General features: G+C 31.9%; 1 long non-coding RNA gene and 1 pseudogene across 1 annotated transcript; both read right to left on the bottom strand.

Moving 5' to 3' along the window:
* Window positions 1-9,675: 9,675 nt before the first annotated feature.
* On the bottom strand, window positions 9,676-17,249 carry LOC127729009 (uncharacterized; annotated as a pseudogene).
* Window positions 17,250-29,993: 12,744 nt separating this feature from the next.
* On the bottom strand, window positions 29,994-83,805 carry LOC127730150 (uncharacterized). Its single transcript, XR_007994976.1, has 3 exons — window positions 83,580-83,805; window positions 42,021-42,300; window positions 29,994-31,382 (listed from the first exon to the last, which is right to left on the bottom strand). It is a non-coding gene; the product is annotated as an uncharacterized LOC127730150 (long non-coding RNA).
* Window positions 83,806-144,179: the final 60,374 nt, after the last annotated feature.

Here is a 144,179-nt window from a genome sequence, read left to right as displayed (position 1 = left end):
CAATTCATGCTGAACTGTCAAATTTGTTCTATAGTGACTACTAGTGATACTGATCAATAGTGAAAAAGACCCAGGACTATTAACAGAAGTAACATGAGGAGTACATGGTTTTGTGGGGAAACCCTACTTCCAAAATGTCAATAGACTTATGACAGCTGCATTTTTGTGCAACTGTCATACGTCAGGAGCCTGTTGTTTAGTGGTTGTCGTTTGTTGGTGTGGTTCATAAGTGTTTCTTGTTTCTCGTTTTTATATAGATTAGACCGTTGGTTTTCCTGTTTGAATGGTTTTACACAAGTCTTTTTGCGGCCTTTTATAGCTTGCTATTGGTGTGAGCCAATGCTCCGTGTTGAAGGCCGTACTTTGACTTATAATTGTTTACTTTTTACACTTTGTGACTTGGATGGATAGTTGTCTCATTGGCACTCATACCACATCTTCTTGTTTATATATATTAAGAACATTTAATTTAATAATTTCTATATCTATATGAACCAAATATTATCTTTAAATCAACAGGAATTAAAAACCTATAATCGTTTACTCGGACAACATTTACCTTTATTGTCTCGAAGCAGTTCTACTGCACGTCAAGGGAAATAAGTAAACCTGCTTCAAAATATAATTTGAAAGAGTTTATGGAAAGGACTATAGCTATATCAACAATACAAGTACGTGTTTTAAGAAAAGCTTTCCAGAAAAAGCATGAACTAAGAGTTAATGAAGGCGAAGTATGCGTATGAGGCAAGTTATCGGATTTCTATGAATTATTTATTTATTAAGAAGTCATTAATTGGCATCTAAACATCTAGAAAATTTCCGTAAGTTACACTCTTATCCGTAGATTTGTTGATTTAAAATTCAGATCATCGCGTAGTTCCTGGTATATTTAAATTGCTAGTAAATTGGGCTAAGGTGGATTTGGCTATTGCTAGAGCGTTAAGAGGTCTAAATTCTGACCGAACGTGGCTGCATATTTATACTCCCACACAACAAAGTGAGTTTTACCGCAATATTTAACAACTACATTGATCCAAGATCTAATTCAACAATATATAGTGAATTTCGATCCACGTTGTCTTAACTGCCAATTTAACCTCAAATTGAACCCTTTGTTTTGACCACCATGAATAAAGAATTCTTTCTGAATCTTAGTAAAGGTTCTCAGTAATTGTTCCTAGAATGATTGGAATTAAATATGGCGTTTTATTTTTACTTTCGGAAGAGAACTTATTATAAAAACTGAATAAATGTCATGAACTTTGCCTTCACTTTTTTTTATAAGGGCATTTTTGATCATAATTCACGCCATGCTTGATTTAGAATCTATGTCTATCCAGGAAAAGATGAAAATTTGATCTCAACAAATGGAGTATTATTTTTTTGAATAAACGAAAATAAGACAGCAACCCGAAATTAAGTGGGCAATATACGGTCTTCAACAAAAGACAAGTGATAATACAATATGTGAAGCTCTAAATCGCCTTGAGTTTATAAAAGTTGCTAATAAATTAAGCATAACAGGTTATGACATGATAACACAAATAAGTTAAAGCACAATACAATAGAAACAAATGAAAAAAAAATGGAAACTACACATTATAAATTGCATGAGTCCGAAGCGCTTTTCTGGATTTACCTTCATCAGGAACGCTAAAAGCTGAATATTTGAAAGCCAAGTATGTATAAGAACCGAAAAAAGCTATATGACCAAAAAGGACCTAAAACGTACCAATAGCCAAACCCATCTAAGGTCAACTTTTCCTGAGGGAGTTGAAATTTTAGTTCCTTTATGATTTCAAAATTTTTAAACAGCGTGCAAGGGGAGATAACTGTAATATTTGTAGTGTAACCACTCTGGTAGGTATTCTGAAGTTGTATTGATAAGATTCTACACGAATATTTGATTGATATTAAGAATCTGTTTACTTTTTAAAATGAGGCTTACACCTACTAACAAAAAAAATATACACATATTTTTTTCTATAAATGAACAGAAAGTTAAACAAAATTACATGTTGCTCCTTAAGTATTCTCACAGTAGGAAAAGTGTCCGGTTGGGGTCGTCTTTTATCGAGTGATTTGATCGGGTTTCTTCGAGGGTGACTACGTTTTTTCGAGTCAATATGATCAAAAATGTAAACAAACAGACATTCATTCTGGTAGGACGTAAAAAAATGTGCTAGAACCTAATATACAAGAGCATACAAGGTAAATAAGTATTTGTGATAAAAAGATATTATCAACCCTGCATTATTTTGTTTTAAAAAACGTTTAATTTAGCCTTACAATGGTTTATTCCAAAATAAAGATTTAAGCCATTTTTATACACATACCAATGCAAATGTCAATGGAAATGCATACATATAATCTATATATACATAGATGTACAGACACTTTACAAAAATTCTTGTTATTGCATTGATAAGGACATTTTGGAGAGTAAATTCATTTTTATATGTCCGTTTTTTTTTCGAGAGCAGTCCGTGTTTTTTCGAGTACATAGATATAAGAAGATGTGGTATGAGTGCCAATGAGACAACTATCCATCCAAGTCAAAATTTATAAAAGTAAACCATTATAGGTCAAAGTACGGTCTTCAACACGGAGCATTGGCTCACACCGAACAGCAAGCTATAAAGGGCCCCAAAAATTACTAGTGTAAAACCATTCAAACGAGAAAACCAACGGTCTAATCTATATAAAAAACGAAAACGAGAAACACTTATGAACCACAATAACAAACGACAACTACTGAACATCAGATTCCTGACTTAGGACACTTCTGAAACAATAGTGAAACATCACAACATAGAAAAACACACTATAAAATATCAATTGAAATGGCTTAACTCAATCAAAAGACATATTAACACCGGTGAACATACACTGAACAAATCCATGTTTTATTGAGTGAAAAAAAATCCTATGCCAAAAAATGTAATATGTCAGTGTATTTACGTTTACAAAACAATGAAAAGGTTCAAATTTAGTACTTTTAAAAGCACGAAACCAATGCAATGTGTAAAATAAATGGATTAAACCAGTTTGATAATGCTGTAACACAGTATTAACACGTACATTTCATAAATTACATTGTGCTTTTGTATATATTGTTGTTTGCCAAGTCTTATATATTAAATAGACACCAGCATACGTATATTTGAATAGATAAAACATGTCTGCTCCCAAGTTAAGACTGTGCACGTTATTGTTAGATATTCTATTAAATTCAAATGTTATTGTCAATGGGAAATAGAACATGGACGGATAAAGTGAATGTTTTTTGTTTTATTGCTTTTTGTTATTTTCAGGGGGGGGGGGGGGGGATATTGATTTTTTTCGGATTTTTTACTGCTATTCCTTAGTTTTCGTACCCCCATCTATCTAACTCAAGGGTTTGCCACTGTAATATGTATCAATCATTAACTATTATTGACTGTAAAAGCAAAGATAGCATGAAATGAAATTGAAAATATTACAAGTCCCCTGTACTCGGTCCTAAGGACCGTTTTAAAAAGAAACCAGTGATTTCTTATGTATCGTAATACTGCAAGGTTATTTTCAGTACAGAAAATAAGCATTCAATCGAAAGTGGTTAAATTGATCAACATTGTAATATGTTTTTGTGACTTATTTGGAATATATAATACTGTTCTTCACTCATTTACAGTTATAAACTAGAAACATCAGTTTTAAAGAGTGCCTTCTTTCTTATTAACATTTTCTTTGAAAAACCCTGACCGTGTGTTAAAAAATCTGGACGTTTTAAATGGTGCTCTCGAAAAAAAAAACCGGACAATGTAAAATGCTGAATTTTAAGTGAAATTCAAGGAAATTGTGCGTAGATTGTGCTCAAAATATGTATAGTATTCAGAATAAGATGAACTGTCAAACTATTATACTTGCATAATAGCAGTAAATCGATCTGATCGCATATATTATCACTTGAAAAAACCTGATCTACACTCGAAAAAATCAAGACAATATATTCATACACAAGAAAGTAAGGTTCCAACTACCTCACTGAAAGTTGACCTTAAGTTAGATGAACTTGGCTATTTGCTTTTAGTCCCTTTTGTTCAAATACAGCTCCTTGGGTTTCTACGTAATTTGAAATTGTTGATCATTTATAATGATTACAAAATACATGTATCTACATAAGTTTTATTTTCACACACTGTAAACAAATTGTCTCAAAGATGATAAAAAAATGATAGTGAAATCTTGATCATGTTGAACAGACACCCGTATTCTTTTGAGGTATTATATATAATATTTGCAAATTTAACTCAATGACATTATCAAAGTTAATTCATAATGACCACACAAATATTTGTCTTTCACTCAGCAGATCAAAATCGTATAACCTATTAAACGTTATGGAATTCGAATGTGATTTTCTTTTTTTCTCTATCCTTGCAAGCAAAACGTTTCTTATCTCTATATTTTCTGTAGCAGACAATTTTGACGCATTATCGCAAATTAAACATATTTTTGTAAAGTTTAATGCCGAAGAACATCCGAAACCAAAATGAATGAGTATACACAAGAAAGGTAGTTCATAACCACACTACTATTTCATCGAATGTGACATCACTTAATTAAGACTTATTACCGAATATATACATATATACTTACGTGATGAACACGACTGGTGCAACATTTTGAGCAGGATCTACCTACCCTTCCGTAGCATCTGAGATCCCCCCCCCCCCCAAAGTTTTTTGATGGGGTCCGTGTTGCTCAGTCTTTAGTCTTCTATGGTGTATTTTGAAGACTGTTGTTTGTCTTTGAAAAATTGTCGTTTTTGTTATTTTTGCCATGGCGTTGTCAGTTTGTCTTCGAATTTCTTCCACCTTTCTTTTAGTTTCTATCAAATTATTGATTTGGTTAGGGATTACCTTGCATTTATTCGGCTTTCAGTAAATTTGTATACTTAGAATTGGCAAAATAAAAATATATATATATATACATTGCACGTTCAAAGTAATTAATAAAATAAGTTTGGAAGTCATTCTGGTGTAAAATATGTAAATTCAGATGAAATTAGTCCTTCCTCGTACAATCCAAATATCTCATAAAAGATATCTTCTTTCGTGAATGTAAATATCATGGTTTCTAAAATATATGTTAGTACTGCTATTATGCTAGACTATGCAATTATATCAAATAAATGTAATTCTCTCGCAAAAGATGAATGGCGAAATTCTGCATCACATTGTAGACATAAAATAACCCATTATTACAGTTTGAAAACAGTAAAGATCGTTGTAAAGTCATAGTGATGAATTCAAACTGCGATTTAAATGAGCGTGTATTCATTAAATTGCTCAGATGTCCTATTCGTGAAAGATGTTGTTCAGATATTTCCTTTCAAGCTCTTCATCATTTTGAAATGTTTGCTCATTATCGAGATTTCCAAGAAAACTTTTCGGTAAGATAAATATAAATCGCAGTGGTATGCAGCATTTTCCTTAATAATCTACAAATTTTATAAAACTAATGTCTTTTTTCAGCGTTAATGATGACAAGATATAAGTCGACGTAACAAATCTATTTTGTTCATTTATATTTCCGTGAACTCAAAACTGAACAACAACCGAACATTAACTGACCGAATATAATACACAACTGTGGCCTTTATAAAAATTCGTTGGGCAGTTCAGAATTTTTAATAGAATAAATATCAGTTGAGTTGAAGCTGTACTTTTTACAGTGAAACAATATGTTACTGCTATTTGGCGACTGTCTCGGGATTTTACTAGAATAGTGAACATGCCACATTCATATAAGCATGCGAAAAGCCACGTGTCTTTTTCAATGTAGAGGAGGTACGATGAAAAGTGTTGAAATGAAGAAGCAGAGAGCATGATTAGATGCATGTGCGAGAAGTACCTTTTTTATGAACTAATGCTTTTAAATATTGTTTCTCTCACTTAAATTGAATTAAGGCGTCTTTTGAAAGTACAACTGTTGCTCTTCATTTGCCCTTTTGTGCGTAAGATCTAATTGCTATGTAATTATCTTAATTGATTCACTAACAACATCAAGTAAGAAATGGCAATTAGTAGAATCAAACTATGAAATAACATGTTAGTGTGTAAATGAATGTACAACACCAATCTAGATGCACACTTTTGGAATACCCATCATCGTATGCGCTCGAGACCAAATATTTGGATGAAAAGTCCAACACTCATGTATGGAAGCTTAACATCTAAACATTGGTCAATGATACCAGTCTCATAGTTTTGTACACCTCACGTGCGTTTCGGCTGAAAAAAAAACTGATAAGTGGCGCTCGAATTAAAATAGATGGAAGGCCAAAGCAAATACGAAGTTAAAGAACACTGAAAACCAAAAGTGCTAAAAAGTGCCAATTACATCTATGAGTTATTGTGAGACAAATTTTGACTCCATAACTCAAGAATCACTAATCTAAAAGTCAGCCAATCTTTTTATCCCAACACTGGTAAAAAAATATTAAAAGACCCAGACACCAGTAGATATGAGAATTAATTACGTGCACACAGTGCATCAGTTTCATTCAGTATCTTGAAATTTTCTACTAACTGCAAATGAATAGGCTGCTTCCACTGTTATGATTGCTCTTGTATTTTTGATACCTACGAATATCAATAATTTGTTTGAACCAGCATGGAGAATAAAAACGTTTGCGAACGAGTGTTAGCAAATAACGTTATCTTGTTATCGTGTTATACATATAATGACATATCTGTTTAACGATTATGATATGGATGTATTGTTTTTTGCTCGAGTTTTTTTTGTCGTTGGTTTGCTGTCTCATTGACATGTACGTCTTGTAATAATTTAAGTTAACAGTAAAGGATAAAGTCATTTCTGATGTTATATTTATATTGAACAAATGTGTTAATATGAGGAAATGCCCTGCGTTATATACTAAACTTATTATAATAAGCAATACATTTTCTGTAAAAAAACGAATGTTTTATACCAAGATTTAACTGTGATATATAAATGTACTCATCCATAGACTTTTCCTACCCGCCAGTCAAACCCATTGTTAAAAGGGCGTCTGATTGGTTATTCAGGATTTATATATACGTAGCAAGTTTCGATCGGAGTAGGGACAATAAGTCCTATGTCTCGTTTATCTTTGATAGTTTTGTAAGAAAGAGTGCTACGTTTTCTGTACATTAGATAAGTCTTGTAACAACTCTTTGGGTGGGTGGGGGTCTATAATATGCAAGCTCAAACGTATGCCAATATCAAGCATATGATATCCTTATTTTCAGTGGTAGTAGAGATTCTCTCCCTTCGACCTAGTAGCCCACTTTGAAAACTATCTATTAGATTTATTGGAAATTTGTCCTCGTCCTGAATATACTTGCAATATCTGTCAATTTGCAAAGAACAGTCACTACAAACCAGTAAAAGTCTGAAATGGCCTATATCTGTACTCGACTGTACTGATTTTTACTCGACCAGTCTGAATTGGTCTGAATTTTACTCAACATTACTCGACCCCAGTCTTAACCATACTCGACTGTACTGATTTGTACTTGACCCTTATCTTTGCCATTAAAAATAGTCTGAACTATTACTCGACCAGTCTGAAACAGTCTTAACCCATTCTCGACCTGTACTCGACCTATTTTTTTCAGTCTAAACCATACTCGACCAAAGGTCTGAACAATACTCGACCAGTCTGAACCATACTTGACCAAATAACCTCTACTTTTTCTAAATTTTAACTGTTAAAATAAATTTCTTTTTAACTGACATGACAACAGCCACAATAAATTAAAGATATATTATAAAAACAGATTTTTACATTCTTACATGATTCTCAGATTTATCGAATAGAGATAGTTAAATCAAATTATCTTATATAATAATTTAATTATATTAATTTTAAAGTTTTAGAGTTATGTTATAAAAAGATTTTCTTTTACCTAAAAACCACACCTATACTGAGGGTAATTAAACCTTACTTTAAGAAGCTTCTTGTTTGGCATGTGTTTTTTTTTAATTAATTTTCATTAATTCCTAAATAAAAACTACATAGGTTTCATGGTTACATACAAAAATGTACAATAGTTATATAATTATCTTTTTAATGAGGTAACAACAGCCAACAAAATCACTGAAATTGTTTAACCTTATTTTAGAAATATATCTATTATTATAATTTGGGATATATTATATACAATATTTATCAAAAAGGGATAAAAATTAAAGAAATTAATAAAATTGTTCTTCTGATTAGTGGTGAAATATAAAGTAATACCTCCTGCTTGGGGCAAACTCATGAAAAAGATCACACCTGGTCAGAGAGTATTAAATTCTAAATAACATTCATTCAAAATTGCAACATCCTGTGAGACTTAAATCGCAAGGCCTTTTGAATTCACTAGATAAGTAATACACGAGTTTAAGAAAAATAGGGCTTTCTTTTTACCTGTAAAACACACATGTACTGAGGTAATAAAACCTTATTAAAGTGCTTCTTGTATGCCATGTCTTTAATTTTGACAAAAATTATTTAAATTTAATTAAAATAAATTTGTACTGTAACTTTGGAACACATTTCCTTTTTTAAAAGTTTATCACATGATTACTATGAAAGTTCTATTATCATGATTATATTAAATTCTTGGTTTAACAAAACAAAGGTGTCATTTTTAAAATTTATTAAGTTGCTTTACATGCTATTTTATATATATTTTAATAAAAAAAATGTTCACTGCATTATTATCTAAACTCAACTGACATCATAAATCTATACGAGGCTTAAGTTAATGGTGAAAATTGTCAAGTAACCATAAAATGTATCTGAAACATTCAAAAAAATTTGAATAACATTGAAAATATTAGTCACAATTCAGTTTTGAGATTATTTGATCAGCTTGTTTTATTTTTATTTTAAAGGTGATATATATGTATGTATATAAGTGTTGATGAATATGGTGATGAAGTTATATTAATATGTTTATTGTGAAATTTTGGTTTCAATGATATATTGAATACATTTTTAAATTCAAATTGTTCAAATTTCTATCCAGGGGAAATAGCTGTTGTTAAAAACAGTTCCTAAATTGATGAAATACAATAGATAAATACAAAAAATAGGTCTAGGTTGGTTAGGACTTGGTTGAGTATGGTTCAGACTAGGTCGAGTATGGTTCAGACTAAGTCGAGCATGGTTCAGACTAGGTCGAGCATGGTTCAGACGCGTGTAAAATGGATAAGTACTGGTCGAGTACATGTTCAGACTGTTAAGTATGGTTCAGACTACAGTCGAGTATTATCAAGTAAATTTCAGACCAATTCAGACTGGTCCAGTAAAAATCAGTACAGTCGAGTACAGATATAGGCCATTTCAGACTTTTAATGGTTTGAAGTGAATACATCATCGAAATTTTTTTCGGTCATTTGAAGCAGTCTCAATTAACGAGAATGAATTGAGAAACATGTCGACATCGTTTGGTACGTGTTTCTGGATTACCAACATAAGTTACGCTCGAGGCAAAAGGTTTTTTTAATAGTAGTCTTGGGGAGGGGGTAACTTTTTCCTGAGAGAGGTGCAACGTTGGTTTAGAAAACTAAGTATCAATAACATGAACATTGCAAAGTGTTTGACATCTTAAAGACCAAATAACACTGAATGGCATAGTCTTTTATTCAATATCAAATTACAAATGTGTAAAACACCAATTTAAATAAGAACCAATTCTTAAAAGTTTACATTAGTCTGAATAAAGTTCAAGCAAAAATTGTGTAATTTGGATAAACATATTCCTGTGCATCCCTATTGTGCCACACCCATACCTTACCCCCTTTGTTTAATTAAGTGTTTCTGTAATAACTGCCGAGGCGTCCTTCGTCCATGCGACACTAGTTATTTCGCCATTTTATGCCAGTGCTATGTGCATCCGGGAGTTGTTGTTACTCGTGTAGTTAAAATATACAGTCCTTTGAAGGGAGCCGTGAATTTACCAGTTTGACCATTATAGCCGACGCCTATATTTTTCTCGACGCTATTAAATACAATGACCGCTTTATTTCCTAGATGTATCGCTGATGTTCTAACTGCATAGAACATGACATTAATCTGCGAATTTGCTGAAAATGATTATTGATAAAGAAGATATAATTCATGTTTACGTATGGCATAATGCATGCAATGGTAAACTTTAGATAAAATTAAATACTAAATAAATATGTTCACGACAAAGACGCCATAAAAAAAGAGACAAAAGACACACGCACATTAGGTCAGGTTTTTAATCATTGTAAAAGAGGGGAGAAGGTCGGTTTTAAATGAAGTATACTTGTTTAAATAGAAACTAATACGAGGGATATGTGTCCCCAAAGTATATATATCTGATTCTACCAAGTTTAATCATTACATTTTTAAATTCTTAATATATATATATACATACATACAATGTACAAACCAGAAGTCCATTATTAAGTTTGAAATGAAAATTTACAAACTCAAGGACGTTTTTTTTTCATGACTTTGTCAGTTTGTCTTCGACTTGTGAGTTTGAATATACCTTTGGTATCTTCAGCCATTCTCAAATTGATACAAAACGGAACATCTTTCAAAGATGATTAAAAAAAACCACTATTAAAGGGAAAGTCCGCGATTTTTTACTTATCATCTAAATATGTTCATCTTAACATAAAAAACACATTCACAAAGTTTTAAATTTATATTCTTTCTAATAACGGAGAAAATCAAGTATTTGTAACTTTTTTGGTTGACCTACGTCACTGGGTTGTGACGTTTTAACCCGATTTGTTGAATCATGGGAAAAAATAAAATCTGTTAAAGTCTTAATTGCTTATCAGAATTTTACGTAATTAAAAGCGCACAGATGACCGTTGGTCGTAGTTAATAACCACAATATAAGAATGAAAGAAAATGAATATGTGTGTACCGTTTTGTAATGATTGAATAAAACTTCCTATATGAAGTTATCTAAATATAAATATTTTCGAATAAATTTCATGAATTATTGAGATTTTTTCATAAAATATCTATAGAACATTTTTACTGATATTGAACTGAAAATATTATAAGTTTTATTTACCGTTATAACTTTGAGTACCATTTCAATGCAAAGTATTTGTGAACAGAGTGTGTATATTATTTTGTAAAGTCATTGTTTATTTCTCGATTTGAGGAGCATTCGTTTGAACTTTACCTTGCAGCAATTTAGCCTCAGGCGTACACAGGTGTGAATTCAAGCGAACACAGGTGTGAATATTGTCATTTTGAATGGGTTAACAGAAAGAGTATAGCGTGTTTAATATACCCAGATGAAATACCCGATGACAATAGAGAAACAATAAATAAATTGTATAAATTAATTGAAAATTAACATTCAACTTTTTAATTCCGGAAGTGTTACAATATTAAAATGGAACAATTTTCGGTTACGTTCTATGCAATTAGCATAAAGTTAAGATATGAAGTTAAAAGAATAGTACTTTTAATCTTAAAAATTAAATGTTACATTTCCCAATTAATAATCATTGCACATCAGTTTAATTTGCTTTACCGGAATTCTTTAACTTGTATTTAAATCTGGCGATGTTTAAATGCTATAACAATCGTAAAACTATCGCAATTTTAAAGTTTTTAATTGAAAAAATACAACAGTACAACATGCATGATTTTTTTAAATTTTCTTATTAACATTTCATTCTTACATAATTAATTCATTTGACAATCCCTTAGACAAATTATTTGTGAAAAGAATACCAATTATCGTTTATTTCATTAATGAATATACATACATTATAAATCTAAGCTAATACATTAATTTGTTTGAGGATTTTTTTTAGGATAGCCGTCATTAATCCAAATTAGTAATACAGTTGTTGTAATTAAAGGCATATCTTAGTAATGTATTACTGATATTGACGATTTTAGAACAGTTCGTCCCAACCTCGTTGTTCTTGAAAAAATCTTTACTAGTATCCTTGTAAGTTTCCTGACGTATATGCGCCATTGAGGATGAGCTCCAGAGATAGCAGACTGGTAACGTATTTGTTTGTTGGGGCAGGAGAGGCCATGCAACCACTTGTACAGATAAACAAGCTTATGTTGTCAACACTACCAGAAAGAGTTCCCATCGTCGGATGGGGTATATGAAGGTTCCAAGAATGAACTATTGACATGTCTGACTCTGAACAGTTAGTAAACGGACTTAACAATGATTTATAGACATCGATCGCTTGTTCTTGATATTTGAAACTGCATGCATATATACGTTTATGAGAGTGATTATTTATCTTGTGACTGACGAAAACTAAATGCCTGCATGGTTATATCTTGCCATACGTTTGTGTTGGTTTGGTGGGTGTTCACTCAAAATCGTAATTCAAAAATTGTGTTTGTGAGATGTAGATTCACTTCAATACCGAATTTCGTCTATATATTTCACAAGTGTATACCACGGAAAAGATCTGAAGGTATATTACTCCCATTTTGTTTGGGTGTGAACCATCGATGTTTACAGCAATATTTAATTAATAAGATGATGATGGTAGAAAGAACTATGAGCGTCATGTGGCAAATATTACATGCATGTCGGACCATGAGTTGTCAATCTGTATGAAAAGATTTCCAATACAACCATATTGAGTAGGAATTTTTACATGCTATACTCTCGTACTAGTATTACAGGGTTCTTGTGTCGTTTAACTCGGACACACATCTTTTACTTTAAGATGTATGAAAGGTTCTAAATATATATATATATCTTAAATGTAACAATAATCAAACGCCTATAGGCAATCACTAAAATGGTATGAAGTTTTTATACAGATTTATTCTTATTTACACAATCATTAACAAACTAAATAAATTTAACAAAGTAACACCGTGACACTACGATATAACAAATGGGATACTAATTATTTTTAACCATGCTATGCAGAAACTTTACACATCAAGCAGGAACATATATATTAATATACTGTTCCCAGCATCAAGTTAGTGCACGTGAATACCAATTAGGTACACGATGTGTGATTTTGTATAACTAAAAATATCAAAGCGAGCAATAACTTTGTCAAGCAAACATTTTTTTTCACCATGCCTCTCTTTATCTCCGCTCCTTTACAATAACTATTTCGCTTTTCGTCGATCATTCTCTATATTGTTCTCTATTCGGTTATTTTTTTTTCACTATGCCACTCTATCTCCGCTCCTTTTTCCCATGTCGTCCTAATCCTTATAAAGATAGAGACATTAGACATAGAAGGGGCTCTCTTATCTTCAATGAATTAATATTGATAGTGACTATAAGTGCTGCATTACTTTATATATCTGCATTTTTGCCAATCGACAAAAGCTTGTATTTGCGTGAAGAATTTTTTTTTCTCAAAAATATGGTCCAGAATCATGACAAAACAATATTCATTTCAAATGTTCAAAGGTCATGTTTATAATTTTTTTAAACTTATTATCAGCAAAAATAGTGGATAATATTATTATCAGAACATCATTCATTAAAAGGTGGAATTATATATAATTTCAAACACACACAAGATAAACAACGTTAGACACAAATATATGGTTCAATAAATGTTACCTGTGCACACCGGGTACCTCAATAAAGAGGCCATGCATGAACCTGTATTATATAATTGTGTAATACGAATTTTTAGTTGACAGGATGTTACTGGAATACCCAGGGACGTGTATCTAATATACGTCCTTGGAATACCTAACTGAATGTGTCGCTCTGACACGACATCTATCAATAATTCTGACATACCTATTATCAATTCGGGAGGAAGCCAAAATATAATAAGATAACGTAAATATAATTTAAAAAGAAAAAAAACTATAAATTTTTCACCGAACATACCAGATAGAGTCACACATTTAACTGTAAAGCTAAGTGTCTTTATAAGTGACCGTTCCGAATAGATCCCGTATCAATTTGATATAATTTAAAGATTAGTTAAAAAAAACCCACTTTTAATAAAAAAAATTGAGATGTCCGATATTTCGATATTTACATATCTATAACCTGGGAATATTATACTATATCAACATATTATGTCCCAGCTAAAACCTCTTCCTAACATTGCTCCTTGTCAATAGCCGTGAAATATCATAATTAAAAAAAATTTATTTTATATCGTATAACTTTATTAATTGAAAAATTATCTTGTCTAAATACGGAACTATTCTTTATACAAATCAATGCACTTTATATAAAAGAGGCATACTAATGAATCTTCTGTAAATCAGTGATTGTTACAAGAACACTGCATTTGTCTTTCTTATAATTGAAACTGTTCTTCCTCATCAAATCTATAATTTATTTTTTTTATTAAAAAAGGATAAATACCATCGAATCTCCCTCGAAACAATATTGTTCAAAATGGTCTTCACACACCAACTTGTGCTTGCTATAGATGCAACTATTTGCTGTTAATTTAAGGTTGTACAACCATGTCTGATACAATTCTTTCATTTTTTGTGGGATTGGGAAAACTATGTAGACTTTTGTCATAACCTTGTCTGACAGAACAACCGTACGCTTGACAAGACATTTGACACTGAATAACCGTCTACGGTAATCCCCAATTGATGATGGGAGTTTTTAACGCACGGTCGGTAAATCCCCGATTCTTTTTGTTCTTTGTGGTTTATAGATATCATGTGACTTTTTAGATCGAACATGCCGACAAGATGGCGATATGTCGAGAACTGATAGTGAATTTCAAAAATCGATTTTGATCTCTTTACATAGAGAATAAAAGTTTTTTATTTATGAAATATCAATTTTTCATTTTTTTGCGGAGTTTCCCTTTAACAACGAAATTGTAAGTTCGACAACAGACACTAGACATGGTTTAGTCGAGTGCAAGAATTTCAACCCATTTTTCCCGATTAAAATACAATGTAGCAACCCATTTAAAAGACTAATCCAAACGGATGACGAACTATACATTCAATTATCCGAGAAATCATTAACCGATTAAGATTGCTGATATTTAAAATATTAGAATATTAAATTATTTACTTAGTTTCATGCTGTACTTGATTATGAGCATTCGTTGATAAGAAATATCCATCTTATTTGATTAAATTAAAGGACATGGAAATTATCGCCCCTCTGTAATGTAATGAGATATTACCGTGTGTCTTCAGCTCGGGTTATTTTGGTTTTAAATATTATAGGATATTTTGTATGTATCTATTGTGGGTAAGAACATGAAAATTCAGGTGGACAGCATTGATATATTATAGTTAATGACTTAACTTTAGCGAAAAAAATAATAATCAAAGAAAGTGAGACCATAGGCCGAAATAATTTTCGTTTGCATAAACAATCTTATATCTACTGCTTTATTACATAATTAGATATAAGAAGATGTGGTATGAGTGCCAATGAGACAACTCTCAATCCAAGTAACAATTTATAAAAGTAAACCATTATAGGTCAAGGTACGGCCTTCAACACGGAGCATTGGCTCACACCGAACAGCAAGCTATAAAAGGCCCCAAAAATTACTAGTGTAAAACCATTCAAACGGGAAAACCAACGGTCTAATCTATATAAAAAAGAGAAACGAGAAACACATATGAACCACATAAACAGACGACAACTATTGTACATCAGATTCTACATGTTTTTCTTATTGTTAAGCTTTAATCAGTACGAATTATAATAAATTTGTCATATAGAATGTGTTCATAACTGTACGTGCTATACAAGCATATGAGTATAACACTTTATAAAGGAGCATTGGTAATGACCTCACAGAAGCAGAACGGCCAATAATGATTATCTGGAATCTTGAAGTCTCATTCTATAAACGTATGATCTCGATTTCAGTGGGAACACATTAAACAGATTTTTTTTTCACAGCTATTATAATAAAAATGAATAAAAATATAAAACGGTTCATATATATTTATCCAAATCAACACTTTTCCGAAGATTGACAATAATATTATGTGAGTTTGAAAAGGGATTCAATGAAAAGGGTATTGCATTATTGCTACCATTTATTAGACTTGATGAATTAAAGAAGAGCCAAATTGAACATTTCCATGTACTTGTTTTACTCACAGGGTCGAAGTCTAATTGATTTCATATAATACTGGAATATAATGATAATAATAATAATAATAATAATAATGCTTAGGCTGTATCCTATACATGTACTATTTTTCAAAAGACCATGATACTGTAATTCAACGCTGTACTTTGCTTTTGAAGGCATACAAGTAATTCTGCTTTGAAGGACGTTTCTAACTAAAATTAGTTGATTTGTATGCGAAAGACAATAATTAGATTTACTTCAAACATAATTTCGGTATTCGCTAAGTTTGTCCTTTTCTATACATTTTGTGGACAAATACCCAAAATTTCCTAAAACCTGTTAAAAGGCAGCTTTTAGTTATCGTTGGACGTTTATAATTAAGTCATCTATTTGAAAACATGACATATTATTGTTTGATCCTCAAACTACACATGCACATGGAGCTGTGATACTGTAAATTTGAGTACAGAATTAAAGACTTTTTGAAAATTGCACTGGTGCAAATAACATCAGGAAAAATTTCCTAAAACCTGTTAAAAGGCAGCTTTTAGTTATCGTTGGACGTTTATAATTAAGTCATCTATTTGAAAACATGACATATTATTGTTTGATCCTCAAACTTCACATGCACATGGAGCTGTGATACTGTAAATTTGAGTACAGAATTAAAGACTTTTTGAAAATTGCACTGGTGCAAATAACATCAGGAAAAATTGGTCCTATATGTACCTCGATGAAGAAAATGAAGAAAACAACATTCTAACGGACGCCATGCGCAAAGTTAAAATTTTCGTTTTGATTCATACTGACACATTTGGACTAGTGACATATAAACAATTAATATCAGAAAGAACATTTATTTTAATAAAATAATAAAAGACTAACAATTTGAGAATCAATGATAACATTTGACACTTACTTTGAATGTCTTGCATCACATCTGATGTTATAGCCTGTATTGCGCCATGAAGACTGGTATTGATAGTATTTGCCACAAGGTCTCTTACTTTGTTATCAATTGCATTATCTATATAAGCCTGTATGTTGGCCCTTATAGCATACAGATTAATGGATGCAGCAATAGGAGCGTTAACTGTACCCAGATGCAAGTTGTCTCCAAATACACTTTTATGCATTCCAAAATAATAGAAGAACACGCAAGTTTTCCAAGAAGGCATTTTCTTGATGAATTCAAATTTGAAAGAGATAGAGACATTTCAAAGAGATTGTTTATATACAAATGCTACTATGCAATATAGTTAGTATACACGCGTATGAATTTCATTGTAAATGCGTAGTTAAATCGGATTTGACCTTTAGGTCTTTAGGATCTAAAGGAAGCCACAATTTAAGGTCAATGAAACTTGTTATACTAGAAGTTATATTAAATAGATGTTATTATATGACATGTATGTATAAGTCATCATTTTTTAAGATGTTATCGCTGATTATACACCAGTACTTGTAAAATGAACAAGTATCGGGGAAAAATAATTTTAGAATTTTATTTGTCCTTCGAAAAATTACCTCCTTCACTTGAAATTACATTTGTAATAAAAATTAAAGTGCTAACGATCTGGTAACTCTGATGGTCCTACGATTAAATGTCTGATAAAAATGATAGATAACATCTGACATTAGAACTGGAAAAAAGCATTTGGAGTATGACTGAGTGTCGTTTGCCTTTCCAGTGTTAAATGTCTCATCAAAAACTCCGGGCGATCACAATTGGAATAATAAACAAATTTGGTATGTTCCTCCGGTTTTGTATCTTTTGTGTTTCAAGACTCCGGGCCCGACTGAAGTTATTGCAATGTATCTAAATTTATTAAATTCAGGCAACGTCCGACACAGTCGGTCGCCCGGTCGCCGATTGCGACCAAAATCTCAATGAAGCGACTATAAACTAGAAAAAAACAGTTTGTTAATGGACCAGAAATAAATTATTGGGCGAGTGTTTTTTTGATTCAGTAAATCGATGTTATTTAAAATATTTTGTTCGGGTATTTTCTTCTTCTTCGGGAGCTTGAGCCTTTGAAAACAGTACATCTCTTTTTCTGTTAGTCTTAAACGTCTAAATGATCCCGACTTATCTTCCATCGATACCCTCAGAGGTTACCCTAAATCTCGATCTACCATCGGTTTCCTCGGTGGTTTTTACCTTCCATCATTGCGGAAAACAATAAAGGCTGGGCGTTTCAAAATCGAATATCTAGTAATGATGAAAAGCAGCCATCAAAATAAACCATGTAAGTAAACTTAAAAGATATATTCGTTAAATAATAATGATCCAGACAACCAACAATTGTGTTACACTAAGGTTTTTAGATTTACGTTATAGTTTCTTTCTACAGTAGGCTCGATACGGTGTATAGTTTCATGTCTTTTATAAATGAACCTGTCCAACACCTCTTGAATTCTCTCTTGATACCCTTCGTTATGGTCTTGGAGAAAACTGGGATGGGGGTTGAAAATGCACATTTTCCTAGGGAAGTGCTGTCTAAATTTTTTTCAAGTCTGGACTTAGTCATTTTAAGCCATCAACAAGTGCTTCAGTTTTCTTTTGAATTATGGAAAATGGATATTTGTTTACAATATATGTAAAACCATATCATTTGGAATAATTCTACACAGGGAAACATATCAAGCTGTTCTCTATTAGCTTATTAATATTTTTCTTTCAAAACATGGAAGTAACAAAAAATGGTTTAAGTTTTTCAGAAATGTTGTCTCAACTGCATGTTTATTGTTTGATTTAAATGTTTGCTGAAAGTAAGTATCTATTCAAAATATTAGTGTTCCTTTGCTGACATGACATATCTTTGATATGGCCAATTTCTGCAATCTGTTAATAAAACGTTCTATATCATTTTAATTCAGACCACTAATGATTTTCTATCCTGGGGCGGCATAGAATTCAAGGGTCGTAGCCAGATGTGCATACATTTTGGAATTTTTGGTTTTCAATGCTCGTAAATTTGTTATAGATTTGGCCTCCAAATTTTTTTTTATTCGATCGCCATTAATAAGTTTTATATAGACGAAACGCGCGTCTGACGTATTTAATTATAAGACTAGTATCTTTGAATGTTTGCACGTAACTTAATGGAGCTGTCAATAACAAGACTTCAACCTTGGTACGATATTTTGTTCGTTCTTCTATGCACCTTTTGTTATTTGACTTGTCAATATACAAGGGGGATGACTATTTAAAAAACCATCTTGAAACATTGTCAATCTATCTGAACCAAGTCGGGAGCTTCATCAGTTTGTTTTATCCTTAAAATGATTTGATATTGATTGCAGATATAAGATATATTTGCAGCCTTGTGGCTCTACTTATCGTCGTCATTTTAATCTTGCCATAGGTTATAGGCATTTGTCTGTTGTTCAAGACCATATATTGACCTATTCATTTTTCGGATATAAATAAGTGATAGTTGTATCTGTACTTGAGTGTCTTGATTAATATGGGAGTCACAAAATGTAAACACGTCGTAACTTTGTTTTCTGCATTTTTTAATTGTATTGTATTGCATATGGAGAAGTTCAGATATTTTTCTTTCCTGAAAAGAAATTGTCGGGGAAAAGGGATTTTCTTCCTCTTTTGTCCTTGAGTTTATCTATGAATTTAGGCCACAATGTATTAATTATCTCCCGAAAAAGCAACTTATAATTTCAGAATACAAGTCCAAGTGAGGTTTTGTCATCTCACTTTGTAGATGTCGTCCGTCCTCTAACTTTTCATCAGAAACAATGTAACAACACTTAGTTAGCATTTAAAGAACAATGCTGCATGGTTTGTTTTCTTTTGAAAGAGGGAGACAGTACCACGGGTAGGGGGGGGGGGGGTGTAAAAAACACAGGTCCCATAAAACAGACAACATTATCGCGAATAAGAAAAAGCGACAAAAAGACAAGCAACAGTCCACAAAACAGTTTAAAGAAAATTAAAGATTAACCAACACAAACCTCATCGAACACCTGGGATGAACACAATAGCCATAGAAGAGTAAGCAGATCCTGCTCCACATGTGGCGACCGTCGTGGTCGATATTGTAAGCAAACATTTGATGATAAGTCGCATTCGGTAATGTCACAATCTAGGAAAAAATACGGGATTGTGGCTATGACAATTGAATCTTATCAGTGGTCAACTGTGACATAGATACTAGAATTCCATAACGGTCAATCAAATCATGACGACGTCCTCAAAACTTTCGAAAGGATGACTTCAATTTTGCCATTTGACGCTGCAGGAATGTTGCTACACAGAAAAACAGAAAAATTACAATGGGACGATGAAAAATATTGGAATATTCAATTCTTTATTTAGTTTAATGTCTTACTCACAAAGAAGCTATCAAACCAAGTTCCACGTGATGAAGTTGAAATTATCCCTTCGTAAATTTTACGGACGCCATCACGAGTTGGTTGATCGTTATGGAATATCCGTTTCACAGATGATAGCGGATATGTCCCAAATGTCGTAACTACAATCCCGTACCCTTTCCCCGAATGTGACCTGCCGAATTAGACTTATTACCGGGATTGTACTAACATGAGCAATATGACGGGTGCAACATGTGGAGCAGAATCTGCTTAACCTTCCGGAGCACCTGAGATCACCCCCAGTTTTTTGTAGGGTTCGTGTTGCTCAGTCTTTAGTTTTCTGTGTTGTGTTTTGTGTACTTTTGTTTGTCTGTTTGTCTTTTTCTTTTTTAGCCATGACGTTGGCAGTTTATTTTCGACCTATGAGAATAAATTGTACAGATTTTTTTCACAGCTATTACAATAAAAATGAATAAAATATAGAATGGTTCATATATTATCCAAATCAACACTATTCAAAAGATTGACAATAATATTATGCGAGTTTGAAAAGGGGTTCAATGCAAAGCGTATTGCATTATTGCAACCGTTTACAAGACCTGATGAATTTATATAATTACAGATGAAGAGCCAAATTGAACATTTCCATGTATTTGTTTCACTCACTGGATCGAAATCCAATAGATTTTATTAGACATTATTTAGATTTACTTCAAACATAATTTCGGTATTCACTAAGTTTGTCCTCTATACATTTTGTGGACAAATACCCAAAATTTCCTAAAAAATGTTAAAATGCAGTTTTTAGTTATCGTGGGGCGTTTATAATTTGGTCATCTATTTGAAAATGTGCCAAAATATTGTTTAATCCTCAAAGTACACACATGGAGCTGTGATACGGTAAAATAAAGTACAGAATTAAGGACTTTTTGAAAATTGCACTGGTGCTAAAAACTTAAGGGAAAATTTGTCCTATATGTATCTCGATGGTAGACAAGAAAATAAAGGAAAAAATCGAACAGACGCCATGCGCAAAGTTAAAATTTCCGTTTTGGTTCATACTGACACATTTGAGATATTGATTTATGAACAATTTATATCAGAAAGAACATAGAATATAACATTTGACACTTACCTTGAATGTCTTGCATCACATCTGATGTGACAGACTGTATTGCGTCATGGAGACTGGTATTGACAGTATTTGCTACTGGGTCTCTCACTTTGGCATCAACTGCATTATCTATATAAGCCTGTATGTTGGCACTTATAACGTCCAGATTCATGGAAGCAGCAACGAGAGCATTAACAGAACCCAGGTGCAAATTGTCTTCAAATAAAGTTTTATGCATTCCAAAATAAAAGAAGAACACGGAAGTTTTCCAAGAAGGCATTTTTCTGGTAGAATTCAAATTTGAAAAAGATAGAGACATTTCAAAGAGATTGTTTATATACAAATGCTACTACGCAAAATAGTATACACTCGCATGAATTTCATTGTAAATGCGTAGTTCAATCGGATTTGACCTTTAGGTCTTGAGAATCTAAAGGAAGATACTAGAAGTTATATTAAATAGATGTTATTAGATGACAGGGATAAGTATGTATAAGTCATCAATTTTTAAGATGTTATCGCTGATTATACACCAGTACTTGGAAAAATAATATTAGTAGTCGAGTGAAAACAAATAATTTTAGAACTTAATGTGCCCTTCGAATAATGACCCCCTTCAAAATGATAAGAACTGGAGAAAGCAATTCGCAGTATGACTGAGTGTTGTTCGCCTTTCCAGTGATAAAAATTTTTCATCAAAACCTCAGGGCGATTTTTATGTCCCAATTTTGTCTGGCATGACTGTATGAACTACTTAAACAGATGCCCCTTCGAGTGTGTCGTTCTATTGAATTTCCTAAGCATGGATGACTTCATTTTTTAACTCAAGTAAAGCTCTCAATAAAGTTCTTCAATAGGGATTTAATGATCAATCAAATCAGAGCTAACTGCCCGGATTTCGAATCCAACACGGATTTAGCTTCCTGGTCTGATAAGTGCTTTTCGGTTGATTCCTTGTGAAAAATACCAAAAACTATCATACATGTCGGTTATTACATAGAGATTATACATGGCCTTTACCATATCATAAAGATGTGGTGGTAAAAGTGGATGAATCAAAAATTCAATATCATTAGCTAATCAAATAGGCCCATGCAAATGAAATTTAGACAAGTATGTGTCGTTTTCATTATGTAACCGGAAATTTAGGTTTTTCGGTCACATAAAGTGTTACGATTCTTGGCCGGTTTCATATGACACATTTCCCTCCTTTTGACGAAAATCTTTGATATATATATTATATAAACAATCATATGCATACATTAAAGAACTATCTAAGTGTCTTTTGAAAGCATTATCTCTAGTAAAATACGGCTTGATAAGTTAATCTGATTTTAATATCATCAAAATTGTAAAAATCTCTGGATTAACACATTACAACATGAAAGGTTTTCAAATTTTTTGCCTATTACATCAAGATATTTCCAATGATACTTACTTTTCATCAAACACATCTGATCCCTTTCTTGAAGTGAAAATTGTGAACAAATAAAAATATATTCTATTTGATGTCATCCTAACTGTGTGAATGGTTAATAATAGGACCAACTGTTTGCTAACAATAAGGGTTTTTTTTAATGTGTCTTAAATTTTTACTTAGGACAGATTTTCAATAATACTTATTGTTCATCATTCCATCTGATCTATTTCTTCAAGTGCTACTAGTGAGCATCAATCTATGAAAGATTAAAAAGAATAAAGTATTTCGGTACAACTGACTTGTGTTACATGGTTTACAAAATATAAGTTAATAATAATTTGCTGTTAGATCAATGTAAAAGTATTGTCCGGATTTCCGAATCTGTATAACAAACGCCATTTAAAGATTTGCAATGACACAGAGACAAAAATTTCTAAATGGGGAAATACAAACACATCTCCAAGATACCATACAGCCTTCAGCAATGTAAAAAAAATATCGATGAATAAGTAAAAATGGTCTTGATGAACCAAATGTAGATAAATCAAGAGAGACCATCACAGTCTGTTATTTTTTTAATTGAAACGTTAAAAGATAGAAAAGAAAACAGTTACCTAAAGAAAACGACATATACTTGTCTAAAGTGACTGGAATTAGGAAGCAGGCATTAACTATTATATTATATAATTAGGAATGAATTAAGAACTTTTGTATACAAAGTATGAGTGTCTCGTATGTAAAAACATATCATTTGGAAATATTCTACAGTCACAGGGAAAATATCAAGCTTTTTTCTCTATTAGCTTTTAAATATTTTCCTGTCTAAACATGGTTAAAGTTTTACAGAAATTTTGTCTCAACTGCATGTTTGTTGTTTGATTAAAATGTATGCGGAAAGGAATGATCTATTTAAATGTAAAAATCTTAAATTCTTTTCAGACATCATATAGGAAAGCGAAAGGATATCACGCTTACCTGAAGTGGTGCAGTACCAAGAAAATAACAAATAGAAAGTGGAAAATGCAATTTTTTACTTTTGAATCTTCATTGTTTTTTTTTTTTGGCATGAAATTTAATTACAATATGACGATATGTACAGGTAAACTGTTGACTTGAACGTTAAAATCATTCAAACCATTAAGGTTTACTACCATAAGACGTAGATAGTCTTAGTCAGATTTTGATTAACTTTTGCAATATTAAGTTTCTTAAACACTTTCGTCATTAACTTTCCAACTCTTTCCAAACGAGCGCCACTGGTTAGTCTTATGAAGACGAATTTGCGTTAAAATTATAAGCCAGTCACTTAGACGAGTCTTTACAACAAAGGAGTCGATGCCAATGTTGGTGGACGCTTCGTTTCAAGTGTATCACCAACCAAATAATCAGTGTTTCTGTGCTGACATGACATATCTTTGATATAGTCAATTTCTGCAATCTGTTAAGAAAACGTTCTGAATCATATAATTCAGACCACTTTAAATGATTTTCTATCATGAGGCGGCATAGAAGGTCGTAGCCAGATTTGGCATACGTTTTGGAATTCTTTGTTTTCAATGCTCGTAAATGTGTTATTGATTTGGCCTTTAACATTTTTTTTTATTATGTAGACGAAACGCGCGTCTGGCATATTTAATTATAAATTTAGTATCTTTGATGAATTTTTGCAAGTAACTTAATGGAGCTGTCAATAACAAGACTGCAACCTTGGTACGATATTCTGTTTTTCTATGCACCTTTTGTTATTTGACTTGTCTATATAAAAGGTGGATGACTAAGAAACAAATTCACCTTGAAACATGTCAATCTGTCTGAACCAAGTGGGGAGCTTCATCAATGCTATCTCATTTTGTTTTATCCTTAAAATAATTTGATATTGATTACAGATCTCTGATATATTTGCCGCCTCATGTCTGTACTTATCTTGGTTTTTTAAATCTTGTCATAGGTTATAGGCACTTGTCTGTTGTTCAAGGCCATATGTTGACCTATTCATTATAGTATATAAATAAGTGTCTGCAAGAAGTTTGATATGCACAATAAAAGTAACTGTTGTACCTGTACTTGAGTACTAGTATATTGATTAGTATGATATCATAAAATGTAAAACACGTCTCCATTTATGAACTGTATTGCGTATGGATAAGTTCAATTATCTTTTTCTCTGAAAAAAAAGTCGGGCAAAATGGATCGTCTTCCACTTTCGTCCTGGATGACCATTGTTAATCTATAATTTAGGCCAAAATACATTCATTATCTCCTGCAAAAGTAACTTATGATTTTAGAATCCGAGTCCAAGTTAGGGTTTGTCATCTTACTTTGCGGTTGTCGTCCGTCCTCTAACTTTTTATCAGAACCAAGGTAACAACACTTAGTATGTATCATTTAAGGAACAATGCTGCATGATATGTTCACTTTTAAAAGAGGGAGAAGGTAAACCGGGTGAGGGGGATAAGAACCATAGGTCACACAGGCATGTGTTCATTGTTTACCATGATCACGATTCGGTAAACTTCGACTTCAAGTCCGAAAGTTATCTAGCAGTCATAGTTCTTCTCGATCAACAATTATCAAATGAAATATTTTTTGCCAATTATACGTTATGGATTCGTTAAAAATAATGGCAAAAAAAAACGTACACAGAGGACTTAGTCTAATATATATGCATGCGTTCGTTCAATAATTTCCTAACATTAATTAATCACCAGAAAGTGGTTTCATATGACTTTAATAACAATTATTTAATCTTTGTTTCATTTAAATATTATGGGCGTTTTCATTGCTATGAAATGTTATTTGGAAAAATAAGCGAATTATAAAGCAATTTCTGATTTCCAATTTGAAAATGGGATTAAATATTCATAATTTATCCTTACATTTTAAACTATATCACTTTGAGAGATACTCAAACCAGACTCCGTGGTTTGTTGAGAATTTAACAGAATGATGTAAATTATCTGAACATACTGAAATTGGTGTGCTTTAAAAGAAACCAGATATTTTTAGTTTTAAAGATGCAAATGGCTTTGTGGAATTTATAACATATAGAATTCCGCATGGACACATTTTCTCACAAGATTCAGATTGATTAAGCATCAATCATAAAAGACAATTAGTAAGTTAATTCATTCGTAGTTTGTTCGATATTTGTTAAAGTTCCAGAGGCAAATTTTAGAATTTCATGATTTTTAAACCAACTTTTAAATTGATTCTTAAATTAACCTAATTACCAGATCTTGATAAGTCCTATTTGTGATTATGAAAATGCCGAACTTTTGAAAAAGTACAAATTTAAGCTGTAGCTTGCTAATAATTTTAATGAAGAGGAAACAATCTATTTGCCAATGATAGAACGTATTAGCGTTGGTGTTGGTGTTGAGCAGCAGCAGTGTGTATCAATATATTTATTTTGTATTCGTTTCTTATTTTTTCATATAATGTTGTATTAATTGTTGTCTAAGTCCTCCCTTGTGATGTTGTATTATAGTTATAACGGTTATTTTGAAGGACTTTATTGAATTGTAAACTCGACAAACTTACATTCTATTAACGCAGTCTCGTTTTTCGTAAATTAAAACATAACTAATTATGATTGTACATGTATTCTATACAATTATGAACAATAATGGTCCAACATCATGTCGGTATTTATGTTTTGGCATTGTACAAGGCCATACTTTTCTTAGAATGTTTATGAAGACATAACGCTAAACCTATTGGAAGTATACTGACTGATTGTTTAGGCTTGGAAACATGATTTATTTGTTCGTCATAATTTACCAGTGATACATATAATACGTCCTTTGAAATCTATTAAGTCATACGCTCAACATATGGGGCATCGCGAACGAGTTAGAATTTAAACACCAATAGAAAGGGCCTAAGGAACATAACCGTCAAAAAAGAGAACACTAACAATATGGAAAGAAAAATCGTCCCTTTGTAGTAAAACGTTGCTTAGAGACTAAACGATGTAAAATTGAAAAACCTTAATCTATCAAAGGAAAGTTATAACAAGTTGACTTTATGTAAATTGTAAACAAGCATATCACTGCCACTACCCATTTAAAGCCTCTCCAGAACATTTGAAAGTCCCGACTATGTACTGGTTACCTAAATTACACAAACAACCATTTAAATTCCGTTTCATTTCCGTATCTAGTAAGTGCTCTACTACTAATCTGTCAGTGCTTCTAACTACATCCCTTACTACTATCAAAGAACTTGTTATTAACTTTTGTAATAAAGCATATGAAAATAATAGTATTAATTATTTTTGGAGTGTTAAAAATTCATTAGAGGTTTTAGATAAAATACGTGCTTTTGATGGTCCTTTTAATTCTGTTGACAGTTATGATTTTTCTACTCTCTACACTACCACTTCCACACTATCTTATCAAGAAAAAGTTTTCATATTAAATTAAATGGCCTTTTGAAAAATCTCATTGCAAATTTATTTGCTGTAACTCTTTTAAAGTCTTTTCTGTAACGGAAAAGGAAAGTATGCTAGATACACTTACTAGAAATGTGAAGATATGATTGAAGCTTTAAATTTTCTCCTGGACAACATATATGTACGTTTCGGCGATAAAATGTATCGACAGGTAGTAGGTATTCCTATGGGCACTAACTGCGCTCCTTTAATAGCAGATTTATTCCTGTATTGCTATGAATCTCAGTTTATGACCAAACTCAGTAAAGACACGTCATTGTTACATTTGGTTGATACATTCAACAATACCTACCGTTATCTTGATGATATTTTTTCGTTAAATAATCCAGAGTTCTCTAAATATAATACCGAAATTTACCCAAAGGAACTTAAATCTAACATAAACAGCAGTAGTTGTCCTTTTCTTGATTTCGAAATTTCATGTTTTAAAGGGAAACTCCATACTAAAATTTACGACAAATGAGACGATTTTTCATTCCCTATTGTTAATTTTCCCTTTTTAGACAGCGATGTTCATTTTGCTCCATCATACGGTGTTTATATATCCCAACTCGTTCGTTATGCCAGTGTGTGAAGTGATGTCATAGATTTTAACGAACGTAATCAATGTATTACTGATAAATCATTAAGTCAGGGATTTCGTTACCATAAATTGCTTAAAACTTTAATAAATTCTTTCATAGATACAAAGATTTGATTAGTAAATTTGGCTGTACCAGTAGAAAACTTATTAAAAACTGTATTTCACATCTTAAATTTTACGGTAATATTGTACTAAAATCACAATGTGATCCGTGTAAACTCATCGAACCTTGAAACAAACTTATAAGTAAAGGTTATCTAACCAATGTTGTAATTAGATCTTTGAATATAGTTTACATTGGCACAAATATCGATTTTGTCAGCAGCAAATTAAAACATAACTAAATTTGTATTCTTCTCAAACGGTTTTTTGGAATGTATAAATACACATCCACGTTCATTTTCTATATAGAGATTACTCTATATATTACATTATATATATTTATTAACAGGTTAACTCAGACCTAACTATCCTACTGCCTGTCGATACTTTTATTTTGGCATTGCACAAGTCATGTCTTCTTTGACTACCCATGAAGTTGAAAACCAAATCCCTGGGATGTGTTTTAGTTGATTTTAGTCTCTGATGCATGATTTTTTATTATTAATTGTTTTTGGCTTTTAAATAGCTTTCAGTAACTGCGAGTACTCTCAAATCGTACTTTCGTGTCAATTTGACCTGTTGATACAATTTGTAATGTATTTTTGTTATTTAATGTTTACTTATTCAGTGTTATATCTAGTCTCACTATTTTTGATATATACCCTTTTGATAAGTGCTTAGTATGACGATAAATTTTCTCTTTTGTTCTCGTACTAGGAACAACAAAATTATTTATTTTGTAAAAAATTATTTCCGTACTCCATGTATACCTTACAACAAAATTATTTTTATTTACCTATGTACGTTATTTTATTTGGCGGCATTTTGTCCAAGGTTATGGTTGTCTATCTGGTATTGTTTCACATCTAACCTCCCTGTTTTATTAATTTTGTATCTACATTGTGTCATAGATCAAAATTATTCGTTCAGTGTATGTTCACTTGTTTTTGTTAATATGTCTTTTGATTGAGCTAAGCCATTTCAATTGATATTTTATAGTGTGTCTTTCTATGTTCTGATGTTACACTTGTTTCAGGTAGGGTGAAGGTTGGCTCCTATTAAAACGTTTAAACCCGCTGCATTTGTTTGCACCTGTCCTAAGTCAGGAACCTGATGTTCAGTGGTTGTCGTTTGCTGATGTGTTTCATAAGTGTTTCTCGTTTTTATATAGATTACACCATTGGTTTTCCTGTTTGAATGGTTTTACACTAGTCATGTTGGGGGCCCTTTATAGCTTGCTGTTCTGTATGAGCCAAGGCTCCGTGTTGAAGGCCGTACTTTGACCTGTAATGGTTTACTTTTACATATTGTGACTTGGATGGAGAGTTGTCTCATTGGCACTCACACAATATATCATTCGTTATTAAAAAATTGAGAGATATCAACTACCTGGAAGTCATTCTATCGAATATTTTTAATAAACGATTTATTAAGCGTATATATATGTATGTATGATTCATGGATGGATGGATGGCTGCTTAACGTCCAGTGGCAAATTAAATGAATATTTAGGACTAGAACATGTTAATGCGATATGAATATAAATCCTGATTTGTACTTGACCGACACGCTGAGTCGGATTGTAAACGTGCTAGTTGACAAGGTATTAGTCCTCACAGGAAGACACGTCAACCCAATAGGACACTCCGAGCCGACCAGTCTTTGCTCTTATTCCTAAATGCCGCGTGCTTAGCGGAGAAGCAGCAAATACCAATTTTACAGTCTTTGGTTTGACTCCGCCGGGGTTTGAACCCACGAGCCGAACATGCTACCACGAGACCACTGCGGCGGTAATATGTAGAATGTATGTGGCATGCCAATATCACTTTTAGGATTTGAATGTTTCGTATTAAACTCTCATAATATATTGCCGTTCGATATAGTATGAACTTCAGATACACACATGATAACAACGAGGCACAGATAAATAGTTTTATTGTAAACAGAAACCTTTACAATAAAGAAAACTTAAACATTCTTTTTTATATGTCATATATTTCAAAGACAAACATCTTGATATGTAAAGCATGTCCATCTGAATGAATAGTGTAAAAAATGATTCTAGATGAAATTGTGTGCGCAATACGATGGACTAAAAGAACATTTAAGTTGACTTAATTTTGAAGATTAAATCCAGATTATTTCAATAGGCAATTCAATTCGGTAAATAAATGAAGTTCAAAAGATATATCAGTGTATGAGATATTTCCTAAGCATTTTCCAGAAAGGTATTCTTTTAAACTTGTAGGCCAAACTTATCGTAGTTTAAAGACGATTAATAATTCATCATTCTCGATTTAAAATTCTGCTTCAGAAGAGGTAAGAATAAAATTCTCTCCCACTAATTCATCCAATATGTATTGATTCAATTAACTGTAAATGTATTTCATTTCCTAAAAACGGAAATTTCTAAATGTTATAATATGGTTTATATTCTCAATACCGCAAATTAATGCTGCAAATAGAAGGTAGTCCTTTTACAATAAGTCCAAATTTGCTTTATGTACTTGAGGGACTAAGATGTTCTTTTTCACTGCATACATACAGACAATCTATAAATCTATTACAGGGAACCCCCCTCCCCTCCCCCCGGTTTTTAAATGTTACAATGGAAAAGCTGTTAAAAAATGTAGGTTTACTGTGGAGTGGTAAATTCGGGCTTTGTCGCTGAAGATTTTTCAAGTATTTATCTATCATATATAATTATTTGACGAATAACTTCTACGTGGTATATTCACCTACATGTTAAATTTAGATAAAACCTTCCGTTTATATGCAATACAAAATGCATGGATAATCACGACAAATGCCTTACCAATTACAAAAAGGAAATATCTAAATATCTCTTACAAATAAGCGTAATCCAATGTACTTCTATGAGAAATAGCACAGCCGAAAAATAATATTATTCCAAATTTCTGTTGCTGGTCTATTAATTTCATCGATAAGGGATATATTATCCAAATGTATTGTGGCATAAGAGGGTGTAGCTTTACAAGAATACTTTATCTAATAAAACATTTATAGGACGGAAAAATAAACCAGAATGTATACAATCAAATAAAACATGAGAATATGTCAATAATAAAAAGTAATTAAAAGACCGAAATATTCTAGCGCACTGAATTTAACTTCTATTAAAATTATGTGTTTCAGGCACTTAATGTTCGTTTTAAACGATTTTAAATTTCAATCGGGTCACAAATTGGCTTCACAACCATGTGACTAGAGGTTAGCAGAATTGACCATTCAGTAGTCTTCATATGCTTCTCTTGACAGGAAAGGATTGGCATCATAAGGCTTTACCCTGAAAGAAAAATAAACTGATTATACATCTATCAAATGCGTTTTAAAAATAGAGATGAATCTGCGTTTGATTTAGCTTATTTCTAATGACGTTTTTTCATTTGCAGTTATTTCTACGTTATATATGTTGGAGAGCAAACCGATTAAATTTATTTATTATAATATTGTAACCAGAGAGCATGATTCTTCTTACAAAATCGTCTTAGTCTCCACCGGGACTGTAACCCGGGACCTCTGTGTTACAAGGCAGCGCGTATACCGCCTGAGCTTAAGAAGTACTTCCTTAGCTCAAGCCGTTAATCATTTCTAGTTTAAGCTTGTGATTTATCACTTTTTAATGGCAGTTAATCGATGATTTTTTTGTTTTGTTTAATAAATTATTTATCTGTCTGTCTGTACCAGGTGGTGTTCTTCGTAATCCTCGGGCCAACGACATGTAGCAGTTCTTGAAACATATTTGGGACTATTCTTACAAAGTTCTTAAAATCAGCTGGATTTTCCACACAAAGTTCAGCCATGAGGACCTCATACTGGCCATGGATAGGTCTTCTATTAAGCGCCAGTCCATAGTCCACTATCTCCTCTGCCTCCGGTTACCTCTACGTCTGTCATCATGTGACTTGACCACTGCCCTGGAATTTTGTGCCGTATCAATATCCAATTCCAGCCAATTAATTGCAAGCACCAGTTGTTGATTGTTCAAGTTGGATAATGTTATGTATTATACCTCTACGGCAAGACACAGACTACGTTGGGCCCTATAAATAGGGAGTGTTTATACAGAGGCCTTATGTCATTTTGTCGTGGACCGCAATATTCCGTATTTTGTCGTGTTGTAACGTAGTAAACCGCAACAGACTTTGATAACCCTGACTGATCCTTAGCTATCCGTATTGCAACGTAATGAAATCGCGCCGTTCCGTGACAAATTCGTAACAAATCCTTAGCAAATACGTGGTGTAACCGTACTAGTACGTAGTTGTCCGTAACTAACCGTAGAAATCCTTCGGGCCTACGAATAATTTCGGATTAATACGGTTTTGATAGGGACTAAAACGGACCAGTTCGTTCTAATACGGTTTTGTAAGGATATGCTACGGTTGTTTGGTCCGTGGTCAAATTTTGCGCATGTTCAAAAATTGTCACGGATATACAAGAACTACTACGTATGACTACGGCTACAATACGGAAATCTACGGACTAATACAGATTGCCACGAATGATGCCGGATCGTATTCGTAGCTAATCCGGCGTCAAATCCGTGTGTGACCTAGGCATTAGAAATTGTGGTGGTTCGTACTATTCCGTATCAGACCGTTCTAATTCGTACTAACCCTTACTTATACCGTAGCAAACCGCTGTTTATCCGCAGTACATGCGCCCCGACACGTGTCGTTGCGTATTAAACCGTGTCATTTCCGTATTAAACCGTGTCTTACCGTAAAAATCCGTATCACTCATGTCGCCAAATGACCCCTTTCCTACATTACCCGTGGTGAATACGCCAAAACCCGTCGACAAACTGTTATGCACCCGTATCGAATCCGTACCGGACTACGGAAACTGCATTTCCGGAATCATCCGTGAGATTTAATCCGCAGTGGAACCGGCGAGGTGATCCGTGAATGTGTGACCTAGGCATTACGACTGACTAAGTATCTACCACATTTACTAAGGGAAGCAATCCCGTCACAATATTAACAAAATTTAAACATGTGGTACACGCAAGTCTTGATTTAAAAAAAACAAACAAGATCGTAGTATTGTAGTGATGAATTACACATGACTTAAACACAGTTTATAGTGACAAGAATGACAAGTTAGATTTAGTTGATCTATGAATGTATTGGTGCATGTTGCCCTCTAACATGACGGTAAAGGGAAATAACTATGAGTCAAATTATGTTAATTGTAAAATATTTATTGATTGGTTATATATTCGAAGATGTGACTGACAACTTTGATGATTTACAAATAGTTAACGTAATGCCAGTTTTGATAAGGCGAATTTGTGAAGTTAGTACAGAAATAGTCGATGGTTTGAAGTTTTGTTCACCAATGCGCAATGTTGAATACGCGCATATATGCCATATTTCAAGCTCTAAATAGCCCCGAGTCAAGACGAGTAGTGAAAACATTTAACTAAGACTACCAACTATTGTCTTTGGATTTGTGTGTTAAAAGAAATTATAACAACAAAAGTCAAACAAATATATTAACTTCGTTATTGTCTAGCGTAATATAATTTTCCTTTTTGCACGATAGTCTACGTAAACAAGAGGCAAAAAATACCAAAGGGACAACCAACAATCATTAGTCAAAGAAAAACAGACAAATAAATGACAGTCTGCAAATCATTTCAGAGAAAACCAAAGAAAGAGCAACACGAACCCCAGCAAAAATCGGGGATGATCTCAGGTGATCCTGCACCTAAAGTTGCACCCGTCGTGTTGCTCATTGCAATAAAACATTAGGTGATTTCACTATAAAATATTATAAAACAAGGTTTTATGATGTTGTGAACAAACAGAGAATTTTTTTCTCTTAACATAACAGAAATATGGTGTAAATGTCCGTTTTATTTACTTCCCACATTATTTTTTAATTGATACATATTTTAATTAGTGAATTTCGTGACTAACAATGTTACATGGCGACGCATTGAAGAAAAACTTTGATTACAACTTTACAAAATGATGTATATGATATCAAGTCTAATTATATATCGTAAATTACATTGAATTTTACAAACTTCAGATAGTATCATCCTGGATCAAAGTCGTATCAATCACCGACTCTAGTAGGCACACCAATCAAAAGAAAAGTATATTTTATAAACGAGGAAATGGAAACTTGATATTCAGGAAGCTGAACTTATCCCGTTTATTTCAGAACCTTGATTCCATCTGTACCAATTATCAGAATGGATTTTAAAATAATACTGGATTAATTTACCATTGGAATATCAATTATTCTCGAGGGTTTACAAAGGTGAAGGTTTGGAGATTATCATAGGGATATATCATTTCTATGGTTTACTATGAATGATTTATACCAATTTCAGTGCTGACGTCATTGGATCGATCCTCACCAGGTACACTCAATAAATAAACCACTTTACAGAGTACAGAGGTATCTTCAAACAAACATCCACAGCAAGCTTTGCCTAAGGAAGTTGCAACCTTTATTTCAGTACGATTTTATTAATCTACGTTTCAATGAAATTAAAATTTACAAGATGAGCGTATCGAGTAATAAATCACAGTTGACGAAATCGGTCAAAAGAGATGAGAATTTCAATTTCTACCTTAAACAAATGAAATTGAAAAAAAAAGGTCTTATTACGAAATTCTACAAAAAGCAAAGAGGTAGGGCTAATCTCCTCTGATTTGTTTCACTCAGGGTGTCAACATCTAACAGCTGTCATAGTCTACTGGAGCTCGAGTATCAAAACAATTCCACAAGTTTACATGTATCTATAAAAAATGGGATTCAGCTCTATATGTCTGTATGTTGGTGTTGTAATTCAAAATGGCATATTTTACATGTTTGTAAAATTTGAATTGAGGGATGTCTTATAACCAAAATGAATTAATTTGAATCCAAAAGAAATTATATTATTCTATTTCAAACAGAAAACCTGTTTTATAATGAATAAGCTATAATGATGTTAGACTGAATCTCAAAATACACATATGGAGGTGTTATACTGAGAATTTAAGTAAATATTGAAAGACTTATATGGTCCTGCTGAAAAACAAAATCATGGGAATTTGTCCATTCCTCGTTTAGAAATCTTTTTCACGTAAAAGATATAAATGTAGACTTTAAATACATTAAAATAACAAATCTTGCTTTAACCTAAAATAATTTAACTTTTAAAAGTTCAACACTAGTTGAAGCGAAAAGTTGGTTGAAAAAAGAACTTCTGCATGGTTTCTTTGAATGTGTAGTTTTAGAATGCTATTTCAAAGGGATATGACATACATTTGTATCCATACAACTAAAATAACTAGGTCCAATTTGTTAGCCGGAATGACGTAAGAACGACGAATCAAAGAACTCAACTTTATATATAACTATATTATAGGATAATGGTGTTGATTAAAAATTACACCATTCCAGGCCTTTTTGTTTTCCAGATAATTAATGTTAACAATAATTATCAAGTTCCGGGTCAAATCCGATACCGGTAACAATAGTATGTCTCACCTGTTACCTGTTACCTAATCTGTACAGTCTGCCTCTGTCAGGCGCATCACCAAACGGTGTATTTGGAATTTGCTATATACACGGGTCATAATCACACCTGCACTTCGTTATTTTACAGGGATTGACACTACTAAATTCAATCATTGTCACATGTAGTTTCCGGTTGTAGTAAGAAAACCAGGACGAGTTCGAACAGAAAGATTTTGAAAGCAGAGAAAATGTGCACCTTATAATCCGCATGACTTTTATCAAATGACAATACGAATTCTAAAAAACCAGACTGAAAATAAGGCGTAGGTACTTTAATTCAGTCACGGACCCACGATGTCGCGGGTATGTTCTAGTATAGTTTAAGTTCGGTGGCCTTGTACTACTCTCGTTATAATAGTGAGTGCTTCCCCTTTTAAAACAGCTCATAAGCTGGTTGAATTATATTATGCAAAATATTTTATGCATTGTATAAATGATTTCCCATGCGGGGTTTCAAAGTATAAGAAAAAGGTTGAATCTTGAAAATTTTTGAAATTTTTTATAATCAAAATGTCTTCTACTAGTACATGAAGAAGTGTGGGACTTGATCCATGTTATATGTTATTGAATAAATATTTTAAGTAATTTTTTTTTTACCACCCATATTGTTGCCTCATTAATTCCCAATGTTCACATTTGGTTTTCGCTAGGCTTCTCCGTGACTTATTCATTTCGCATGTTTAACAGAGAGATATATTTTTCTGACAGCCCTTTCACAATGTGTCTTTATTAACTTTCCTAATTAGTAAAATAATGATTGACTATTAAACATCCATTTGATTTGATATATTTATTTCCACATGTTAACAATTATTTGAAATGAAGACAATTACCGTTTGGTGCAAACAAGCGATAATTGACAATAAACATATTTTACTATCCACATTTTTTCCTCTGATTGTAATTTCGAATTGTCATTAAATATAAAATACAAAGGTTGTCTAGATAGTGGGTTCTAAATTGATTTTAAGGACTTTGTGATAACCATTCAGTGATCACTAAGCGGACAAAAATAAAGTGAAAAAACTAATATAAATCTCTATGAACTTCAAGATACTTTCACCGACGATAAAACCTAGTACAGTACTCTATAACATGAAAGTACAACATTCAGATATAAACGTATGCGTTTTTCATCAATAAAAGAAAACTTTGACCTCAGATTTAACTTAAGTTCAAAACAATTACAAATGAATACGGTATTTCAAGATTTTAAAAGGTTAAACAATTAATAACCGAGTAAACATGTAAACAATGCTGACGTACAAAGTATAATTAATAATTATAAACCGAATCACTCGAGCAATATATTTGCATGTAATATTCAATTGCTATATGGCTATTTTAAGAAGACTTATTAAAGGAAAATTTACAGGCTTTTAATAACATCTCAAATCCAATTAACTGATAAAAAAGAAGAATCACGGACTTATCGTTCTTTTCATTTAAGTAAACATTGATTTTACACTGTGCTAATTATATATCAATATTACTAAATTTAGAGACTGGTTTTTATGAGCTGCAACTCCTCTTTCATTTCTTTCATCATACAGTTTTGTGGTATGCCATTTGTTTGTTTCCTTAAATTGTATAACACAATCAATTCTTTTTTGTAGATTCATATTTTTTTTAAATAATACTAGAATCTAGAGTCCAAATTTAACTCTTTTCCAATCTGGAATCCGTATTTTACTATTTAAATACTATTTCACCCATGCGCACACACCTTCCGTAATCCGTTAAGATTTGACTAGTAAGAACTAACAAACATTAAAACACAATGACGTATTTGAATGAAACGGTTGATGCAGCAACACAAATAAATATTGTCTGACATACAGTGATTCCTGGTATATGTTAAGTTTGAATTAAATAAGGGCGAAATGGAGATTCAATTTAAAATGTTGATATGTTTTTTGTTTTTGTTTTGTCGAGTTAACTGTCTCATTGGTATTCGAATACTCTACATTTTCTTTTATTCATATGGTTTCGTCTTCGTATCATTGGCATATTTATATGTTGGCTTAAATGGCTATTGACTTATAGACACTTAATTTAACACACGTTACCGAATATGAATTTCACAAAAAAAATTAAGACAATAAATTATTTGTATGACTAATATTATACTTCAGTTACTAGTATATGGAACATATAATTCTTGAAGTGTATTTACTGATCATAAAAAGCCTCTGTACAGTTGATTAAACAGTTTAATACAAGTTTGGAAATGGAAAACATATCTTATATTTAAAATGAAAGTAAGGAGATATGCATCGTTTTTCAAAGTTGCCAAATAGACAACTATCAACCGGAGTCCAAATGAAGGAGATGTAAGCAACTATAAAAGAATAAGGAGATGTGGTATGATTGCCAATGAGACAACTATCAACCGGAGCTCAAATGAAGGGTATGAAAGCAAGTATATAAGAATAATGAGATGTGGTATGATTGCCAATGAGACAACTATCAATCGGAGTCCAAATGAAGGGGATGTAAGCAAGTTTATAAGAACAAGGAGATTTGGTATGATTGCCAATGAGACAACTATCAACCGGAGTCCAAATGAAGGAGATGTACGCAACGATATAAAATAAGATTGCCAATGAGACAACTATCAACCGGGATCCAAATGAAGGGGACGTAATCAACTACTAGTATATAAGAATAAGAAGATGTGGTATGATTGCCAATGAGACAACTATCAACCGGAGCTCAAATGAAGAGGATGTAAGCAACTATATAAGAATAAGAAGATGTGGTATGATTGTCAATGAGACAACTATCAACCGGAGTCCAAACGAAGAGGATGTAAGCAACTATATAAGAATAAGAAGATGTGGTATGATTGTCAATGAGACAACTATCAACCGGAGTCCAAACGAAGAGGATGTAAGCAACTATATAAGAATAAGGAGATGTGGTATGATTGCCAATGAGAAAACTATCAACCGGAGCTCAAATGAAGAGGATGTAAGCAGCTATATAAGAATAAGAAGATGTGGTATGATTGTCAATGAGACAACTATCAACCGGAGTCCAAACGAAGAGGATGTAAGCAACTATATTAGAATAAGAAAATGTGGTATGATTGCCAATAAGAAAACTAGCTCAAATGAAGAGAATGTAAGCAACTATATAAGAATAAGAAGATGTGGTATGATTTCCAATGAGAAAACTATCAACCGGAGCTCAAATGAAGAGGATGTAAGCAACTATATAAGAATAAGAAGATGTGGTATGATTGCCAATGAGAAAACTATCAACCGGAGCTCAAATGAAGAGGATGTAAGCAGCTATATAAGAATAAGAAGATGTGGTATGATTGAAAATGAGAAAACTATCCAAATGACGTAGATATAAGCAATAGTTCACCGTACGTTTAAGTCGAGAGATTTTTTCATACAGATTTTAAACTTTGGTTTAAAATAAGTTCAAAACAATAATTCGAATAAATTTGAGCAAAAGTTTCGTAACAGATTTGAATCATATATACAAATATACGGTTAAACTTTAAAAAATGATGGAAGTGTATGTTAAGGACTCATTACGGTTTGAGACAGCTTTCCTATCTATCAAAATTCAAATATTGTACTGATAACTCTTAAATATTCGAATTAGCATATAATTGTTTTAATGTACAGGTATTGATACTTGTAAATACTTTTCTATTCATAGGAAACTGACATGAACCCAATGTTAAAAATGATAGAAACTGTCCTTCTTGCAATTCTTAACATTACTGGAAAAACAACGGTTCTTGTTGTATGCACAGTTTAAGTTTATATGGTAGTCATCGAAACATTCCCCCCCCCCCCCAAGGGTAACTGGGGAATAGAAATATGGTCACTTGGGTCTTTTTTCCACCGACAGTAAAACCCTTGTCAAAGTTGGGCGTGCGTTTGGCTGTGCGGGATGTACAAGTATTCAGCAATGGGGAAGTTAATCTCATACCTCGTGTAGAGAGATTACCACGCTCACTGCACGTTAAGAACCCTTGCAACAACTTTTTTAGTATTCCTTATGTGGTCCGTTGCAAGGTAAAATATCTGTCCCTATCCAATATACTCTCATTTTCCAGTGGCCATCTTAATTTCCCCGACCGTCATCCGAGGAGGAACCCTATTATAAGATCTTCCTATTGTATTTATAGCTAACTTGTTTTCGTCTTGACCATGCATGAAATATTTGCCACTGGACGTTAAGCAACCAACAATCAATCAATCAATCGAAACATTTTTGCCATATCTTTTTAAAATCAAAATAAAGAGCTGTGGTATGATTGCAAATGAGACAAGTATGCACCTTATACGTATTGAATATAAATATACTAATCTTAATTAAACGACAGTAAGGGTTGAGTACTGAAGAACCTAGTTAAACCAAGTGTACATGTAACTAGGCCTAACACGAGACAGACAATCTTTAATGATCGTATTTAGCTGTATATCTTAATGTATTGGTCCTTTGAATAATTTAGTAGTGATTAAAGATCTTTCTTTGGTAGTCGCGCTGTTAAATGGATCGAAAAAGTGTTTGTTGCAATTAGGAGTTTGATGTATGACATAGACAATAGACTGGTGTTGAATACTTCTTGCACATTTTGAACTTAAGATTATTTTTTTTGTTTCGTTTTTGTTTGTTTTTGTTTTTGTTCATTGACGTAAACTCTAATTCTTCTTTTAGTCATATATGTATTTTAAGAATGAAGTTGACCATCTAATGGTATAACTATAAACGTTTATATTATCACTCATTTACTAAGTGATTAAAAGGATATGATATATGTCAAGTATTGACATAAACATCTATAATTTAAAGCCAAAATTGTTAATAGCAGGTATCCCATTCTACAATTAATATCCGGAATATCACTTAAACACGTGATACTACGGAAACTGTAGATAATATGACATCAAAATGACCTACTATAATGCCTCCATGATGATATTCTGTCAACAGAATTATTGCTTTACCGGAAGTCAAGAGGTCGCCCATTAGTTACTATAATGTAACTTGTATCTTGCATCAATGTTATTGCCACTAATAAAAAAAATCCATCGTAAACATGTCTTTGGTGGTATCTATTAGGCTATATTCTTCAGCAAGAAGTAAGACAAGACCGTTGACAATCAGTAAAGACATAGAACGTACTTGTAAGGCATGTTGACACACAATTATTATAAAAAATTATTATAATTGACACATGTGGAGCAGGATCTGCTTACCCTTTCTGGGCACCTGAGATCACCTCCGCTTTTGGTCGGGTTCGTGTTGCTCAATCTATAGTTTTCTATGTTTTGTTTTATATATAGTAGATTGTCTTCTTGTCATTTTTTTTTCCATGGCGTTGTCCTAGACTTGTACGAGTTTGAATATCATTGTAGTGTCTTTGACACTTAGGAACGTCATCATCTGGCCGAAAAGTACGAGTTATCGTTAGCTCAGTGTTGAAGATCATTCAGTAATTGTCTATAGGTAGACTAGTAAGTGAATTGCTATATCTTTTTCCTAATATTAATATGCATAATGTTGTGCCATATTTTGTCTATTTTAGATTTTATATATAATATCATAAGAGTTGTGATATGATATTAAAAACAACCGAGCTCGTTTGATAATCATAATATTTGTGCTTTTCGAAAATATCTGAATTTAGATCTTGGAAAATGTTGATGTGTCCTGAAACGAAATGGCTACAATGATCAAAACTTATCTTCGAAATTTTTGAAGAATTGAGTACGAAAGGTGGAAGACACCAAAGAGATATTCAAACTCAACTAACAACTTCATGATAAAAAGAAAGGAAAAACGGGGAAAAAACAAACAACATTCTACAAAACACAACTTCGAAAACAAAAGACTAACAACTGGTGGCGATCACATGTGCTCCAGAAGAGTAAGCAGATCCTGTCCCACATGTAGCACCCGCCGTACTGCAGTCATGTAAGTGATGTCAAACTCGGTGATAAGTCTCATTCGGTGATTACACATTCCGCGAAAAGAGGACGGGATTGAGGTTCCGTCGTCATCTGTGGATCAGATATTACATAAAGGTCAACAAACTCGTGATAGCGTACGTAAATTTTTTTAAATTATGACTTTAACTTTACCACTTGGAATCCTTGGTTAAACAGCTTCCTTATAAGGAACAATCCTGAATCAAAGATATCATGATAGGAAATATCGTATCAACTGGAAAATATATACTCCATGTGCAGTCGCTACTGGAATGTTGTTACATAGAAATGGAAAGTTCACAATTGATTTTTGTTTTTGTTTGACCCGGTCTTAACCTATATTTTTAAAGAATTAAAAAATGAAAAACAATCTCGCGTAGAAAACAAATAGTAAGTGTATACTTTAATAAGGAAGTATTCTAAATTATTGAACATACCCGTATCCGTTTCTGAAATATTGTTGTAATCCTGAAGGGTATCCCACAAAACTTCGTTTACCATATCTGAATGGAAGTTTAACGGTGCGTTTTACGTATTGGAATGGGCTAGTATTAAAACAGTCACAGTTCATGTTATATTTCAATGGATTTATCCCTTCAGCACACAATTCTAGACAGTCTAGCTGTATATTTCTGCCTTGACTAATATGAACTAATAATGCTAAGAAGACTGTTACAATTCCAACATTTTTTACTGTATTCATTGTTTGAAGAGTATCTGAAAAGAAGAAAAAAACATTAAACTTATAGTTCTATACTACTTTTCTACATTAGTCTCATTTGATAATAAAAAAAATCAAAAGATTTGATTTGATTTGATTTTTGGTGTTTTAAAACCACTTTTAAGCACCGCTTTTGGGCTATTTCGTGGCGGCCAGTTTTTATTGGTGGAGGAAGTCGGAGTGCCCGGAGAAAACCACCGACCTTCGATAGGAAAACTGACAATCCTAGTCAATTAAGATTGGTGTCGAGTGCACCCGCGCGAGCGGGGTTCGAACTCACAACCTCAGTGTTGACTGGCTAGTGATTACAGTAGTAACTACTTAGACAACTCGGCCACCGAATCAGAAGACACAAGGCAGATTATTTTATTAGTTAAAAAATGGTTAATATATGTCATTTAATAAAAAGAATTAAGAATATCTTATTAAATTTTCAATAATATATATATTTTTTATTACACTTTTAATTCATCCAATTACTATTTTGAAAGAAAAAAAACAACAGAAATGAATGACTTATTAATATGATTCCTGAAATTTTCATATAGTGTGACGATTTTTGTGACTTAAGTTACTTCTCTAAAATAGTATTCTTGCATCTGATTTCATCGCTGTTTATATGATTTAGTAAAATTGGTTTTACTATATTTTTCTCAGAAAATGGCAGAGCTTTTTATATATTTAGTTCTTTCAGGAATCTTGTAAAAGTGACATAAATTATATGATGATTTTGTTTTCTATTTTTCTATATTTATTGTTAGAAATTTGAATGTACATATATAATAAACATCAATAACAGATAATTCCAATCTTGTTTTATTATACTTAATACTTTTCATCTTCAGTATATGTACAACTGTTCTATAAACCATGTGAACTGTTAGAGGAGTTTGACACTCAATCTGTGAATCCTTTACAAGAAATTTGCATAAATTTTACTGAGTTTCTAAGTTTTGCAATACAAAATATAAAGGTTCTACTGTGCAAACTTTAATTTGAGTTGAACAGACAAATCAAGTGCCCTAATATGTGACATTTTCTGAAGAAAAAAAATTCGAAAAACCAAAATCCTGTCTACGTGCTCATCCTTAATATAAGTACAACTGATCGGCACAATAAAAAGGGTTGTATTGTAAGGGAAGTTCGACAGACAACCCATGTGCTGAACATATAGACGGACGGACCGACATAGGTAAATTACTACGCCTACCGACTTTTTGTCGCCGGAGTCAAGAAAACAAAACACCCCGTTGCTGTTATTTCAGCGTTGTAGTACTGATATTGTGTTGTAATAAAGGACAACTATTATTATAAACATGTAGATCTTTTTTCTCCGATTGGTTCGCAATCATAATTACCACAAGTAAATTCCAAATTATAGTTGCCGTAAAATATGTTTTTATTAACCACAGACGAAAACATTCGCATAGCTTTATACTTAATTCTAACGTATCTACTTTGGAAGTATTAGTCTGTGTTCGGGGAATAATATACCATATAAACACGTATTACTTATACATTTAAAAGTGTATTTTAATGAAAATCTCACTCAAATTTTAGACATATGACTAAGGTTCCATTTAGCATTATAGAAATTTGCTGGGATAAAATAGAGGTATTAAGGTTGTAAGAAGTAACATTAGGTATTTAGATATATACGGATTATTTGTTTATATCAAATAAACTCATCTAAGATACCAGGATTAAAATTTTGTACGCCAGACGAGAGTAACCAGGTGCTCGAAAATAGGTTGAAAAATAATTTAGTTCATGAGACGTATATAATTATATTTACTTCCGGAAACTCAAATTAAAAAAAAACACTCCATAAAAGTACAAAACAAAATCCTAATTCAATTGTCGTATACGTTGAATTTTATTCTAACTTTATCCTGATGTTTAGTTATCATAACTTCTTAGATATTTTTCACAGAAATCAATGTAACATTTGCGAGAGAGAGAGAGAGAGAGAGAGAGAGAGAGAGAGAGAGAGAACTATTGCATGTTGACAAATAATCCAATTATTTAATATCAGTTATATGATAACTTAAACGTAGCATCTGTTTCAAAATGATTAGTAAAACTTACAGATTTATGACAATAGAGTGTCAATTATATAATAATGTTCGCGGGCATTACATTCAATTGTGCTAATAAACAACGAGATGAATCAGTAAGAATCTATCTGGCTGTTATATTCATAGATCATTCAAGACAGGATATAACAATTTTGTAATTGATTGTCTCTGGCTAAAAGACATGATATATCAGTGTCAATATTCAGATGCAGTTCAACGCACGTGGTTCAACGAGTTCTAAATGCATTAAACCACCTCGGTGGTCCGGTATTCGCCTCGGGTGAAGTAGGTCATTGGTTCGATTCGCGGCTAGGTCAAACCAACGACTAGAAATAGGTATTCGCTGCTTTTCCAATAAGCACAGAGCATTTAGGAGTATGTACAAAGACTAGGCGGCTCGGAGTAAGAATAATATGCCCGAGTAGGGTGTCTATTAAATGTTTGATACCTTCGGAGCTAGCACGTTATAAATTCGACTCAGCGTGTTGGTCTGGTGCAAAGCAGGGTTCATATTAAGATCACATTAACATGTTCTCGTCCTGAATATGCATTTAATTTGGAACTAAACGTTTTAAAACAGCCATCCATGACAATTATCCATTATTGTCATCATCATCTAAATACATAAATTGAATACATGTTGAGAAATTCTCAATTTATTAAAAAATAATTTTTATAAAACATAAAATTACAAGATTTCACGCTAAGTTGGTCTTGTTTTGCTGTTGTTGTATTAATGTTATGAATCATCAAATTGTAAAACTTCCTCTATACATCTGTAGGTTGTGAAACAATTCAATCTGAGCGTTCATGTATTAAGCAAATACACAAAGCACTATTACATAATACTAATTGTAACTAATTCGTATTTCTAATATTCATTGTTCCGGAAGCGACCATTGATATTCATTTTTTTCTTTTTAATTAGTGCTGCTTATAAAACTTAAATGAGTTGTTATTTCGATTGTAATAATGTAATAATAGTAGTTTGAAGTAAACTTTAGCACATTGGCATTCATTTCTTATACTTCATCCTGTATTATAAAAGTTCATTGATGACACCGAAGGGCATTGCCATTTGTGAAACTGTTACAGGTAAAACGTCTAAAATTTCAAATACTCAATAAACATTTTATAATTCCTATTATTCTAGATCTGTTAAAGCTCTCAGTAGATAAGGTTGCAACTTCTACGAACAATTGAGGAAACAAAAGGCTTATCAAATGCCATTTATCGAAGAAAAAACTGACTATTGTAGCCAAAAAGGACTAAATTTTTCATGGACAAACAGCAGTTAACAAAATGCTATAAAGAACCTAAGAATTGTGCACCAGACCATCAGCAAAACAAATGAACGATCTAAGATGCACTAGAAGCATTTAATGTTTCCATATGTTCATATGGAAAGTAAATATTCGGTGATCAGTGCCTTTACAAACTTAATCATGCCAAAATGAACTTTGTTTTTAGGCAATGGTTTTATGATCTTTTTAGTGGAATGAACTATACTTTGTCGACTTCGATCTTGTTTAAAGAATGCAACAATTTTCAGCAATATAAAAATAGTAAAGATCGATCAAGGACAGATTGTGCTCTCATTTAGAAAATCCCATCAGAACCAAACAATATATTTCATATGCTTGCTTTCTGTTGAATGTGATCGTTTAAATGGATTATAAAGCAATTTCATCTATGTTTCTTCAAAAAAAATGATTGAACGGATGAGTAAATTAAAAGATAGTTTATTTAAACAACATGATTAAAAATCTTTATTGTCTTCACATATTATATACAATTATTATTTAATCAAAAATTTTCGACCCTCTGAAATCCCTTTAAAATAATTATGCTGTATATGCATACACAGAAATATACAATTAAAGTCTCTTGGTATCCCGTTTCTTTATGCTGAGCAAACAATGTTGTGAAAATTACTGTTCACGTCACAGTTAATTTAAGGAGTTCTGTTCGCTCTAAGCCGATTTCTATGAAAATTAAAGAAAGACAACGTCTAAAAAACCAGTGATCATCAATGTTGAATGCAGGAGAGTATGATATAAATACTTTGACGAAAAATATGAAAATTTGTACGATAATTGTACACTAATTGTAAACAAGAGAAAGACAAGGCAAACCTCGCGTTTCTTTTAAAGCTCGTAAATATACATTTTGTATTTTCCTTTAATGTAGATATATTGTATATTAAGCAATATATCATTCGGTTGTTTGAAAGTTAAAACGTTAATACGATTTGTTTTCCCTTTTTTAATCTAATAGTGGATTCATATTGAAACTAATCTGGATGACCATGATTATGGTTGTGAAAAAAAACCCCACTGATTACCTCTGTTCAGAAAAAGCTACATAGATTATTATCAATATCTAGATGCAGTTCAATGAACTACAAATGCATTAAACCGCCTCGGTGGTCGCGTGTTCCACCCGAGTGATGTAACCGGGTTCGACCCCCGGTCAGGTAAAACCAACAACTGTAAAATTGTTATTCCCTGCTTCCCCGACAAGCACATGGCAGTTTTTGTAAAAACAAAGACTGTGAGGCTCGGAGTATTATGTCAGAATGGCTTGTGAGCTAGCAAGTTATAAATTCGGCTCAGCGTGTCGGTCTAGTACAAATTAAAACAGGGTACATATTCATATCACATTAACATGTTGGCGTTCTGAATATGAACATCAACTGCCACTAAACGTTAAAAACCAGACATCCATCGTCATCTACATGCATACATTGATTTCATGTTGAGAAATTCTAAATAATAAAACAAATAATTCTTATAAAATTTAAATTTTCAAGTTCTCACGCAAAGTTGGTTTTACTTTGCTGTTGCTGTATTTATGTTACGAATCATCAAGTTGTATAACTTCCTTTCTCTAATTCTTCGTCAATTTATCCCTTTCTGCACCCATTGTATAAAAAAAATTTAATCAACGTGTGGTTCGTTTAATCTCAGTTCTTCATTGGTTAAAATCCGATTATGACGTCGAATTTACTTGCTTTCCTCTGAATTTCCTATTGTGACGGCATGAAAAAAGGCGACCATGCCTGATGACGTCACATAGAAAGAACACATCTTTTTGCAGATCATTCGAAAAGAAAGAATAAATTTGCCTTCGTATTGTTTGAAAATCATTAGAGAAACAGATTCCACCACCAAATCTCGTGTAATACGATATTTATCCACTCTCGACAGTTAAATTTTAAATATCTAAAACGCTCGGCGAGCCTCGCGTTTTAAATTTGAAAATTTAACTGTCTCGAGTGGATAAATATCGCATCACACTCGATGCAGTGGTAGAATCTATATGTATACATACATTCGATTTAAGCGTTCAAGTATTTAGTAAATTTATATTCATTTCATTTGTAATAAGAATTGCTTATAAAATTTATGAGTTATCATTTCGATTGTAAAAACGTAGGAGGTAGTCGAAGCGAACTTTAGCACATTGGTATTCACTTATTATACTTCTGTCTGTGTTATTCAGGTTCATTCTATTGAAGGGCATTAACATTTGTAAAACTGTTACAAGGTAAAACGTATAAAATTTCCAAAACTCAATAAACATTTTATAATGGCGATTATTCTAGATCTGCCTGAGCTCTCAGTTGATAAGGTTGCAACTTTTACGAACAATTAAGGAATCAAATACTATTTAGCAAAAAAGTCAGACACTATCTTAGCCTAAAATTACAAAATATTTAAGGAAAACTGCAGTTACTAATACTATAAGAAAACTAAAGATCGAACAACAAAACACCAATAAAAAGAAACCGGAAGGATCTAAGGTTCGCTCGAAGCATTTAATGTCCCCTTTAAGTTAATGGCATCCGTCGTGATGCTAATGGCTGTTAAAGTCCATGGTCAGTCCTTTTACAAGCTTTATCAAAAGGATTTCAAACTCTACTTATAAGCAATGGTGTTATGCTTTTTTTTATTGAAATAGTAATATTCTTCTTCAACTTCGATCTTCGATTATTTCCCTTTTTTTTTTAAATGCATTTTCAACAATATATATTAAATGATCAAGACTTCAAATTGATCAAGACAACATATTGTGGTGCTCTCATTTAAAAAATCCCATCTGAACCAGACAAGATATTTCATATGCTTGCTGTCTGTTATATGTGATCGTGTAAACGGATTTTAAAGCAATTTCATCTATGTTTCTTCAATCAAAGGATTGAAAGTGTGAGCAAGTTACAAAACTCATTAAATCAACATGATTATATATTTTTACTGTTTTTAAATATTAGATATGATTATTTTTATATCAAACAGTTCGGCCCTCTGAAATGCCTTTAAAATATGCTGTATATGCATACATGTACAATTAAAGTCTCCTGACGTCCTATTTCTTTATGTTGAGCGAATGGCATTGTTTAAATAACTGTTTACATGACAGTTGATTTAAGGGGTCCTCTTTGCTCAAAGCCGATTTCTATGAAAATCAAATAAAAGAGACAACTTCTGTAAATTAAAAAAAAAGACTTATCGTCAATGTTGAATGCAGGATAGTAAGATAGAATCATGTGCAAAACAGTGTAGCCGAGACCATTGATTGGCGCGCTAAAATATCCTATTGACTGGGTCAGATTAGGTGAACGTTCGTCTGTAACGCCCACAACTCACGACGTATTTATTATAGACATTTAAACTGTGGGGTCACCAAAGGGTCTCAACGCCTAAATAAAATAATTCGAAAAACTAATCAGAAATAACCTTTGTGTTTTGATTCATATTGAATACTTAAACGTTCTTTACTTGTGTTTTTGTTATGTTTTGATAATGAATTTTTATGATATCGGACGTTCTTTCAGCAAAAAAGGATTTAACTGGCTTTAAAAGTTACAATGGATGTGTTGATTATTATCTTTTTTTCGGACGTCAAAGCGATTTAACAATTGCGGTTGTCCAATTATGTCATCTTTTAACTTTTATCTGGTCAAAATTTTATTTTAGAACGAATGCATGATCAACTTTAAAAAGTGTGCAAACACAAAACATATAGACAAAATATACTTCTTTCCTGTCTTTTTCGTACTTGCAAGTTATTAGTCAGTAAAAAGGCTATTTGGATCAAGCCTTGTGAAATTTGCATTTACGTTTTTGAATAGGTACACTGAAATGCAGTCAAGTTTAGCGATTGATAATTCATTGATAACATTCTGGCGTATCACAAACAAACAACTTGTAACGTCTCATTTCATTGGCCGAAAGAGTTAAATACAACAACAATTGTAGTGTGCACGTGAATTGACACAGGTGACCGACAATGGAATGTACTACGTTACTACGAACGTAAAAAACAATGATTTTTGGTCGAAATAATTAAATAAGTATTTTGTGAATTTCAAATAGTGGGGTCGAAATATTATACTTATAATTTGTGTTAAGTAATATTCTTTATGCATGCAGCACTTGTACCGCACTATGAAAAATATAAGGATAAAATAAAATACATGTGCCGCTTTTATACGGATGAATGTATGAACCACTTTAATTTCTTTCATATTGACGCTAGGTTATTATCCTGACAATGTCGTAGTTACTTATAATAAGGATCTCATAATACTGATCCATTTCAAATTTATGATGGGTTGCACATTCCTCTTTTATTTTTTTAATGCTATAAAACGAAAATAAAGTAGCTAAGCGTTTGGTCATTCAGAAATGACGTGTCATAAACGAGCAAATTGTCCCCGAAAGATCGTATCATGTGTGCACGTGAATATAGATGTACTATGCAATGTACTATCATGGTCACCACGAAATTCAAATGAATTCAGTGAAGGCATGTTGGTGTAAAAAGGTTTGAAATGTTTCATCGGCGAAGATTTTATTTTTGCATGTGTGGAACTAAAAAATAAATAAATACTTGTGAGAAATGTCGTAGTTTATAAGGAACTATATAAATGTACTGTTTTCGATTTTAATTGGTTGAAAATTTATCCTTTAATTTCATACCGTAAGAATAGAGCTTTGCATAGCATTGTTGAACTATCCGCCAAAGTAACGTGTGGCATGCGTGCGTATTAAAATGAAATACAAAATCATACATGTATGATAAACTTATAAACGAAATATTAAGAAATTAAGGATGACTACTGTAAAAGTATGTACAAAAATGGAGTCACCTTTTATCAATACATTTAGTGAATAACCACACTGTTTAAAACTGATTGTTAGAATTTCGGGATTTTTTTTTCAAAATCAAGTAAACTAAATCAGAAAAAAAATCACACTATCCTAAAACTTATGAAAGAATATGAATAATGAACATGACAGTTTATAACACAAACCCATTTACTATAAAAATCGAGCAATATCTTTAGTATGTAATTTGGTTATTTTTGTAGTTAAGTACGGTTTCATTTCAAGTACAACGTTAATTCATCAAGTCCATTGAATAAAAGATAAGGCAGGGTGAGCAACTTGACAAAAAAAAGGCAGGATGACGATTTATGTAAAAAAATCAGGATAAACTAATAAATATAGTCAGGACCTAACAGACTGAAAAATAGAAAGACAGGACAGAGATAACAACTAAAAAAAATGCAGGACAAAATGTTTCATCCAAGTCCCCCACCCCCAATCAAAATAAAATGGTAGCTCCCTTAATCCAGAACCAATTGAGAGGAGACAGTTGAATTAAATATTTCGACGTGACTGTTAAGATTAAAGTTAAAAATTTTACATGCACATGTATAAAAGCTAGAATTGCCATGGGATAATCAAGAACACAATCATGTACGTGAATACGACGATGGAAGTTTTTAACGACCTTGACCGGCTACGTGAATACTGATCAGTCCATTCAGCTTTATAGTACGCGTGTTCTATTTTCGCAGGTGTGAGGTCGAAGGTTTGAATTGACCAATGAAAACGATCGTTCCTTAACGAGTTAATCTAATAAAGTTTGTTTGACTGATTATGTTGCACGACCTTTCGTTAATCTTGGCCGCAGTTCAGTATAAAATTTTAGTTTGATGATCTTTTCTGCTAACTACTATGCTTGTGAAAAACCCTTGGCAACAGAAACATATTCAGCTTTTTTTTAATCGACCCAATTTACATAGTAATGGACGACTTCGTACATTTTATGATCGCAAATAAAATATGTATATAATATACTGTGCACTGTAGTTCGTATATATACTGAGACCCTTTGGCAACCCCACGGTTTAAATGTTTATAATAAATACGTCGTGAGTTGTGGGCGTTACAGACGAACGTTCACCTAATCTGACCCAGTCAATGGGATATTTTAGCGCGCCAATCAATGGTCTCGGCTACACTGTTTTGCACATGATTCTATAAGTACATTGTCGGAAAATATGAAAATTTATACTGGCCACTAAACACGTGAAAGGCAAGACAATCCTCGCGTTTCTTTTAAAGCTCGTAAATATACATTTTATTTTTCCTTTAATGTAGATATACTAGTATCACTCGGTTGTTTGATAGTTTAAGGTTAATAAGACTTTTTTTCCCTTTTCCAATCTGATACTGGCTGCATATTGAAACCATGTAAATTTACTACTAAGCTGGCTAGGCATATATGTGGTTTTGAAAAAAAACCACTAATGTACCTCTGTTCAGAAAACGAACATAAAACCGTTTTGAACATTTATATCCGACTAAAGTAAGAACGTACTGAAAATATCTGTTAGATATAGTATTCTTATTTGAATCATTATTTACGTATGGAACAAATATATATAAAGACCTTTTCGGAAGTATATGCCAATTAATTTATAAAAGCATAGAAATACTTGAAGTTAAATAATTAAATAATTACCCGCATAGCTAAACTGATAAGACATTTTTCTAAGCAACAAAAATCAAATCAGACAGAAATTATGCAATCGGAAAATGATACAATCAATTGACAATGCTTAATTTTGTACGTTTAAATGTGTTACAATTTAAGGTCTTTTCATTAAGAAAGGAATAACAGTAATGCATTAGTCCTAACTATCTTCACACGATACTTAATTTCTCAAGTACTTCTTTTGTAAACTTTCATTTATTTGTGACGATATCCACGTGCGTCAAAATCTCACAAATCGATTAAGAAGATACAAATCAAGGTAACAAACATGAAATCGCATGAACTCTTAAAAGAAGAGAGATCGGGTACGTCCACAGGATAAGCATCTATCAGGTAAGACGTCACTGTGGTTTGAATGATGGGAATTGCAAGAACTAGCAGAATAAGAAATGTCATAGATTCACGATAGAAAGATATTCATATGGAATGACAGTCAAACATTATCCGACTACTGTTTGTATACATGTGTTGAAGCATCTGAATGTTGGCTTATTACATGCATCAAAAGCTGGAGAAACTAAGAAAATGTATTTTTTTCTAATTTAAAGTGTTATTGATAACAAGCATTAAATGTATGATTTATGTTGGGCATTTTCGTTAATGGCGGGCAAATAATATTTAAAAAATTTTTGACATCTGGTATCAATATAAAAATAGTAAAGATCGATCAAGGACAGATTGTGCTCTCATTTAGAAAATCCCATCAGAACCAAACAATATATTTCATATGCTTGCTTTCTGTTGAATGTGATCGTTTAAATGGATTATAAAGCAATTTCATCTATGTTTCTTCAAAAAAAATGATTGAACGGATGAGTAAATTAAAAGATAGTTTATTTAAACAACATGATTAAAAATCTTTATTGTCTTCACATATTATATACAATTATTATTTAATCAAAAATTTTCGACCCTCTGAAATCCCTTTAAAATAATTATGCTGTATATGCATACACAGAAATATACAATTAAAGTCTCTTGGTATCCCGTTTCTTTATGCTGAGCAAACAATGTTGTGAAAATTACTGTTCACGTCACAGTTAATTTAAGGAGTTCTGTTCGCTCTAAGCCGATTTCTATGAAAATTAAAGAAAGACAACGTCTAAAAAACCAGTGATCATCAATGTTGAATGCAGGAGAGTATGATATAAATACTTTGACGAAAAATATGAAAATTTGTACGATAATTGTACACTAATTGTAAACAAGAGAAAGACAAGGCAAACCTCGCGTTTCTTTTAAAGCTCGTAAATATACATTTTGTATTTTCCTTTAATGTAGATATATTGTATATTAAGCAATATATCATTCGGTTGTTTGAAAGTTAAAACGTTAATACGATTTGTTTTCCCTTTTTTAATCTAATAGTGGATTCATATTGAAACTAATCTGGATGACCATGATTATGGTTGTGAAAAAAAACCCCACTGATTACCTCTGTTCAGAAAAAGCTACATAGATTATTATCAATATCTAGATGCAGTTCAATGAACTACAAATGCATTAAACCGCCTCGGTGGTCGCGTGTTCCACCCGAGTGATGTAACCGGGTTCGACCCCCGGTCAGGTAAAACCAACAACTGTAAAATTGTTATTCCCTGCTTCCCCGACAAGCACATGGCAGTTTTTGTAAAAACAAAGACTGTGAGGCTCGGAGTATTATGTCAGAATGGCTTGTGAGCTAGCAAGTTATAAATTCGGCTCAGCGTGTCGGTCTAGTACAAATTAAAACAGGGTACATATTCATATCACATTAACATGTTGGCGTTCTGAATATGAACATCAACTGCCACTAAACGTTAAAAACCAGACATCCATCGTCATCTACATGCATACATTGATTTCATGTTGAGAAATTCTAAATAATAAAACAAATAATTCTTATAAAATTTAAATTTTCAAGTTCTCACGCAAAGTTGGTTTTACTTTGCTGTTGCTGTATTTATGTTACGAATCATCAAGTTGTATAACTTCCTTTCTCTAATTCTTCGTCAATTTATCCCTTTCTGCACCCATTGTATAAAAAAAATTTAATCAACGTGTGGTTCGTTTAATCTCAGTTCTTCATTGGTTAAAATCCGATTATGACGTCGAATTTACTTGCTTTCCTCTGAATTTCCTATTGTGACGGCATGAAAAAAGGCGACCATGCCTGATGACGTCACATAGAAAGAACACATCTTTTTGCAGATCATTCGAAAAGAAAGAATAAATTTGCCTTCGTATTGTTTGAAAATCATTAGAGAAACAGATTCCACCACCAAATCTCGTGTAATACGATATTTATCCACTCTCGACAGTTAAATTTTAAATATCTAAAACGCTCGGCGAGCCTCGCGTTTTAAATTTGAAAATTTAACTGTCTCGAGTGGATAAATATCGCATCACACTCGATGCAGTGGTAGAATCTATATGTATACATACATTCGATTTAAGCGTTCAAGTATTTAGTAAATTTATATTCATTTCATTTGTAATAAGAATTGCTTATAAAATTTATGAGTTATCATTTCGATTGTAAAAACGTAGGAGGTAGTCGAAGCGAACTTTAGCACATTGGTATTCACTTATTATACTTCTGTCTGTGTTATTCAGGTTCATTCTATTGAAGGGCATTAACATTTGTAAAACTGTTACAAGGTAAAACGTATAAAATTTCCAAAACTCAATAAACATTTTATAATGGCGATTATTCTAGATCTGCCTGAGCTCTCAGTTGATAAGGTTGCAACTTTTACGAACAATTAAGGAATCAAATACTATTTAGCAAAAAAGTCAGACACTATCTTAGCCTAAAATTACAAAATATTTAAGGAAAACTGCAGTTACTAATACTATAAGAAAACTAAAGATCGAACAACAAAACACCAATAAAAAGAAACCGGAAGGATCTAAGGTTCGCTCGAAGCATTTAATGTCCCCTTTAAGTTAATGGCATCCGTCGTGATGCTAATGGCTGTTAAAGTCCATGGTCAGTCCTTTTACAAGCTTTATCAAAAGGATTTCAAACTCTACTTATAAGCAATGGTGTTATGCTTTTTTTTATTGAAATAGTAATATTCTTCTTCAACTTCGATCTTCGATTATTTCCCTTTTTTTTTTAAATGCATTTTCAACAATATATATTAAATGATCAAGACTTCAAATTGATCAAGACAACATATTGTGGTGCTCTCATTTAAAAAATCCCATCTGAACCAGACAAGATATTTCATATGCTTGCTGTCTGTTATATGTGATCGTGTAAACGGATTTTAAAGCAATTTCATCTATGTTTCTTCAATCAAAGGATTGAAAGTGTGAGCAAGTTACAAAACTCATTAAATCAACATGATTATATATTTTTACTGTTTTTAAATATTAGATATGATTATTTTTATATCAAACAGTTCGGCCCTCTGAAATGCCTTTAAAATATGCTGTATATGCATACATGTACAATTAAAGTCTCCTGACGTCCTATTTCTTTATGTTGAGCGAATGGCATTGTTTAAATAACTGTTTACATGACAGTTGATTTAAGGGGTCCTCTTTGCTCAAAGCCGATTTCTATGAAAATCAAATAAAAGAGACAACTTCTGTAAATTAAAAAAAAAGACTTATCGTCAATGTTGAATGCAGGATAGTAAGATAGAATCATGTGCAAAACAGTGTAGCCGAGACCATTGATTGGCGCGCTAAAATATCCTATTGACTGGGTCAGATTAGGTGAACGTTCGTCTGTAACGCCCACAACTCACGACGTATTTATTATAGACATTTAAACTGTGGGGTCACCAAAGGGTCTCAACGCCTAAATAAAATAATTCGAAAAACTAATCAGAAATAACCTTTGTGTTTTGATTCATATTGAATACTTAAACGTTCTTTACTTGTGTTTTTGTTATGTTTTGATAATGAATTTTTATGATATCGGACGTTCTTTCAGCAAAAAAGGATTTAACTGGCTTTAAAAGTTACAATGGATGTGTTGATTATTATCTTTTTTTCGGACGTCAAAGCGATTTAACAATTGCGGTTGTCCAATTATGTCATCTTTTAACTTTTATCTGGTCAAAATTTTATTTTAGAACGAATGCATGATCAACTTTAAAAAGTGTGCAAACACAAAACATATAGACAAAATATACTTCTTTCCTGTCTTTTTCGTACTTGCAAGTTATTAGTCAGTAAAAAGGCTATTTGGATCAAGCCTTGTGAAATTTGCATTTACGTTTTTGAATAGGTACACTGAAATGCAGTCAAGTTTAGCGATTGATAATTCATTGATAACATTCTGGCGTATCACAAACAAACAACTTGTAACGTCTCATTTCATTGGCCGAAAGAGTTAAATACAACAACAATTGTAGTGTGCACGTGAATTGACACAGGTGACCGACAATGGAATGTACTACGTTACTACGAACGTAAAAAACAATGATTTTTGGTCGAAATAATTAAATAAGTATTTTGTGAATTTCAAATAGTGGGGTCGAAATATTATACTTATAATTTGTGTTAAGTAATATTCTTTATGCATGCAGCACTTGTACCGCACTATGAAAAATATAAGGATAAAATAAAATACATGTGCCGCTTTTATACGGATGAATGTATGAACCACTTTAATTTCTTTCATATTGACGCTAGGTTATTATCCTGACAATGTCGTAGTTACTTATAATAAGGATCTCATAATACTGATCCATTTCAAATTTATGATGGGTTGCACATTCCTCTTTTATTTTTTTAATGCTATAAAACGAAAATAAAGTAGCTAAGCGTTTGGTCATTCAGAAATGACGTGTCATAAACGAGCAAATTGTCCCCGAAAGATCGTATCATGTGTGCACGTGAATATAGATGTACTATGCAATGTACTATCATGGTCACCACGAAATTCAAATGAATTCAGTGAAGGCATGTTGGTGTAAAAAGGTTTGAAATGTTTCATCGGCGAAGATTTTATTTTTGCATGTGTGGAACTAAAAAATAAATAAATACTTGTGAGAAATGTCGTAGTTTATAAGGAACTATATAAATGTACTGTTTTCGATTTTAATTGGTTGAAAATTTATCCTTTAATTTCATACCGTAAGAATAGAGCTTTGCATAGCATTGTTGAACTATCCGCCAAAGTAACGTGTGGCATGCGTGCGTATTAAAATGAAATACAAAATCATACATGTATGATAAACTTATAAACGAAATATTAAGAAATTAAGGATGACTACTGTAAAAGTATGTACAAAAATGGAGTCACCTTTTATCAATACATTTAGTGAATAACCACACTGTTTAAAACTGATTGTTAGAATTTCGGGATTTTTTTTTCAAAATCAAGTAAACTAAATCAGAAAAAAAATCACACTATCCTAAAACTTATGAAAGAATATGAATAATGAACATGACAGTTTATAACACAAACCCATTTACTATAAAAATCGAGCAATATCTTTAGTATGTAATTTGGTTATTTTTGTAGTTAAGTACGGTTTCATTTCAAGTACAACGTTAATTCATCAAGTCCATTGAATAAAAGATAAGGCAGGGTGAGCAACTTGACAAAAAAAAGGCAGGATGACGATTTATGTAAAAAAATCAGGATAAACTAATAAATATAGTCAGGACCTAACAGACTGAAAAATAGAAAGACAGGACAGAGATAACAACTAAAAAAAATGCAGGACAAAATGTTTCATCCAAGTCCCCCACCCCCAATCAAAATAAAATGGTAGCTCCCTTAATCCAGAACCAATTGAGAGGAGACAGTTGAATTAAATATTTCGACGTGACTGTTAAGATTAAAGTTAAAAATTTTACATGCACATGTATAAAAGCTAGAATTGCCATGGGATAATCAAGAACACAATCATGTACGTGAATACGACGATGGAAGTTTTTAACGACCTTGACCGGCTACGTGAATACTGATCAGTCCATTCAGCTTTATAGTACGCGTGTTCTATTTTCGCAGGTGTGAGGTCGAAGGTTTGAATTGACCAATGAAAACGATCGTTCCTTAACGAGTTAATCTAATAAAGTTTGTTTGACTGATTATGTTGCACGACCTTTCGTTAATCTTGGCCGCAGTTCAGTATAAAATTTTAGTTTGATGATCTTTTCTGCTAACTACTATGCTTGTGAAAAACCCTTGGCAACAGAAACATATTCAGCTTTTTTTTAATCGACCCAATTTACATAGTAATGGACGACTTCGTACATTTTATGATCGCAAATAAAATATGTATATAATATACTGTGCACTGTAGTTCGTATATATACTGAGACCCTTTGGCAACCCCACGGTTTAAATGTTTATAATAAATACGTCGTGAGTTGTGGGCGTTACAGACGAACGTTCACCTAATCTGACCCAGTCAATGGGATATTTTAGCGCGCCAATCAATGGTCTCGGCTACACTGTTTTGCACATGATTCTATAAGTACATTGTCGGAAAATATGAAAATTTATACTGGCCACTAAACACGTGAAAGGCAAGACAATCCTCGCGTTTCTTTTAAAGCTCGTAAATATACATTTTATTTTTCCTTTAATGTAGATATACTAGTATCACTCGGTTGTTTGATAGTTTAAGGTTAATAAGACTTTTTTTCCCTTTTCCAATCTGATACTGGCTGCATATTGAAACCATGTAAATTTACTACTAAGCTGGCTAGGCATATATGTGGTTTTGAAAAAAAACCACTAATGTACCTCTGTTCAGAAAACGAACATAAAACCGTTTTGAACATTTATATCCGACTAAAGTAAGAACGTACTGAAAATATCTGTTAGATATAGTATTCTTATTTGAATCATTATTTACGTATGGAACAAATATATATAAAGACCTTTTCGGAAGTATATGCCAATTAATTTATAAAAGCATAGAAATACTTGAAGTTAAATAATTAAATAATTACCCGCATAGCTAAACTGATAAGACATTTTTCTAAGCAACAAAAATCAAATCAGACAGAAATTATGCAATCGGAAAATGATACAATCAATTGACAATGCTTAATTTTGTACGTTTAAATGTGTTACAATTTAAGGTCTTTTCATTAAGAAAGGAATAACAGTAATGCATTAGTCCTAACTATCTTCACACGATACTTAATTTCTCAAGTACTTCTTTTGTAAACTTTCATTTATTTGTGACGATATCCACGTGCGTCAAAATCTCACAAATCGATTAAGAAGATACAAATCAAGGTAACAAACATGAAATCGCATGAACTCTTAAAAGAAGAGAGATCGGGTACGTCCACAGGATAAGCATCTATCAGGTAAGACGTCACTGTGGTTTGAATGATGGGAATTGCAAGAACTAGCAGAATAAGAAATGTCATAGATTCACGATAGAAAGATATTCATATGGAATGACAGTCAAACATTATCCGACTACTGTTTGTATACATGTGTTGAAGCATCTGAATGTTGGCTTATTACATGCATCAAAAGCTGGAGAAACTAAGAAAATGTATTTTTTTCTAATTTAAAGTGTTATTGATAACAAGCATTAAATGTATGATTTATGTTGGGCATTTTCGTTAATGGCGGGCAAATAATATTTAAAAAATTTTTGACATCTGGTATCAATTTTGAATAGCTAACTATAGCAAACACATTTCGAAAATTCGTTGAAGCAATCTGGAGTTATCGTTCCACATAGACGTGATGACGGATGGACAGACGAAAATACATACAAACAGATATAGGGTTTACCTGAGGGCTCCGTCTACAATATAGCCGGGTCATGATTTATAAAAAAGAGAAAACAAATGTACTACATATAGTTTCACACCAGATGAATAAAAAAGGCAATGTCCAGGTATATAATACTGACTTATTAAGGTAAAATTTCAAATTTCATTGCGAAAATTGGTGACCAAAAAAGGGCACCAATACATAATTTCTAATCATTAAAACACTGTGACGATCACATTTCACGAAAGATGTATCATTCTTAAAACAATGCATGCATTTTTGACCTAGTTTTAGTTTTGCTTCTTTTCTATTTCAATATATATTGGAATTGCTGATACTGAAATATATTAGAAATTTAGCAAAAACACAATCAACTAAATCATTTCTCAGACTGTAAAGGAACCATTTGTATTAGCAAGATATTAATATACATAAAAGGTCAAATTTCATCTTAAAAACAACGACAGATTGAATCTATTAGATTAGTCAGCGAACAATTGTTGAGTGTCCATAAAACTAGTTTTGATATGTGTATAGGTGCTTATATTTGTAGAGATTATCGCCCACAATTCAGTTATTGGTTATAAATGGATTCAACAGTATACTTGACAAAATAGAGATAGAAAATTGACATTATTACTTGAAAAAAAACCACATGCTACAAAAAGTCATTCTATTCTGTGAATACATACAGAAAACGTATGTGTATACCGTCCTTTAAGCGATTTAAGGAAACACTTGTTCCATTTTAAATAGAACACGCGATTGTTATCAAACAAGAACATTCGTGCCTTATCAACGTCTTCTCTTCTGAGCACTTCGGTTGTTTTTGAAATAATATCATGTTACAGGTTGGTTGTAGTATAATGAACATGCTTGACAGAATGTTTGGTGTTATGTGTATGTCCACATCCAGCAATTTGGAAACTGCTTGCTCTTTTTTTTAATAAAATATGAATTTTCAACATTTGATTAATAAAACTGATTAATTATAAAGTTTGCAAATCTGTTATGTTTCATATTTTGTAAGTTTTTAATTCTAAAATATATCTGAACATCTCCCCTCTGCTTTTTTTGGCTTTGGTTCAAAAGCTTAGAAAAACACAAGATGAAAATAAAAATGAAAATAATGTCAAACAATTAATACACATTTACTTGTATACTTGTTCAAAAAATAAGTCCTCTCACTTTTGTTGTGTACGTTTTCATACTCGTTTAGAGATATTTGTTCATTATACCTACGTAATTCATCACATTTTCGTCTACTCAAACTCATAAGAGGTGCTATATTCAGAACAGTTGAAAGGCCAAATCACGTTTAAATTTACTAAACTTTGCGACAAATCTGGCCAATGCATCTAAAAACTTTACTGTTTCGACTGATTTTAAGGTTTATAAACAGTCAAGGAGAAATTATGATAAAGCCATAATTTTAGCTCATTGATTCGAAAATTGAAAAAAGTATTATTGATTAGAAAAAACTCATCAAAAATACCAGGCTTATAATTTTATACGCCAGACGCGAGCAAAATACAGCTGATAATCCACTAAATAATAAACTTCTGATGTTTACTTGTAACAAAAAAATAGGTAAGTTTACTATACATACTTTTATAAAATAAGACTAACTGAGTTATCTCCTCTCTTATGGCCTATGTCGAAAAAAAATTGAAATAAATAAAAAAACTTATTGAAAAAACAGTCGTAATAATCAGATAAAACACACCATTTACTTCATTTAAATGAAAAGTCTTACAAATTTATTGCATTCCTCTGTAAAAGTTAGCGCATTTCATTAAAGATCTATGCCGATTGGTATCAGCTATTTTTCAAAACCAAGATGGCGAAAAAAACCTGATCTACCTTAAACGTAATCAGGGTCGTTACACACTTTAATAGTAGTAGTAGCAGTAGTATCTACCTTAAACATAAAAGATGCTAAATCAATTACAATTATGGTAAATCATTAGTCAGAATCTCATAGCACAATATATGACGAAAATAAATCAAGTAATAAGACAGATGAAAGGAAAAAAACAGAAAACAGATAAGAATTCAAGTATGGACTCCATAATGATATAATCGTCTGTTCTGGTCATTTATTTTTTTACAAGATTAATAAAAGGACAGTATATCTTTTCGATTATGCAGACTTTTATGATGGAATGATTTGGCTGCAGGAAGTTTTTTGTAAACAAACTGATTGTTTTGCAATCTTTAAGAACTACGATGACAATACATCGATTAGGTTATTTACTTGATGCACGCCAAAGGCAAACTGTTCAGAATCAAAGACAAAATTATTGTCCTTTCGAACATGAAAAGTTCTTAACAACAACCTTGAATTCTGTAAAATTTCACGTATATGATGCAAGTATCACAGTTAACATGATGAATAAATGAAAATTATAATATCTAGCGACAAACTATTATTTGCCAGGATCAGGAACCAGAGAACTGTCAAACTCTTAACTTTCAGAATACATAGAACTGATTCTCTAAATAAATAACCAAAGACTGTAAATTGGTATTTGGTACTTCTCCGCTAGGCATGCGGCATTAAGGAGTAGGAACAAAGATTGATCGGCTCGGAGTCAGATTCATGTGTCCGGGAATGGTGACATGTCTTGATGCGGACCAATAAAAATCCGACTCAGCGTGTTGTTCTAGTACGATACAGAGTTGATAATCATATCGCACTAACATGTATGTTCTCGTCCTGGATATACATTTAATTTGCCACTGGATATTAAAGACCTTTACCATCATTTTAATAAAGAATATACCACAGTGTGCATAAAACAGTAATGGGTGTTTATAGAAAAGATAAATCTGAATTATGGTTGAGTCACATTTATCTGTCACATTTATTACAACTTCTGATACTAAAAAGACAGATATATATTTTTTTTTAATGTAGAATCTAAAGTATGCATTCATGTCATGAAACATGACAAATTACTTTTACATTCATTAAAGACTGACATGCTGAAAGTAGTTGCTGTAATTCTAACAACACATGATATGGATCTCATCAACATTTTATAAAAAAGATGACAGTTAAAATATTTTTCTATTTTACAGAACTTTTTATCGGATTCTCGAATTTCTTTCGGCTTCGCTGATGGCCATTATAATGAAGAAAGTGATGAAAATTTACAACATACACAAATCTTTAAGATATGATGACAAATTAATTTGAAAAATGATTCTCTAGTTTAACGCTCATCAAAGAAGTCGTTGTTATACTTCCTATTCAAAAGTTGAATGCTTACCACGTCAGCGCAGCTGCTCTCATTTCGTTAGATATTCGTGAGATTCTGACGGTTTGCTGTTTATACTCGGACATATAATTCTTAATTAACATCTAGCTACATTTACATTTAATAATGACAACATGTGATCTAATATAGGTTTGTAATTTTCAAACATTTCCATTACAACAATTACTGTTTAACTAATTTGCATGGACTTTTTAAGATCTGTTTAGTTTTCTTCGAGTATGCCAAATTCCCCAATCGTAACTACTCGGCCATTCACGCTAATGGCCGAGTAGTTACGATTTCTAAATCCCCTGACCATGCCGAACCCGGATGACTAATGTTGACAGTTGCCTTATCACACTGATGGAAAATTATCTAGTTTAATAAAGATAATTTCTTCTCAAAACTTCTTTGTTTGGCAAATATCCCTTCTGGACATCATATATCTACTTATAGTTGCACCGAATATCAATAGAATAGGTTAATTTAAACATTCTGAATACTCATATCCTTTTCTAATGAAGTTTAATCGACTGTTAATTAATAATATTAGGATATCAAAATCATTTTAAAAATAGTTATCATTCTTTAAGTAGAAAAGTGAGGATGAACGCAGTTAACTGATATTTTGATATAAAAATGACGTCTTTTCATAAAAAGTTCGATAATAAAATATTTCTGTCCGTGACGCAAAGTAAACAAGTGTCCGTTATTCTATCAATATTATCTAAATTTAGAAACTTATGTACGGATATTTTGATATTAATCTGATTTTTTTTTCTAAAATGGTATGTTTCCGTGAATGTTAGATTATGTAAAATATTCGTAGGATAGACAATCAAATTCTGGGAACTCATTAAAAGTACGTATTTAAACGAAGCATTAAAACCAATTAAACGACTTTTTGCTAACATTAACGCTACAAATTGCATTGCACCAGATGTGCAGTTTGACAATATATGTCTCTTCAAAAAAGATACATTATCAGGTAAAATAGAAAAAATGAACTCACAATTTTGTGTAAGGATAAGTTACATCCAGTTACAATATGGACCGTTTGGCAATTGTGTGTAGCGAATGAGCTACAAAAAAGGCATAATATTATGTCAAGCAAGGAATTGCTAGAAACATCTGACAATATTAAGGTACAATAGATATGTCATTATTTGTAAATTTTCTATTATGTATTTTTATAATTCAAATTCATTGACATATGTAACATGTGTGAAAGAGCTTATGACAGATTAAACAAATATCCTGCGCTGCTAGACAAGACTTTATATTCATATCAACTGCAAACAAACGGAAATGCTAATGGCATCTGTATGTCCTGTGTATGGAAAGTTTGACAAAGATTTTTCAATACAAGAACTTTATTAACTTGGTAAACTAGATCTATGTGTACAAGAAGACAATATCAACAAAGTAAAGTTGAAATGATCAAAAACTACTTATTCGCTGCATACATAATTTGGTTCTACAATTATCACTAAACTCACATTTGATCAAGTAGAAAACCCGTGCGACATTAATTCATGAACAAATACTCAATAAATAAAAAAAAATAAGTTAGACTATTCAAACTTTTTTACTACACTTTCGTCATTTCCTCGCCGAAATTTCGAGTAATGCGTGAGTATGAGTGGTAAATTGTATTGAATGAGATATTTCGTTTGTTTACTTAAACACTTCAGACAAATGAAGTGATTTGGTAACTTCATTTCTAATAGCCTTGTAGTTGTTAGTTTATCTGCGTAGCTGCTTATAGATATTCTACATGTCGACAAATATAATATATATCAACAAAGCGTGTTCAACGCCTTTGAATAAAAAATAAGAAAGAACTATGTAAAGACAATTTTATTAAGATTTACATGTAACTGTAATAATATGGAATATTGGGAAAAAAATTCAGATTTACAATTACTTTTCGTGTTAAGTAATCTTCAATATTGAAAAAAGAGACAGAAAGAGATATTTTACGGCATCATTCAGATTACACATCAGCAACTTCTTAGACTGGTAGGTGTAAATTTGTATGTATACATTTGTTCCTGTCAAGAAAAAAACGTTTCAGTTCATTGCTGACCAGATTTCCATTAATCCTGAAAACAGACGATACAAAAACACGAGACGTTGCTCGCGTTTAGAGAAAAGAAAATTGGGTTAGATAAAAGTACTGTCGATTTTACGTTTAAAATTATTTTTTAGGAAATACATGTTGATAGTCTGCACGTACATGTAAGGTTTTATCCTGATATCAAAATAAAGATTAAAAAAACTATGATTGTGTTTCATTATGATTGTTAGTACATTGCTGATAGTTGTCAAGTGTAGGATTTTACTTTATAACTTGTGGTCTAGACAGGCAAGGTGTGATGATAACCCGATTGATTAGATCCAAGCTTTTCCCTGAGCATTAATTCGGAAAATATAGTATCTTTGTTAATCTTTTTGATTGTCTTTGTAGATGTTTTCCTTGACAAGCTTGTTGATGATGGTTGGTAAATGTTGCTGCAGTGTCCAATTATTTTCTAATAATTCTTATATAGGTATCTGACGTAATTCATCTAAACACTTTAATGGTTTTTTGAATTTACATTGTTAATATTAGTGGACATTACACCCGATATAAAATTTATTTCTGAATCAATTCTTTAAAGTAACTGTTGCAGGGTCACAATTTTGGGACTGGTGATATATCGGTTGATTGCTTATATGACTTTTTACAACCGTCCAGTGATCAATCTACAGCATTTTTTATTTGATTGGCTAATACATGTAACCCAGTTAATGTATTTTTGTTATTTGCTGCTGTTTTGTATAATTTAAATGATAAACAAAACATATTAAAATCCAGGTGCTGACCTTAGCTTTTTAAAACATTTTTCAATTTATAAACGGAGAATTTAATTGCAAATTTAAAATACGTTATCAATCATGTCAGTACCGATTCTTTCTTTTTAGGCAATGACGAAAAAGTCCATGCTTACCGGGTATACACAATCAAAGAATCGTCAAACAGGACGTGACTACACGGCGGATCTTAAAATCGCTTTTACAGTTCAACTTATCGTAGTAAAATTCTTAACCAAATATCAAATCATTTCGAAAAAAAAGAGAAGTAATTATTAACGAAAAATTCCATGCTCAGTAAGTATCATAGAAATTCAAAGTACGGTCAAACCGGAAGTGACTGCTCTCTAGATTTGAAAATTATTTATACTGCATAACTTATAATAAAGTTGCATACCAAATACCAAATCATAATTCCTTAATACACCAGCTGACAAAAATTTGAAAAAACAATCAACGCCTACTTAGTATAATAACAAATTCAAAGTTTAGTCAAAAAGGAAGTGACTGCATGGCAGATCTAAAAATGACATGGGTCACCATATCATTGACGCTCCAAATCAAAATAACACATACTTGATGTAATACAACGAAGGTTTAGGACAGACGGACGGACGATAGCATAAACTTAACCATTCACTTGTAATTTGGAGTATAAAAATTAAATAAGTGGGGAATGTTTCCATGGGACACAGATGATGCCCCCGCTTGCATATAACATAACTCTAGAACGGTAAAAGTGACACTACACAAATTTGTACTTGATCTGAGTTTTGTGATAATGAACATTGTGCATATAAGTTTCATAACATTTGGTTGAGGCAAACTTAAGTTAGAGAATAAAAACGAAAAATTCGGCAATTTTTCCATTTGTAAAGGGCATAACTCTAGAACAGTAAAAGTGAGGCCACCAAAATTCATACTTGATCTGTGTTTTGTGGTAATAAGCATTGCACATAAGTTTCATAACATTTGTGTGAGGCAAACTAAAGTTAAAGAACGGAAACGAAAAATTCGTCAATTTTTCCATTTGTAAAAGGCATACCTTTAGAACAGTAAAGGTGACGCTACCTTAATTCACACTTGATCTATGTTTTGAGATGATAAGCATTATGTATAAGTTTCATATCATTTGGTTGAGGCAAACTATAGTTAGAGAACGGAAACGAAAAATTCGTTAATTTTTCCATTTGTAAAGTGCATAACTCTAGCACGAAAAAAGTTGCGCCACCAAAATTCAAGTTGATCTGTGTTTTGTAGTAATAAGCATACCACATAAATTTCATAACATTTTGTTGAGGCAAACTAAAGTTAGAGAACGGAAACGAAAAATTCGTTAACTTTTCCATTTGTAGAGGGCATAACTCTTGAACGGTAAAAGTGACGCCACCAAAATTCGAAGTTGATCTGTGTTTTGTGGTAATAACCTTGTGCATAAGTTTCAAAACATTTGGTTGAGGCAAACTAAATTTAGAGAACGGAAACCAAGTATGGGATGTACGTACGGACGGACAGACGGACAAGGGTAAAACTTAATGCCTCCTTCGCTACGACGGGGGAATAAAACTAAATGCTGTCAATACATTTTGTATATTTATAATTGTACTAGGAATATAAATGATTAATGAATACTAATAATAATCTTACAAGTAAGAAATGGTCACAACTTTTAGGAATTAAATCACTCCATACGAATATGTTTTAATTTACCATTGGGAGTTGTCATCAATGAGATGATTTTTTTTAACATATAGTCACAATGCAGTTATTAATGTGCGACAAATTTAATCTTATCTTCTTTTTTTTCTAAAAAAGAACTAATTGTATTCAATTAAACTCCCTGAAGATTTTTTTCAATGAAAATACTGGACTGTGTAATTAGATTTATTAGACATTCATTGACATGGTTATATTAGTATTATTGTCATGTAAATATGTGAACTTTCATTCCTATTCAGTTGAAATAACAGTGCCCTCACGCAATATCTGAATGCTATCGTAGTTTGAATTGAAAGAAAATATTTATGGTAATACTGAACGAAATTCAAGTACAAGCTGTGAAAGAAAACGAAACCAATTAATATATAGAGACTGTGACAACCAATTTATCCATGATAACATGTTAACCAGACGAAAACAATACTATCCATTCTGGTAAAAGAAATGTCACTTATATAGACATCTTTCTACTATATATAAAGCCGATGTTCTGTTTGATTGCTAAGTTCAAATTGTTTTATTTGTGTATTTTGATAAGAAACATAGAAACAAATTCGACGCATGGGGCTCTTTTATGGTTGAATAAGACGATGAATGTTTAAAAGTTGGTCGATACCTCTGCTTTTGGACTGGAAGTCCACGAGGATATCAACAACCCAGTAGTTCCGTCTTTTGGCATTAGATGGGCTAATGGTTAATAAGAATTTGCTTTTGGACTGTAAGTTCACGAGGATATCACCAGCCAAGTAGTTCAATCTTTTGGCAAAAAGATACGAATAATGTTTGATTATATTTTCTTTAACAAAACTTTCAAAATCCTTTTAAGTACATGATCGTATCTCCGTTCTGTGAAGTTTATCTTGTTCTTGTTTGGCTTTACTTTTGGTCCTTTCCGGTTATATTAACTCTTCAAAATTTCCAATAGGTTTTAGATTTTAAAATATTTACGACCTCGGGCATCATTGGAGAGAAAGTAGTTGTCAAAATGCAAATCTGTTGAAGTATAACTTGTAGAATACTTAACTGTTATTTTGACTAACAAACTGCTGTCGCTTAACATCTGATTGATTCATTTTCATGAATTCTGATTATTACGTCACTCAAAAAAAAATAAAAATAACTCATTTGCAAAACACATTATGACTTGGTAGAACCGAAGGATGTGAATGCTATGGTATTTTTGTATATAGTTTGATAAAAACAAATAAAATCTGCAATTTGTGGTTAATGCCATGATTTAAAAAAAAAGAGAAAGCTTTCTGTATGACATTTTACCAGTGCAAAGAACTTTCCATCTTTTTCTATCATTTCCATAACTAAGTTGATAGTCATGGAAATATTAAAATTCAGATTTGTGTTATAAGCAAATCAGAAAGGACGACCCAAATGGAGTTTTCAGTATCGCAAACATTGATTATTTAATTCCAACCTTTACAAAATTTAAACAGATTTGATGCCGATCAACCAGCCCTTTTTCAAAAAATCAAAAGTCTAATCATTTGTTTATATTTTAAGGTGGTACCCAACACCTTGACTAATATTAATTTGGCTCGTTTAATTTTCATAAAATTTTGACAAAATGTTTACTTTGACCCTTTGACAAAAATATAAAAATTTCAAAAAATTTGAACCAACCACTTTATCAGAAAAATTTCATTGGTTATATAGCAGTTTGACAAACACTAATTTTGATCATTGAGAAGCTTAATATTTCCTTAACAATACAACGTAATTAAAACGTTTAGCTGATTTTTACAGAGTTATCTCCCTGTAGGGTTAGGTACCACCTTAAAGAAAACTTAATGTTTTAAAACAATTCTCTGTAAAATGACGAAATAAGGCAAAACATTTTACACGTAGACTACTTGCAAAAGTACAGATTATTCTAAAGTAATAAAGTGTATCCTTCTATTGGCCCCAATGATTGTTGTAGTTCTTCGTTGCTTAATGATTTAATTCCACCCTTTTAAACATTACTTACATGTCAACCTTTTCAGTTTCCATAATGCAATTTCTTTTCATACGACTAGAAAGAGCAAATGCCAAACACAGTCACTATTTTATTATTTTTTAAAATGAAATTATGTATGATATTACGTGCGCTTAAAGTACAGATTAATGTTTAAGTAAGCATACAACTCAAATGTCAAATGAATGGAAGACATTTAGAGCTTTTCATCTTAATGAGAAAAAAAAGTATTATTACAAAATTTTTAAATCCTCCTGTATTTTCTGAACACTGGATAAAGATGCCAGTACAACGTATTGAAATATAACAATAACATTATCTATAATAGTTGACACCGAATAGGATTTTAAATACGATTGTATTAAGGAAGACAACATTATACACGTGTATAGAATTTATCATGATTATTGTCAATTAAATGACATCGAACCGACATGAACCAGGATGACAAGCTATAGAATGATTGTTTAAGAAGTATTTCGTGTGGTGTGTGACTGTTTCATCAAACGATTCTTAGCGTGCATGCTAGCAATACGTTTTACCGTATTTGTGAAAAGAGTTGGTGTGACATTGATGTTAAGAAAAAACATTGTATTGATCACATTTTGATAAAGATAAAATGCGAGATGCCTTTTAATATGCAATACCGAAATGAGTAGAATAGTACTAGATTTAATCACAAGAGTAGTGTCTTCCTACTATAAACTTACTAGTCGATACTTTTGTTATTCTTCTTTTTTGCGATGGCGTAACAACTGCATTGTATACACCTTGTGTTTTATTTTGATATTTTTATTGCTACATTTACCACTGGGTTGGTGTTGTCTCTGGTGGGATTGTAGATCTCCGAAGGTATTAACCGCTAAAACACTACATAATAAACTAGAGACTTAGCAATACGAACCTCACCAAAAACCAATGATAAACCAGGGTAAAAAAGGGGCAAAGAAATCCTTATCAGACGTTTTATTTCAGCCATATTTATTTTTTTAGTCACAATCTCATTTGTGCGTCCAAATAGATGGACAAAGTTTCCAGGGTCAGATTTTTCCTCGACAGTTTTACACGCCAAGTCAACATTACTTGGTGTGTGAAAGAGTGGCAAAAGATACCAAAAGGGACATTCGAACTCATAAGTCGGAAATAAACTAGACAAAACTGACAAAGTCATGGCAAAAAAAAAAGAAAAATGAACAAGGTCAAGCAATATTATACAAAACACAAAATAGAAATCTAAATACTGAGCAACACGAATCCCACAAAAACTGGGGTTGATTTCAAGTGCTCTGGGAGGGTAAGCAGATCCTGCTTCACAGGTGGCACCCGTCATATTGTTCGTGTAAGTACCAACCCGGTGATAAGTCTAATTTGGTAGATCACATTCAGGGAAAAGAATGACGGGAGTGTGGTTACGATGATTGGAACATATCCGTCGTTATCTGTGAAACAAATATTCCATAATGGCCGACAATTGGTACGTGAAAGTGTTACCAATATACGACCATCTGGAACACGTCAAATGGTTTCGACTTATTTTCACGCTGCAGTGGTCAGGTTTATTTCATTGTTGATCCGGAAAAAAGATATTTTAGATGTTCCATACCGGTAAATGGATTTTGGCATGTGTGTACAAAGAGAGAGAGAGAGGAGGGGAATAAATGTATGAACTTTCCTCATAGTTGTTTTAGCTGTTTTCGGAATTCTCGCCATTATATTTTTATACAAAATTAAAAAAGGCAAGAGCATCAAATCAGGTCAGCATATTCAATTGCTTTAACAGAAGGATTTTTAGAACACAATGATCTGAACTTCAGTATTGCAATTCCCCGTACCTTCAACATGGTTCAACTGATGATAACAACACCTTTTGGGAAATATTCGTTCTTAACAGGCACCGGTGGAACTTTCATTGAAATCCAGTAAGTGGTTTACGGGTTAAAAGAAATAATGGTTGCCTTGTGATACTTGTTTTTTCTCAAAAAATGTTTACTTGTATTTGCAAGTTTGTTTCATCTTGAATATAATGAATTGATATCAGCAGGTTAAGTGCTTTGAACTTGTCTTTTGAAACTTCTATCATTTATATCTTGTATGGTATACTTTTGTTTATTATTTTCATGTTGGTATTTGTGATTTCATTTTATCTACTAGATTGTTATAATAATGTTATCTGCTTTTATTGTATGCATCTTTATTATAATTTTTCGAACAAATTACCAAAGACAGGTTTGAAATTGATGACTATTATATCTGAATACATATAACACAATATTACATATGATGTAGCTTTCTCTTGTTTTCATTGGATATTACGATCACGTGTTTCAAAGGTTATTTTATGTATCCGAAGCCTTGTTTCTATTTTTATGTATATTGACGCTATGTTTCTATTTATATGTATATTGACGGTCAATATAAAACAATCTTGCTAAATTTAGATTCATGACGTCATGACGTCACACATAACATACATGGAGGAAGCGTCGCAGCAGACGATTCGAAAAGAAAATTTGCAAGTTTATCAAAAAGTAAAATCACAAAAATACTTAACTCCGAGGAAAATTCAAAAAGGAAAGTCCCCAATCAAATGGCAAAATCAAAAGTTCAAACACATCAAACGAATGGATAACAACTGTCATATTCCTGACCTGGTACAGGCATTTTCTTATGTAGAAAATGGTGGATTGAACCTGGTTTTTTAGCTAGCTAAACCTCTCACTTGTATGACAGTCGCATCAAATTCCATTATATTGACAACGATGCGTGAAAAAAAAAGGAGATATCAAGAATTTTATGTTAAATGCAGACGCTAAGAATACAAGAAAGCTAACGCAACAAGCTATGAAATTGTTCAAAGAATATTAATATTTTCAATAACATGTTAAAATTCTTGGAAAATACAATTTAAAAATACACAGAAAGAACATTGAGCGCCATTTTCCTCATATATTATTTACATATGTAATATATAAATTAAGGACTTTCACTCAGTCAATACGTTATATATGGACCTGTTAGATTATATTGACACTCGGACTTCGTCCTCGGTCAATATAATCTGAACAGGTCCATATATAACGTATTGACCTCGTTAAAAGTCCATAATTGATAAATATTTTCCAATGAAGTAAAAAATCAAAAGCTTTGATTATACTCTCCAGCCTTTAAAATGTAAGTACACGAGTCTTCGAAAATGACATAACTTCCTTAGAAAATTTATAGCTTACAACATTATTTGTTTTTTAAAATGTCATTTCATATCGTTTGCTTGTACTCAAACAGATAATTGGGTGTTATAGACAAGATTATAAGCAAATGTAGTATTTCAAGAGGATTATTAACCTTCAAAACTGAAATTTGAATGTGAAATTCAATTATTCTGAACTGAAATTTCAATCAGTTTTGAATTGAGTCTCAAAGGACATGAGGAATTTACTATTTCTGGTGCAATTTGAAGGCTACGACATTCGCCCAGTTTAACCCATAGTTGTCCAGTATCATAACCATAAACCACTTAGGGTATATGGTGGCGTTAGATTTTTTTTATTTGAAAAACATTGTATATATATATGTTACAATGAATGAATATTAAGAATAGAAAAAAAAACAATAGTACCAAACTCAAATGAGTTATAAACTATTGAGGGTCCAACTGTCTAACACTATCTATATAAATTTCTTTCTTCTTTTTATCATCTTGCATTATCAAAAGAGAGTAATGCATTTTTCTGTTACTTTGAATATACCAAATAACGATAACGGTACAAATTTTACTGCACCAGATACGCGTTTCGACAATCAATGTCTCTTTAGTGATGATCGAGGCCAAAATATTTGAAATCCAAAAATTAATTCGACCAAACGAGGAAGAGCTGATGAAACCAAAAGGGACCAAAAAGCATAAAGTCAAAAAGGATTTTCTAAATTTTATAACAGCAACTTTCAATAAAACAATAACCGTTTGTTGGTACCCTCGGGGACTAACAGTCCACCATCACAGGTATCGACTAAGCTGTATGCATGAAACTGTGACAACCCCCATTTCCAAAACCTGTTGATAATTAACTCCCCTTTCTAAGCCTCGAAACTGGTGAACTCCTCCACGTTATAGTTTGTCGAAAGATTGCTATTAGTATAAGTATTTAAAGCTGCTAGACAGTATTGGCGACAACAAATTGGTTTAAGATTTATCCATATAAACGCAATTTTCTCTAAGAGTTGCTACAGAAAATAAATGTTATTTAGGCGAACAACGGGTATACTACACGTACAATCTTGAATAGACGAATTTTTTTCTTTTTCTATTTTAGACAAATTAATAGAATTTTCATCATAAAAAGTTATAGAATGACCTTATTGTAACGTTATTTTAATGTTTAGGTACCAAAAGGAGTATTTTTTTACATAATAATACTTTCTTCTGTATCGACATATGAGTTGACAAACCATGCTACACGGACTTCATCTGGCCATAATTCACTGCATCGATACTACAAATGGACATAAATTTCACTTCTATTTAAGCGTGTGTGTCGTTTTATATCTGACACGTTTTACAAATGTAAACTTTCTACCAAGAGGACTATTAAGTATAAAGTAAGGTTTATGTCATCATCTGATATCATCAAATATCAACAATATTTATACGAAATAGTTGTTAATGTTTTACTCGAAGTAACAATGTATACAATATCCAACAAATAAAAGATTAAAGGGTATAAATTGTAGAAATGAAATTAGAAATAGCAAATGAAATCCTAGTCTGTCCATTATGTGAAAATATATAAAACAATATTCCATTGTCGACGCACCTGGTCTCGCTCCTTTAAGAGTTCCCTAGATATATGTTTGTTACCTTGATTTGTCGCTTCTTGGTCGATTTACGAGATGTGAACAAAGGTAAACTACTGTAGCTTTAATATATAACATAATTCAGTAAAAAAAAAAGAAAAATGTTTAAATTTTATGTCGCCTTAGTGTTTCAAGGCCCTGAAATTTATAAAAAGAAAAATCTAAACAGTTATACCTCTTTTAGTTTCTTTAATGGATGACGGTAAAAATAAACGCATTGACAACGTACATTAAAATCACTCCAAAAAACAAACTATCAAGGGGTCCAACGCCCTGCGTACAGATTCTATCACATCATCCAGTTGAAGACGATATTTATCTACTACTCAGTACTCACTACCTGTAACCAAGTACGGCAGAAAGTGATTTTCCCCCGATTATAGTACTGATTTTTCTTGATTTTGTACTGATTTTTCATGATAAATTTTACACTATAGCTCTGTCATTTAATTTAAGTAGCTTGAACTAATCAATTGGTTAAAGATGATTTATTCTGTCTGGTCAGTAGTCATTAGTAAGTGATATCCTGAGGTAGGATTGCCTTAAAGTTACATCATGACCTCTCTTATTCTTTGTTTTGATGCTGTTGCAGCTGATTTGAGTCAAATAAATTCTGTTTTAGTCTGCTTTAAGAAAACTGGGAGTATGAATTAGATTTTTTTTCATGACATTTTTTTCAAATATAATAATCTGAAAAATGCAAGTAGAAATTTGGACAAAATAAGCATTTAAATGGAAAAAAACTAGCAATTAAACTTGAACTTTTGTGTACAGATTGTCCCCGATCAGCTTGTGTTGATTACAGATTTTCCCTGATACCTATTCAGATTGTCCCCGATTTTGAAAAAGCTATTCCTATCAAAATAAAGCTAATATGTGGATCTTTTTTACACTTACAAATGACTTAGGCTTGTGCTAATAATTAATAAATAGTGGAATATAAGGAAAAAAATAATTTTCATGCAAACCTGTAATTCTATGATTTTATATATAAAATTGAATTAGGGATTTTTTGTTCATGGATATTTCATTGGTTGTTTCAGAAACTTTAAACAGGCTTCTTGTTGCTTGGGGTTCATTACTTACTGTTTGTATATTTCTGGATTGTCTGAAATGGTCAGATATTGTAATGATTTTTTTTTATAATCTTTTGTGGTGTATTTGTTGATTAGTTACAAATTAGAATATTTTCATCTTGTATTTTAAAGTTTTTACTTCTCTGTCAAGAAGTTCTGGAATGAATGTATGGTATGGTCTGCTTTTATAATCTCTTTCGCTACACTCTTCAAGTCTTCTTCAAATGACAAGTTTCTCAGATAAACATGTCTTCTGATGGTGATCTACTATTTTTTCAAAGATGACATTTTTAGAAATCAATTAAAGCATTTGTATGTTGACATTTTCTTGCAAGTAACAGTTTAAAATAAAACTTAGAATGAACCTTTTTCCTTATGATACTATAAGAGAAAATCGGGGAAAATCTGTAATTAACTTCATCTTCTCTGGGACAATCTGTACACTGATCGTGGACAATCAGTACACTGCATCAGAAATTGAAATCATATTTTTTTTTAGTATTTTCCTAATCTTCTTAAAAAAAGTACTTCCAGATCTAAGTCTACATAATTTGCACATTTGAATAAGTATTCTATAATTAGAGTAACACTTTTAGATATTTGAATAATATAAGAAAATCACTTCCAATGACTTCCTTGCTTCAGAAAACTTTCTATTTTTAGGATTGGTCATCAAAATCCATATTGCCCATGGGAGGTCAATGATAAGAATGTAGGAATGAAAAGGAAGGTTGCATAATTATTGACACAGATTTTCTTTGAGTCATATATAATTACCCTTTTGATGTTCTCTACATAGGAAAATCGGGGAAAATCAGTAATCAATCGGAGAAAATCAGTACTGTAATCGGGGGAAAATCACTTTCTGCCGTACTCGGTTACAGGCAGTGGTACTAGAGATAGTTAAATTTTCAAATTTTAGAATCAAGGTTTTTTTAATGTAGTTATGGAGAGTGGCTACATATTGTACTTGTAATCAGCAAGGTTAAGTGGTAAAATATGAGATATGAGGCAGATTTAACTTTACCTAGTATCCCTTATTTCAAGATCGATGTGCTAGATGTGTTGAACATATCATTGCTACTTATAATTAGACGAATGTCATTTTTTCATTTTTCCATTTTTTTTTTAAATGAATTATTTACACACTACAAGGGAAAATAGCATTTATCTCTCACATAGAGAACCGTTATCGCTGTTGGTAGAGTTTGTATTCGAGAGTGCGGAATAATAATATCATGACCGTTAAATAAACGCTAGATAAGGATAAAAGTATTTCTAGTTGACAATGACTTTACGCCTCCTTATACTCCTAATTCAAATAAATTTTGGCGATTTTATTGAGAAAAAAAAAAGCTTCTCCCTAATAACTAATTGTGATTTGTTTTTCATTCAACATACTAGATACATAGCCTCAAACTCGATTTTATCACTGTTTTAAAATATTTGTAAAGGAATTACCAAGTAAATATTCGCAATATCAAGTACTTACTGTTCAATATAATATTACATGTACTTTTATGTCATTAAGGGATGGAGTCATGCTTAATAGCGAAAGTTTTTACATATCTACAATAAATGTCAAATTCTAAAAGTCTGTTAAATGTCTTTCATCCATTTTGTAATCAATGGAATTATGAAGTTAACTGTCGCGATGGAATTTATATATCATTATAGATAGAATTATAGGGGTTTACTGAACTGTGTGCGTTATATTTACAACATACCACACAGTAGTTATTTAATCAATTGTAAATCTTGGATTCATTGAAATAGTAAAAATAACAAAATATTTTGAAATTAAGATCTTCCATGTATATGATTAAGTCTAGGAATGTCGTTTTATCCTGTCAAATGAACAATGCCGTCGTTAAAACTGTACCATAATTGGCCAAATCATTTAAGTACATTGATAGCATTAAATGAGTTATAATATTAACATTATGGTTTTGATGCACTAGTAATTACTAACTATCTTAATATTATGATGAATCAGTGAAAATAGCTTGTTTTCACGTACGTGATTGTTTTAGAAATATATAGCGAAAGTAACAAGAATGTCATCCCATGGGCATAAATTGTACGATTATCCTAACCGATTTGATTCTGCATTTGTAAGAATCGGAGTTCGTTAGACACTACTACTAAAATCAAATAGTGAATAGCCGAATGCGTAGTTTGAGACTTTAAAAATGATGTACTGTGTTTAAAAAACTCAATAGTTAAATATCAGGATATTCAAGAATATGTACCCGTACCAATCAAGAAGAAATAATCACTGACGGAACAAAGTGTGTTGCATGCCTGGACGTTTTCCTATGCCTAGATACCAAGAAGCTATAGTCACAAAACTGTACGACAAACATAATGATGTTTTATACTACAAACATAATGACGTTTTATACGACAAACATAATGACGTTTTAACTTTACTTCCCTGTTGAGATAAAGACAATCAAGGTGCTGTTTTCGAACAATTTACTATCAATAATTAGCGTCAGATTTAGTCACTTACTTGACAGATTGATTGATTGATTGCGGCTCGATTAACGTTCACAGATTGAAATTGATGCCTTTGAAATATATTCACCAGTATTGATATTAATCTCCAAATAAAAGGAGAATGAAACAGAAAGCCAATTGCATGACAATACAAAAGAAATTTTATGTATCAAGATCTTGGACAATTAAAGACCAATGTATTAGACAAACCCTGGTAGAAACATTCAAATTATGTTTTGATATTCTTTGGCATAATTTTCTACTGCTTTCCAAATAAAGGCAACAGTAGTAAACCGCTGTTAAATAGTCATAAATCGATAAAGCGAAAACAAATCCGGGTTACAAACTAAAACCGAGGGAAACACATCAACTATAAAAGGAAAGCAACGGAACAACAAAAACACTGAACTGCAACAAAAACAAACGGCGCAAAACACACCGGCGCTATTTCTAGATGAGTCATAACATCATATTTTTATAATTTTTATGTCATACTTTACTTATCATATATGACTTTAGGTCATCGTACGACCTTCAACATTACCTTACCAAAACATGAAACAATTCAAACGAATGAAAAACGGCCTGAATTATTACAAAACAAAAAACGAAAATCAAATATGACAGAGAGCAACCAACGACAACCATTGGCTCATGGCTTTGGACATGCACATTATTATTGTGGCGGGGTTAAACATTTTTGTTATTGCTCAATCCTACGCTTATCGGGACAGTGGTGTAACAGCACAAGCTTATTTTATTGACATGTTTCACATATAAAGCGTGGACATTACACCATTTTTGATAATACAATTATAGCAAAAACTAAAATGACACTGTATATGAATATAAAGTTAAATTGGATGAATCTCAGAGATAAATCATTAAAATATCTTAATAAATAAGCTTTTAGTATGAGTATTAAATTGGAAGTTACCGGAAGTACTGATTCTATGTTCTTTGAATAAAACCAATAAAAATGATTTGATGACACGTTTATCCCAATCGATTCTGTGGTTTAAGTATCCAATATCTGCCTATATGAATTTAACTTCCTGTGTTTTATAACTTTGATAATTCGTACTATACAAGGCTAGTACCATTTTAGCCTGGGACTAAGAAGAACTTTTTGGAACGTGTGAATACGTACTTCTACATTAAATAATTGGTCAACTCTTAATACTCTTCCACTCTTTGGGTGTTTTCCCCACTGTTATGACTATTTCTGTCTAAATCTATTTTTTAGGTCACTGATACCATTGCATTAGACTAGAGGCTAAAGTAATATGGACGAATTTATTATGCATGTCCTTTTGCCTGAGCGGAATGTATTAATACACAGCCTTGTCCGGTCGGAATGGGAATATTAAATGATATGCCTTGTGTATCAAACAGCAATTAATATTTTCAGATATTAGTTTGGAGAAGGAATTTATGTTTCCTTTGAACAATAAAGGTTATTTTCCCGACATGAATAAATGATATGAAATCACATTTAAAATCATTTGTTTTAATTTTGATCGAACAATCAGTCAGAAAATGTGATGGTTTAACTTAATATATATACTTTCTTTCATAAAGCTCCATCTTTTCATGTATTATACTTAAATATAGAAAATGGTAAAAATAACTAAAATTACAAATGAGATAGAAACCCCCAATCGGGTAATCAAAAGCCATAAGTGTAACAAAAAACCCCAATGATATGGCAAAATAAATAAGACAAAACAAGCAGTAATAAAAAAATACAACACAGAAAACTAAAGATTAAATAACAAGAATAATTATTACCGAAACCCGGTGATGATCTATTAGTTATTTGAGCTCCTATACCATTCCAAAGTATCTGCACACTAATTATGTAGGACTCTTGTAGAGCTGTGCTTTAGTTTGTATCACGGCCTTGACGGGTCGTCATCGTATTTTTAAACCCTATTTGATTTGTTGAAAACATGCAATTTGATTTGTTGAAAACATGCAATGATCTCACCTTCTCCACGAACCCTTTACAACTCTTTTGAAGTCCTCAACTGTCTTATTGATAGAAAAAGATATAATTTGTCTTAATTTTCAAGTTGAAACTACATTTTACTGACTATTCATCAAGTCACTAATTTTTCGGAATGTATGTGATTTATTATGAAAGGTTATTCTCATTCGGAATGAGCATTAAATGCTTGCAACTTGGAGGTAATTAATCACTTATTCTAGCGTTGATGATGTTTAAACAAGTAAACCGATTAATTTTGAGTCATTTAAGTGTGCCTTTCCCAGGCAAATATTCCGGCGTTCAGTTGTTGTCGTTGTTGTGTTCGGTAATAGATAGATTACCAGCACCTTGTGAATACGATTATAACAAAAGCTATATAACTTTATTAATATGATCATGGTTAACTTTGCCCCCACAATGTCAACGTGGTGCTATATCTTTACCAATCAAATTTTATTTTATGATCTATGTCATTATAGTGTTTAGAATAAACTCGGTGAATAATCATCGAAACAATTATAGCCCTTGACCTTATATAATAATTAAACACATTTATTGTCTTGTTTTATCAATATTCTATTAGGATTTCTAATGACAGTGTACATATCAAAGTAATCGGAAAATATAAGTGCTTAATTTCATCGGTAGTAGGCGATACTTTATAAGTTGTTCTAATAAAATCGCAGACGTAGTCAGTTATAATTTTCCAGAACACCTGCATTGCTCAGGATTGTCAAAACCATAATTGTTATTCTGTCATAAATGAAATAAAACAATTCCATCTGTATTGTATCAATGTTCTTCCGTCCGACCATTAACAAAGCAAATCATATATCTTTGTTTTATGCAAGTGAGGCTTTTTTTCATCCAAATACAGAACTATAATAAATCAATAATACATAAAAAGTATGCTAATCATTAGATTTGAATTAAACATTTAGATCTCTTTAATCCAGATTTTTACGTTTAAAGTCGTAAAATGTGGAGTTTGACGAAGATGTCTCAATTTAGACATACTACGTATTTTGTTGTCGTAAGTATATTACCTGTATTGATACATATATATGTTGGCAATATAGTCTTCATAGAAATGATACATCAAAGCCATTTGGATTTGATTTACATATACCATGCACATGGTTTTTTTTAATTTTGGTTTATTTATATGTTTCGGATTTTAGTGTGGTATCCATTTCGCTGAACTAGTATACATTATTGTTTAGTGGCTAGCTGAAGCAAGCTTCCGGGTGCAGGATTTTCTAGGTGCTTTGAAGACCCATTAGTGGCCTTGGGCTGTTTTCTGCTCTTTGGTTGGGTTGTTGTCTCTTTGACACATTCCCCGTTTCCCTTCTCAATTCTATTATCAAAAATATCAGATTCATAACTTTGCACGTCAGTCACGCGTTTCGTCTACGCATGTCTCATCAGTGGCGCTCGAATCAGATAAAAACTAGAGATGGAAACAGAAAAGGAAATAATTCGAAGGACAGGAATTTGATTTTAATTTTATATAGTTTCAATTGGCAGCAAAAATATTTGTACACAGATTGCAAGAAATTTCAATTCAAAGATTCGTTATTTGAATTCTGTTTGTACATGCCTTACACGTATACCTTTATTTAAGTAAACGAAATAATTGTATTCAGATACAGATGCTCTTGATCTAATTATCAGCAATTTTTGTTTTATTTAATCCGAGACAGAGCCCTGTTACACACTTTTAACATTAACTGAGCATATTTAATATTGGAAATGAAAATTAAGTTTTAAACACAACAAGAGCATGAGGTCCTAGTTAAACGTGATCAAGCAACAACTCCCATCTTCCGAATAAAAAATCCCAGTTTCTACTTAGAGATGCATAATAAAATGTTTGATGCAGAGTGTTGTAGTGATATAGTTTTTAATTTTAATCTTCCTAGCTCGGTTTCTAATTCGAAAAAAAATGATTTAGCGTGGATGTGAATTCGACAGCTAGCGCCATAAAAATATAAATTTTTTAAAAAAGAACAAATTCCGATAAATAATCCAAGTTTTTACCGGTTTCTTTCCATACAAATTTCTTAAAAAACTTGTTGAGTTCTGGTCTCACAAAAGTCCAAAAGATATTCAAATTCTTTGTCGCCTAAATAGTACAAATGGTTAAAGCTATAACATTTTGTAAATTTTTCGCGAAACAACTGAAAACTTAGGTATACATAGATGGCATTTCATAAATGTACAGACAAATTTCTTGACGTCATTATTTCATACATGGGGTTTTTTTTAAAGCTAAAATGAATTTGAACTACAATGAGCAAACAATGCAATGTGAAAACAATAATAACTCTCATCTACCTACGACGTTATTAAATGCCACATAAAAGCTAAAGATACTCATTTGCTTCTATTTCTACATTTGAAAAAAGTATTTTTAATCACCAATCATTATTGTCAAAATTTGGATACAATATAATGAAATAGTAAAATGCTTATTTGTATATTTTTTGTGTCATGTTCTACTTTTTATTATATTGACATATAACGATATTTCAATATAATGAAATCTGGTACATTACTTTGTACCGGATTTCATTATGTTTCATTTTGCAAGTAATATTACTATTTATTGTTGTTGACAGGAAATTAAAACGTTTGTTCCTTTTGGACAGAGAAATATCAATTTCTTACTCTTTCTGAAACCGTCTAAGTATGCCAAACGTCCTTAAAGCATGTAGTACTATTACATATTTCAACAAACAATCAAAGGGGTGGTCATTTTTTAAGCGTTTAATCATTATAACATAATTTAATAATAAAAGATCATATTTATGATAGGAAATGATATTTTTATACTTCAGAGATGCTTATGTTTGCTTTATGTCACAAATCTTTATAGAATTTTCAAAATATTTGAAAATTACTATTCACATGGATTTAAGATAAAACGCTTTCTATTCCTTGATTCAATAGTTAAATGCACAAACATGAAGTAATGACAGGCCGTGTTATAATTCTAATATATGTTAAACATTTGTAAAGTTTTGTTTTACTATCTTCGTAATTTGAATGGAATCTTTTATATCCTCGTCTCCCTAATGGCTAAATGCACAAACAAACGTTTTACTATAATATTTACCAACTTTAGCACGACAAATGTTAGTCAGAAACATTTGTACACTTGTTTACACTGTCAGTTTTTATCTTTTTAAACTCTTTAAAATCTAACCCTTTTTTACAGAAGTTTTCCGAAGTTAAAATCCTTTACTGAATAAAATGAATAATTTCTTCAGCACTTTCATGTATTAAGAAGTATGTATTCTATATACAAAAAAGCCCTGACAAAAGTTAAGTAAAATGGAACAGGTAACAATTTAGACGTATTTTCCTGTTAAATATATTAAAATTCTAAAAAGAGAAAAAAAAAGTAAAATGTGTTGCTTACCTTAAAAAGTTTTGAAGTTTTTTTTTTATATTCTGTATAGAAAAGTCCCGTTTGAAGCTAAACCGAAGACGTAGCTGTCCTTATAAGTGATAAAGCTATGCCGTCATAAAACCCACTCCTACAGATATATCGAACTTTTATATTGTTGATGATCTTATTCTTAGTGACAATGCGTATCTTTGAAGTCAAAAGTCATCAGCATTTGTAAAATCAGAATCATCCATATCACTTAAACGTTTGTTGTAAAATATGTCACGTGATTATTTAATGATCGATTAAAACCTTGATATCAAATGATAAGGAAACATATTTACATTAAAGTGTAAAGTTCCAATAAAATCTAGAAATTGTTCTTATGGTCGCTTTTAATACTAAATGACATTAAGTCAATACATTAACAACATATATAGTATTTCTAATAAATGTCACAAGCGACCGGGTGAAAAACTAATGTGCATTCGAATAAAACAATGCCTCATTTTTTTTTAAATACTTGAGTACAAAAAATTTAAAACTAAGGTGAAATTGCTATTGTCTTAGTTCCAACAACTGAGATGTTTACACAAAACTGAATCCTACACTGTCATCATGTTTTTGTTCAAAAGCAAACAACACTGACATGAAATTAAGTAATATAGCTTGATTGAGTTATACATACGATTTTATTTCCGCGTCGTAAGAGAACAAGAATCTATGAGATTTTCAAGCCGTTGTCTTGCCTATCTGCCTATATTTAGTCTATACATGGCTTTGTACAATAATACAGACATGTAATGGAAAGTCTAGATAGGTTTAGAGATAACGTGCCTGCTTTAACATTAGATAGATAACAATTCCTTGGGTATTATACAGATCAGCATCGTCAATTTATCAATCAATTACATTCATTGAGTTACGTGTACTTCTTAATACTCTTAAACTTAGTCAAGGGTCTATTTAACTAAAGAGTTTATATACATAAGGAAAATTAAAATACAATATGAAACAATACTGTTCGTCAATGTACTTGACTTTTTCAACTGTTGAAGAAAGGGGCGAAGAAATAGATACAAAGGTGACAATAAAAACTATAAGTGAAGAAAAACAGACAACAACCATAGCCAAAAGATAAACAGACAACAACCATGACTAAAAGATAAACAGACAACAACCATGGCCAAAGATAAACAGACAACAACCATGGCCAAAAGAAAAAAGGACCGCATACTATGATCGGTCCTCAAAACACTTCAAGGAAAACTAAATAATCAACAACACGAACACCCAACTGATAATGAGAGTAAACTCCAGAAGGATGAGAAGTTCTTGCTCCACTAGCGAAACCAGTCGTGTTGCTCATAGCAAGAATACACCCGTTGGTGATTCGCATTCTGTGATGTCACAATCGACAGCGACGGTCTGTTGGAAATAACCGATTGAACCACTCTTTTCGTTTTGGCTTACTTTAATCTGCATAAACCTTTTAGAGATACGCGATGTTTTTTTCTTATGACAAGACTGTATGCCTTTTCTAACTTCTTTCTTTTTTGGATACATTCAATTGAATCATTTGGTAATTTGTTTGTTCTCCTCAGGTTTATATAAATGAAATGTATTTTTCTTCTAGACGTTCAAAATAATTAATCATGATAGCTGTTAACATCGAGTAAGCAAGTTTGCATGTCACGACATGGCTTTTAATTTTGAGATTCTAATGAAATTGCATGGCATTTTAGTTTATTGAATCTTTTTTTTTTCTTTCTTGAAAAAGATAAACAATACCAAAGAAGAGGATGCATGTTGAAAGCAATTATTTAACCCATGAAATAACAAAAATAGTAAAAGCTTCAATCTATAAAAATTGTGTTAATTTTATTGATTAAGAAATAGGATTATATAATCTGGACATTTTCGTGCAAAATTTGATTTGTAATGTCACCATGATGTAAGTATTTCGAATTGACATTTAGGTATTTGAACTAAAAAGGCCGTTTTATATAAATAGTTTATGAACAAAATAGATATGAGCCTTACACAACACAATATTAGTTGATAAAGAGTCCTCAGAATATGTATAAAAGGTATAACTTTAATTTGATGTTTATCTTAAAACTATGTCGATTTTTGTATGTAGTTTTTTTCTTATCTAGAGACGTTCATGTGTATTCATTTTGAAGACATGTATTTATAAGGTACGTGTTTTTCCTATCGATGGTAATCTTAGACTGTTACTATCTGTAATCAATCGTATGAATAAGAGACAACAAAAAGAAAGAAAGAAAAAACGAAAAACGGGAATTTAGCTTCTAAATGTCAGCAGTTCTCCCTTTTCATGTTTTTTTTAAAGACCTTCTTTTAGGCCACACCAAATAAATTTCTAGTTATTCGGACCCTTTCCTATAAAAAAGGGTAGCGAGAGAGCGAAATTTTTTTCATTTGGTTTTTTTTTCCGAAATTTGATTTTTGACAGGCGAAAGAATTTTTTACTAGCGAGCGATATTATTTTTGAAATATTTAAAAAAAAAATATATGCTGAAAAGAATTTTAAGCACCCTTGGCGGATTAAGAGAGAATTTCGGATCCACGAGGTAATGCTTTCCATTGGTCGCAGTCGTAACTGGCTGCATCCAATCAAAAAGGACCTTTAACATGATCACGTGTTAATGTAGAAAGTGTTAGATAAACAATTGCCACAATTGTGCAACAAGTCTTTTACCCCAAAAAAATATACGACGATATTTAGTGACAATTTAAATGTTCTTAATAAACTAATAGAAGTTCTTAAATGTGTTTCTTCCGCAAATGTAGGAATGTCAACTTATATTTTCGGTTCCTGCTTCACGAAGTTTGTAAACTCTAGACGCTACCGTTTTTACACCTCCACACTGAAGAGAGTTCAAGTGCTACCATTGGTCAAGTATAATGTATTCGGAATGGGCGTGACTGTTATCAACCGATAGATGGCGCAACATTGTTATCACAAATGTTAACTTAATCTGCCAAGGGTGGAGAGGAGGGGACTTGATCGTAACCCTTGGCTAGCGAAGATGATGTTTAATGTTAGTTATAATTGATGCATTGTATGTTGTTTTAAATGTACGTATGGAAAGCATAAATGCATGTATAAAGCTTGTATATACAACCATAAATATTTATGTATACAACAAGCTGACAATTAATAAAGGACTGTCCTTCAAAAACCACACCAATTTATACCATTCAAATGAACCAGTCATATACTAACTAAACAAAAGGAACATTTCAATACATTCCACTGAAGTCATTGCTTTCCTGTAGAATTTAAAGACAACCATTTTTTTATATCTATATATGCATGTGGATATTGCTCTGTGCTGAAGGCCATACCGTTAAATAGTTGCAAACCTCAACAAATTTGGTTTCTTGTGGAAGGTTGTCTCATTTACATTCATACAACTTATTTTTAGAAGATTTTCTAAATTGTACAGATGAATTAATGTGATAAATTTAATTACCACATAAACATTCTTGTCAAATTCCATGTTTTTAACTAGTATACATAATTAAGCCAGCCTCTGTATGCGGGATTTTCTTGCTGTGTTGAAGACCCATTGGTGGCTGTTTTCTGCTATTTGGTTAGGTTGTTGTCTCTTTGACACATTCCCCATTTCCATTCTCAATTTATTTTTAATATAACTTTGTAATGATACTAGCAAATATAAATAAAAGATTAACAAAATTCAAGGAAAAACCTTTAATCTAAAACAGATTAAAAAAAAAATAGTTTCATTTGCAGTGCCATTTCAATTCATATACCATCAGCTTTGGGATTCTCTTTTATTCTAATGCATGTTATATTGTCATAATTTAAATCTTTCAATTCAGTGGCATCGTTGCTTTGCCATTTGATCTTGAAAGGTATACGGTGAATCAATCAAGGATATTACTACACTGCGCGAGAGTCAAGTAACTCACTTAGGTGGGACTCCCCTTACAATATCACTGAAAGTTTAAGCTGGTTCTTCTGCTGTTTGAATGATTCAAATGAATCTTGGTGAAAATATCCAGTAGCAGTAGGTTCCAATCTTTAATTGTGTTTGGTATGAAGCAGGAATTTAATTTGTCTGGTTTTGTTTACAGTCTCAGCCTCAGGAAATGTTGACCATAACGCATGTTCTTGGTTGTCCTAGATGGGTTTTTTTTCAGTTGGTCAGATGGTAAATTGGCTTCACCGTGTATGCCATTGCATAAGAGGATATTGTCTGTTTTGGTGTAGACGATCTTTTAGGGATGGTAGTTGCAGCTGGTCTTAAAATTGTTGTCATATTGCCTGGGTCGTAATTGTTGTTTGATGTTATGAACGTTTGTGGTCTTGCACGGAGCACTCCCAACAAATCGGTAAAAGAATTGCCCAAACTATATTCTACTGATGTGTTTGGCTGCGTTACCACTGTAACTATAAATAGTCCACTCATGTCGTACGTTAAGAATGCTTATCATACTAAATTTGGCAATAATATTGTAACAACAACGTTGTGTATGTTAGATCTAGATCGTTTTGATGTCAATTTCCGTGTCTGTATGGTGTAACTTTCAAACGCACAACTATTAAAATTTTTGCTTGATAAATTTAGAGACGGACGCGCGCGGCTCCGTAATGGACGCGGGTTTTTAAAAAAGGTACTTTTTCTGGTCGACCTTTCACAACACGCGGGGAATCCGAACGAGGTATTAATTTGGCGTGGCCTTACGGGAAGAATCAAACTATTTATTATAAACTTTGCCAATAGTATTGTATAATATGGCATGATTCTATAATTATGAGCTACATTAGAAGTACTTATTACAAGTGGATATTACAATACTGAAAAATTACGTTTACGAAAATCTGCAATTAATGCACACCTATTTGAAACATAGTCTGTTTGTATATTTCTGTATTTATCGAATCATAGGCGGTAACACAATTCAAAAATAGTAAGCTTATATTACTCCCTCTATCATACATGATACCATATTTAGTACTTGAATAACTTTATTTTAGACGCTTTAACTACATGTAATTGTATCAATAAATGTTAAGGGTGTGCTTTACCAGTATTAATAACTATTTATCGTTGACTGACAGCAAGCAGTGATGCAACGAAAAACTTTTAAGAAGCTTATGTGAACAAATTTATCAAACGACAACATCAGAAAAGCACTTTCAGCTGCAGTGTTTTTTCATATTTTTCAAAGAAGAATGGCTAAGACCTGATATCCATCCGTAATGATATTTATATGTCTGTAGCCCATCTAAATCCGTCTTATTTCCTTCCCTTTGTCTAGGATAATTAATAGGAATCTTACGCTAGCGAAAGAACATCTTATCTATGTGGTACTGGTTTAATTAGAACATATGAAAAACCTACTTAATTTTATATGCTTGTTCGAATGTATTTGTATTAAAACATTGATGGAAAGTCAGATTTACAAGATTATGATTACATTAATAAGAAATTAATCTTTGAAAAACAACCATGTCTTCGAATAACATTTAATTTACAATTTACTCTTGCTATTTTATGTCTATTTATCATGATTCCTGTTTTCATGTGTTTTCATTATACAAAACTGATTTTATGTTAAAGAGAGCCGTTCCACAATTTTGTATAATGTATAGAATACATTGACATTTTAACCGTGTTGCTCTCAATTACATTATTATGAAAATTTAGAAAACCCTTTTTGATTTTTGTGTAAAAACTAGTAGTTCTTAATTTCAGTTCAAGTACTAAGTTCTTCACTTACTGGATGACATTATTATGAGTTTCCAAGTAGTTTTTTTTTTTACATTAACATGATTATCATAAAAAATAAACCCAACTTTGCAATAATAAAGGAAATGATTTTATGGTATTTTTAAGAATGTATATACAAATGTATTGACGTTGCATATACTTTTAGTGAAAGAAAAAGTCGCTTATAACCATCATATAAAAGCCAGTTTTGAGCCGATAATTTATTTTTACAATAACCAATATAAATCTTACAGATAAATAGTGCTCCTTCCGCATGCATTTTATAGATAATTTAGTATTACTTTTTAATTTGATACCTGTGTATGGACAAGCAAAATTGAAAACACAAAAATGCATACTGACTAGCATTTCTGTGACTTAGTATATAGTACAAGCATTCGAGTTAGGAGCTCGTGTTGTGATATTGCAAAATTCGCATAAAGAGTTGTAGAGGTAACACAATGAGGACCACTTCAAAAAATGCTGGATAAGTAGTCTTTTTGAAAGCACTATACATACTAGGATGGCACACGTCTTCTTAGATCATACATTACAAAAAATAGAAGCAAAAATATTAGGGTTGAGATCTCACAAAACATGTTTAACCCCGCCACATTTTTGCGCCTGTCCCAAGTCAGGAGCCTCTGGCCTTTGTTAGTCTTGTATATTTTTTTAATTTTAGTTCATTTATATGTTTTTGAGTTTAGTATGACGTCCATTTTCACAAAACTAGTACACATTTTTGTTTAGGGGCAAGCTGAAGCCCAGCTACGGGTGCGGGATTTTTCTCGCTGTGTTGAAGACCCATTGGTGGCCTTCGGCTGTTTTCTGCTCTTCGGTCGGGTTGTTGTCTCTTTGACACATTCCCCATTTCCATTCTCAATTTTATTCATAAAATTGCACTCCAAAGAAAAATATTCAAAATAAATAGACTGAGCATGACATGCCTGTTTTCTGCCTTTTACGACTAAAATTTCAAAAGGGACCTTTAAATGAAGAAAAAGAGGTCCATTAGCGGTATTTATCATCCGAGAGTCATCTTTTGTATCATATTCAACTGTTTGTAGGCAGATGAAATAGATATTTCATCATTTATTGGTCCACACTATATTCTATTATGATGCGGCTTGATTTGGATTTTTTGAAGAAATCTTGCTCGAATTGCTGTAGATGTCGAATTACTACTATATACTACTTATACTAGATTTTTCTCAAACTATTGAACTGATTATGACAAAACTTCGACAGTAATGCTTGAAATAATCAGACTGAGTATTACAAATGAAAAAAATCACATTCAGTTTATTCAACAATAAAGTCTTCTTTATAAAAGATTTTTACAAAAGTTGAACAAAACATGAAAATCACATGTTTTCTCAAATGACCAGGAAACTCACCTTGCGTATCTATATAAAAAATGACATAGTATACATCAATAAAATGTTGATATCATTTTGTTGATGCAAAAGAAGAAAGTGATGCTTTAAAAAAACCATGACGGTTTGTTTGATGCGAATAATGTGATATGTTGGGGGAAAATAGCGTTGTTGTCTACATGTACAAGCAATGGAAGTGATTACCAAAAACTGCACAATAAACAACATATATAAACATGAACATTAGAAGTCACATGCGTTTTAGTGCAAAAAACAATGAGTATGTTACTTATTGATTCCGACAGAGTTTTTCTCTTATTATACATTCATTTTCGAAAAGCCTTTATTTTGGTGCACAATATAGCATAGTGTTACATATATCAAAGCAAATTAGAGTTCTGTGAGGGGATTTCACAAAGTAAATTCGACATGTCAGCTATTGAAAATCCTGGATTAACAATTCGATTCATGTTTCCTACGACTATTTCTTTATTTATTAAGTACATTCATAACGTGAAAATATTCTATGAAGCTCAATGTAAATATTGAAAGGCAATAAAAAAATTGCCAAGCATTCGAATAAGATGATTCAACTTCAGAAGGAATTTCAAATTATATTTTTCTAAATAAAAATAATCCTGAACCAGAAAAACAAACTCAATCTTAATGAGAAACTGATGGGGAAATAGGCTTTAGATTTACTTCATGAGACGATTAGCTGATTTACTATTTAATCTACTAGCATTTGAATAGTAGTAAAGGATAATTATAGAATTTTAAAAATGTGGAACCTACACCAGCATTTATGAAGGATTTCCGTCTTATGAATATTTTAAAAGAACAACATAAAAAATTAATATTTATATGTTGATTATAGAGAAATAAACAGGGTATAATGAAAACTTAATACATTTGTAAAAGAGGATTCGACAAGATTTAAATAAATAACCAGAAATTTGCTTTTCTATATTCGTGAAATCGATTTACTTTCCTTTTGTATGATTTTATTGGTGTTTGCATAAAGTCCAGGGGCAAATATTTCATGCACATTCAGAACGTTTTAACAATGAATTCATTAGGAAGTTGATCGACTGAAAAGGGGCAGGATTTTTTTCGTGCAACAGGCATCTTGTGAACCGTTTAAAAATTTGTTGAAAGGGCAATTTTATGAAATGAGAGCGAGGCAATGGACAAGTCGAGGTCGCCATATTTCTCTACTCCAGTCAACCATTTATGTAAATATAATTGAAGTTTACACGTAGACAAAACTCGTTTCTTTTAAAGCACAAAATTGTGTGTCCGCGACATTTATCGACAGTGCTTGTCGTTAACTGAAAGCAAGAATGTTAAAATACATGTAAAATGCATGTAAAAACCACATCTATTTTGCATACCAACAGTAATTGTAAAACACATGTATCTCATAGCAACGTAGTGCTGGCATTTTATTTTCTTCACAGTTAATATTGCTTTTATCTCAAGTCCCTTAATATTTAAAACGGTTATTGATGTTAATTAGAATTAAACTTTTTTTGCCTCAATAGTTGTTATACGATATAACTGTTCATCTAAAAAAAACAAATTCAAGAATTGTCCATAAATTGCCCTTTTAAAACTAAATAGGCTGATTGCTGATAGTTGTAATTATAATTTTGTGGTTTGACATTAAGGTCTTGCATTTTTGGGACTACATGTATTTTAATAACATCAATTCGTTAATCATAAGTTTGAAAACAAAACTAAACAAGAATGTGTCCATAGTACACGGATGCCCCACTCGCACTATCATTTTCTATGTTCAGTGGACCGTTAAATTGGGATCAAAACTCTAATTTGGCATTACAATTAGAAATATTATATCATAGGAAACATGTATCCGAAGTTTCAAGTTGATTGGATTTCAACTTCATCAAAACATACCTTGACCAAAAACTGTAACCTGACACGGGACAGACGGACGAATGGACGGACGAAAGAACGAGCGAACGAACAAACGAACGAACGAACGAACGAACGAACGGACGAACGAACGAACGAACGGAAGCACAGACCAGAAAACATAGTGTCCCTACTACTATCGTAGGCGATATTATATAATATAGTAGCATCAGAAATCCGAAAATATTGTTTTGTTTTGTCAGCTTGTTTGATTTAATTGGTTTGTTTGGTTTGTGGTTACTTTTTATTTGGGGGGAGGGGACAATGGAATTCAGTTCAAATTTTGTCATTGAATTTCTCATTATTGGTGCTGTCTTATAGTTCTGTTTATGGCGTTGCTGTATGAAGTTTATTCTAAATTTTGTCCAATATGATAGTTAAGGACATCTTTCTCCAGCGTTTTTGTCTTTGATATTGTTTTAACAGAGTTAGTTGGGTTTTATTTTCTGAAATGATTTTTATTGGCCGTTCCTCTGTGTACCTTAAAATTCGTTATTCCTTTAATCACAATTAAAAGAGGGTGCAGATCTCCAACAGTTCCGCTCCCTGTCAAAGGCCAGGAAACAAGAAACTATACGGATTAATGGCGATGTTAGGTTTACAACAAGGTTAACATACGAGTTTTGAGTTCAATATACAAAGCTCTAGATCGCCCCCAGTATAGAAAAGTGAGGAATAAATTAAACAGAGATGTTCAAAGATCTGCATTTGATACCAAAAAAACCAAATTGGCTGTTTTCAGTTATATCATAATGTGGTATGTCCTTTTACTGATTTTGTATTGATGTTTCTGTGCCATTTTTAGGCTTTGTTTTATAATTTCACATCTTTTTTATAAAGACATGTGCGATTTAGAGCTTGACATTTATAAATATATAGACATTTGTCTATTAGTGTAGACCATATATATATATTTGTCTTTTATTGTCGTTCGAAAGCATTTTCATTGACGTACATCTCGCAAAGCTTTTTATTCATATTGCTATAGTAGTAGACATCAAAATACGAATAAAAGGAACATAATATGTCAAGCTTTAAATCGTCTAGAGTCTAACAAAGATGTGGTATTATCCTGCAATCGACCTTTCCACTATACTAATACAGGTGTACAGATAACACGAAGCGATATACGTATACTAGACGCATATAGTCTCCTGGTATCCTGCTTCTGTAGCGAGCGAACGGTTATGTCAAATTATTGCTTACGTCACAGTTCAATTTGGGGTCCTCATTGCGGTCCGCGTTTAAGCCATGTCGATTTCTTTCAAAAACGAATGCATCGATTGGGATGGAAAAAAAATTTACAAATTTAATTGCAAGATAAAGACAATAACTGTTTAGTGTCTTTAATATCAGCTGTATTTGTACTCGGCTCGAAACTGGAGTAATAGCTCGCTGAAGCTTGCATTACACCTGTTCCTTAGCCTCGTACAAATACAGCTGATATTAAAAGACTTTAAACAGTTATTGTCTATTTATCTAACATAAACAAACAAACACGTCCGGTCTGTGTTTTGTTTGATGTTTTTTTCTTTGTATCGATCTGCTGAGTTAAGCCTTTATCAACTGATTTTTATACATGTAGTTTGTTCTTAATATGTTGTGATGTTACACCACTGTCCCAGGTTATGGGGAGAGTTGAGCGATCACAAACATGTTTACCCCAGCCACATTCTGTATGTGCCTGTCCCTAGTCAGGAGCCTGTAGTTCAGTGGTTGTCGTTTGTTCATCTGTCATATTTGTTTTTCGTAAATTTTGTTATAAATGAGGCCGTTAGCTTCCTCAATTGAATTGTTTCATATTTTTCATGTCGGAGCCTTTTATAGCCGACTATACGGTATGGGTTTTTCACATTGTTGAAGGCCGTACGGTTGCCTATACTTGCTTACATCCACTTTATTTGAACTTTGGTGGATAGTTGTCTCATTGACAATAATACCACATATCCTTATGTTTAATAAAGATGTGTCATTACCACCCAATTCTACCAATAACGAAAAACATTAAGACATGACATACGAGTTACTGGTTTTGACTTTAGTAAGGTACATGTAATTGTAGTGGAGAAGCGAAAGATGCCAAAGGGACATTCAAACTATGTCGAAAATAAACTGACAACGCCATGGTTAAAAACGAAAAAGACCAACAGACAAACAACAGTACACAAAACACAACATAGAAAACTGAAGACTGAGCAACATGAACACCACAAAAAACTGGGGGTGATCTCAGGGTTTATTTTTAGAGCTCACTCCTCCTCTTTTTAAATCTCGATTAATAGTCTAACAAAACGTACATAACTGAACAGGAAAAGCACTTTACTCTATACAATAACGATACAAATTAAATTTATAGATAACAAAAAAAAACACAAAATAAATAGTTAATTATACCGTATCAATGGCTGTTATTTAAATGGTTGACCGAGATCTTTAATGTAGTGCTATTTCTTTTGCTAGGCAAATGCATCCTTATGTGTAATTTATAGAAGAGTGTTTAAATTAAGCTTAGGAATATTTAATAAAATGATTTCTTGCACTGCTTCATATCAAAAATTCGATAGTACTAGGTACTTAAATATGTTTATTCTTTTTTTATTTCAGGTTTAAATGCCAGTTTTCTCTTTGGTTAAACGAGGGTGACACACATGGCACAGCTGGTGACCAATTTTATGTGACTATCTCACATAGGTCAATTAAATTATATCCAGTAATTTAAAAAAAAGGCAATAATTTAATTTCAAATCAATAATTTAGAAGACAATTATAATTTTTACCAAAATTATTGTTTTATAAATAGAAAAATAGAAAATGCAATAATAACATATTATTTATATATTTTATAATAAATTAAATAACACAAAGGTGATTGTGTGATAGAGGAGACAATTACCACGAATCTTTGTCAACCGAGGCCAAGCAGAGTGGTGCCCAGAGAAAACATTGTCAACCAAGGCCTTGGCTTCGCCTCGTTTGACAATGAAATATCGGGATTAAAATGAATTTAAGGGTATAATATGTAAGCGTCTTGACGGATTTATTTGTTGTAAAAAATCAAAACAACACTTTATGAATGTCATGGTTCCGATGCGCTTTTCTGAATTTACCTACACCAGGACGCTCAAAGACGAATATTTGAAAACCAAGAATATATATGAACCGAGACAGTTGAAGATCTTTATGACTAAAAAGGACCATTTAAGGTCAACTTTGCCTGAGGGAGTTTAAACCTTAGTTTCTTAATAATTACTTAATTCATAAACGGACAATTTAAGAAAGGTTTGTTATAAATCATGTCAGTACCGAAGGACTGACTACTGAGCTGATGATACGAAGGACATACGACCTTTCGAATGAGAACAACTGTTACATATTTTATTATCGATTTTTGCGGGTTAGTTTTATCCTCTTTTTAATTCTTTTTTAAGTCCCTTATGTATACTTTACCCATCGTCTTCGAACATATACATATAACAGATTACACTTATTAACTGATCGTAAACATCATTTTCTTAATTGCGATATGTATTTAAGATTGTAGGAATGATACATGTATTTAAATAACTTATATTTCTTGTATATCTCATTGTCAGTCTCTCTGATTAATAGTTCCCATGTGTTATAGTTTTATTTACTTTAATATCCATAAACCCGGATAAAATGGTTACTTTTATTGTCTTGAGAATAGCCATTCGAAAAAGCAAAATATGAGAGAAAATCAAAGATAACCAGTCTTGAAGCAAACAAAAAATCATGAAGCGTTACATCAAAAACATGTCGAAATAGATTCTGCTTAAAATTGATGTTATGAAAATTAGGAGATGGAGTGGTTTAATTGCCAACGAGACTATCCAAAATAGAACAAAACACGAGGATATAAACAACGGAAAGCTATAACTATCACTGTATACTGTTTCTAAAGTAAGCAAGGGTATCAAAATAAGATAATATATCGAAAACTAGTATTTGAGCATCACGAACTACACTTGAGACTTTGTTGAACTCGGTGTCTCGAGGAGAGTAAGTCATTCCTGCTCTATAGATTTTTTATGAAAATAACAGTATATGTCTTTTGTTGTTACCGATGTAACATTCTAGTTTACACAACACGTTTGATAGTTCCTATGACAAAATATACATAAGAATAAAAACTCTAAAAGTATGAAAACATATGCATAGAGTTATAAGCTATTTTGTGAGTATATGTTTTGTCTTTCAGATGTTCTGCGCACATTACTTAGCCTTTAAAAGCTGTCTTTTTCAAGCAAAAGTTCAAAGTGTTTTAGCTGTAATTTTCAAGGTTTGTTGGATTTAGCTGCATCAAAGTTGTCAGAGACATGAAAGCCATTGATTATTAAATGTAATGTCACAAAGGCATGAAAAGAATATCCCAAAACGGCCGCAGGGGATGTTAACTTAATTTGTTGGAAAACAATACCAGCTAAGAATCTATCAAAATTAAATTTAAAAAAAAACAGTTCTAGCGCCAAACCACGGACATTAATTAATTTTGGCGGATAATGTCATAAAAGTGCACTAAAAATGGTACTGATGCGCTGTTTTGAATAAACGTTATAGACTTGGAAAACAACATCTGTAAAAATAAATAGAAGTTATGCAACCACAAGGTTAGCTTAGCACCGACAAGAAAAATATGCGTCAATTCAAAAACCAACGGCCTTAGTTATGCTTAAAACAATAAAAGAAAAACAAATATGACAGACAACAACAAACAACAACCACTGAATTCATGGCCCTTGATATGGGACAGGCACATACAATTTATCAGTCCTTGGTTGTCCACAACTTTACACTCTGACCGTTCCTATAAAGCTTCGGATTTCATTAAATCCGGAAAATTACACTTTGATTTTATTTATAAATGAAAAAAAAAAAATATATACTACGTAATGATTTTCTACGAAAGCCTATTAGGGTCACAAAAAAAATTATTTATCCCTAATGGGCTTTCGTAATTTTCACAGTATTATCACATAAGAAACCTTAAATCTAAAACAAATTAAAATCTGATCTACGATTTTTATACCAAGTCAGGAGCCTGTAATTCAGTGGTTGTTATTTGTTGCTACATATCATATTTGTTTCTCGTTTATTGTTTTGTACACAAATCAGAGAGTCAGCTTTCTCATTTTTTAGCTTGTTTACGGTATTGGTATTGCTCATTGGGGAAGACCGTACGGTGACATTTAGTTGCTAACTTTTAAGTCATTTGGTCTCTGATGCAGAGTTGTCTCATTGGCAATCATACCACACCCATTTATTCTTACATAAGAATCGCACAATAATGGTACATTAAGAATTCAATTTGTTTCATACATGTTATATACAATATATCTTTTGAATTCATCAAACCACAATATTTTTACAACGGTTAAACTAAAAAAAAGTTAAAAATAAGGACATACTGTGTTTCTTGATTATGTCTTTCTTCAAATAATTGTTATGTTCTTACCAGTGTCTCATTGTATACTTTTAAAACAATTTGATACAAAACCACCAATTTGAAGGAAGCTTGCACGTAAAGTTTATTGATTTTAAGTCTCAGAAGAATAATTGGAAATATATTTCTGATGCATGTGTAAGCGAATAATTCGACATCCATTAGTTTGAAATCAGGAAGTTATCGTCAGGGAATTTAGAAATTTATCAACTTTAAATTTGAAAGGTGATAGATTAACATTTTTTTTACTCCTAAATTATTCTGTTTTAGTTATGTAAGATTGTGTTGCAATACATTTGTGTATATGGGTGGACATTATGTTTTATCTATTAAAAAGCATAATGCAAAAGTACTTAAAACAAATCTAGTTTGATCCGACTATAAGTTTACTGTCCAAAATAAAGAACATGTATTGTAATCGGTTGTCTGTGCTTATTTTATGATATCTTAGTATTAGGATTGTTTTCATCTGTTTAATGCATACACCATTTATCTAAACTTAGATGATTTAGCCTAGAGGCTTTACATAAGGACTTTATTTTAGAAGCCTATCGTATGTTGACGGATTGACCTCGATGATATTATGTGTGTGGGCTTGTGTTGTACGTGCATATTATTTTTTCTTTTTATTGGTTGGAGGCACTTCGCCTCTGTTTTTTTTTCGTTTTTTTTTTTAACATCTAAAATGTTAACGTTATGGATTATCTTAAGATGAGTATTCAAATTTAAACATATGTTACTTTCTCAAGGTCAAAATGGATTGTGCTGTGTAATACATTTTGTACATACTTAAGTCGTCTTCTGGGTGTATACCAGCTATTTATTTGACCTTTAAATTTCAATCAATCCTCATTGATCGGTTTTAATGTTGATTCATTTCTAAAACATCTATCAGTATAAAATATAAAGATATCGTATGATTGCAAATGAGACAACTGTCTAACAGAGTCCAAATGAAGCGAATTTAACACTACGGGTTACCATACGACAATTCAACAATGAACAAAAACAATTCCGTATAGTCAGCCATAAAAGGTTCCGACATGACAACATTAGAAACAATTCAAACGAAAAAACACACGGTTTTATTTATGACAAAACAAGAAACTAAAAACAATTGAGACAGACAGCAATCAACGACAACCACTGAACTACAGGCTCCTGATTAAGAACAGGCACACATATATATAATGTGGCCGGGTTAAACCTTGATGCGAGCGTTCAGCCCTTACTACTCCTCGGGTTTTCTCTCGGCCATGCTTAGTAATCTTTCAACTGCAACAAGTGTTACATTCTTATGTATCATTGTTACACAATAGAATGAATTTCATAACAGTGTGGACATGGACACCTGATATTTAATCGATATCGTGTCGGTCACTGGCTGTCGACAACAAAGACTTCACGCAATTACAGCTAGTATGTCAGGGGCCTCTCAATGGGGATATACATAATTACTATTTTACACATGTCCATTCATAAAAAAAAAATTTTTTGCATGAAAGCTTATAGGAATTTGAATGTATTTATATACTCACAGCAAAAAGTTTCTTTTGAAAGAATGAGTATATTCAGAGGTGATATCACCAAGTAATCGAGAGAAAAAAGTAAGAAAAATTCTTTTCTGGCAATAATTTAAGTGAAAAATTAAGTAGTGTGTCAGTTATAGACAAGTAGTCCATCATGCATTGCAAATCATTCAGTTGATTGGTCAATCGCAAAAATAAAAAAAAACTTTATTTGTAAACAAACACTAATACATGCATTGACGAGGGCATAAGTATGCTAAATCATACATGTCCGTATAAGGAAATGTGCCCGACATGTTAAATGCAGCTGTTCTGTTGATTTGAAAAACGAATGGACGGATCACAGCGATTTAATTTATAATTGTACTTATGTTTTTAATTTGTGTTTCAGTATCTATCCATGAATTAAATATGTTCACAATACCTTTTATACTAGAATAATCAAACGAGTGCACTCAGTTTAAAGGTTAACTGTTATGTTTACATAATAACCTGTACATTATCTCGTGTTACAGTTGACCAGTTTAGTCTTGTGCTCATGATTTATTATTCCAAAACAGATGTATTATGAACATATCATCAAATTCGTGGATATATATTGAAACACAGGAACCGAAAAAGAAGTGAGTACAATTTCAAATTGTAAAGGGGTGACCATTCCTGATTCAGTTAAAATACGGGAGGGGTGGCTATGAAAGAGGCTTTTGATATCAGCATGAATACAATTGCAAATAAACGTTTATGCAGAATTGTCTCAAATACGCGTCTTCAAATAACAAAAAATATTAGTTGAGCAAGACCAAATTCATTGAAATTACCTGCTTAATCTGTAGTAAAAGAGAATAGATCCCGTAACTTTTGTTATTCTTGTTCAGGTATAAAAAAATCTAAAATAAATATCAATGTTTCCACTAAAGCTACTCTGACTCCAATCAACGTATTTTTAATGAAGATCCGGGGTTCTTATTACCAACAAAAATAATCTTAGTATGAAAGTTGATCGTAGGTTACTCTACAACTCGTACGAATAAATGTTTTCCTTTAAGGAGCTACAAATCGTTTGTGCAAGTAAAAACATAACGTTTTTTTTCTCGATTACTTGGTGATATCACCTCTGAGTATACTCATTCTGTCAAACGAAACTTTTTATTGTGAGTATATAAATATATTCAAAACAAATTCCTATAAACTTTCATGCAAAAACTTTTATTTTATGAATGGACATGTGTAAAGATAGTAATTATGTATATCCCCATTGAGAGGCCCCTGACATACTAGCTGTAATTGCGTGAAGTCTTTGTTGTCGACAGCCAGTGATACACACGATAACATTTAATTACCATGTGTGTCCATGTCCACGCTGTTATGAAATTCATTCTCTACTACTTTCTCATTTAAACAATGGATTTTTCGTGATATCAATTCACTGTTTTGATAACTTATTTCAGTTATATATATCTGTTCATGAAATTTTTCTCATAGATCAAAACAACATAAAATATTTTGAAACCATCACTTCTGCTGTATGTTCAAATATATGAAATAAGTTACAAAGCTAACAAGATTCGAATTACTGTGCTTATCCTAGAAGTTTTGCCCTTTTAAAAAAACAATTGCTTAAATATTTTACCAAATTACAGTTTGAATTCATCTCTTCAAATTGATGAACTGGTAAAACAGTTTAGCTCATATCTAGTGAAAAGTTGTTAGCATGAAGCAAGTACAGTGTAATAAAAAAACTATACTTGCAATCCTATCAGATTTGAAATCACTGGGTGCGTAGACAGAACAAAAGTGCCATGCATGCATCTCACTCCGTGCAAATTCCTATTCAGTCAAAAACGTTACAATAGGGAAAGGGACTTATTTGTGCAGTTACTGGTCAGAAGACTATTCTGGTGTTTTTAAATTAGTGGACAAGAAAAAATAAATAATCATCATTTAAACGGGGGAAACTAATCAAACCGATCTCATATTGTTTAAGGTCGGTGGATTAGTCCAAGTATTATGTTGCACAATCACAAAATCATATCTGCAGGTTAAATAAAACATAAATGAGGCAAATGTGCTACATATTTAACGAGCTTGTGCACTATAACGACCTTATCTGCATGGCAATTTCCTCCATTAAGTCGCTTGCCTTATCAACACTTTTTACATTTACATACAATGGACAAATTATAAAATATAGTGTAGTTTGTATTTAATTTTTTCTTATTTCGACTATATCTGTTTTTGATAGATGCCTTTCAATTAAAACTTTGTGGAATGCATTTATACATCCATGTATCACACATTAATACAGAGATGATACCGTAAATACACTGAGTGTGCTTGTCATTTCTTCCAAATGGTAATTGCATTGTTATACAACCATGCTGCTTGTTCTTGACTAAGTCAATTAGTGTCAATGTCCTTTGGCAATTTCAAATGAAAGCTCAGTAGCAGAAACGAGAATTTCCAATTGAAAAAAACGTTTTTAGCTGATCATGAGAGGTAAAAATGATAAAAACACGGTTTAATGGATATATTATTCATTCAAAACCCAGTCAACTTACTATAGATAAACTGGAAGACTTATGTCGAATTGAATTGTATAGCAGTCAGCGTTTGCAGCTACCGTTACACCATTACCAATGGGACAAAAGTTGTTAAAACTAGTTTGAACCCGAAATATTTCATTCCAATCAAGCAACTTGTATGAATATCAATATTTCATTCATTCAAAACAAAACAAAAACAAAAGACAAAAGACAAAAGACAATAAAACAGCATACATTTCTTTTGAAAACATTAATCTACTGTGTATGTCTTATTATATTATCAAATCTCTAACCCTTAAAACATTGTCTATCAGTAAAATAGTAGAATGAAACTGAAACCTCAAAAGATCTGGAAGTATTTTTTTTGAATTAAAGTTAAAAATACTAATAGGCGCAGTTGCACGCTAAGTTTTTTATTCTTTCCTTTCAAATGTCATATAACTATAAACTAAAGGTATAATAAGTGTTTCCAGTACCATGTACATAAAAACAATAAACAATGGATTTTAAATCAGATTATAGGCATTTGCAGATTAATTGATAAAATTCTTTGAATTAAGTTATTGATGTCAGTGGTTAATTAGATTTGTTGGTTTGATTGTTGTTCAATTGAATAAGCTAATTTGTAAACTGAATTTTGTGTGATGTATAAAGTTTGCTTTTGTTGAAGAATAATTTTTAAATGTTAAAGGACAAGGTTTACTTCAGGCCAAATATGGCCTTGAATTTCAATTTTTATCATAAAATTTCAAATTGGACATAATTTGGTTCTTAAATGGATCTATTTCAAAAGCCTTACTTCTTTTTCAAAATAAAATTCTTCATAAGAGTACATTATCGGCTTCAGAATCAGCACATTTGGGATATATTGTCAAATGGCAATGCTTTTGTGCATTTTCGGACCTAAAAGCTTGAGGAAACCCTTGGCCACAACCTAGGATCCAAAGTGTTCTGTAACCAAAAGTTGTCAATGATGATATTGATTTCCCAGACACACAATATATCGGGATCATGGGTTGCGGCCAAAGTAAATTATGCTAAAAACAGGTTAAGAATTACTGAAAATTTGACCAAAACTGACGTTACAGCATACAAAATGCATATTTAAGGAGTCAATACTTCGTAATTTTGTTTGTGATGTGCCAAAATGAAGTTATTTTGCAATAATAGTAATATCACAATTATTTCTATGAGGAATGTTTATTATGTTTGTCTGATTAAACATGTTTAAAAAACAACATCAAAATCTTAGGGTCAATTTTAACCCTTCGTGCACTTACTCCTTTTACATTACTGCAAAATGAAAGACTTTAGTTTTCAGTAATATTGTTTTTATTCGGACTAAAGAATTAAAAATTATTGTACATTGTATTCTATAATTAATAAGTGACGTCTTGAAGAAAGAAAACTTCAGTCTTCGGGTTGAAGGTTGGCGCCTGTTGAAACCTTTAAACCCGCTGCATTTTTATGCACCTGTCCTAATTCAGGAGCCTGTTGTTCAGTGATTGTCGTTTGTTGGTGTGGTTCATAAGTATTTCTTGTTTCTCGTTTATTATATAGATTAGACTGTTGGTTTTCCTGTTTGAATTGTTTTACATTAAACTTGAGAATGGAAATGGAGAATGTGTCAAAGAAACTAGTCATTTTGGGGTCCTTTATACCTTGCTGTTCGGTGTGAGCCAAGGCTCTGTGTTGAAGGCCGTACTTTGACCTATAATTGTTAACTTTTTATACATTGTGATTTGGATGGAGAGTTGCGTCATTGGCACTCATACCACATCTTCTTATTTATATTTATTACTTAAACCTCAACACATATTGCCGGTAATTGTATCAATATCTTTGTATACATATATATAATATCATAGTCTTGGGGGTTAATATTTTTTATGTTAACCAGAACAATGCTCTGCTGTTTTTGTTTTACGATCTAAATTACTTATTCATATACCCTTCAAGGAAAGAAATAAAAATGCCATTGATACGTCATTCCTTGTTTTATATCCACTCCATGTTTAATTTTTAAACAGATGATCTATAGTTAATTGTGCATTTGTTTTATTGTGGGTGGTAAGTTCTTCGCATTATTAATTAAAACAAGTAACTGTTTAAAAGGTAAAAATAGTACGTGTATCATAATGATTCGACATTAATTTCAATATCATGTCGAATAAGATATAGTTCCAAACCCCTAACGAAATTCAACGATAAATAATTCCAACAAAATGCCATCTTGTATTGAACTTAGTGAGACATTTCCGTTTACTATTTGTGTCCATTACATTATATTTTAAGACTGGTGTCTTTCAGTTCGTTTTCTAGTAAACAGATAATACAATCTACTCCCAGAGAAATCATAAAAAGAACACACAAAAAATGGAAAGTATTAACACAAAGAAATTGGTTAATCCTTACTACGTGAAGTTTTGAAAGTCGTCTAAATCAAATGAAATAAACCGACTAACCGTAAAAAAAGTACACAAATCGAAAAATGACGAACAATAACAACAAAACGCTCGATTATATAACTATGATCCATCTATTCGTATCACGTGATATGTGTACTGAGTCCGATTTTGTCAGTCAATTCAAACTTACTTACAATCGGTGTTCAATTTACCTTGGAAAATAGTTTTTTTTTATTATCACTACAAACCAGTAAAAGTCTGAAATGGCCTATATCTGTACTCAACTGTACTGATTTTTACTCGACCAGTCTGAATTGGTCTGAATTTTACTCGACATTACTCGACCCCAGTCTTAATAATACTCGACCGTACTGATTTGTACTTGACCCTTATCTTTGCCATTGAAAATAGTCTGAACTATTACTCGACCAGTCTGAAACAGTCTTAACCCATTCTCGACCTGTACTCGACCAATTTTTTCAGTCTAAACCATACTCGACCAAAGGTCTGAACAATACTCAACCAGTCTGAACCATACTTGACCAAAAAACCTATACTTTTTTTTAATTTAAGCTGTTAAAATTAATTTCTTTTTTTTCTGACATGACAACAGCCACAATAAAATAAAGATATATATAAAAACATATTTTTACATCCTTACATGATTCTCAGATTTATCAAATAGAGATAGTTAAATTAAACTATCTTATATAATAATTTAATTATATTAATTTTAAAGTTTTAGAGTTTTGTTAAAAAAAAGATTTTCTTTTAACTAAAAACCACACCTTTACTGAGGGTAATAAAACCTTATTAAGGTGCTTCTTGTTTGGCATGTGTTTTTTTTTTTTTTTAAACTAAATTTTCCCAAATTCCTAAAGTAAAACTATATAGGTTTCATGGTTACATACAATAGTTATATAATTATCTTTTTAATGAGGTAACAACAGCCAAAAAATCACTGAAATTGTTTAACCTTATATTAGACATATATCTATTCTTATTATAATTTGGGATATATTATAATATATATCAAAAAGGGATAAAAAAATTAAAGAAATAGATAAAAATTTTCTTCTGATTAGTGGTAAAGTATAAAGTAATACCTCCTGCTTGGGGCAAACTTATGAAAAAGATCACACCTGGTCAGAGAGTATTAATTTCTAATTAACATTCATTAAAAATTGCAACATCCTGTAAAATTTAAATCGCAAGGCCTTTTGAATTCACTAGAAAAGTAATACACGAGTTTAAGAAAAAAAGGGCTTTCTTTTTACCTGTAAAACACATGTACTGAGGTAAATAAACCTTATTAAAGTGCTTCTTGTATGCCATGTCTTTAATTTTGACAAAAGTTATTTAAATTTAATTGAAATAAATTTTTTCTGCAACTTTGGAACACATTTCCTTTTTTTAAATGGTTATCAAGGATTGCTATGGAAGTTCTATTATCATGATTATATTAAATTCTTGGTTTTACAAAACAAAGGTGTGATTTTTAAAATTTATTAAGTTGCTTTAAATACTATTTAAATATATTTTAATAATAAAAAAAAATGTTCACTGCATTATTAACTAAACTCAACTGACACCATAAATCTATACAAGACTTAAGTAAGTGGTGAAAATTGTCCAGTAACCATAAAATATATCTGAAACATTCAAAATAATTTGAATAACATTGAAAATATTAGTCACAATTCAGTTTTGAGATTATTTGATCAGCTTGTTTTATTTTTATTTTAAAGGTGATATATGTAAGTGTTGATAAATATGGTGTTGAATGTATATTATGTTTATTGTGAAATTTTGGTTTCAATGCCATATTGAATACATTTTAAATTTCAAATTGTTGTTCAAATTTCTAGCCAGGGAAAATAGCTGTTAAAAACAGTTCCTAAATTAATGAAATACAATAGATACATACAAAAATTAGGTCTAGGTTGGTTAAGCCTTAGTCGAGTATGGTTCAGACTAGGTCGAGTATGGTTCAGACTAGGTCGAGTATGGTTCAGACTAGGTCGAGTATGGTTCAGACTAGGTCAAGCATGGTTCAGACGAAAATAAAATGGTTAAGTACTGGTCGAGTACAAGTTCAGACTGTTTAGTATGGTTCAGACTACAGTCGAGTATTATAAAGTAAATTTCAGACCAATTCAGACTGGTCGAGTAAAAATCAGTACAGTCGAGAACAAATATAGGCCATTTCAGACTTTTACTAGTTTGTAGTGTATGCCCCCCTGTCGTAGGCAACGGGGGCAATAAGTGTTACCGTTGACTGTTCTTCCGTCCGCCTTTCCGTCCGTCCGTCCGTCCTATTTTCGTTTCCGCACTCTAACGTAAGTTTGCCTCATGTATGATTTTATGAAACTCATAAACAATGCTAAGAACCAAAACTAATATACAGAGTTCGAATTTGGGCAGTGAGTCACTTACCGTTCTGGAGTTATGCCCATTTTTAACTTGGCAAATTGCAAAGCTTGAGCGGGGACATTCGTGTCCTCAGATCCATTGTACTTTTATTTTTCTTTATCTATTAAAAAAATGAAAAGACAAGCTTGAATTACTGTATGTTGTACGTACTTCTGTGTAACTTTTTCTACACTTGTGTTGACTTTTTCCTTAAAAAAAAAAGCATATTTTTAAGTTAAATCTCAACAAAACTATTTTTGAAAATTGTTTTAGAAACATACAGATGCTTCAGACGTTTAACTTGTGTTTGCTGTTTAGCTGTATTGAATTTGTACAATTCAACAAAGATCTTACTAGGCTACACAGTAAGGTCTTATTATATTTGATTCAGTATTCATATTCGTAGTACATGTTTTCATGTATATGCACTGTAATGAAAAAAGAATGTGTCGTAATGACCTATTTTGCATTATTTTCACATGTTTACCATAGATTTGGAATGCACTTACTAAAGTTAAAATTTCGTCATTAGCTGCACAATTACACCATGCTCATCCCATTTTCTTTATTTAGGCAGTTACAGTTTGTCCTATATAAGAGTTGTCTTCATTTGGAAACTAAGTCGGTTATTTGAAGTTGATTATTTTGGAAGAAAATCCAACATTGTTATTATATTAAAATTTGTACTACCAGTAACTAAAATTCTACATAATTATGTGTTCTGAGGAAAGCATTTTATTTGCTGAAATTCATATAAAGCCTTCTTCTGTAATGAAAAAGAGAAATAAAGCTAATACTAACAATGAACACTGCCCTTTTAATTACCGGTATTTTCAATTAATATTAGTTTACAATGGAATCTTTATCTCAGGGTCGACCTTTTTATGGTAGGGATGACTAGCTGAGACATCCAATACCCTTGCCTTTTCATATATTTTGAATAACAAAAGAACATACCATAGCTATCATACTTTTTTACAATAATTGTACCTACATATAGCTATCATTGTTACGCTTTTCATGGGAAGATAAATAGAGTTGACAAATGTCTTAAGCATTAACGACAGTAATTCTAATTGCATCTGTAAAAAAAATATCGACATCTGATTAGTTTCAGATTCACAATCATCAACCTTCTTATATATTTCACCTAAATTTCTCTACCAGCGGCTCATCTCTTCCACTCATTATAATAAGTGACCCCCTCCACATACCCCAAGATCTTTAGGGGATCCGTTGTCTAGCTCTCCCTAGTTCTTCCTATCAAGATAGCAGACGTTGAAGAACAGAAGACAAAAAAAAACTCTTAAGGGGAATATAAGAAGATTAAAAAAAAACTACTCTCAGACGAGTAAAGCAATTATACATGTATACTAGTATATTTATGCATGATTCAAAGGGAGATTTGAAGTATACATAATGTATTTAGAAAGCAACCCAATTAAACAACAACAACAAAAAAAACCAATATACTTCTAAAGTTCAACATACGATCTTTTACAATGGACATGTCATTACATTATTCTAAAATTTGTATCCTCCCAAGTCTAGCTTTAATATATAGCATAGTTGTGAATACATGTAAAAATATCTTAATAGCAAAAAAATCGTAAGGGGTTCCGTGGAAGGGTCTGTGTCTCGCCTGCGATTGTTGCTATCAGTGCAAAAGTGTAATGTTGACTTAAAAAGTGAGTCCATTTATCAGTATAAAAAACATAGAAAAAATATTTTATAAACATACATATACTATGATCATAATCGAAAAAAGACATTTATATATCAACATATGAACAGTCTCCCACAAAAGGTTATGTCAATCCAGTATGCCAAGCTTTGAAAGACAAGTACGATAAGGGCCTTATTCGTCACCCAACATTAAATGGTATAGTAAATAAATATGAAGACATGTACAAGTAAAACAATAACAAACGATTCAGTATCAAACTGCATGCTAAATAAAGTTCTTTTGATAAAATTTGATGATTCTATTATGCCTCATAGTGAATCTAAAATATCATTGCAGAACTTATCACCTTCTTAATAGCAAATGACATTATAATATGATAATTTGAAAAAGAATGTCGAAACTACTATCTTTTGAATTTCAAGCGCTTACAATAGGTCTTGTATAACACATTACCCTTTGAGTATTTTTTTTTCAAAAGTCCAATAAAACCAAATAATCTCAAAAGAGAAACATTTAATTGTAAGAATACTCATTATTCAAATATAAAAAAAAAAAACAGGCGTTAGGCATTCCACATTGCAGTCTAACTACAATGAATAGACAAGATATTAAAAAAAAGACCATACATATGTAAAGCTTTACATTTTAAGGATCATTTTTAAAAGATGTGAGATACCGTTTGAAATAAATCATTTGTGTTCTTATATGTTTAAATTTTACTACGACTCATTCCTTGCACTTTTCGATGCCTATTATGAATGAAAAACATTCAGGTGGAAGCGGACATACTTTTCTAAGACAAAGAAATTAGCAAATAACCAAAGAAAAAGTAAACCAACAACATATCTGTTTGAAAAATAAAATAATCGATAAAAAGGTACAAACGCATATGAATAAGACATTACCCCTCCGTTTCCTGTGTAAATACATTCCCCTAAAAAAGATATTGGTAAATCTAAAAAATTGTATAAGCCTTTTATAAATTTTATAATCCACTATAATTTAAATACAAGGCTATTCTGAAGGAATTAAACTACAAAGCGAAAACATATTCCACTTGCATCAGCTAAAGACGGCTAGCTTTTTAGAAAAGCTATTACTTGTTCATTTCCTATTGTTAATTATCCATTTTAGATGGTGACGTTCCCTTGTCATCATCTTATGGTGTTTATATTTCTCAACTTGTTCTATTCGCTCGTGTATGTAACAACGTTTTTGATTTTAACGAAAGAAATCTCTGTATTACTGAAAAATTATTACACCAGGGTTTTCGATATCACAAACTAGTCAAAACAATTACTAAATTTTATCAACGGTACAAGGACATCATTCGTAAATATAAATCAATATGCAGAGATCTTATACGTTCAGGTATTTCACATCCAAATTAATCTTTTATGGTAATATTCTATACAAAGCACAAAAATGTCGGCACTCACCTCAAAAGCTAACCAAACCTTTAAACAGACTTTTTCAGAAGGGATATAGATATGATACTGTTGTCAGGTCATTAAAGATGGCATATTTTGGTATTAAAATTGATTCACTCATAGGGTCTTTGCATCGGAAATAAACACATTTATTCAAAAACCAGTTGTTGGCATGATACGGTTTATGGTCTTCTCATATATTTATGATGGTATGATACTAAACCCCTAACGGGAGGGATTGTGCTTGATTTTCATATGATGAAGACATAATCTTTTAATCAGTTTAATTGAGGTCTGGAGCTGGCATGTCAGTAACTGCTAATAGTCCTTTGTTAATTTATGTATCATTGTCATTTTGCTTAGTTTCTTCTGTTACCTATTATAACAACGGACTCGGACTTCTTTTAAACTGATATTTACTGTGCGTATTGCTGTGTGTTTGTTTATTCTACATTGGCAAGAGGTATAGGGGGAGGGTTGAGATCTCACAAAATATGCTTAACCCCGCCGCATATTTGCGCCTGTCCCAAGTCAGGAGCCTCTGGCCTTTGTTAATCTTGTATGTTTTTTAATTTCAGTTCATTTATATGTTTTGGAGTTTAGTGTGACGTCCATTTTCACTGATCTAGTACACATTTTTATTTAGGGGCCAGCTGAAGCCCGCCTTCGGGTGCGGGATTTTCTCGCTGTGTTGAAGACCCTTTGGTGGCCTTCGGCTGTTTTCTGCTCTTTTGTCGGGTTGTTGTCTCTTTGACACATTCCCCATTTCCATTTTCAATGTTATGCTACATCGATCTTTAAAGATCCAAATGTTGCTATGCACCTGTCCTATCTGCATGATTAATATGGTGTTGTCCCCGCAGATAAAGCCCCAAACAACATCGTACTTTGTTGTCATAAGTATATTACCTGTATTGATACATATATATGTCGGCAATATAGTCTTCATAGAAATACATCAAAACATTTGGATTTGATTTACATATACCAAGCACATGTTTTTTTTTTTAATTTTGGTTTATTTATATGTTTCGGATTTTAATGTGGCATCCATTTCGCTGAACTAGCATATATTATTGTTTAGGGGCTAGCTAAAGCAAGCCTCAGGGTGCGGGATTTTCTAGCTGCTTTGAAGACCCATTGGTGGCCTCCGGCTGTTTTCTGCTCTTTGGTCGGGTTGTTGTCTCTTTGAAACATTCCCCATTTCCATTCTCAATTTTATTAGATATACTACTGGAACTATGATGAGATGATTAAAGCTTCAAATTTGTTTTTTTGGCAACATTAATGTACGTTTCGGCAATAAAGTTTATCGACAGGTTATAGGTATTCATGTGGGCACCAATTGTGTCCCTTTAATAGCCGAGTTGTTCCTGTATTGTTATGAATCACAGTTTATGACCGAACTCAGTAAAAATCCCTCTAAATTACAGTACATTTTGTTGATAAATTTAAAAACACTTACCGTTTCTTTGATGATATTTTTGCTTTAAATGGTTTTAAAAGAATTGTCTAATTTTGCTGCGGAAACTTACCCAAAGTAATTTACTTTAAATAAATATAACACAGACAGCAATAATTGTCCTTTTCTAGATTTGGATTTTTCAGTTTCACACAGGAAACTATATACAAAGATTTACGACAGAAGAGACAATCTTTAGTTGACAATTGCTAATTATCCCTTTTTTGACGGTGATGTTCCTTTGGTCCCTTTCTACGATGTGTATATTTCACAACTTGTTCGCAAAGCCCGTGTCTGAAGTCGCGTTTCAGATTTCAATGAACCTAATTTACATGTATGTATAACTGATAAATTATTCCGTCAGATATTTCGTCACAACATATTGATAAAAACCTTTTCCAAATTCTTTCATAGATTGGGATAGAAAGTTTTTCTGTACTTGTAGAGTTCTTACTTATTAAACACGGGATATCACATCCTATTTTTTACGGTTATGATGTTTATAAAGCCCTTAGATTTAGATACGATCCATGTAAACTAATTGACCCTTTGAAAAAAAAAACTTAATGGTTATCAATTTGACATAGTAATAAAATCTTTTAATATTGTTTTCATTGGTACTAACATTGATTTTCTTTTTTTGAAATTTAAACTTAACTAAATATATATTGCTACATATGTACAGTTATAAGAACTCATTATCCTACACCCTGTCGTTACTGTTACTAAATTTTGGCATTGCACAAGGTCACATGTTTCTCATACTTATGTCGTCTTTATACTAAATCTGTCGGATGTTTACTTATTGATATTTTAATCTGGGAGAACATGATGTATAATTTATAAGTTGTAATTGGATTTGAACTAGTTTTCTAGTAACTGCGAGCACTCTTATTTCTGTGTATTGTGTCTATTGTTTTTATGTTAGTTGTATTTTTTGCCTCGTAACAATCTTTTGACATAATCCAAATGTAACTGATTGTTATAGTTTGTTCTCGTGCTGTGCTGATACACCGCTCTCCCATGTTAGGGGGAGGGGGTTGAGAGCTCGCAAACATTTTCAACCCTTCCACATTCTTTATGTGCCTGTCCCAAGTCAGAAGCCTGTAGTCAAGTGGTTGTCGTTGGTTCATGTCTGTCATATTTGTTTTTCGTAAATTGTATTGTTAAAAATTGGTTCGTTAGTTTTCTCGTTTCAATGGGTTCACATTATTCCGCCAAAATGTAAACAAATCATGAAAAATCTAAATTTACGGGCTCTATAAACAACATGGTAAAATTAGTATGATCCCTTTTGTAATAGGAATTCTTCCAAATCAAATCTACGTATATCTAAAGGATGTATATTAGTAAAAGATTGAAGTAATTTGTAGAAACGAAATCCCTGACATATTAATTCACCAGACATTACTATACAAGATAGATTTTGTTCATCGAAATCTAAAATTCACTTCAGACACTGGCATAGCGAACGAGTTGCCAAATAATAATCACATCGTAAGAAGGGCCAAAGGGAACATCCCCGTCATAAGCGGGAAATAAACAATACGGAACGAAAATTCGTCTTTTTGTCGTAAATATTTGTATATAGTTTCCCGTGTCAAACTGAAATATCCAAATCTAGAAAAGCTAGAGATATGATTGCTGTTTCTATTAGATTTATTTAAATGAGGTACCCTTGGGTATATTTTCGCAGTCTGTGTATTAAATAAATTCCGGACTATTTAAAGCAGAATCAAGTAACGAATTTTTACTGAGTTTGTCCTTAAACTAACAGGATTAGGATTATAATAATACGAGCCATGGCAAGTGATAATCTCCAAAGGGTTATACTTTAATAGGTATTTCATTGATTGGAATACAAAAAACCTCTCAAAGGAACAAAGATTACAGATTATTTTCGTGTTAAGTACCAGCTGAGGTATGTCACCATTAAAGCTATGTTTATAAATAGAAGACACGTGCCTGATATTTTCATGATTGGAAATAAAAGATCATGATAAGATGAATTCAGAACTAAAACATCCTTTTCAAAGATGAACTATACTCAGTGAATCGGAAGATGCAATATTGGTTACACGAAATAGTCCAGTTTATTTTCAATACTCAGCTGTCTTTCCGAATATCTAGTGAAGAACGAGTATCAATTTTCTCTGATCATTAACTCTGGCTCTGGTCATGCCATCTAAATACGATTCTGTAGATTGAAGATTCTTCAAAATCTTATAGTCGATGAGTCTGGCATAAAGGACCAGATATAATATTATAACCGACATAAAGCCTAATTGAAACTGAACAATGAATTTCGATTGTTGTGGGAAAAAAACTAAAATTCTTGAATGAAAGTTAATATCTATAGAGGTAAATATATGTGGTGTTTTCCAATAAAAAAAATACATATGTCGTTGTAGCTACAAAAATGTTGACCCCTTCTGATTATCGGTTTGTAAACCGTGAATTTATCAATACGATAATATACTATAGTATCATGTCATTGAACAAGACCTGAAAGGTTGTGAATTCGAGGGTATAAAGGAGGAGGGTCTAGAATGAAACTTCCGCCACCACAAAACCCATATTAAATGAACTATTTATTCAGAGAAAATTTTAAAGCCCTAGTTTTTCAATAACGTTTTTATTTTGTTTTAATAAGGGAGACGGTATGCAGATAAGTGATAGGGTACCAAATCCTTTACTGTTCCTGTGATGAAAACTTTGAATGTATCCTTTAATTTTACGAAAGGAGAAAAGGTAATTCTCTGGAATTCAATTTATACTAGGAAATTGTTTTCATAAAGTATTGCAGTTTTATTAATACTAGTATTCGACGTATGACAGCTTTGTGTGTTCCTTGTCAGACATTGAACAATAGTATGTCGTTATTGTCCTGAACGTAGAACAAATTCTTTCAAGATGGCTAATAACTTGCAGTTTCGGATAATTTCGAGTATCTATCCAGAAAATAAAAAAGTCAATTTTAATCAAAACTATATCGAAGGTTATTTAAAGCCAACTTTTTCATTCACATAAATACAAATTAATACGTTTTGTTACTGAAGGCCTTCAATGTGAAAAAAGTACTTTATTTAAAATTGCATCATTGTATTAAAGTTTTCTATATCAGCAATGATTGTATATTATAGCTGATATATAGAAATATAATCACAAAGTCTTCCCCCATCCTGAAAAAAGATTGTTCGTTTTGCTGTCTGGGATGTAAAAATACGCAGACACGTCCGTTCGGACTGGGGACGTTAAATCCGATGCATGTTGTTTGGAGAAGGCCACACCCTTGTATATTAATAAAAGGTCATTTAAAGGACACTTAAACAATACTTTTAATCCTAAATTTACATTCAGATGAATTGATCATTATTTCATTGAAATTATTCCGTTATTGACAATCCAGATCTTTTCTTGATTTAATTCTATTGTTGTATATATCTGAGAAAAAACAAAATAGATACACCGTCCATCATCTCATCCTTAGACCAATGTACACATCAATAACTTAATTTCTATCTGTTTTACTTCCTATGTTGTATTCATTCAGAATATCGGTGATTTGTTTTATATTTCAACTGTCGTGCAGATAGCAGGAATATTGCTTTTCAAATGTTTTTAATTTTGTTTATTTGATTACGCTTTAGAAATTACAAGATCTTTATAATAAAGCAACCATACAATGTTTCCAGTTGATCAAAACACTTAGATTAATTAAGCTAATATAAATTGTCTTTTACAATAGATACCATGAAGGTTGTATACCTTCATTAGGAGAAAAAGGTTAATGAGGAATAACAGCAATGATTAGCGATTAGAGAGATTAAAATAGTGAAAGAATTTTTTTTACTAAAGATATCATTGTATCCTCAAAAAGCGAATATGTTTTACATTTCGTCTAATAAGGAAGTACAACAAAGTCTGAAGCCTTGAATGAAGAACTTGCAATAGCTTTAGAACAAATTTAAGCCAAATCTCCAAAGTTCTAAATAGAAACAGTATATCAATGTAAAGATTTTGCTAAATCCAAATACATAAAGAGGATTAGCCATACAGTTGTACCTTAATGAATTATATGAACATATGACCGTACGATGACCCATAGTTTAAACACATCTTATTGTTCAAAAGGACAAATGGATTAGACACATTTTTTTTCCCAATCCATACATAGGTTTATTTTAATTTAATTAAGGTCAATGACTCATATGCTTGGAAGTACCAGGATCACATTAGTTATATACGTTAAAAAAATCAGGACGAAATCTTCACCACTGTCCCAGGTTTTAGGGAAAGGATTTGGGCGCCAGCTGCTAACATGTTTAACAAACATACATTCTGTATGTACCTGTCCTAAGACAGGATATTATAATTCAGTGGTTGTCGATTGTTGCTGTATATCATATTGTTTTTCATTTATTGTTTTGTACATAACTCAGGCAGCTAGTTATTTCGTTTGAATTGTTTTACTTGCTATGCGCTATAGGTGACAAATAGTTGCTGACTTCTATTACATTTGGTTTCTAGAGTTGTCTTATTGGCAATCATACCACATCTTATTTTTATAAAGCCCCTTAAAGCAAATTACTTTCGCTTAACAGCCATTACAATAACATTATATCATTCAAATAAAATAAGAGATAATAAGCTAAAGCTCTAGATTGAAATCTTTTATAAAAAGTCATCTGATAAATTTTGTAGAATGGAAAGTTGATAGAACTTAACATTGTGGTCATTTTTGCCCCTGGCAGAGTTTATTTTTCTAAATGTACATGCACATGCTGTATTTAGGAATAAACGCAAAGACTGCAGAATTATGTCTAGGTAGCATGTCTTCCTGTGGATTGTTACCTTATGGACTATCACGTTCAAAAACCGGCTCAGCATGTTGGTCTAGTACAAAGCCGGGTTCTTATTCAAATCATTTGAACATGTTCTCGTCTTGTTATGTATACATTAAATATTTAACACTTGATGGCTAAACTCCAATCCACCCGTTATATTGGGCCAGGTTTGTTATAAATAACAAACTAGGCTTATATAAGTTGACGAAGCTTAATATGCATTGTCTGTTCAATCTTTTTTAGCTATGCTCTCAAACATACATCATAAGATTTAATAAATAGTCGGCTTTTGTATTGAAATTATACATTATTTTGTAAATATCCAATAAATTACACACCGCAGTTCAACAATTCATATGCATCTTTTTTCTTTATCCTTTTCTTGTATTTCGAATTTCAAATATTTTCTTTCTTCAGTATAAATTGTGCATTTGATTTAACAGTGTCTATCGATGTGCAACAACGAATATACTATAATGATTGATATAACCATAACATCTAACATTATACAAATAAAACAGTTTGAAGGTGGAATAATTCCTTAATCACAACAAAAGCGGGGGAGTATATTGTATGTTCGTTATACTTAATGACGTTAGGTAGGGCAGCGAGAAACAAATAAAGAAAATGTTCTCTGATTGTTTATTAGGTTGAAGTTATATGAAGATTCCACAAATAACAGGTGTTTTATTTACTCGTACTTGCTATATCTATAAAAAAAAAAATTGTTCTTAAAGTTGACGTACCTCGGCCTTCTTTTTTTCAAAACAAACCAGTTACTGACTCTTTATATAGTATTGTTGGTTAATTAATGAATCATTATTCGGCCTGGTTTTGTGTCAAATCAGAGACATATTATAATACTTTGGTTTTATACGTCTCTGATCGAACAAAACACAAAACACGTAATCATAATACTTTTTTTTTTCAAACAGAAATTAAACAAAACAATTTTTACAAATTTATTTGCAGTTAAGAACAAACGATTTAAAAAAAAATAATTTGTTTTTAATTGTTAAGGCATTCAACACTGGAACTTTGAAGCTCAAACCCCGTAGAAACTATTTCATATTGTTCTTCTCATATTAAACGGAGAGGTTGAGTGTGCCATTATATTATGAAAAACATTAAAAGCCATCAGAAAGAGCTATAATACATTTAATAAGTTATACCAAAAACCGGTTATTTTTATGGGCCTCGGTGGCTGGGTATCTTAGTAATTCAATTACTGTATCAATAACCTGTCAACAATTAATGAGGTTGTGTGTTTGAACTCCGCACGTGGCATATGTGCTCGACTCCATTTTAATTGATAAGGATTGTCAGTTTTCCTGCCGAAGGTGAGTGGTTCTTTCCGGGCACTCCGGCTACCTCCATCAATAAAAACTGACCGCTACGAAATAGCCGATAGTGCTAAAAGTGGCATTAAACAACAACCAATCAATCAATGTATATTGAGAATCTATCCGTCGGGCAGAACCATTTTGGATTGTTTCCACGTGATCAGCCCAGAGTTGAATTCGTATTCTGGTGCTGTTAATGGATGATATTGGGATAGTGAACGAAATTCAAAATTACATGAAATGTAGGTCCTCAACCAAAACAGTTTATACGTACTAACGCATACGCCGTTTACAATTCTGTTATTCAAATTAGTAAATCTATAATAAATATAATAATGTTAATAATAATAATCATGATAATGGTGATATCCACCCTCAAAACTCTAATGAAATTTGAACAAAACATAATGCGTGCATCTTGTAGACAGCTTATTTACTCTTTGGAAATAGAAATACTTTCGGAAAATGAACCCAATTTTGATACATGTATAATAAATAATTTAATTTCCACTCTAGCAACTTTCGCAAAATCGTAGTTCAACCTTAATTCAAAGCTCTATATTTTTTCTGAAATCTTACACTTTTAATTCACGAAGAGAATTCTGCCACTATTTTCAGTTGGATAAATCATATAAATGTATATGGTATCTTTTCAAACTCCCTGTATATAACATCTTTTGAAAGCATTATGGTTTTACCTTGCAAGGGTGGATATCTCTGTTTGTTCTTTTGTGATTTTGAGTTCTGTTAGCCTGAAATTGATATTTGAGAATTGAAAACAACATAATTAGAGAATTAAAAGAGTCAAAGAGAATATAACTATAAAGATTGTGCAATTTATAATTTAAGAAAAATATTGACTATATTGGTTAGAAGTAGTTATCGTGTACAGAGGTTATCTGTATTTTATACTTGACATGTTTTTAAAAAGAAAACGTGTCCATGCATAGACTTGTAAAGTATATTATAAAAAAAGAACCACTTGTTAAAGCCTAAGAACGAAAATGGTCCTTAACATGTCAAAAGTCATAATACATTACCCACCTGTTAAGGCTACCTTCACAAAACAATATCACTAGTGTTTAGTCTTATTTGAGGTTTTGTTTGTGGTAAAAAAATACATTGAAGGCAATTTAAACTATTAGTAATTTTTCTACCATGTGGTACATTTTTTTGTAATTGGTTATTAAATTTATGTACATATTCATTTTCCAGTTAATTAATTAAAACTTAGACTTTTGGCTAAAGTGTATCGACAAGTAATGTTTTTTTTAAAAATGTAGCCCAGAGCAAAAATGTCAATATTTAAAAGTTCAATGAGCAATAAATATGCCAATAAATGCCACTCGAAAAGTATTTCAATTTTTTTGAAACACAATCTAATTCAATAAAGACAAACTAAAAGATTTCCTGTATTGCTACACTGAAAATATATCATGTTGTTAATCCAAAACAACACGAAGTAGGTACAACCCAAAAGTTGAAGCCAATATTCATTACAAAGCCGTTTATCGTAAATTGAAGTTATCTTTGCCTCTTTGACAGTTCAATTTAGGCTCTTTTAATACAGATGATTTTTAGTTAATACAAGCGCTTTTGCTTTATTTTAAAAACTGAAATAAGTGCATATGCATGATCATGACAGCCCAGGAATTAATGAAAGAAACCAAATATTAGACATTCTATAGACGAGATCCACCCAGCGTTTTAATGGAAATTCTGACAACGTTTTGTCCTAAGTATAGTCTTATTTCAAATTCAGGACATAATGACAGCACACGCATGTCTACCACGAGACCACCGATGCGGTAATTCGAATTCGAAGACAACTTAAGAAATATAAATCTTAAATTAATTACTAATAGTATAATTAGTTTCATATTGATTCTCATTCTGTTACTCTGCTACTTAATTGTAATCGAATTTTAGATAAACCGAACTGCAGTCAAATTAAACTTTTTAACAAGGATCCATCCTTTCACATAATTTCTGCATACTAGGATCATTAATATAATTAATTAGTTCGAAAGTCTCAAATTCTCTTTTTCTCCATTTCTTAATATATTAGTCTTAATCGAAGGAAAACTATTACATTGTTGAAAGTAGCCGAAATGTCTTTTAGTGCGTTCTTTCCAGGTACCCTTAAGTGAACAGTTTTACGCAAATATTTTCAACAGTTAAATCAAAATTGTCTTAATCACCGCATGTTTACTTGCCGTAAGTAACGCGATGAGTTCGCTCTGTTCAGTGATGCGTGAACTTCTAACCCTTGAGAGAACTCCCGGTTTTTTCTTTGGGTTGATGTAACTCAATCTATAGATTTCTGTGTAATGTTTTGTTGGCTGTTATTTGTCTTTTTTTCGTTTTTTTTTTAAGTCAAGAAGTTGTCTTTTTTGGGGACTTCTAATTGTCTCCTTTTTACTTGTTCACAAAAATAACACAGAACTTGAATTCGTTTAAAAGGCATCACTCAACCCTTAATGGTCTATTGTATAGTTTTCATGGAAATATGTTTATTCTTATTGTTATGCAAATCCGTTAGAAAATCACTGATAAATTTAATAATATTTGCTTAAAGTCATATGAAACTTTAAATTTAGAAAAAAGTTGAATATGTTTTATATACTTGAATGGCTAAGTTATACAATAAAACAAGTGTACGTAAATTTTCATGTAAAAGAAAATCCTTTTTATTATCAAAATCTTCATAAATATACTGCTATTTAATTATTGTCTTCCTGTACACTAATTCGCCGATATTTTCCCGTATGCAGTGACCTTTATTACGAGACCTCTCGTTAGAACTTCGGCCACCTCACAGCGCAAGTGCGAGGGGAAAACCGTGATGAAAGAATGTAGACAAACGTGCACTGGAAGGTAAATAGTAATAAATGATTCTTAAAGAACAAATGAAATAGCTTTGAACATTTTTTTTTAAAACAAATGGGAATGCATGGAAAATATCATGGCTCAATCAATTCACTTATTTTTCATGTGCTCCACATGCTCTGTGTTGAATGTTTATCAATGTCACGATCCTGTAAACTTCGGCAACAAACTCGGAAGTTAATTAGCTTGCGGTCCACAATTGCTGAATGAAATATTATTCGTTGATAACACGCAAAGATTCGTAATAAATGTAAAAAAAAGTGCATACAGGACTTAGTTTAGTATATATGCATGCATTGGTTCAATAATTTCGACGACAATATAATTACAAGAAAACTCGTTTCATGTGACTTTAACATTCAGTTGTAAATATTTCTAGAATATTCAGTACAAGAACACAATAAGCAGTTACACATGTAGCAATTAAGCAGGTTCACCTACGAATTTGTTTACGTGTACACAGAGAGCGGAATCTCCCAATAAGAGGCATTCTGGTTTCCCCTGTTTATTTCCTACAGAGTCAAAGATAAAAGACCCGCCTCCGCAGGTGTCTTACATTCTTACATTCTTAAATTGTTCATATGTATACTACATGTCCACATATATATACAATATACGTTCTAAATGCGCATTGATACATTGTGTTTAGAAATATCTTTTTTGTAGCCAACGATCATTCTTAGGTCGGATCAGCATGAGAAATTATACAGTATACACAATTGAAACATACAAGTACGTCTAAAACAATATCCAAAATAACGTGGAATAAAATATTTGCGATAGACAAAAAAAAGTTTTTAGGCCACACAATTCCTTTATTGTGTGGAAGTTTACTTCTGAAAATGATATCACTTTTTTAGCCAGAAAATATAAAATCATTCTAAAGTATTTGCTATTTAATAAAGAAGTGAATAAATATATAACGGAACTAAATTTGATATTCGTGGGTTTCTAGAGTTACTGTTAACTTTATTAGAATGAACGGTACCATTACTTTGAAAGGTGAAGTACACATAAATTACTGTGTCGAAAGAAACATGTAATCCTGAAAACTGAAAGGATAACACGTAAATGCAAAAATCAAATGTTTTTTGAAAATGTATCTAATTTTAACAGTTAAATTCAAACATCGGCCTTCAGCGCTGATTGTTGCCGTAATAAAAACTAATCGAAAATTAGAATCTTTTAATATCGAGTTATTTTCTGTCATAAAATATGTTTTACATTTACTTTTATCAGAACGATTTTAAGAGGTCATGTTAGTCAAATATTTGCACTTTTAATTCACGAGTTTAAGCAATTTATTAGTAACTATTTACTTTAATTTGATGCTTACAAAGCGTGGACTATCAAAACAAAACAATGAATTCAGTTTATATCAATAGTATTCAAAGATAAAATCATGTTGGTCTGTAGAGGTTAAAAGCAATTTTGTTTTATCAAAACGGGTTAATTTAATTTTGAAAGCATATACCAAACACACTGTTGACAGATTATCCTCGCAATTTCCTACTCAAATAACTTCTTCGATTTTCATTATATTAAGTACCCGCCTTTGTGTTCTAACTTAGTCAGAATCAAAAGATCACTCATGAAAATCAATTTAGTTAATAACTCCTAATTAAGGAAGATAGGAACATGCGATTGTATCTATCCGTGTAATACATTATAGATTAAATTTACGACAGATAGGTAACTTCCGACATTGATTAGCGTTACATCTATCAAATTGGAATTCTTTTGTGTAAATAATGTGGTCTTTATTTGATTATGTATTTCCACATTAATAAACCTATCCACGTTTTAAAGAAATATGCAGATGTCTTCCGTTATAGGGTTGGGAATAGAATCTGCATCAGTAGACATTCATTCATTGTGACGCGTGCGTCTTATATTATGTCAACCAGATAATGCTAAGACTGTATAATAATTATTAAATTTGCATCAGTTTTTAATTTGTCTTAGTTTTATCTGCAGTTATGCTATATACTCCACTGCCACATTGATATACAATACATCATAATTTTCAAATTTTATTTTCAGAAATGGTGGGAAGTACTGGAGGCGTGGATGAAAAGGAATGAACTATATTCTATATTGTAAATTTTCGACTTATAAAGGTACAAGGAAATACTAAATTGTTAGCAATAGTCAGTCAATATGCAATTGAAAGTAACACCTCTTTTACGAGCGGAAAGTGATCTGTTACAACGGAAAATTTCAGCCTCTATTCAAAATGAAAATGTAAATTTGATGCGTTTTACTTTATCTTCGTATAGGTTTATAGATTTTTATTTATATTTCTCTAATCAATGCAAATTGTCAAAGTAAGACTCGTCTATAGATGAAAATGCATGCAAAAGAAATTGGAATTCCGTAGAAATATGTTTGGACTCTAGATTTGCGTAAGTGTTTAACAATAAATAGATTAAAAAATATAAGTTAAAGCAGAATTCGATTTAGTAACTTTATTCCAATAATATTCTAGAATTCCGGTCCTTGACATAAAGTTTAATAAACTAATTACCAGAATACAGCCTAGGGGAAATAGACCACCACTGTACAATGAGTACTAGAAAATAAACATATGAAAACGATTTCAGTGCCCATGACATGATACATTACATATTTGTGGAATAACCTGAAACAAATATGACAAGACCACATGTGTAGAAGGCTAAATATCCAAACTATTTGGGTGCACAAAAACCAAAAACTACCTACACTGAAAAAACCATCACAGGTTTCTTATATCTGATAAAAATCTTTATTTGAATAGCCTACCAAAAGAACTTGGAATTCACAGCAAATCTGGAAATTCTACTTAAACACAACATCATTCACGAGAGAAAGGATTTTAGAAAACAACAAATCCGTTCTTCTCTTCATTTGAATTAACATTGTAAAATTCTCACTGCTTAAAGTCATATGAAACTTCAAATTTAAAAAAAAAGTTGATTATGTTTTATATATTCGAATTGCTAAGTTTTATTATACAACAAGTGTACGTGAACTTTCTTACCAAAGAAAATCCTTTATATTATCAAAATCTTCATAAATGTACTGCTGTTGAATTATTTTCTTTCCGTAAATTAATTCGCCGTTATTTTCCCCGTATGCAGTGACCTTAACTACGAGACCTCTTGTTAGAATTTCGGCCACCTTTACAAAACGATATATAGCTAGCTAGTTTAGATATTCTACTAAAAATTTTTCTTCAGTTATAACTAACATTTATTATTCACTTATTACTAATATTCTTTCTACATTTAAAAACAAATGGACTTAAAATTTATTGTGATGAGGTATACCCAATCAGCGGTTTCAATCAGAAGGGAATTCATAAAAAATCCAAAGATCTACACTAAAATCAACAATCACAATCGTCAGAATTTAGCAATGATTCTATCAAAACCTTGGAATCCTTTACTCTACTTTTCCCATTGCTAAATTGAACGATCAGCCAAATCTTTTATCAAGCATTATTTTGTCTACAAAAGTGAGAATCGTAGGTACAAATGTCTTGTTTCAGGTAATTAAAGTCTTACTTTGTGAAGAGACACACTCATTGCAACAACAAATACACCGAATATGATATCATCAATATGCTAAACCTTTTGCTTGACAACTTATTATTTTTTTTAGTTTGTTAGATAAATGTTCAAGCAAACAATTAGTATTCCAATGGGTATTAATTGTGCACAACTACTGACCAACTTGTGTTCGTACTCATATGAAACAGAATTCGTACGAAACCTTTTCAAAGACAAAAAGAAAAAAATCTTTAATTTCACTTTCAAATATATTGATGATGTCCTGTCATCCTATAACTCACAATTCACTCGCACTTGAAAGTAATGATACTACCGAAACTAGAGTGCCAGCTTCATTCCTGTGCATCTTTTCTTGATACAGATCGATGACTTCAAACAGGGATCTATGACAAACGTGACAATTTCAATTTCTCATTGTCAACTTCATATCTAACAGCTATAACTTATACAATAACGTCTCTGTCAAATAGTTTGACGTTTACATATCTCAATTGATTAACGTTACACACGCGTATGTTCACATTATACGGACTTCTGTAATAGGGTTGTGCTCCTGACAAAAACAATTGCTCTAACAGGATGGACCACTGAAATAAATACATCAGTTTTACGATCACCATTGTGAATTGGTTAACCGGTACTATGTGAATGTGTCTTTATTTACAAGCGACAAGTTTTCAAGGTATAAGTTACCAATGTTAGTCTGATATCTAAATTTACCGATTTTGTCTTATTCCCTCTTGTGACTTTTTTGATTGATATAAAAAAGAAGATGTGGTATGATTGCCAATGAGACAACTCTCCACAAAAGACCAAATGACACAGAAATTATCAACTATAGGTCAATGTATGGCCTTCAACAATGAGCATGGATTCACAAGGCGGGAGATGCATGCAGAACAAGTGACTTTTACAGTGTCGACGCATCCGGTCTCACATCGTTTAGATTATTTCATTTTTTGTTTTTTAGTTGGATTTGTATATGTTACAGTACAAATTGGAATTCAGTAGGATCTAGAATCCTCCTTGCACAAAATGGAATTCCAATATCTACTAGTAGGAGAGAGGTTAAAGGTACCAAAGGGACATTCAAACTCATAAGAGATGGGAATCTCTATATTTGTATAAGGAGGATCCTGGATTATCCTATATTTCTAGTTGGATCCAGGGTATTACTAAATACATTACAGTTAGTATGATCCTGGATTCTACTGGATTTGTTTTATTATTTATCATGTTTGTTCATGCACTTGATAAGAAAATGAACAAAATAAATGGTAATATAATGCTACTTTAAATACCTTTTTTTTGTACTTTTTTACAAACAAAATATGGTTATATACACTAACTTTCGAGAGAATCTCTTAATTTATATTAACATTTGCATATATTTGTTTATGGTATTTTGATAAGCAAACACCTTTGACTTTACAACATGAAAAGAGTTCAGGGAAACTGATTTTTCGTAAATTAAGATTGTCTTCTGAATATTTATTTTGGAACATGTTTTTGTTAAATTTTGTATCGAAAGACAATATTAACATACATGAATGTTATTTTATCTGATAGACATCATTTAAAATACTTCCAATAAGTTAAAATGTTGGATTTGTTCAAGAATGTCCTTACGATTACTCAAAATTTGCTAAAATTATAGTGTTTAACTATATAAACATGTAAGTATCTATAATTTTATCAAATGTTATGGAATTTGGTAAAGATTCAAAGAATTTTGGAAAAAGTATCTGCTGTGAAATAAATTCATACGAAATTGGACTAACCTCTATTCTTTTTGATTCAAATTAGTTTGATCATATTAGATTATTTAATTATAAAGAAAAACAAAATATGTTTTTATTGCGTCATTTTTACAGTAGTATTCATCCAGTACAATCCATGATCCTCCTAGTACAAATCTGGATATCCCAATTTCTACTAATAGATATTAGAAATCCGATTTGTTCTGGATTTCGATTAGTATTTATCAGAATTTCCATTTAATACTAGTAGATATTGGAATTCCAATTTGTACTAGGAGGATTCTGAATCCTACTGAATTCCAATTTGTGCTGTAATATATATTCTGATTGGATCCACGAGATTCGAACATACTTCTGTGCACTACTGTTGCTTCTAATTTAAAGGATACTTCCACTGCTGTTTCATTAACCCATAACCTATAAGTCTTCTTGTTCATATTGTAAGAAAACCCAGATGAAACCGTTCTGAGTATCAGACATTCATGTTAAAACTCAACTTAAAGTAAGCTATCCGATAAAGAAATGGATGAAAATGATTATGTATAAGATTATATTTCTATGAGTAAACTGTTTATTGCATAATAAATTCACATGTTCGAACAATAAAGACTATAAATTATCCGCAAACTGTCTAATAGAATGTCACAAAATTGATAAAGATTTAAAATATACAGCTTCGCCATAATTTTGGTGATTCCTAAACGTTAACATAGATAAGACCGTTTAAGAAACCTTTCCAAAATGTAATTTCCGTACGGAAATTAACAAATGATTAGGTTAATTGAAATGATCCAAAAATAATTTAAAGTAGCCTAGAACCCTATCCTAAATCCAAAGTTACGATAAATAGTCAGATTTTATCCAATCATTGATTAGTAATATTTTTTATTTTTGCATGTCATCCGTAGGGTTGGAAAATGATTTAATTCTGCAAATTATAAATATAGAAATTCTTTATGAAATAACCTCAAGGAACATTGTAAAAGATGTTTGTAATTTTCTGTTCAGATGTAGGTTTCATAACAACTCATGTCGTGTTTCTGTCATAAAAGCCAATTAAAAAGTAATGGAAAAGAATAACGGTCAGATATAAAGTAAGTACAGGTAAACATTCAGATAAATCAAGGTTATTAATTTAGTGAAAAACACATGCCTTTATTAAGTTAAGAAAGAAATCGACTGATAAAATATGCCATGGTTCTGATTTTTAAGCTAAAAACAGCACACGTCCTGCAAGTTTCACATTAATACAGAATGATATGGCTTTTTCAAAGTGTAAGGATTTTTCTAATTATTTTATTGTAGTTTTACCCATTGGACAAAGATCACTGAGTTATGAAAACTATATTTGCAAGAGAACATGAAATATATGGCGCGGAATCCGGTAATGAGATTAGTGATGTGCAATCCTGATAATTTCGCCGAATAATTGTACGGTTTTTTCATGCCAAATTTGAAAATAATAACTTTGCAGCAATCGACTTCAGACATTTTTATACATTCGTAGTTAATACCTTACATATTCTGTCAGTGATTACTAGTAATCTAAATAAACCATGAAGTAGAATGATAGAGACCGTGTATCTACAGTTGAGACGGCTAGTTTGTTAGTCTTAAAATATTGTAAAATAAATAAACATGACGATTTTTATTTTAAAGAACAAATATAATGCTTTTATCTTAGCTTTCCGATCGATGTTGGCATGGAATTAAGTGGTACAAAAACAAAGAACGAATTATGGTAAATAATTTAGTTCCGTAGTAAAAAAGATTCTTAATAATGTTGTCCCAAGTAAAAAATGCTAAAGAAAGCACACATTTAAATGTCAATACAATTAATATTTTCCAGCTTTATTGTACACTGCAGAAAACTAAATTATCCATTCAAGGTAATCTCCGCTTTTAAAAGCCACAAGACTCTTTGTGAAAATTGGCCCTGTCATTAAATGATATAATTCAATTAAAAACTTTCTTTGTATTAAATCAACATTTGAAATAAAATATAGAGAATGCTAGCTTAACAACCATGGAACATTAAAATCTCGTAATGGAAGAGAAATGAAGTATAAAACAGGCAATTAGAATTTAATTAGTAACAAATCATTCCAAGCACGCATTTGTACTATTCAATATGTCCAATGATACAAGTTGATTAGTTTAAACAAATATACTTGATGACTGTGTTTGCTACTATAAGACATATACGTATGTTAGAAGATAGTTTAATACATTCATATAAATTTGAAATTATATGATTGTTATCCATAGACAATGTTAACATCTACAGGTTTTGGTTTCATAATGATCATCATTGTCAGGTTTTGAATATTTTTATTTGGATTTGTATTTTAGATACTTTTTAGTCAAAAAAAATCCTGCGACTGTTTCAATTCTTATACATTCTGGGTTCTCAAATATAGGGCGTTCTTGGTGAAGGGAAATTCAGAAAACCGCTTTGGTCGCATGAAGTGTTGTTTTCCTTTTTTATAAAATAAATGAATAAAACATTTCAGTTCTATCTGATCTGATATCTTACTAGTTTCCATCTAATCTATAAGGTCAACTTTCAGTCGATCAAACAATAAGAAAATCATTCATAAAAATATCTTCCACTTATCTTTGTTTTCCCTCAAGGCAGAAAAAGGCCGGAAAAGTAATGAACATGTACATTGTACATCAGTAGAATTATGTGACATATTTCAAACAGTATTCTATGTTTCAAAATAAGACTGTTATCTAAACACATGCATGGAAACAATTGGATATTACCAACACATGGGAACGATTAGACATTACCGACAATTGGACAGTCTCTTGTACCAAGATAGTTCCTGATATTTGATCTTCATGTTATTTTATCAACATTCTATATTTTTTTTTAAATATTTTTTTGATTCATAAGTGATTGACAGTTACTTGTTCTTCATCCAGTGACAAATATTTCCTGCATATTCAGGACAATAACATACATGTATTAACAATTAGTACAATAGCCAGGTTTTTTTTTCAAGGTAGGTCGACCGGGATGATGGGCTGCAACTTTTGACTGCCACTGGAAAATGAGATAAATTGGATATTGCGGACATATTGTCTGTAAAAACTACGGATCGGACCCATCAGAGAGTTGCTGCAATGGTGCTTACGTTCAGAGAGCGTTGTAGTCTCCTAACACAAAACGCTTCAATTCCGATCGGATGTGGCTGCTTTTTTTTACATCCAGCACAACCAAACGGAAACCCCACCCAATCAAGGTTTCTACTAAGGGACTAGAGACGTCCAGGTACGACCATAAACCTATACCCAAGCTTACTTTTGGGGTTATTTGAAGAAGAAAAAAAGAAATACAAACGAATTCATAAGAAACAAAGTAATTACTTGCAACAACAGCAAATCTTAACATTAGTGTAATCCAATGCGATATATACTAGGATAAATTCTTTTAAAAGAAGTCATATGTTAGTGCTGTTGACTGAAGTATATGACTTATTCTGACCCTATATGACTTTTTATAGGGAAAATAATTTTATTATTCAAACAACCTAGGGACACCATGTTATACTAAAAATGTACTGTTACTCACACTATGAGTTCCGAGAGGTCCCTTTTAAGGCAAATATATGAAAGCAATCTGAATGCAGCTAGTTTAGTAACATTTGGTTCTATAATGAAAATTTTCATAGAAGATTAATTGATATTACGTGTCGTGTTTGTTTGAAAAGGTATAAAATATTTATTAAGAACATGTAATTCCAATGCTGTGGGATTTACCAATGAGTGTGGGTTGCCATCCTTGATTTCAATTGTATTTAAAATAATATAAGGCATTTTAAAATCTAATTAAGGTTTGTTTATTCATTTCATTTTGGCTAAAATGTTTTATTTCTCAAAAGAGTACAACTGCAATAAAACAATAAAAAAAAGTTTTAAGTATTTGCAGGAAATTTTTTTTTGTGGATAATTTATTGTCTATTTCCAACAATTTTGCAGGTTTGAACGGCAAATGATATTTGATTAATATTTGATGAGATTTGTAGAAGAACAATTGAAAGGAATTGATTTCTCTGATTCCTTGTTATTCAAGAAAAAAAGAGAAAGATCCTCGTCTGTTATCTTTTGTTAAATAAAAATAAACCATATCATTCATATCGTTTAACTGACATTTTTGTCACAGGAAGGACATTAATTTTATCAAATATAAAGATTGAAATATTGATATTAGCGACAAATAGGAATGAATCTGTGTTAAAATGTTGATAGAAAAAAAGTCCTGAGGAAGAAGCCATTCAATTAATTGTTTTATCTGAAAGGTACAAAATTCTGTTTTGAATTGCGTTAGATTTTTGGAAATCGGATATTGAAATGCCAGTATTGCAAAGTAAATTACCCTATATACATCAGTCTTGATCTATTTTTGAAATTTAGATATGTGACAACTTTACGACAGACGTTCTCAATCAGATAACCTGTGGTTATACAGGGCAAACACCATAATTTATATATACTTCGTCTCAAATTTAGCCCAACAATGTTGGATTTGCAAATTTGCGCCAGCAGGTTTTTTTCTAACCTCAGCGGATTCTAACCCTTGCATCTAAGTCAAAATATACAACCACAAAGGCGGAGACAAAATATACAACCATAAAGGAGGAGATAAAATATACAATCACAAATGAGGAGACAAAATATACAAATATTCAACAATTAAGGAAGATACAAAATATAAAGTCATAAAGAAGGTTACAAAATGTAAAAACCATAAAGGAAGATACAAAATATATAACCATAAAGGAGGATACAAAATATACAACCATAAAGGAGGATACAAAATAAACAACCATAAAGGAGGATACAAAATATTGAACCATAAAGGAAGATACTAAATATACAACCATAGTCGAGGTGACAACATATTAAACCATAAAGGAGGTGACAAAATATACAATTACAAAGGAAGATACAAATACACAACCATAAAGGATGATTTAACTAATATGGTAGTCCAAAATATTAGTCAAGATGATATTACATTAATATCTTAAGACAAAAGAAATTATACTATCTGTAAGTCATGTCTTAGTTGATCACATTAACTAAAGTACACGTATAAATAGAAATGTGTACCCAAAGAAAGAATAGCACATATTTGATATAAAAAAAAACACAATAGCACTTTTTAAATTTCATGCGTCCGAAGCGCTATTTTGGATTTACCTTAATCATGAACGCTCAAAGCCGCATATTTAAAAAATAGTTGGTGACACAGATTTTGCAAGTCTCATTATTCATACATAATTTGTCTAGAAAAAGAAGAGCTTTATAATTGGTACAGACAATTTTCTATTGTTGAGCATCAGCATTTTTCAATCCGTTTTTGCATGAGACTTTTTCACTAATTATAACTCAAACATGTAACAAAAATTAAATCCCTGTGGTCACTTCTAAAGTTTTCGATAAAAGCCTCGGTCAAGGAAAAAAATTATGAGCACGAAATTTAGTCAAAGGAAACTTTGATCAAGAAATCTTAGTCAAAGTTATCAGTTGTCACTATTAATGTTTGAATTCAAGATTTAAATTCAATAAAATGGTTCAAAGAATATTCTCACAGAATGACTGCATAGTTCTTTTAATATATTCTGCGTATAACAACTTTGAGGAGGCACATTATTATACGTAATCATACATTTTCTTTTCTTTAAACCATATTAATATTACACTTCTTTGTCCTAAACCTAATGTTCAATTAGTTTCACTGTATTGTCATTTCTCCATGACTACTATCTTTCAGTTACTAGAAGTCATCCTGCTTATTCAGTTCTTCTATCTCGCCATTTTACAAAATGTGTGATTTTGCATAATTCTCTTACTAAATTCTGATTGGCGAATTCAAAGTCAATCCAGGTATTTTGTAAAATAGGACGAAATACCGTCATCAAAATTTTTTTTTACTGTTGTAATTATAAAAAATAATTTATAAAGTTTGACCTAGTTTTCTTAGTCAATGAAAATTAATATGAACACTAGTCAGGATCACACAATTTTAGATTTTAGTAGAGATAGTGTTGATTAATGGATATGACGTGGTCTAAGAGACTTCCATACTAATAAAAACTCTCAAAACAATCACGTTTCCATGCAGCATCATTAATGAAGTGGTGAATTGCTACCACGACCTTTTCTTGTAAAATAAGCGTAAATTCTGATGAAACTATTACATGTGTACGTATGCCATATTGGATTAAGACTTATCAGTTCAAACAATGGTCAATCACTTTTAAAGGCTAAGGAACAAACTTGGTAGATGACATATAGTTTGTATGTGTGTTCTGTTGTACATGTTACAAAATAATATTAGTCTTTATTTTTCAAAATGTATGCAGATCTTTTCAATATAATGATTTCAATTTCTTAAAGTAGTAGTAACTAGAAATCTCTGTGGATCAGGATCTGCTTACCCTTCCGGAGTATATAATACCACCCCCGGTGTTTGGTAGAGTTCGTGTTGCTATGTCTTTAGTTTTCTATATTGTGTTTTATATACTGTTTGTTTTTTGGTCTTTTTCTTTTTTTTGCCATTGCGTTGTCATTTTAATTTCGAATTATGAGTTTAAATGTCCCTTTGGTATCTTTTGCCTCTCTGCTATATAGATTACAAGTATAAAAGTTTACTTATATTATTAATTTCAGGAGTGGAAACAATAAATGAAGACAGATTTCAGATTGAATTTGTTGAAACAAACTTGGCTTTACAAACCCCTAACTGTAATACACAGTATATGTGCTAAAAGATGTGGTCAGCGAATTTGCAGCATTTTCTAATTTTTTTGTATTATTTTTCTTTCCTACAGTTATAAATTATATGTCTACGATTTAATTTGAAACAATGTCGCATTTAGAAGACCTTGGAGAAAAATATACCTTCATGCTTATCTAAATAAAGGCAACAGTAGTATACCGCTGTTAGAAACTAACTCATAAATCGATAGAGATAAAAACAAATCCGGGTTACAAACTAAAACTGAGGGAAACGCATCAAATATAAGAGGAGAACAACGACACAACAAAAACACAACATTAAAATGTAACACACACAGAAACGAACTATAATATAACAATGGCCATTTTCCGAACTTGGTACAGGACATTTAAGAACAAAATGGTGGGTTGAACCTGGTTTTGTGGCATGCCAAACCTCCCGCTTTAATGGCAACGTCAAACACAACACCAAAACGACAACATCACATGACAGGACCACAATACAAATAAATGGGAGAACATATAGGACAAAGAAACACACGAATAATAGCTATCAAAAGGTACTAGCCTTAAAATTCAATACGCCAGACGTGCGTCTCGTCCACACAAGACCATCCAGTGACGCCCAGATGAAAAAAGCTTGGAAGCCAAAACAAGCACAAAGCCGAAGAGCACCGAGGACCAAAACTTCCAAAATGTTGCGCCTAACACGGCCAGGGTTTTCTGCCTGGGACAAGAACATCCTTATTATTTAGAATAATTTATAATTTTGCAAACAGTAAATTTTATAAAATGACTGTATAATAGATATACATGATAAAACCGAAGTGGGGACTAACTACAGAATAAAAACGGATACATTACATAAAACAACTTAATCCAACATATAAAAATACACAGCCGAGTTAGCCAAAGCATCAACGCACAAAGTGACGTCACATTTGAAATTCTAAAAAAACACACAAAGTGACGTCACATTTCAATTTGTAAAAATATTTTCCAAAAATAAGATAGGATAAGGATTGATTCAAGATTAGATTTGTAATACTGACATTACATTTATTAATAGCAATGAAAATTACAATACTTATTAATATCAAAGAACATGATTCATAAATAAAGAAAACACGTATTTTCTGTCAAAAGAGAGAAAACGTGCAATGATTGATGATTTTCTTTCGCTATAGTTGATAGATATATACGGTTAATGGTATTTGTTAGTTATTATTTAAAATAAATACACCAAAGGTGATTTTAGAGACATTTACACCAATAAATCAATTGCATGTTGTTCCCGCAGATAAAGCCCAAATTAACCTCGTTTTTATGTGTAAATCACATTACATAAACTGCTTGAGAAATAAATTAGGTATTGACAATTTACTTGGAAACTCAACATATACCCCCAACGACACTGACAAAGAAGGAAATCCTGAATAATCATAGATTTGTTCTATGTTCTATTTCAACCAAAGATGAAGAACTAGATCTTCCTTAACTGTATTGATGCTTATAAGTGTCCTTACAAACAACGTTATATGCTGGATCTTCCAAGTGCTCCACGAAACCACTTTCTAAATTATACTACCTACTCATTTAACTTTTCTACCCTTTACACACGTATTTCCCATTCAAACCTAAAAGACAAATTGAAGAATTGGTCCTGCTTTGTTTCACAAAAAAGAATGGTCAACGAAGATATAAGTATCTTGTCTAAGGAAGGGATAATTCGTACATTGTAAAAAAACTCTGATTCAATCAGACATTCCCTGAATCTAACATTATCAAGATGCTTGATTTCTTGATCACAACATATTTGCTACGTTTGGAGGACACAAAAAAAAATAAGAAGATGTGGTATTGCCAATAAGACAACTCTCCACCAGAGACAAAATGACATAGAAGTGTCTTCAACAAACAATCGGCGTTCCCATATCGGATGATCCAACTGTGATTCTATTCTTGCTGACTTGTTCTTTATTCCCATGCGGCTAATTTCTTTTTATTTATCCTTGTATATTTTTAACCTTTAATGTTAAGTCCATTTATGGTAATATACTGTTTGCGTGGCTCGGTACTTATACATCCCGCCATTGTGTTATTGTGCTATGGTCAATTTTGTATTCTTGTCTTTCAATTTTGCTTATGTACTTTGTCTATAGAGTGTCTTTATGTCCATTTGTTTTTCTATGTTGAAACAGCTATTTGTTTTTATAGTGATTAAGATTATAACACAATATTGACTGTTGTACCTTAATTTATGATATTTTTACCTATTGTGTCTGTTTGATTTGCTCACACATTGATGTCAATACAATAGAATTCAATGCGACTGTCATAAAAGTGAGAGGTTTAGCTAGCTATAAATCAGGTTTAATCCACCATTTTCTGCATAAGGAAATGCATGTACCAAGTCAGGAATATGACAGTTGTTTTACGTTCATTTGATGTGTTTGCCATTTGATAAGAGACTTTCCGTTTTGTAATTTTCCTTGGAGTTCAGTAAGTAGTGAAGTTGAAATCAATCCTTTGAAAATTGTACGGACGCCATCACGAGTTAGTTGACTGTTATTGAAAATCTGTTTCACAGATGACGACTGTCATGTTCAAATTGTCGTAATCACAATCCCGTCCTCTTCCTCAAGTGTGACCTAGCGAATTAGACTTATCATCAGAGTGGTACTTACATGAGCAACACGACAGGTGCAACATGTGGAGCAGGATATGCTTACCCTTCCGGAGCACCTATTATCCACCCGACGTCGTGGCGATTTTCGTGTTACTCAGTCTTTAGTTTTTCTATGTTGTATTTTGTATGCTGTTTGTCTTTTTATCGTTTTTCGTTTTTTGCCATGAATTGTTAGTTTGGTTTCGACTTCTGAATTTGAATGTCCCTTTGGTATCTTTCGCCTCTATTTTATCTAAATATAGACGTAGCAGATCGAAAAAGTTGAAAATGAAAACTTATAGGGCAAAACAGAGGCGAGACATATTTGGATGCGATTCAATTATTTCTAAAACAATATACAAATGGAAAATTAATGTATCTGTTTACGCAAAGATAGTATATTAAAAAAGACCAAATTCCGATGCGGAGTCCATGGTGAATATGTTCTTGAATATCTCTGAAACTTCAAATTTAACAAAAAAGTAGAATAAGTTTAATATACTAGAATGTTCAGTTTTACTATAGAACACACAAATCTACATACATAGAAAATCATTTATCCAAATCTTCAGAAATGTACTGTTACTGAATCATTGTCTTCCCGTACTTCAATTCACCAACAGCTTTTCCGTATGATGTGACGTTAACCATGACCCATCATTTGAAATTTGGCAACCACACAGCCCAAAAGTGAGGGAAAACTGGTGTGGAAAGAAAGGTAAACAAATGTGGAGTTATGATAGTATTAATCGATTTTGATACAAAATTTCAATACATCGATTTAACAACTGTTATGACAAAGGGAATGCATGGAAAATATAAAAAAGAAAGACAAAATGTACATTGTTCTATTAACTCACTTATTTTTCACCGTGGCTCATGATTTTATGTTGATTGTTTATCAAAGGTAACGATCAATAAACGTCGGCAACAAAACCTGAAAGTTCATTAGCACCAAGTGTTCGATCAACAATCACAAAATGGATTTTTTTGTCGATTATACGTTATGGATTAGTAATGAATGTAAAAAAAAAACGTACAAGTATACAGAAGACTTAGTTTAGTACAAAGCATGCATTGGTCCAATAATTTCTGCCACTACTGGTGGAGGTTAACTCCCCCAGGGTATCACCAGCTTAGTAGTCAGCATTTCAGTGTTGACATGAATTTTCCTTGATATGGTCATAATGATAAATTAACCGTTTACAAAACATTGAATGTTTTCAAAATACTAGCTATTTTCGACCCCAGGAATAGAATACCTTAGCTTTATTTGGCAAAACCTTTCTTAATTTTGGGTCGTCCATGCTCTTCAACTTCGTACTTTATTTGGCCTTTTATAACTTATTTAATTCGAGCGTCACTGATTAGTCTTTTGTAGACGAAGCGCGCCTCTGACTTACAAAATCTTAATCCGGATATCTATGATGAATTTATTTCCTTAATATTATAATTACCAGAAACTCGTTTCATATGACTTTTATCAATTGAAATTCAATTGGGTGTTAATTTGGCATTCAAAATGTCCAGCTTTGGAACTAAAAAAGATCTGATACATGTACTGGTATTTATGTATCATGTGCAGTACATCAAGTTTTTTTTTCAAATACAATTTTCCTCTTAAAGGTTAGACTTCTTTCGTGTATTTAACTCCTTAGACGATAACACACAAGAGAAATCTATTTATCTTACCTCCTATACATTTCTAGGAATATGATTGGTTTAAAGCAAACGCGTGGAGACCTTGTATAGTCCATATTAGATTAGTAGGCGGGGTTTATTTCAATACACGGTTAGTAGTGGTGTTACGTCACTTTATTAAAACAACACGGTGTTGAGGAAAAATCTTAAAGGTTTCAACAGACGAAGAAATTGATGATGAACGATTGAAATAAATTCTTAAAACACATTTAAAGCTAACAACTTGTTATTGTTGGCATTTGTTTCTGTATGGACCAATGGACGTATATTCATAATACTAACGGTATAGTAGACTTGATCACTTTCATAGGCCACTAGTTTAAATACCACATGTTAAGATAATCGGTAAGATAAATTCGTTATATAGTGTGCTAGTGACCTAATACGATATATATGGGGTCAGTAAATTCCATATGGGGTGAGAGCTCACCCCATATGGATTTTACTGACCCCCATATATATCGTATAAGGTCACTAGCACACTATGTAACTAATATTATCTTACCTCCTATAGATTTATAGAGATATGATTGGTTAAAGGACTACACGTGGTGACTATGTATATTTGATATAGGGTGTCCTAAAAAATATAGGGTTAGCAACCATACATGGTTAGTTACCAAATTGGGTTAGTAAGGAGTTACTTCCCTTTCAAAACAAAAATGATGCCACAACCCTTCATAAAAACAACACGGTGTTGAGGAAAAATCAAAAAGGATTCAACAGACGAATAAATTGATGATGAAAGGTTGAAATAAGTTCATAAAACATAATTAAAGCTAACAAGTTGTTATTGTTGGCATAACGGGCTTACTTCCCTTTCAAAACAAAAAAGAAATCTGAAAGGATTCAACAGACGAAGTAATTATAATACATGTAATGAACGATTGAAATTAATTCATAAAACAAATTTAAAGCTTAAAAGTTGCTATTGTTGGCATTTGTTTTCTGTATAGACAAATGGAAGTAGGATCTTAATACTAAGTATTGAAGACATGATCACTTTGATAGGCCGCTAGTCAAAATACCACATGTGAAGATAGTCGGTAAGATAAATTCGTTACACGGTGTGCTAGTGACCTAATACGATATATATGAGGTCAGTAAATTCCATATGGAGATTCGAGCTTCGCTCTCACCCCATAAGGAATTTGCTGACCCCATATATATCGTATTAGGTCACTAACACACCATGTAACTAATAATATGTATCTCGATACTAATTTGGTGTTCATGAAATTTGTAATGCATACATCGGATATGTTCCTTATGTCGTAACTACAATCCCGTTCCCTTTCCACGAATGTGACTTACCGAATTAGACTATTTACCAGCTTTGTAATAACATGAACAAGACGGGTGCCACATGTGGAGCAGGATCTGCTTACCCTTCCGGAGCACCTGAAATCAAACCCAGTTTTTGGTGGGGTTCGTGTTGTTTTACCCCTATTTGTGACATTATGTTCACGCATCGTTGTCAACATAATGGAATTTGATGCGACTGTCGTACAAGTGAGAGGTTTAGCGCTATAAAACCAGGTTAAATCCACCATTTTCTACATAAGAAAATGCCTGTACCAAGTCAGGAATATGACAGTTGTTGTCCATTCGTTTAATGTGTTTGTGCTTTTGATTTTGCCATTTGATTATGGACTTTCCGTTTTGAATTTTCCTCGGAGTTCAGTATTTTTGTGATTTAACTTTTTTCTTTTTGTACCATGCAACACATTGTGGTGTGGGCTGCACTTGAGGAACTAATAGATAATTATACACATATATCATAATTCTCTTTTTTTTAATTCATTTCGTTTAAGGCATTAACTCTCTTTGGACGAATCTACATAACAGAATTTCCGCATGATTTTTAAAATATGAAGGATTTTTTGTATTTCCGACGTAAAAGGCAATAAAAATACCCTAACAGATATGAATGTTTCATATAAAAGTAATTATCTTTGGAGTGCCTGCACGATATGGCTATTGACTGAATGTAAATTAAAGTTTATTAAATGTAATATAGTGTTTATTGTTGCAGTAATTCTTTTGCTGCATAATTTCAATCACACAGATTCAATTTTTGTATTATATTTAGAATTGCTGTTATATTTGACTGTAGAAAAGTTATGACAAATTTCAATAGAAAAATATAAATGATCGTGGTGGTTATCATACAGCGAACATAGTACGCGTCACCATGTTTTTCTCTCTAAAAGGTAATATGATGTATTCTGCAGCTGAAGGAAAATTATATTTGAATCAAGATCAATTCAGATATTTCTTGAGCCGTAACATATTTATTGTCACATGTTTTGATCTGATATGTACTTTTATAGGATTGATAGTAAAAACTCATCAAAGATACCAAGCTAATTATTAGGTACGCCAGACGATCGTTTCGTCTAAATAAAACACACACGGTGTCGCTCGAATCAAAACAATTCGAAGGTCTAAACAAACACGAATTTCAAGAGCATTGAAAAAAGTAAAATCACAAAAATACTGAACTCCGAGGAAAATTCTAAAAGGAAAATCCCTAATCAAATGGCAAAATCAAAAGCTAAAACACATCAAACGAATGGATAACAACTGTCATATTCCTCAGGAGAAAGGAAGAAAGACAATTCACAATTTGTCTTACATTTGTTTTTCTTTCTTTCAATTAAATAAAAAAAAAAATTAAACCTTTCAGATGTAGAGTTCATAAGAAGGAAATATTATATTCCCTGTGGAACCTCCCCCCTCTTGCTTTTTTTTTTGTGCTCTCTATTTTCAATCCTCTAATCTAATTAAAATTAAAACTTTGATTTCTAACCGATCTATTCATGTACCGGACCGGCAACTTTTTTTATTTAATAAGAAAATCTACAGTGCCGTTATACACATGCATGTTGATTGCTTGGAGTCCCCGCCCGAAAAGAAAGAAATAGTCTAACTCCAAGATACTATATTCCTGAATTACGTAATTTTTACTACGTGGAGCTTAAATTAGAATAAATACCGAATATGGAAAGTGAAACTACAATTCATAACATAAAGTCCGTTGGCAAATAGAAGAAAAAGAAGATTATTTTTGGCAAAGGGTACCGGGGTAATCCTCTTTGTGTTCAAAATATACATGAAATATTTGCCACTGCCCCTTGTCTCGGTTCTATGATTGTTTACCCTGAGTTTTCTATCTGTTACATGCCAAGAAATCCTCTCTAAAAATTCCGGTCGACCTCCTACGGCATTCATTAGTAGTTAAAGATTTGATTTCATTCAATGAATTAATTTATGACCCGCGTGTACGTCTCACTTAAAACACAGCCATATACCAAATGGTCAAAATTAATCATCCATGTAATTTGCTCTATGGGATGTTTTCAAAATTTCAACGGAGGCAATTTCTTGGCATGACTTGGTATGAAAACGATGTTATTCGAGGTTTTTGTTTGCGGACACAATAACATATTTGTATAAATGGTTAAATAAAGATCAAAATCATTTTCAAGGTGTGATATTGTTTTTTTTATAAAAATGATAATACTTTATAATTATGAAAACGATTTTATGTAATAACAGCAATATCATAATAACTACTTGTCAACTCCGTATGTTTCATGACAGACCTCGCACACGGAAACAGACTGAGGCTTCGGTACGATATAAATTGTAGATTTACATCCTTGATGCACCATTTACAAGGAATATACTAGTTCGTAAAATTGAAGTTAAATCTTGAAAACAATTGTGCCACGAAGAATACTTTTGGTTAGGCTTAGTGGGTTTCTACCAACACCATTGTACTCATCGCAAAAGATTAATAATAAAGTGAGTAGTGAATATTTAAACATACCATACCAATTTATGTGATCTAGTAAAACAAGCCAAAATATGAATTTATATCCTTGAAATTTGCATTCGTTAAACACCTCCAGCATTCATATATTTAAGAGCAACGTATTTTCAGCGAAGTTTTTACAAAACAAACTGAAATTTTGTTAAAAAAGTTTAATTTGTATAAACAAGGAAACGGCATAGTCTCGAATTCCCTTTGCAAACTTTTGAATCAACAAGTCATTTTCAAAATGATCAATTATTAATATCAAAGATAACAATTAACGACATTTATTTTGTAAAATATAATTATTGGGATTTGTTATAGCTACAACATGTGACACAGTTATCTTTCTTTGTATATATATTATTTTATTATAAGACCTTGGACATAATATATATATATATTGGCCAGTCAGTATCTTAATTTAGTTTTAGACTTACAAAGTTATTGTATGCTTTACCGTTTTCAGACTCTTGATGGTACTTGTGACATTTAATGACACTTTTCAATGTAAAAAGTGTAGCGAACCTGGTTTGCGCTCGATACAATTAATAATGTCACGCAGGGGCGGGTCCAGGTTAGGGCGTAATGGGCGTACGCCCCCCCTTTTCAAAAAAAAAAATATGGCAATTTATCATATTCATTAATTAAACACATACTCTGATTTCTTTTTATACTGATTCCCCCATCCGATGCCGATGGGTGACTTGGACACCTTTTTTAAACAACCAAAGCGGTAAGTAAATCTATACATGAAATGGTTGTTTTGTGTGACACTTCTATGGAACGCCACAGCTGTCTTATGTGGAACTCTGATATTACTTTATGTTGTTTTATTATTACTTGATGATATTTTGTCTTTACTTAATATGGTTTTGACATTACGTAATGATGTTTTGATATAACTCAATATGGAATAGTCATTACTTAATGATATTTCGATATTACACGATATGGTTTTGTATTGACTTGATATAGTTTGTCATTACTCAATATGGTTTTGTCATTACTCGATGTGGTTTCACCATTATTTAATGTGGTTGTGTCATTGGTCAATGTGGTTTTAACATTACTTGATGTGAATGTGACTTAACGTTATGTAGTTGTTTCATTACATGATGTGATTTTGTTATTTCGTAATGATGATCTGCCTATTCTTTATATGGTTTTAACATTACGCAATGATGTTTCTAATTTGACGATTTTACACTACATGATGTGTTTGCTTCATTATTTGATGTGGTCCTGTCATTCTTTGATGTGGTTATCCCATTACTTGATATCGCTATTCATTGAGTTAAAGTTAAAATTAAAGTTCGAGTGGTTGTTCAGAGTAATTTGGTATGAAAAAAGGGGAACGGCAGACAATAATAAGAAAAAAAGTATTAAAAAGTTTACAGTATTTCGGACACAATTGGGATATCCCCAAACCACTTGGTCCTGTTGTTTTTATCCTAAGTTCTCAAACGGAAGCAGTATTTTTGTAATAAATTTGTAAAATATTCCACGGAACCCTGTGTCTTGCCTGATATTGCTGCTGTAAGTGTAAAAGCTGATCGGCTGTACATTTATCTATACATTTATCGGTAAAAAAAAAATTAAAAAAAAAATGTTTTTCTGTAGATGTTTTTTCTTGAAATTGAGGAATAACTCCTATACAAGTTTTAAAACACTTCATGAAGGTTTACAAATTTATCATGTCAAAACAGTTTAATTCGGTTTTATTTAACTAAAACAAAACTGTATGGTTTTCAACAATGAGCAAAACCCATACCCTATAGTAAGCTATAAAAGGTCCCGAAATGAAAAATGTTAAAAACTAGAAACCTAACGATATATATATAGATAGATAGATAGATACTTTATTCTCTAAAAACTAAATACAAGTTTACAGAGAAACATACAATATAAATACAGATACAATAGTCGAGGTAAACAAATACAGTATGATATTCTAAAAGTACAAAATTATGATGGCATACATGTTTACTAACATGAAAATGAAAGGTTAAACTCAATAGAAATAAAAAAGAATGGAGATGGAGACGCCGACGCCACTATCGACGACGAAATATATGTTTGTTGTGTCTCACTGCCGCTACATTGATGTCGCAGGCTCGACACAAATCAAAAGACTTGAACTTTATTGTTAACAAATGAAACACTTCAAATCAACTCACACTAAAGTTACAGGGAAACGGGGGGAGGGGGGCTCGGACTTAGCGACAAAGCATCAATACTATAAAATAAGAATTCTTCGATTTTTTTTTAAGCGTCTTATACGAATATCAATCTTTTATTTGTAATCAATTGAATTCCCTGATCTACCTCGCACTAATTGAAAAAAATAAACTTTTTGGAATATCTGTTTCACATGTGACGACGGACATGTTTCAGTGGTCGTAACCATAATACCGTCATCTTTTCCTTGAAAGAAAACTATCAAATAAAACCGAATCACTGGGTTTGTACTTTCTCGAATAACACGATGGGTGCCTTTCTGGAGCATCCGATATCACCCCGATGGATTTATATTACCCAGTAATACCGATCTATTGAATCAGCCAAATGAAACTGTTTTGTATGCCACCGCAACTGAAAGTTGGGGGGCATATTGTTTTACCCCTGTCCGTCCGTCCGTTCGTCCGTCTGTCCGTCCCATTATGGGTATATAGTTATTCCGCATAACTCCTCCTACAGTTTGAATCCTAGGAAGTTTTCTCTTTACTGTCTGTTTGAACATATAGAATCATGTGCAAACCAGTGTAGCCGAGACCATTGATTGGCGCGCTAAAATATCCCATTGACTGGGTCAGATTAGGTGAACGTTCGTCTGTAACGCCCACAATTCACGACGTATTTATTATAAACATTTAAACTGTGGGGTTGCCAAAGGGTCTCAGTATATATACGAACTACAGTGCACAGTATATTATATACATATTTTATTTGCGATCATAAAATGTACGAAGTCGTCCATTACTATGTAAATTGGGTCGATTAAAAAAAAAAGCTGAATATGTTTCTGTTGCCAAGGGTTTTTCACAAGTATAGTAGTTAGCAGAAAAGATCATCAAACTATACATTGTATACTGAACTGCGGCCAAGCTTAGCGAAAGTTCGTGCAACATAATCAGTCAAACAAACTTTATTAGATTAACTCGTTAAGGAACGATCGTTTTCATTGGTCAATTCAAACCTTCGACCTCACACCTGCGAAAATAGAACACGCGTACTATAAAGCTGAATGGACTGATCCGTATTCACGTAGCCGGTCAAGG

The sequence above is a fragment of the Mytilus californianus genome, unplaced genomic scaffold (assembly GCF_021869535.1).
Source record: "Mytilus californianus isolate M0D057914Y unplaced genomic scaffold, xbMytCali1.0.p SCAF_2, whole genome shotgun sequence".
Taxonomy (NCBI): Eukaryota; Metazoa; Mollusca; class Bivalvia; order Mytilida; family Mytilidae; genus Mytilus; species Mytilus californianus.
Note: the sequence above shows the minus strand (reverse complement) of the source record. Positions and strands in the feature narration are given on the sequence as shown.